Here is a 121896-nt window from a genome sequence, read left to right on the forward strand (position 1 = left end):
TATCGAATCTCACTCTAATCGGATTATCCCGAATGACTATTTCTCTCTCAATCCAAATAACCTTGGTCAAAGATTTGTCTGAGCAAGAACACATAAGATATTCCGCTCATGATACCAAGAGCGGATGATCATCTTTCTGTAGGGAAATCTGTGGGTGACATCACATGCACCATAGAAGAACATAAAAACAAACTCCCAAATTTTCAAAATGTGTTCGTCATCGTATGATGATTAGTACGCAAAATTCGTGAAACTTAAAATTACGTATATGAAAGATTGTGTTAGCTAGAGAGATCATATATCTCTGAATCCCTGCAGATATATAGGAGAGGGTGAAAAAGATTAAACGTCCTCCTCTCTAAGACATCCTTTATGTCTGGTATTAAAGAGTGGAGTACTCATATAGGACATCCTTTATGTCTCAACTCTAAGGATTAGATACACCATTATGACTACAGAATTGATGTTTAACAAAAAGGTATCATCAACCATCCAATATTCCATAAGCGGATCAATCAGTGAACTCATTCTCTAATGAGCACTTATATTGTATCCCCAGTGTCTCCATATGAGCAGCTATGAGACCAGCTGCATCCATCATATGGATGGATATATAACACACCAGTATGTTCGGTTATCTCAATGTCCCTCTCGAGTAACCTACGACCGAGATTATTTAGGGTCTATATTTAAAGGTGAATCAGTCTTATTAATATGATCTCATCATGATTCGATTCCTATTGCACATATCCAATGACATCACAATATATACATGTGTATATGCAATAATCAATATAAAGTAATAAAATATTAAAATATAATAAGCCAAAAGATTGTGTGTCAAGTCACATGTGTCATTACTCATGTAATTGGTTTGCAAGACACCTATGACTAGCACTATCGACACTCAATAACCCTCATAAGGTTGGATGTCACTCTTGATGGCCGATTGTACTAGATTTGAAATTTTCAAATATATAAGTTCGGTATCAAGGAGTAAAGTACTTATATAGAACATCATTTGCATCTCAAGTCTAAGGACAAGATATACCACCCGGACTATGAAATCGTTGTCTAACAATAAGGCATCATCAACCATCCAGTATTCCATGAGTAAATTAATAAATGAACTCATTCTCCATTGAGCACATGTGTTATATCTACAGTGTCCACACACGAGTAACTATGAGACTAACTACCTCTATCATATGTACAAGTACATAGTACAGTAGTATGTCCGATTATCTTTATGTCCCTCTCGAGTAACCTATGACCAGAATTATTTAAGGTTTGTGTTTAAAGACGAATCGGTCTCATTATCATAATATCATCACGATTCGATTCTCATTGCAGAGATCCATGAACATCACAATATATATTAATACAACAAACAATAATAAAATATCAAATAATATAATAAAAAAAGTGTGCCATATCACATATGTCATCACTCCTGTGATCGACTTACATGACACCGATGACTAGCACACATCTCGTCAAGCGACCATTTTGTCGCATCTGCATCGATACTAATTAAAGATGCCAAGTAACCCTTTCGTCGTTTAATAATTGCGTCGATACCGATGCAGATGTAAAGCATCGAGATAACTGCTCGACAAGAGGTGGTGCCAAAATAGATATAGTAACATGGGGAGCGATAGAAACTCTGACAACCCCAGCTTTAAGACAAGGTTGGGATCTACACAATGGGTCAACGGTGAGGCGACTATCATCTTCTTTATAGATACCATGATGACCACTACTATCTGTGTTGATATCGATGTAGTTATCGCTTAGCAACTACATTAGTGTCGACACATTTGTAAAGTGACGCAGGACGAACGGTGATGTTGTCGACGGTGTGCTCATTATGGAGGCGGATGGTGTTACGATGAGAGCGGACCTTATCATCGTCGGAAGTGGCCAAACAACGACGTCGTCGTCAACGCTGACAACATTATCGTCCGTCATCAAATATTAAAAAATTATTATTATTATTTATTAGGATATTTTTATTGATTTTAAAGGTATGTAATTAGGAGCAATCACAATCGGGGCTCGCACCGCCAAGAATGTGCGTACTTATATCGGATGGTAAACGCGTGGCGTCACCTCAAGATGGACGCTTCAGATCGTGCCATAATAGGGATTTGACTTGCGTCGGTGCAGTTAGAGTGCTAACCGTCTTAATTGCAGCGCCACGACCAGTGTCAGCCATGGTCGGTGCATATATCGTTATATATCCATCGTTCCCTTCTCCATTCCCGACCCCACCCGCCACTCTTCTTCTCCGTTCCTTCTGCCCCCGAGCCGTTGCCTCCTCTTCTCCTCTCGCCAAACTTAGGGCTTCGCTTCCCCTCCTCCACCACCGATCTCCATGGCTGCTTCGTACTCGAGGCTGCGGATCTCTTCCCACGCCCTTTTGGCGCTTGCGTGTTCGATCCGGGCATCGACCGTCGATCCCTCTGCATCTGCAGCGGCAGCTTCGATCCAAACTCGATCGGCGGGTTCGCCGGATTTCGTACCCGCAGCAATGGCAGAGAGAGGAGGCCGTCGGGTGGTTGCTCCAGGTCTGTCCGTAATCAGGGGCCACAGAGATGCTTCTTCACCAAGGCGACTTCTGGAACAATCATGGACAGCTCTACTTCTACATCGTCAGGCAGGAGTTGGAATAGTTGTATGAGATCTTAGATTTATCTGAAAGTACATGGTAACTGTTTGAACTTTGCATTATGAGCACTTAATTATGTTTTTTTCCCCATGATAGAGCAATATCTAAATTTGTTTTTCATTCGTCCATAATTCCTATTTAATTAAACTGGACATCGAACACAATGTAGCTGAATGCTATAGCAGATATTGATAGATAGCTAGTCAAACATGTATTATCTTACGTTTTTGAGTTGTTTTCAGCTTTTCTCGCGTCCTTGTTTTGTATTTTAGGACCATCCTTCTCTTTTGCATGTCACAAAGTATATGATGTAATGATCGCTGCTGGAATGCTTTTTTTCCATGAGCTACTTATGCAATTATTGAGTGTTTTTAATGCGCTCATTTAAAGTGCTATTTTCCTGGCTTTACCATATGCATTAATCTTAGTTGTCTCTTTGGAGGTGATCCTTTGTGGTGTTTCTGAGAACTCAATCAATAAGAATTCGCTAAAGGGCTTTTGGGATCTCATCTTATTTGGGTCATTGGATCTTTTCCTGTCATTAAGCTATACCGAGGGCAGTATAAGGACCACAGAATCTTTTTAAAACATTCTAGTGAACTGTTTTCAAGTTCCTCCCACCTATCCTCAGCATTAATCCGAATTCTCATCCCTTAATTGGTGCATTTGTTTTCCATGATTCTGTACGTGTTCTTCAATATACCCCACTTTAGCATACAGAGCTTTTACTGTTTTCTTGTGTCCTGTCAATTTGAGATGGCGCTACATAGTGTCTCACTCTCTCTGACTGCTAAAGTGCCTTTAGTTGTATATGGGAAATCCATTTCATGAATGTTCATACTATAGTGACATTGTTTTCCTTTTGGTTCGACCTTTGGTCTTTGAATCTTTGTGTATAATTGACACGGCGTTCGCTTTCTCGTTTGTTGATTTCTTCGTGTTGAACTGAAGCTATTCTATTCTAAGTGTTACTAGGTGGTTCATATAACTTGTAAAGTTTGAAGGACACTGGTTTTGTAGTGTTCATCGCTGATTTCTAACTTGTAACCTTCTGTGCCTATATATCCTTCAATAGCTGTTAAGCATACAATGTCTCCAATCATCACTAAAACCATTTTATATGCTTTCTGCATTATATTTGCTGGTCGATTCATATATTATTACAATTGAATGGAAATGGTTTTATACAGTGTTCTTAGACATTTGGTTCCAACTAACAACCCTCCGTGCCTAAATATTTATTAGTGACCATAACCTATGATGTTTTTAATCATTACTGGAACCTCTTCATATGATTTTCACATTGTGTTCTCTACGCTTGCATACTCCCATATTTCTTTATTTTATTTCATCTTTACATTTATCCCCTCTTGACCCTGTAATTTTGATTGCTTTAGCAAGAAAAAGCCATGTCTGTCTACGCTCATATAGGTACAAGTACCTTGACAATACTTGCTAAATCTATTTAGCAATTTTTACTCTCTCGTTAAAGTAATTGGTGAAAGTCCGCTTGTCTGTTTTGATCCTTACTGTTATCTTCCGTATACAGACTGCCTTACCAATCATCAATAAATCTTCCCATTATAATATTTGAATGAACTGGTGCTGAACACATCCCAACAAAGGAGTATCTTTCTGAAACATGTTCATGTTAGCAGATTTATTGTGACCGTTAAACATGTGGGTCTCATCATAGTTGAGTAGTTAGTACTGTGACCGTTAGCTTTGTCTTAACAATTTTCTGTTATCAGTCTAGTTAAACTGTGCACACCTTGTATGTATCCATTATGCTTCGAGTATGTTCTAAGATGCCTGAACATATAAGAAGCCTGAATGATATGTTTGCATGCAGCATACACATTCTTAATGTGTTTAGAAGAGTCCTTGTAATTTTTGCAACAGTATCTCTGATTTGCCGCCTATGGATGCATCAATGTGATATCAAGAAGCAAATCATGTCTTCATCGAGTTTAATTGGTACGTTTAGGACACCATTAAAATGTCATCTTTATGTTTTGATCACTGGATCCTGTGATTGACTTTCATTAATGTGTACAGAGGTTGTTATGTAATCTAGGTCAGTGCTACCTTTTGCAGTTTACATTGAGGAAAAAGTACCATCACTTAAGTTAGAGAGACATTTCCTGCTAACTACTCATGCTGCTGATTAGTATATTATTTGAACCTGCATTTCTTTGCTGCTATAGAATTGCATCTTCAAGATTGTTTCGCTTGGACTGCTGCATGAATGTTGAGATACACTAGCTTTTTTTTATTATCCTCAAAAGTATTCCCTGTCAATTCCCTTATTGCGCAACGAGGACCATATTCATTATACTTTATATTTCTCATGTTATTTTAAGTTTGGATGTGAAGCAATTTCTTTGTTCTTCCCGTAAAACCCATGGAGAATCTGTGTATGTTGGTTCTTCATTAAATATTTATTTGTCGTTTCATATCCTTGCTTAAGCACTTCCTATTCTAGGGATTAGGATTTAAGTTGTTTGTAACAGAAATGCTTTTTTTTTTTTTTGCTCAAGGTGTCATCTTTTAGTTGTAGACGGAGGCACATTGATCAAATTATACTACAAAAGTCAAAATTTTAGTTGTTGGTCTTTGATATTTTATGTTGGAAATTTATAGTCCAGCCAGAAAGAATCATTAAATACAATTCCCACTTAATTCATGACAGATTTGTGCTGTGGCCTTTGAGAGTGTTATGACAACAAGCCCATTCTGGAGAAAAAGGAAAAAAAATGTATTTTCCATATGGATCAAAGTATTTATATGAAGAATGCCTCCCCAAAGGTAGGTGGCAGATCAGTTGATGATCCAGCCCATGTAACTAAATAGTTTTGTTTGTTTCTTTTGATTTTTCTACAATCCATCTATTTTGTGGTTCAGCGAAGTGGGCTTGCATTTAGTACATCATACAGTACTTGATGATGAAGAAAAATTGTCTTGTTTTATAATAGTTTTTCCTCTATCTATCTCTCGAGCATGAAAATTAAAGAAGGGAAAAAGTGGAAGAAAGCAACTAATCCCTGTATTAGTTGTTGTCGATGAACTCGACTACTACATTATCAGTCATTTCATTTGAATGCCATATCTTTGCATTAGATCATTCATCCTGTTGGTTTGTGTGGAAAAAATTAAACACTTGAATTTGCACATGAATTATGCATATATATATATATATATATATATATATATATATATATATATATATATATATATATATATATATATATATATATATATATTTACTAGTTAGTCGCACCAAAACTTGTTGCTTAATACCGAATTAGAGCTCTGAGTTCTTCTTAAACAACCTGAATTAACTTCAGAACTAAGCATGAATAGAAGATTGCTGATATGTATTCATTCCTGCAGCTGATTCAGACCCACCGTCGGCATCCATTAAGCAGATGCGAAGGTTTGGCTCAAACAACATTACATGCTGATGAGGCAGGTCAAGGTCAGGTTTGCACTTGCATCAACCGAGGTATCAAGTATTAACCCATCACCAATTGTTTATTTTAGAGTCGATTTAACCTTGATTATATATCTCACGACTCATCCTCATTGGCTTATTACACACTCTCTTACTCGGACGAGGTCATAAATTTTTTTCTTCTTCTTTTTTTACACTATTTTTTTTGCTGTTTTAAAGGGTGGAATAGTTGAACCCTGGGATCATTCTTTTTTTATTCTTTTACTATGAATATATTCATGTATAATGAAATATGGGTCACGGTATAATGATCGGGATTGAATCTCGAAAATAATCTATATATGTAAATATGTAATCGTGTACATTAATCATTCTGAGATTTGCATTTAAGGAACTTATACATTGTTTTTTCCTTCAGAGTCGGACTCATACGTGTGATCACCGACACACATAAATTTCTCAATCATCCATCGTAGTTATCACAGTCCAATGGGAATTATATACGTGTATTGTTTTGAATATGAATGCGAGAGGATGACTCCACCGCCGAGTTGCTCGCCCGGTGGAAATCGCGAGGTGGAGTACCACGTCGAACACAAAGCGACGTGGTGTCATTGACTGCGAACAGCTGTGGCAGATCATACAGAAAGGCCGCGGTGGGAGGGACAAAGGACAGAACGCAACCGTCTCCTTTGTTCGTTCTTCCATTTATCGAAGCGTTTGGCTGTGAATGCGATGCAAACCCTCCTTTTGTTGGTGCGAGCGCCACATTCGTGGCATATCAATAACGGCTGGCCGCCTTATACGTACATCTCGTTAATTATTCATTATAAGATCCCAACTTTACCCTGTCGGCCTCCTTTTAGTTTGCAGTTGATTTGACTCCTGCTTTGCGTATCGTCTACAGCATGCATTGCAATCCGCCAACGGTAAGAAACGTTATGACAATGGCACGTATATACAACCTTAAGTTGTCCTAATATTATATTATATTATTATTATATATATAATATAATATTTATATATATAACATGATATATACAAAATAGGTGTAATTTAAGGGGTGCAAATGAATGGAAAGTTATACACTGCTTGCCTCGTTCGAATTAGATTCACGTTAATCGTACATAGAGAGACGGAGATAAATCGATGGATGGATCGGGAGACGGCGAAGTCAAAGAAGCAGAGACGTGAGCGCAAGTGAGCGCTTCTGTTCACCTCGCCACGTCCTACGCCGCCACCATTTCCGGGACGCCCATTCACCGTCGCGGCAAAACCAAGGAGAGAGAGAGAGAGAGAGAGAGAGAGAGAGAGAGAGAAGAGAGAGAGAAGGGAGAAGCAACGGTTCACAGACCCCAGAGATCACCGTCAAGATTCCCGGTGTTGTCTCCACGCCTCTCTTCCCCCCCCCCCCCCCCCACACGTCCTCCTCGGTGCAACGCTCTCACACGCCCGGCCCTCCGCTCCCCGCTTCCAACGGTCATGATCGCCGCCGGGTCCGTCCCATCAAGTGCAGCCGCCTCCACCGCCACCAGCCCCATCCTCTCCGGCCCCACCAGGCGGCGGCAGCCGGAATTCAGCGATCCGGAGAGGGCTCTCCAGGACGACGAGGACGGCGAGGCCCGCGACCATGCAGGGTCCGTCGGCGGATGGCAGGGTCTCTTCTCGCGGTGGCTGCTGCTTCGGCACGGCAGGGGCGGGTGGCGGCCGGGGGGTAGGAATGCGTGGATGAGGCTGTTGGCGCTGGCCCTATTCTCCATTCTGGCCGCCACCGTTCTCCTCGGCACCGCACGCATCGGCGGCTCCCAGGAGAACAAGGACGTGGTGCTGCAGATCGGCAGCGTGATGCGAGACGAGTCGTCGAGTTGGACGCTGGAGAACGCCACCAGCATACAGAGAAGGCCTCATCTTCCTGTATTCCCTATCCGCCTTGGTCATATATCATGTCGTTCGCTAGCTTCACAGATTCGTCTTCCCTTGTCGGAAGGCATATATATACGCATGCAACAATATGCTTTGGATTCTCCATGGGTTCATTCACACCATTCTCTCTTCTATGATCATTCCATCATCTTCTCTTTACCATTTCTTTCTCTTTTTGATTTGGTTTATGCTTAGAAATGAACCGTTGGCATTATTATTGCACTGATTCAAAAAAGATGCTTTGATGTGTTTACAGATTCCAGAGATTTGGATGAATCCAAACAATAAAGGTTACCGACAATGCATCAATCGTCCAAAAGCTAAATGCGGTAAGTCAGTAAGTTTCATTGCGTTCGTATACTTGAGATAGTTATCGTGGAGCGACGCGACCACTGCCATGGAATCTTGCATTTGTAGACACATGCAATGCAACGGTGGGTTATCTTATTGTTCATGCCAACGGAGGACTTAACCAGATGAGAATGGGAGTACGTTATTCTTCCTGTGTTCATTGGACTTTTTAGAGTTTAGATCAATACGTCATTTCGGATGTTGCAATCTTACTTACACGCATGCATGCATGCAGATAAGCGACATGGTTGCGGTAGCAAAGCTAATGAACGCCACGCTTGTGTTGCCATTCTTAGATCACAAATCATTTTGGACAGATCCAAGGTAACGAAGCGCATTCCGTATATATATATATATATATATTTGTTTGGGCCAATGCTTGATCTCCATCTCGGCAGTGAATTCAAGGACATATTTGATGTCAAACACTTCGTGGAAGCTCTCAAGGATGACATCTCCGTGGTGGGATCCCTCCCCCGGCGATACGCCAAGACGAAGCCGCTGAAGAGGGCTCCCATCTCCTGGTCTAAGGTAGGTATGCATCCAGATTGCAGCGATTCCTGTCCTTCCTTCTCTCTACCCAACGGGTTTCCTCGTCTCCCAGGCTTCCTACTTCAAGAGCTTCGCTAATGTCTTGAGCAGGCGTCGGGTGATAGAGTTCACCTACACAGACTCCCGCCTCGCCAACAATGGCCTTCCCCCTTCGATTCAGAGACTTCGGTGCCGTGCCAACTACCGAGCGCTTCGATACACGAGAGAGATCGAAGAGCTGGGGAAGACATTGGTCCGTCGATTGAGAAATGGCAGCGACCACTACATCGCTCTTCATCTCAGGTACATACATAGATCGAGCTGTTCTTGGTTGGGGTTATCTCGACTGGACGTGTTATATGACGACAGTTCATGGTGCGTATGGATGAAGGTACGAGAAGGACATGCTGTCGTTCACCGGCTGCAGCCACAACCTGTCGTCCCATGAGGCGGAAGAGCTGAGGGCGATGAGGTACGGGGTGAAGCACTGGAAGGAGAAAGAGATCGATAGCAAGGAGAAGCGGCTCCAAGGCGGGTGCCCCATGACGCCGCGCGAAGCTGCCATCTTCCTCAAGGCCATGGGCTACCCTTCCACCACCAGCATCTACATCGTGGCCGGAGAAATCTACGGCGCGAATAGCATGGAAACGCTGACGGCGGAGTACCCCAACATCTACACCCACCACAGCTTGACGTCCGCCGAGGAATTGGAGGGTCTGGAGGGGTACCAGAACAGGCTTGCGGCGCTCGACTACATCGTCGCCCTCCGCAGCGACGTGTTCGTGTACACCTACGACGGGAACATGGCCAAAGCGGTGCAAGGGCACAGGAGATTCGAGGGGTTCCGGAAGACCATCAACCCGGACAGGTACGCCCGCAGCTCCATCTCCTCCTCCTGCTTCGGCCGAGCTTTCTTCTCACGTTTGCGATTGTCTCAGGCAGAGGCTAGTGAAGCTGATGGATCAGCTGGACGAGGGTGCCATAAGCTGGAAGAAGCTGGAAGAGCAGGTGAAGAGAGATCACAAGAACAGGCTCGGAGGGCCGTACGAGAGGAGGACCGAAGGGATCCCCAGACAGGAAGAGTACTTCTATGCGAATCCTCTTCCGGGATGCTTGTGCATGAAGCGACACAGGAGCATCTGAAGCAGGAGGGGTTTGCACGGAGAAGAGGAAGGTGGCAGTTCTGGGAAGCTCCTTTGCTCGATCGCTGTAAAGACGACGAGAGTTTCTTCTGACAGCCTCCTCTGCTTCGGGAATAGAAAAACCTTGCTGTAATGTGAGATTCCGAAGCAGGCAAATACAAAAGGCATGCATTCGTATAGAGAAGTAGACAAGGGGAAAGCAAAGCTTCGTCATCAGTATATCATCACATGATACATATTTACTTTGAATCAAAGCCCAGTTTCAGTTTCTTGAGCAGTCATCAGTATATATTATCACATCGAAATCATCTGCCAAGTGCATGGCAGCATTACAAGTGTGATATCATCTCTGCATTCCACCACAAAGTAATTAGCTACCTTTTGAGTGTCAACAACTCCCGTTCCATCGTGATCAAGAGCAGAAGCTAACAGAGCTGAATCTATACAAATCTGTGCACTCATATTGGTAAAAGCAAATTGAAGAACAACAAAAGAAAGAAAAGAACTTCTTTTTGTGTATATTACATCCAAAATGTATCACAAATACATGAAAAGTAGCGGAAATATACACTACGACTTGATTACTGTATTATCGAGTCCACTACGAGCATCATATACGTCGTCATTTGATGTAATAATCTAAAAAAACAAGTTGCATAATCTAATCACGGGCTACTTAGATTTTGCTTACAAGTTTACCGAACAACGAATGCCTGCCCTCGGCAACAACCTCTCCCGTTGCTTTGTTCTTGAGTAACACATACGTTCCTGAGTAGCCACCTTTATGCCCCAAAACCTTCGATATGATCTCTAGTTCATCCTGCTTGCCAAAACAAAAGAGGTCAGGAATAAGATGATATGAAGATGGGAGTATAGGAGACAAAGAATTGCATAAAACCATCCATTGATGGAATGGCAAAGACTCCTCCTACCACCCTCAACTTCGATTAATGATTCCAAACACCTTTCCAATCATCAATTGACCTTTACATTCCATGTTCATGGCAACATGTTGATTGATTTCCCTTGTGCAATATTATATTCCCCATTTTCTCTCTAGACACCCTTTTCTTGCAGCACCAATTTGTATTGTATCTAATAACTTCAACATTGTAATGCAAGCGGATGAAAGCTCTTCAGGCTGGGGATAAACACGGGATGCACCAAAAGTGTACTACTGTTCTTGGGGCAATCCAGATGGCGGCATCCTGGGCAAGGGTGAATGGCACGAATTAACCTTAGATAGACCCCATTCTATTATTGCTCGTGGATTTCAATTGCTTCTGCCGCCTTTGGGATCGATAAAAAGAAATCTAAGTATGCATCATTCTTACCATGGAAACATCTTGATCGAGCGAGACTCTGTGAATGCAATCCGAGACTCAAGACCATGCACGGAGATGGAAGCAAGGTAATGGATTATAAATAGATTGCGATTGCTCGAGATCGACTGCGCGGAGACGGCATAAACATTTGGGGGAAATTGCTAACGAGGAAGAGAGGATCTGTACTTACATCGACCTTGGCAGCGCACATGTACGAGATGGACATGTCGACGGAGATCTTCATGTGGTGACCTTCGGAATGGATGACAGCCGCGGCCACCTCATCCACCAGGTTCGCGATGGCTCCCGGCGACAGATTCCCTCCAGCATCCTGCAAATAAACGAGTGCATCCAAATCGGGGGAAGCTGGAACATCTATAGTCAACAGATCGCGGGCGTCAAGCGAATCAAGAGTCCATCGGCTGCGAGAGGACTCACGGTGAGACGAGGGGGGACTTTGAAGGTGCAGGAGATGAAGCCAGGGCGGATGCAGTCGACCCGTAACCCTCGCGTGGCGAAGCCCTCGTAGAAGCTTGCCGCGTGTCCGGCGCGGTGGGGGCGGACGTCCAGCCGCGCCACCCGCTCCGATTCTTCTTCTCCGACCGACAGGATCGCCCTCGCCTTCTCCATCTCCCTCTTCGCCTTCCGCCCTTGCTTGGGCCTCGCTCTGCCACTGTACGGGTCGTAAGTAGACCTCGAGACGGCGCATGAGATGTGCCGGAGCCCATTAAGACGAGGAATCCGAAACCCGCAACGGAGCCTGAGTTCGTGCAGGCCCAATAGCCCAGCAATTGTGACCCACATCACCTCCTCGCGGTTGCACTCTCGTGTAGCATAGAAATTATATATTCTTAATTAATGATGTCTCATATGCTTTTGGGTATTCAACCACTACTTTTATATATGAATCAGACGGTTCTGAGAATTAACATGAATACATTTGTGGTTGATGCCACATTTCCTAGTCGTAAGATAAGTCGTGCTTGTAGTCGTGCGGTGAGGCCTTCACATGAACGATTCGAAGCAGCATTATATGGTGCAATTTATTTATTTGTAGGTGACGTGGGACCCAAGCTAAGTCGGATAAGCACGGGAGAGGCATAGTCGAGAGTAAATCATAGCCGTTGAATCTTACTTACGACGTATGAACCGTCAGATCCCATCTCTTGCGAGGGAGACTATTGGGTGATAGCCGACCCCTCGCGTGCCCGTTCTTCTCCCTCTCTCGTTTCCCGGCCTGCTCGCCGTCGCGCCCTTTCCTTCAGTCTCTTCCGCCGCCTTGCTTACGCTTTCCTCCGATCATCCAAAGAAACGAGATTGGGGGAACCGCATCCCTCCATCGCTTCCTGTCTACTGGCCTACGGAACCTGGGTCGGTCCTTCCCCGCTCTCCGGTCTAGGGTTTTGACCCTCTACAGGAATCAGGCCTACTTGAAGTCGAAAACCTACAAGGTCGAGGTGTGGATCCTTGGCCTTCCTTGTCTTTCCATTCCGATTCTCGTCGTTGTTGATTTAATTGTTTTACGTGGATAACATAGGATAATGTTAAAATTCTGTGAGGAAATCGCGACAATCTTAAGCACCAAGAGTGATGTCTCCAAAAATATATAAGATTACCATGATCGGTGACATATCTAACCGCACAACACATCAATCTTAAGATTCTAGACGGTTTCTTACTGCTAAAAATCAAACCACAGTGCGACGAGTTGTCATAAATAAACTCAAAAATTTACTATTGAAAGTTGAAAATTGGAAATTGGGAGCAATTGAAGTTTGGCATGGCTTAGGCTTATTAGACGCCTGGGAATAATCTGAATATAATTTATATTTTGATTGAAAGTAACACCATATTTATATTGGCTACTGAGTAAGCCTAAGACTAGTTTCAAATTTTAATATTAAAATTATTGAATTATGTTTATTTATAATTTCATGTTGCACTGTGTTTTAGTCTTTGACGAAAATAGTACTTGTTGCTTTGAATTATAAGATTGCATTTTATGCATGGTGTTTATAGGGTCATATTATACATATTAATTGTCACCATCTTATGTGTTGCTAGAGGCACAAGTTTGGCACTTGAGATTGTTCTTGTTTTGGTTTTTTTACTAACGTTTTACGTAATTGGTTTCTGATTGAAAGAAACTTTAATTTCAGTTGAAAATATTTCGGCACTGCACTAGAGCAGCTTACATAAGCGCTTCATTTTGAACCTAATTATTTCATTTAGAAGGGGTCAAACTTTTGGTTGATATTCATTTACGATAGAGTCCTAGTTGATTATTCTTTTGAAATGGTTGGTCGGAGAGCCTTTTTGTGATGCAAAGATAACCCAAACATTTGTTCTTTGTGTAATAACCTGAATTTTCATTTCTCTTGGAATATTCTGGCTGACAAAGCATTTCAGATATCCGAAGTTTCTCCAAGCCCTTTGTTTCCAAATTCTTAAATCAATATTTATTCAACTTTATCAAATTTTGTTGCATGCATGCGTTGTCCATTTGAGCCTTCATAGCTATTCCTGGTGGTTGAAAAAAAAAAAATCTTTAACGTAAGGTATTCGTCGAATCTATTATTTAGCTCGGAGATTAAGAAAATAACATATCTTGGGCACATTGGAACAGGTTTGCCTCGGCTGCATGCTTGTATAGTATTAGATAGGAAGCTTTCTCTGGTATAAGGATTCAGGTGACCCTAATCAGTAATTTTGTAACATAAATTTAGCCTGGTGCACATATTTACTAATTTTGTCTTCTGAAGCGTGCTAGCCATATTTTTGCATGATATAGGTATGGATGAAAAGCCTATCTATCATGAGAAGCAGAGACTGCAGTTTTGTCTATTGCACGCACTCAATAACCTGATGCAGGTAAGTTTTTTGTGTCTTTCTTTTTGTCATTATATGGGATCAAGCAACTTGTAATTTTTTGTGTGCAATACGTGATGTGGTTGTAAAATTCAATTAGTTCTTTGTGGTTAAGGAAAAGGACTCATTTCGTCGAGCTGAGTTGGATGCCATTGCAGAGAAACTTTTGGCCGATGATCCTTTCAGAAGCCAATGGACTCCCCTATCATTAATCTTTAAGCCCCATCACAATGTCTTTACTGGAAACTATGATGTCAATGTGCTAATTGCAGCACTGGAGTCCAGAAGGAAAAGGGTCGTTTGGCATGATCGTCGAAATGGAGCTTCTTCCATTAACCTCGCTGAGGAATCTTTGTTGGGTATAATGCTTAACATCCCTGTTAGGAGGTTCGGGGGGGTTTGGAGTGGCAGGCATTGGGTCTCATTGCGCAATATCAATGGTGTATGGTACAACTTAGACAGTGATCTCGCTTCACCAGTGCCATTCGAGCATCAAGAAGAGATGAGAGAATTCTTGAACAATGTTATCGATCAGGGCGGAGAGATTCTGATCATCCTGCGTGAGAAGCTCTGAGATAAGACCAGATCCGCTGCATTTGGCTGAGTCGTTGTACCATCTGTTACGTTTCGGATAATATCTGAGCTCAAGGGAGTTGGCATCCATAGTGTGTTTGTTGTTTTCGTTGATTCCAAAGGTGTCGTTTGCCAGTCACAACGGTTCTAAAGGCATCCAACAGAATATTGCTCCTGAAAATTTCAGCAACCTCAGATACTGTTTTTACAAATTGATATCCTGTGCCTGAGTTACAGCAAATTGAAAAACACAATGTCATGTTGCCTTTGCCGTGGCACAGTCCCGACATCTATTTTTGAAATCAGAAGTTGTTCGATTCTTTATTTGTAAGTAGATTATATACTTGCCGAAGAACATAACTATGATGTTGATGAATTGTTCTTGTTGTTGTTGCTATTTTTGAAATTAGAAGTCGTTCGATTCTTTATTTGTAAGTAGATTATACTTGCAGAAGAACATAACTATGTTGTCGATGAATTGTTGTTGTTGTTGCGATCAATTCAATTCAACAGCTTATTTTGGACTGTTGATCCTTGTTCTCTTATTCCACTTGAACTTCTTTTGGAAGGGAAATCACGACTATGATCACCCTTTGTAGAGACATCTGAGGGTATGGTTTTGGAAACAGTCACGCAGAGAATCAAGACCTGCGGTATATTATATCTTGGCATGACGTTCTCGTTCGACGTTGATGTCGATGGCGTACCCATCATCGTCTACTCTCCACAGTATCCTCATCTGGACACCGCCCATCTCCTGTTGGAATAACCAGAAGCGTAGTCGATTTCAGGTAGTGCTCCGATGGGTACGAGCGAAGTGCACCCTGTCTCTCGTGATGTCTGCGTGCAGCTGACAGTGTCTCCTCGAAGAGGAAGAAGTTGACGCGGGCAGGCTCGCGAGGGAGCTCAATTCCATCCATGGTCGGGTCAGTGTCGAGTCCCCCAATCACCAAGTCTGGAATAACGTACCGATACGAATGGGTGGTGTAGAAAAATACATGACGGAGTTATTGCGACACCTCATCGGGCCAAGATGGGCTTGGACTGCATCTTGTTCTCCTGCCGCTCGTCGTTCTCCCAGATCCCAAATAGTCGGAAGACCGCCAGGCTTCGTCGGTGAGCACGGCAAGTTGTTATCTTCTTCCTCTTTTTCTTCCCTACGTCATTGTCGTTCCATTGTGAACTCATGCGTTGGAGGGGCGGTGGTGGCCATCGTGGGGGGATCCAGGGCCTGTTGTTTTGCGTTCTTCTGCAGTTGTCGGCGATTCTTTTGTGGCATCTCTTGTTTTGACTTTGAACGAGTCCGGTTTGCGTTCGGGTTGGGTCGTCAGGGGGGAAGGGGGGAGGACGAGGGCTGGCGGAGATGGGACTTCAGGCCGCAGGGACACGCTTGCACCGGCCGCACCTGACGCCTACCAACACCCCGACGGCCTCGCGGGCCGCCTTCCCCGCCGTGGCCTCGTCTCCGGTTAAGCGGCTCTTCGCCTCGCCCTTCCTCGGGATCGGTTCGGCCAAGCTGTGCAGGACCCGGTCGCTGGAGATTCTGTGGGGGAGAGGAAGGCGAAGCCAGGAGCGAGTCCTGCGCCGGGCCTTCAGCGCCAGCATCGAGCGCTTCGCGGTGAAGGGTGGCGACTACGAGGACGAGGACGAAAATGAGGTGTTGGGGCAGAGGCTCGAGGACACGGCCCTCGATCTCCAACGGCAACAAGGTGATGGCAGCGAAGACGACGCGATCCATTCTGAGTCGTGGAGTGAAGAAGGTGATGTGTTGGCCACCACTGCGTCCCTCTGCTCCGATTCGAGACCCGCGCCTTCGTCTCCGCCCGAATCGAAGAAGCAAGAGCCATCGACGGAGCCGCCGTGGCTCCCCGTCTTCCCGGTGTCGCCAGACTGGCCCGACCAGATCGTGCCGGCGAGCGTGGAGAAGAACGCGAACAGCATGGAGCTGCCGCTGTCGCTCAGGATCATAAAGCGGAAGAAGCGGTGGGAGGAGGGGTGGTTCCTGGAGGCGGGCGAGTCGGCCTGCTGCTCGGTGAAGCGGGCCTTCTCGACCATGGTGTTCATGATCCGCGAGCTCCAGAATCACACGCTCCAAATGCGGGAGGTGATCTACCGCGAGGACATCCAGGGGATCCTGGCGCGGGTGCAGCGGGAGATGAACTTCTCCTTCGTCTGGCTCTTCCAGCAGATCTTCTCCTGCACCCCGACCCTCATGGTCTCCGTCATGCTCCTGCTCGCCAACTTCACCGTCTACTCCATGGGCCACCTCGATGACGCCGCCATGGCCACGCCCAATCCGCCGATCCAGTCGATGATCGTGATGGAAGACCTTGGCCAAAACCACGAAGAACGCTCCTCCATCAGGTTGTTCTCTTCGATCGGAAAAAGGACTGCTTCCATCGGAGGAACCGGTGCGGGGGGCGGAGGGAACGCGAAGCCGGTGGCGGGGGCCACGGACGATGGGCGATCGGATGACGTATCTTTATCGTACCGAAAAATTATTTACGACGGCACGTCGAGGGCGCCGGCAGTGGTGAACACAGAAGAGGGAGGAGGGGGAGAGGACGCGTTTGTGGCAGAGGCGACGGTGGATGAGGAGGCGGAGGAAGCGAGAGTTTGGAAAGGGATACTGGAGGAAGTTTCGAGGATGAATGCGGACGCGAGGGACGCGGCGCTCATGGACCGGGAGACGCTGCTGCGGCTCGTCTCGCCCATCACGGTGGAGCTTGCGCCCGACGACTACCCGGTCTACTTGCAGACGGAGATCATGTACCAGCAGGCCCTGTCGCAAGACCCTGAGAACGCTCTTCTGCTCGCCAACTTTGCTCAGTTCCTCTATCTCGTCCTCCGCGATCACAACAGGTAAAAGGCACGACACTAACTGGTCCCCGCTTCCTTCCCCACTATCGCAAGCTATTTGTCGAAATGTGTCAAACCCGGAAAGCTGACTCCGACGGGTGTGGATGACGGGCATGTGACAGGGCGGAATACTACTTCAAGAAGGCAGCGGGGTTGGAGCCGGCGGACGCGGAGGCACTGAGTCGGTACGCGAGCTTCCTGTGGCTGGCCAGGAAGGACCTTGTGGCCGCGGAGGAGACCTACTTGGAAGCCATTGACGCGGATCCCAGCAACAGCGTCCACAACGCCAACTACGCCCGTTTCCTGTGGAACACCGGCGGCGACGGCACCTGCTACCCATTAGACTGCAACGACGCATACCAGTAGTCACTCACCACCACCAACAAGTAACGAATAGCAATAATAATTCACCTTCACTACCACATCAACGCAAGAATAATAAACAGGAAATGATTCCGAGATCTGCTATCTAAATATTATGTATATACAATAGATATATATAAAGTTTGGAATTGCATTAAGGAAGCTGCTGCAAAGACTTGCTACGAAGTAGCAGAGACTTGAGAAACCTCACGGACGAGATGGTGAAGCAGCTGCAGCTGCAGCTGCGGCCGGTGGATGCTGCACATCATACTCCTCGACTGTGCACTGCAGCAGCTTCTGCCGTGGAGCACATGGGCGAGTTCGTAACATAGGAGACGTCGGATAAGAGGTTTGGAGGGGGCAATGCGGAAGACAACACGCCGATCTGAACGAAGGTGGCGATTCGGGAGGGTCACCTGCTGTCCGTAACTCGGTTTCAATGCCCCTTTCTCTTCGCTTTTGTGCACCATAATGTGACGTTTTAACGGGGAGATTGTGACGCTTCCTTCTGCTTCCAACTGCAGGGATTGGTAGTATTCTTCGAGACCCACTCGAGAGATGAAGCCAGCCTGAGAAACTTCACGGTCTCAACGGGACTCCAGGGCGAGCGACGCAACAAGTGATGATCGTTCTCGGCGATACTTCAAACGCAGACAATCTCATGACTTTGGTCGGCAAGGAACGCCACGCATTGTTCTTCCAAACCGTTAGTGTTTCTTGAGTTTTTCTTCGTGTATATTCGTATTTATCGAACTACATATCTGAATAAACATATTATGCGTCCATTAGTGTGGCAGACAAAAAATTGCACGTATGGGAGATTTTGGATAGGCTCGTTTGTGTGTTGGGCCATAGATTTGGGCAGTTTTACTTCCTGTAGTGCGTCATCCACTGTTTGGAAACCTACTTGTGATTCTTTCTGGATGTGCTGTGCTCGTTGATGATATTGTCATGTCTCTGCTCACCGGATGTGCCTGTCATTCTTACGTAGGCTACGAGGGAGAATAACAACAAGTAGAACAACACTAAATGGGAAGCGTGAGAATCTTAATCTATGTGTTTGCCATCAGGAGTAGATCTAGTCGTGCCTCGAGACTTGCTCGGTCTGCAGAATGATGGAATACGGGCATTAACAGCACTCTCATGAATCGTGTCTTCTTTAGTTCCTGCGGTCGAGTATTTGCCTGAAGGTTGGCATCGATGTCGCTGTTCTTCATCAACTTGGACACCCGAGGTTGGCATCAACTGCAGGATGGCAGCAACTCAGCCAGCAATATTCTCCAGCCAAAACAAATTATTAGATGCCAAGAAAGAATATGTGCTCTGTCTACATCTTCATCGGACTGGTACTACCGTTTGAATTCTCTCTCCGGAGGAATGGAATGGAATGCTGAAGCACAAAGCACAGAATGAGTTGCTGCCAAGGTGCAAGCAAACCTGGAAAGCTCCCGCTGGATATCCACAGCATGTCTCGTCACGCTATGAGGGAATGGATGGATTTACTAAAAGAATATTTTTCGCTTCCAATTCGATAATTTTATGGAGTTGACGATTCGATTATCTGCAGTTGGAATTTTCTACATTCTCACTGAGTTGACTTCCGACGTCAGTGCGTACTCCTATTTCTCTTCTCTGTGTATAGCTCGATCTTCCCCAGCAAGTTCACTCTCTTCTTTTCAGGCTTCTTCCCCTCTCAGGGTCCTCTGTCACTTGAGCTCGGGATCATAGAGGTCGATGCCGTCGATTCAAGGCTTTGTGCCACCACCGAAAGCACATTGATGATGCGTTCGGTGGGAAGAGGATGAGAAGATGTTGCTTTGAGGACGCAGGTCGGACCCTCCATGTTCATCGGATCTCGGTTCAGGAGATCTCCGATCCAAGACGATGATTCATGGTGCACTGTTGCTCGCTCAGAATAGCCTTTCGCTAGGAAAGCAGCGACGTCAACCCAAGGAACTTTCACTGTGAACCGGGTCGTGGAGACGACAACAGCGCGTAAGAAAAGGCTTGACAGATCCATCCTTCGGCTGTCTTCAACATGCCGCATGATCCAGCTTTCTTTTGAAGCTCCGAGTAGAACAGCGAAGCGGACCATCCGCGGCCACTAAAGCGTACGTAGTATTGCGCAAGTAGGTGGTGGGCATGTATCGTTGTCGCCCATTAAGAAGGGCCGGAGGACGATGGCCTCGCCTGGCAACCTTCTCTTAATTGGAGGCCGTGCGTGTGGTGGACTCACCTTATCTAAATCTGTGGGGCAGACGAAGAAGAGGAGAGGGATGGCCACAACAAGATGACTAGCTCTCAGTTGTTCTCCGCTGCCTTTCTCTCGGGAAGTGAGTGCCTGCAGCGGAGTGTTGGCGAGGACGTCTTTTGGACCGTGTGAGCAGGTGAAGGCTACCGTCCTCCTCTCCTCAGGACGGAACACCGTCTTCTTCGTGGTGGTTGGGGCGTTAGCGTCTGGGCGGAGATGGCATTCTCTTTAGATGTACAGTTGCTGCGCTCGTCCTTCTCGCTGCGGTCGTCCTCACGCCATTAAAGCCGTCGGCGTCGCAGGAGCCCACCCCGTCCGCGAGCGGTCCCGGCGCAGCGTTCACGGGCCACGCGCATTCCGATCACCAGATTCAACCATCGGCAGCCACACCCACAGCGCCGTGATCGCATCCTTAGTCCACCCATCTCGATTGGTGGAGACGTTATTATAAGAGCCTCGGAAAATAAAAAGAAAAATTAAGTGTAATATAATGCGAAAAACCGATCATGAACTTGTTGTGGTATGTTTGTAGTGAATCACAAGATCACTACGAGTCATTGTCAAGAGAGATTAGAGTCAAATGCAAGTGAGGAATTTGTCATATCACCTCTCCAATGATGCCATTTGATGTGTCTTCAGCTCCTAATCGAGCTGTTCACGACAATGAGATCGCCATTCACATGCTCTTGCGCCCACAACTTATTATTAGTCCTTGTCGATCCACTGGTGGATGTGGAAGCTCTATAATTAAAGAGGGACACGGCCATATGTGATATGTTTACCATTTGTAATGATCCATTCCAGTAATGTTTTCCCCTTTTTTTTTATCTCTTCAACATCATTGGCATCTCTAATCATCACAAAAGTAGGTGGAGATACCCCAAAATATATATCTATCTATATGTATAGAGATAGAGTGAGAGAGAGAGAGAGAGAGAGAGAGAGAGAGAGAGAGAGAGAGAGAGAGAGAGAAGGATGATGGTGGGGATGATGACTACGACAAGAAGATGGTGTGGGCTGGACTGCAAAAGACTCGTACTTGTTGAATTATTCGAGTCGATATATTTATTTATTTGGACCATATAATCATACACAATTATAATTACAAGCATTGTTCGAGAATAACACCACTAGATTTCATGAAAAGAATAATGGAGGTGGGACCAAAAATCCATAGCAGGTGATGATGGTATCCTCCATATCCGATCCCCGTCGTCTTGGGACCATAGCAAGCAAGTGTGGCACCTTTTTCTCCTTTGATTTGAACGTGGAAGGAAGAGAGAGGCCCAAGCACCAAATCTCACTCACTTCAACAATTCCTCCTCCCATGGTTTATGTTGACGCCGACATCACGCCACCCTCAACTACTTATCCGCTTTGGCCTCCTCATTATTTACTTGCGATCGTTTGATCATTATAAATGAACACATATTCATGATTTCTTGTTCATACACATATATCATCTTCATTAAGGAAATCATTTCTGTATTTAGAATTTTTTTTTTTTTTAGTCCGATATGATTGAAGGCATGTTCTAACAGTGGCAATCGATGGCGACACCCATTTCCATCACTGATTAATTTGGAGTATATGGATTGGATCTCCAACCAGATTCTATGGTGCAGTCAACACCACAGTGAAGTATGTATATATATATATATATATATATACACACACGCGCATAGGTACACTGGAGGATGTTTGACCATAATGTCCATGCAAGAGCAAAAGCGAACCTTAATGGGGAAAGCAACCTATGTTTTCCTTTTTTTTCCTTTTCTCTATTCATTGAGATCTCAGTATTGGAGTAGTCAATCCAGCGGATAGCTGTCAGAGAGGAGAGGAGAGGAGAGGACAGAGAGAGGGAGATGATTGCAGCATAAGAAACCTTTGGGCATAGGGATCCAAGTCCCGGAGAAGCTCCTGACAGTCCCACCGCTGCAGGAGATTGCCCATTCAGTAAACCCAAGAGGGAGACGGCCTTTCCTCTGCATCAGTATCTCCACCTCTCCTCCCTCTTGGTCTCGAGCGCCTGCTTGTTCTTGCGACGAAGAAATCGTACACGGCGAGACGACCGGTTCAGCTAAAGGGCTGCAAACAACTGTCTCTATTTCTTCTCTTTCGTGGAGATCGCTGGGAGCGTGGACGCTAGGTGTTGGGACGAGAAGCGCAAAGGTAATGGATCTCTCTCTCTCTCTCTCCCTCTTCTTTCTTCTTTCCCTGTCTCTTTCCTTCTTTTTCTGCCACTCTCTTCGTCTACTGTACAACCTGTGCCTGCCGCGACGCTCGTCCAATAATTCCAGTTTACAGTGTTTTAAGGAGAGCGCGTGTATCGATCAGCTCACTCGCAACCAATATATTCTCACTAGACTTGGATTTATCTTATGCGGTAGCAGGTTAAGCTGCTTCGATTCGATTTCTACTCTTCCGAATAGCCTTATGGTTCTTGTTTTGATTGAGGTGTTCTTATCGTCTCATAGGGAGAAGAGAAGCAGGATGCCGCAACAGAATCAAGCAGAAGAAGCTGCCATCGCGGCGAGCGGCATTACCACCTTCAACAACGAGACAGAGCAGGGCGGCGGCAAGGAGGAGGACGATGAGACGGCCTCGGTGTTCAGCATGAAGAGCCTCCTCTGGCACGGCGGCTCCGCCTGGGACGCCTGGTTCAGCTGCGCCTCCAATCAAGTACTTGATACTGATTCATGATTCTGATAGCTCGTAAGGGTCGTCTTCTCCGCTGACGGGTGGAGTGGTTGGTGTGGGGTATCGGTGGCGATTTTGCAGGTGGCGCAGGTGCTGTTGACGCTGCCGTACTCCTTCTCGCAGCTGGGGATGCTGTCCGGCGTGATCCTTCAGCTGTTCTACGGCTTCCTCGGAAGTTGGACTGCCTACCTCATCAGCGTACTGTACATCGAGTACCGCACCCGAAAGGAGAAGGAAAACGTCAGCTTCAAGAACCACGTTATCCAGGTCAGGTCCCCCTTGCCGTTCCCCTCCTTCAATTTCTTGTACCCTTCTCTTTCCTCAGCTTCCGCTTCCCCTCCATTTATCCCCACCAACACCCAGCTTCCCGAGATTCCAAGCTAGCAAATCCCTCGGTTTCACTATCTTCCACTAAAGCGACTGAGAGCAGACCGCTTGCCCCTGTTCATTTGTGACAGTGGTACGAGGTGCTTGATGGGTTGCTGGGGCCGTACTGGAAGGCCGCCGGCCTTGCCTTCAACTGTACCTTCCTTCTCTTCGGCTCCGTCATTCAGCTCATCGCCTGCGCCAGGTATCGGTTTCTCTCTTTGCATCAATTCCCCCTTCCCTTGGGGTTCCGATTTCATCGTTATCACGCATTGCTTGCTTGATCGTGTATTCAAGTTTTGGGTCTTTGATTTGGTGTGGGGTAGCAACATATACTACATCAACGATCGGCTGGACAAGAGGACATGGACGTACATATTCGGCGCCTGCTGCGCCACGACGGTGTTCATACCCTCGTTCCACAACTACAGGATATGGTCCTTCCTCGGCCTCGGCATGACCACCTACACCGCCTGGTACCTCACCATAGCCGCCGCCGTCCACGGCCAGGTAAACATCATCCGCAGCCCTGATGTGATTGGCTTGTCCGTCGATCACTGTTTCTTCCCCGGCTTTAGATGCTCTTGCTCCTATGGACGATGCAGGTGGAAGGCGTGGTCCACTCCGGTCCAACAAAGCTCGTGCTTTACTTCACCGGCGCCACCAACATACTCTATACCTTCGGCGGGCATGCCGTCACCGTGTGAGTGCTTGCTTCACTGCCTGCATAGGGATCAGTAGCAGCGCAAGAGTCTCAATCTTAGATTGCAGTAAAGAAGTGCTCTGTTTCTTGCTGCTCATGTTTGCCATTCACGTTAACTGCTCCCATCTATTATTTCGCGCCGAGACGACGAAACGGCGGAGCCGATGCCATTGCCGGGGAGCTCCATGATGATTCCGGTGATGACCTGGGCACATGGGGCCGACCTCGCATGGCAGGAAGAGACCCTGTTTCACCGATCACCTCTCCTCTTACAGTAGGACGCTGTTTAGCAGCAGCGAAAGCCTTCATATGATTTGTTAGATTATGATCAATTGGAGGAGGGGCTTAAGCAGCACTAGATACTGTAATTTAGGAAGAAAACATTAGGGTAACATGCATTTCTCATGTCGTCGTCGTCATCATCATCTATCTCACTGCATCTCACTGCGAAGAAGATTGTCTAGGTGCAGTTTCTGATGATCCTTTCGACAATAAGATTCTGCTGTCCAGTGGTTAAGTGATGGTGCTGTAACTCAAAGACCTAATTGTTTAAGCTAATCCTCCTGACCCAATCATGGTGGGAGCAGTCCGTACCTGTGTCCCTCATGCATAATGATCGCTGGAGATTTACTTACTGTGTACCTCTTGCGAACCTGCAGGGAGATCATGCATGCCATGTGGAAACCACAAAAGTTCAAGTACATCTATCTGCTGGCCACGCTGTACGTCTTCACGCTGACGTTGCCGTCGGCGGCCGCCATGTACTGGGCCTTCGGCGACCAGCTTCTGACTCACTCCAACGCCTTCTCGTTGCTGCCCAAGTCGCGGTGGAGGGACGCCGCCGTCATCCTGATGCTGATCCACCAGTTCATCACCTTCGGCTTCGCCAGCACCCCGCTCTACTTCGTGTGGGAGAAGGTGATCGGAATGCACGACACCAGGAGCATTTGCCTGCGCGCCCTCGCCCGTCTCCCGGTGGTCATCCCCATCTGGTTCCTGGCCATCATCTTCCCTTTCTTCGGGCCCATCAACTCCGCGGTGGGGGCTCTCCTCGTCAGCTTCACCGTCTACATTATTCCGGCCCTGGCTCATATGCTCACCTACCGAACACCATCCGCACGACAGGTACCGTCCTCGTTGCCCCTGCCCTTAGCTTTAATCTCGATTAATCGTCAGCAACTTCGCTCGGTGGCGCCATCCACGTCCAAGGCTGGCGTTTTGAATGGTTGATGGAGACAATAGCAGCATTTGGTGGGACGGCCAGAAGTCCCCTTCGGTGTTCTTAACCTCTCCTCCATGTCTAGAAGTCAGGTCTAATCAAACAACCACTAAGACCCCATCGGTCTGACTTCCTCCATCCGTCTTTGTTGCTTGCAGAATGCCGCAGAGAAGCCGCCCCTCATCCTACCAAGCTGGACGGCGATGTACGTGGTGAACGCCTTCGTGGTGGGGTGGGTGCTCGTGGTGGGCTTCGGCCTCGGCGGCTGGGCCAGCATCACCAACTTCGTCAGGCAGATCGACACTTTCGGTCTCTTCGCCAAGTGCTACCAGTGCCCCAAGCCCCAGCCGGCCCCTGCCCTCGCACCACAGCAGCAGCGCCATTAGATGTAGTGTGACGCCTGCGACTTTCTCCACAATGCTTCTTAATACGAAAGAAAGGGAATGGTCGGGTGGTGGGCTCTGATGCCATGCCCCATTCGTGTTTGATGCCTTTTGTGTACGTGATTCATCTCCCCTCCCTCGTCTCATCGTTTTCCTTGTCGCGTTGGAACTTTGTCTAGTGTTACAATAACGATTGCTAGAATAACTGGGTTGCAGCTTTTCTTGACCACAGCAACATCGATTGAGTTCTTCTTCTCCATCCTACTTCTCTCACATTTCCCTTTATGCGAATCCCATCCTGGCAGATACAAAGAGCCCCTGTCCTCTCCTCAACATGGTGGCCTCGGGCCCTCGCTGGGCCGCTCCGCCTACCCCCGGTTGCAGCAGGGCGCTGGCTGTGTGGTGACGTGGAGCGAATGCAGCATTCATGGAATTTTCATCTCTAACACGAATTATATATATCCGATATATATTAACGCAACATACTAATGTGCTCGTTGGATTAGACAACTGAATAAATTAATTACTTAAAAAAAGACACATTTATAAGAACAATTTATTCGTGCACAAAATGCACCTCCTTCCATCATCGATGAGGGCGGAGAAGACATGCCGGTGAGGAACGTCCTATTTATGCTCTCCGGTAGACAAACTCCAACGACGGGAGAGCCAATTCTTGCCTTCCATACTAAACAGAGACAAGAGATCGTACATATGGAGCTGTTACCAAGAAGGTATGAGACGGTCTTCTCTCATGCGATCCACCCAGTAGAGCAGGGATTCCGGGGTCCTATAGATTGCGGTGAAACCCAGGCGACGGGCCTTGGCGTTGCTGGCCAGTATCTTAAAAGGTAAGCCGAACAGGGCGTCCAGGAAACCCCAGTTGGCGAGATCCTCCATCCTTGTGGATCGCAAGCCTTCCTTCTCCACGATCTCCTCCCAAGCGCCGCCCTTGTCTCCCATCACTTCCACGTACGTCGCTCTCTCCGACACCAGGTCTTCCAACATTGCGTCCACGTCGCCGCCGCTGGTGCCTGTGCCCGCTACAGCAGGCGGCAGCATCCCGAACTTGGCGGCCAGCAATGGCCAGACCTCCTTCCAAGTGAAAGCGGTGCCGTTGATCGCGTTGAAGGCCTCGCCTTGGCGACCTTCCGGTGAGGAGGTGGCCCACCAAATGTGCTGCTGGGCGACGAGCCTGGCGTCGGAGGCGTCCAGGGACGGCTCCTCCCAGCAGAGCCTGTTGCCGTAGAAGAGGAACGGGAGGCCCAGGTGCCGGCAGATGCTGGCGTACACGCACAGGCTCCCCACCAGGTTGAAGTGGGACCTCCGAGATGCGCCCAGCAACAGCCCTGGGCGGTGAACCGACCAGCTTATCCGACGCCCCCGCAGCCTCTCCTCGAGCAGGTCCTCCTGCACGTAATAAAAGTTGCGCACGTCTCGGCCAACCGCCCGGGGGCTATCCTCATCGAAGCAGCCGGAACCGCTGCCGCCCGCCTCGAGGGGTGTGTAGTGCTTGGTGCCGGTCTGTAGGGCAAAGTGCCTGAAGGCGCCACCGCATGAGGGGAGGAGGAGGGCGTCGAGGGCGTTGGAGATCATCGCGCGGTTCTGGTCGCAGCATTCCTGGGAGTTCAGCGGGAACTGGCTCGCCCATGTCACCCAGAAGACGTGCGTGACGCGGTCCCCCAGTGGCCCCAGCTTCGCCATCGTCTCATCGCGGTCCAGCATATTGCACGCCACGAAGCGGTACCTGTCGCCGTGCCGATCACCATCGTCATCGGTCTCCGGGGGACAGCGAGCGACACCGTAGACCAACTTCCATTCGCGAGAACAGGCGGAGAGGAGGAGGGCGGTCACCAGCTCCCGGCCCACCAGACCGGTTGCACCCGCAACCAGCGCCACATTCGCCGCACTCCCGTCGCCATGGATGCCTCCGCCTCCGGCTCCACTCGCCGCCGCTGCTGCTGTCGACGACATCATCATCATCGTCGTCGCTCGACTACACCGAACAATCCCTGGGTTTATCAAATCTTTGCGGCGCTCAGCCGCACATGCACCATGTCAGAGCGACCTTCTCCGTCGGAGGCGCCACTTGCTTGCTTCCACTGGCGCAGGATGCCGCAGGTACTACTCATTCACTAATAATAAACGAACTATCACTCCATTATCCCTTACGACCAACTTGCAAATGATAGGTTGACCCTCGGCCCATTGATTCCAAAAGTGCTAGGTTGCGCTCAGCTCCGTCCCAAATTGCCAGCCCATAAGAAGCGACACTGTCGGCGCCGGCAGATCTACCTCTCGAACTCTCCGTAAAAGAACGGACACATGGAAGATTTCATGTGTAAATTACAGCGGAACGTGCGTTCAAAGAAAGTGTTGCGCAGACAGATGGAAATAACAAGAGGGCAAACAACGAGGTATCGTGCCATGATAGTCTTCACATCCTGCACTCTTCCCCACGTTCCAGTAAAGAAATGAGTCTCTTCCATGCCACCTCGGAAGCACCCAACTCAGTTGCTTAACCGAGCTAAAAGATTTCATAGAAGTGAACGCAAAGAACGGCTTTCCTTGGTGGGTTTATCAAGGGCACAGCATGCCTCTATTTAACCTTATCAAGGTGATAACGACGTCACACACGTACCTGACATACCGACCGATCGAGCCCTTAAGATAATGAATGGGTTGTCTACCCAACACATCAGCACCATGTCATCGACACGTCAAACTCTCGAGTCCCAAAACATGAGTCCAGTTAGAGCATGCGGGACTCGATGTATATGATGCTATTATCCTAATTTGACTAAATGATCAAATGCCAATTCCAAGTGATGAATTTATTCCCTATCACTAACTTAATTGGAGGGGTATTTAATAAAAAAATAAAAAATTGAAGTATATGACTACAATTTTTGCGATCACAGGAAGAGCACGCCTACATGAGGGCGCCGTGTGGGTCTTGGCGGCGGCACGGCAATGACAGCATTGTCAGCAGCGCCAGCGGACACCTCATCAACTGCTCCGGGTGCTCCTCCTCCTCCTCCTCCTCCGTCACCCTCAGGGCCAATGCAACGCCGTTGGACACGGACGCGAATGCGGCCGGAGGGCGAGGGTACATCCACGGGGCACCCTGTACACCTCTGCCCTCCTCCTCCCCGTCGAAGCCTCGCTGGGTGGAGATGAAGTATCATGTACCGGCAGCCTTGCACGACAGGTGTTCGCGTATATGTCTTTTAGGCTTTTCCTTCCAATGTGTCGATCTGAGTCGGGAGCGTTTGGAGTAATTGATTTCGGGTAGGAAAAGTGTTTTTGTTTTGAGTTTTCGGGTGACGTCGTGCCCTCGTGATGGCAACTGCTAGGCAGGGCGTTTCGATGCGTCCACGTGGCCCTTTCATTCAAAGCTGGAGACACAATGAGGGACGCGACTCTGGACGCGAACTAAAGAAAATTGAATGGGCCGCCTCCTGAGCTACTGTAAGCAGGGAAGGCACGCCCTCCTTTCTCGCTCGACCCTCCCCTCCGACGACGGAGGCGAGGCGGCTCGCCTCTGTCTCCCCCTTCTCTCCACGACCATTTCCCAGATCCGAAAGCGATCGACTTGGCTCCCCCGTCCTCCTGCCGAGAAATCGAGTCCCGACGGCGTTGTCACCGTTCCAGGTGAGCAGACAGGGGAGTCAGGTTTTCGCTGGCAGTCTTCAGCTGCTCCGTCTCCACCGTCCACACTCGGCATTCCGCCCAATTGCGAGCTCAGCGTCGCGATCTGCCTTATTTCCTACTTCTATTTTGAAAACGTGTAGCTTGAACGGCCGGGCGATTTCAGATAGCTTGGAAAAGGTTGGTGTCTTGGACTGGGGGGAAATAGTATCTCGGTGGTTTGATGGAAGAAAGCATGAATCGGAGCCTTAGGAGGCCAGCTCCGGGGAGCACATTGACGAAGGAGACGGACGAGGAGCTCGCCCTCTTCATCGAGATGCGGAAACTGGAGAAGGAGCGAAGAGACCTTCGCCTGCACAGTACCGGCGAACTCGATCCGCCGTTGGGTAACGCACACTCATTAGGCTTCACTTCCACTCTCGCTATTATTGACCAGTTTCTTATAGAGATTACTTGCTAGCAATGCGTTCATTTTGGTTGCTCTTGTCGTTCTGGACTGTAGGATCTAAACCTGGCAGTGCTCCCAAATTCCGGATTGGCGCTTCAGCACCTGCGCGCAAGGCGGGTATTGATGACTTCCTGAATTCCAACAACGGAAAGAATGACTATGACTGGTACTCTCGCAATGTATTGCTTTCCAATTATGCTTTCTACTTGTTATCCATGTCATCCTTACATGTGGAGTTAAAATCGTCAACCCAAATCAGAAATGTGATTTCTCATCGCCTATTCTATTACTGTCAATCTTGCGGTTTGGTTTTCCGGTGAGATGCATTTCGTTGGATGCATCGATCTTCTTTCGTCTTGCAATTTTATATAACTATACCAGTTATGTCCAAGTATTCTTTGTCCATTTGAGTAAAGCTTCACTGCATCAGATTTGAAAGCAGTGGCTGTTGTTGGGCATTCCAATATTGTTATTCCCCAATAATTTTGGTTTTCTTTTCTTCTTTTTTCCCTTATACTTCTTTCATGTTTGTTATTTCCTCAGTTTAGGTCACCACTTTATGACAATTTAAAGCTCCAAGCTATGTTGCAGCGCACAATGCTATGGTTCTTGTTATGTTGTGCTGCAATGCCAAATGACATTACTAGCCTGAACCTATTTGAAGGCTTATCATCCATACTTTTCTTTGAGCTTCTCATCACTTTATGTCATAGTTCCATCTATAATGGATAGGTTGTTGGACCAACTCATTTATTGCGAGTGGCAGCACCAACTAAAAATAAATGAATAGGAATTCGCCTGACAGCTTTGTGTGTTTAATCATTTATATTTTTTTTTCCTCGTGTGTACACATGGCACATGGATGACATAGGAAGGATGCCATATGAACTTTATAACTACTGTAAAAGCTTCTAAAAGCTTAAGCTTGTAATGGGATGACATTTGTATATTTATATTCTAATACTCCTAGTGTGTGGGCTGGCTAAATGGTTCAAGCACAAAATATGGAAAGTGAATCGTATGGCGAAGAAAATTGTAGAGTGCAAGATTTGAACTTAGGACCTCCCGCTTTGATGCCAGAGTACTAGTTCATCAAAAGTCTTAATCTTGTAGGTGAGCTATTCTTTTATATTCTAACATGGCGAATCACTGAATGGAGACTAAAGTCTGACTGCATGATCCTACGGATCTACATACGACAGAATTCAACACTTCAGATCCAGTCTTCTGAGATATTTATACAATTATCTCTGTCAGCAACCTATTCAGCTGAAAGGGAGGAAGGACAAGAGTGTAGTTATGTGGAGTAATTCATGGTTGATGATATATGATTGGCATTATGGTCATATATAGAGAACAAAGAAGTGTCTACTTGTTTCATGTTTCATATTGCATGATTTGAAAGCATTAATCTTATCTTTCCCTGTCTACATTTTTTATTTTCTTCATGGATTTTGATAAATTCTTAAATTGGCAGCATCTAATGTCAGATATTATGATTTCATATGATGGCATGATCCTTGTAATATGTGGACTTGGCAAACACAATTACATATTGTGGGTTCATTCATGAGGTTATAATAGTACCATAAAGATCTTACTTACCTGAGAATTATCCGATTGGCTAATTACTATTTTGTACCTTTTGTGACATAGTCTTTTTTGGCCAGGCTTCTTACACCACCAGGTACTCCACTTTTTCTGTCTTTGGATACTGATTCTAAAAGATCTCCTACGAGAGAGAATGGGATTCCAAAAGCTCGTCCCACAGTGCTGAGATCTCGGGTGAGCATTTTAATCTAGAGCTTGCACATCACAAATCTTGTGTATGGGTTAATATTACTTTGAATCCACAAAAGAAATCATGAATTTATGATTCACATACTATTATTACTAAATGTATGGATACGATAGTTTCCAATGGTGTTTGTTTGCTCGAAGTAACTTCACAACAACAATGTCATAAATCCAATTTTTTTGTATTTGTTATGTTGATCTTTTCCTGTCATTCAGCTGCATGCATATAACCTAATAGTGTTTTCTTAACTAAATATCTAATCCTTGGAACTCCTTTGGCCGTATCATTTGTCAGAAAGTTTGTAACAATTTTAATTAGTGCACCTATCACTTTTATGGTTAAGAAAACTTTGGAAAGATTTGCATCTCTTAGACAATTGCCTACCGTAAAAAAGGTCAATTGCTTTTATTGAGTTTATGATATTAAATGCTATTGTTTATGTACATTTTGTTGGTCATACTTCAGTGATGGAATGACTCAGTTTAGTTGTCATTGGACGTGTGTAAAGATTTGAATTGACTTATAAGGACTTGATGGATGTACAATTGCAAATTTGACTTAAGCACTTTTAATCAGTGGTTCAGACAAAAATTTAATAGATCAATTATCCCATCAAACCAGGTCATGGCAATACATCTCTATTTGCATTATATACTAAATTATAACCATACATCTGACCAGATTATTAGTGGAACAAATATCTTTCATATTTGTTGGAGAATGTGTATGCATATATATATTTATGTTTCTGCAATGCGCTTCTTTGCTGCATTTCCTTGATTAAATGTTACTTTTCTGCATCTTTGTTCTGCTTTTTCAGTTAGCAAATGCTCCAAATCCATCAAGGAACCTGTTGGCATCGAGGCAACCGCCATCATACTCTGTCTTGAACTCATCTGCTGCGGCAACTCGCAGGCCATCATCGTCTGGTGGACCCACTCATGGTGTATCTAGACCTGCAACTCCAACTGGAAGCCCTGCATTACCTGCTGTTTCAAAACCTGCCAGACCTTCCACTCCCACTTCTCGAGCTACTTTACCTTCAAGATCATCAGCTCCTCCGTCGCGATCATCAACACCTGTTAGATCATCTACACCAACGGCTAGGCCATCTGTATCAGCGGCCAACAAGCCTGCATCAAGGTCAACTACGCCTACGAGGCGACCTTCTGCCCCATCTACTGCACCTGTCAGTTCTGCTCCACCAAGAAGATCATCTTCTGTAACGAGGTCAGGTTCAACAATATCTAGAAGTTCGGCACCACCATGTGGAAGCTCTCCGACCATAAAACCTCGACCATTGAAACCCTCAGATATTCCTGGTTTTTCTCTCGATACACCCCCCAACTTAAGGACTTCACTGTCTGAGAGGCCCTCCTCAGCTTCTCGGGGTAGACCTGGAGGACCCAGCAGTCGATCATCATCTGTTGAGCCTGGACCCAATGTTCGACCAAGGAGGCAGTCTTGCTCTCCATCCAGAGGAAGGGTCTCTAATGGTAATGCTCATAAAGGCGGTTCTGTTCAAGCACCAAGCAAGCGGCAAGCACGTGACAGCGACAACTCGAACCCAGTTGTGCTTGGTAACAGGATGGTTGAACGCACAGCGAACGTGAGAAGACTGGCACCCCCAAAGCAAGACAACCAACGACTGACCAATGATAACCTCTCCGGCAAAACTTGTGTTTCACCAGATAGCACTGGCTTTGGGAGATCACTATCAAAACAATCTTTGGATATGGCATTCAGGCATATGGTATTCTGTATTTTCATCCGTATCTCTTTTGCTATCTACCTATCAGAACATTCTGCATTTCCGAGCTTGTTACTCATGTTTTTCATGATTGATGTTGTAACTTGAGATTTATGCCTTTGCAAATGCAGGATATAAGGAGGAGTATTCCCAACAGTCTGAGGCCATTGATGGCAAACATTCCAGCATCGTCTGTGTATAGTGTCAGGTCAGGCTCCACAAGAAGCAGGACGGTGAGTGCTTCAGGCTCTCCTCTCACCACAAGCAGCACAACCAGTTCTGAACAAAGTGTCAATAACAACATGACCTGTCTTGGTCGAAATGAAATTGAAGACGATCTTACCAGTGACAAGGGAGTCAGGTGCTCCTCTGCTCTCTCCATTTCCAGATAAATAAATAGAAGAGTGAGCTCCATCCCAATTTAAGTATGTGCGATCTAGGTGGATGCATTAGTTTCCCTTATGAATTGTCATCAGAATAGCTACAAAAGGAGCCTCTTCTGGGATTATTGGATGACACTACATGTCATCCTGTTTGATCTGTGTCAGACTGCTTCTTGTTGGTATTTACGGTTCAATTTAACCAGTTGTTTCCATATTCAACGTTCTGGCATGCAGCTTCGTGACTCATCATTCTCCTTATACGGATCTATCACCAATAGATTTCATTTCAATGCGTGCTGCAGTTTTCCGATACTATGGACCTTCGGATTTTGTTTTGTTTCTTTTTGTGCAGCTTCAGGATTTGGAAAGACGATCCAAATCCTATACACAGTGCATGTTATTTTGGGATTTGGATCATCAGAATTCAAGCTACCGAAACAGTGTTTCTGTGCTTGCTGAAAGGATGATTAATCTAAGGACGTTGACCATCCACAGATCTCATGTACAATTCTTGAGTAGCATTCACCGTTAATTCATACATGACCCAATCTGTAGCAGAGATCTCATGTACAATTCTTGAGCAGCATTCACCAATAATCCATACATGAACAGGAACCTCCAGTAAAATGGTGGAACCGATACCGGTCTCTCAAGATTATGTTCCTGTTGTATATACCAGACACAAGCTTGGCAACCGAGTGGCAGTCATCACATACACGAAGATTCTTTGTGATCCGTATCGGTGCCGGCGAACACGTCCTAAGAAGTCCAAAAGCAATTGCCAGTTTCTCACTGTGTAAACATAGTGCCTTGTCTTTCGCATCATCTTCTATATCCTGCAAGACAAGTTTTCTGTTGGGTACATAACCAGCTGCTTTCAATCTCGACGCCATATCCTCCAACTGCAGATATATCTTCTCCTTCATAGGGTGAGATATATCTCCCACCAAAAACTCATGCACCACACCATGAACTTCTATGGAGCTACAACCTGCCTCCTTCTTCAGTGAACTGTCTTTCATCCACTTCCTCAGCATGGCAACAGCATCCCATTTTCCTGATCTGGCATATAAATTAGACAAAATCACATAGGCTCCATGATTTCTAGGCTCCAACTCCAGCAGTCGTTTACATGCAAGCTCACCCAACTCGACATTTTTATGAACGGCACAGGCTCCGAGCAATGCACCCCATGCTGAAGCGCCCGGCGGCATTGGCATGTTCTCCACATACCCTCTGGCTTCTTCCAATCGCCCGGCACGGCCGAGGATGTCAACCATGCAACTGTAGTGATCGGCAGTCGGTGAAATGCCATAGACAGGAAGCATTTGGCTAAAATACAGCCTGCCCTCCTCGACCAACCCTGCATGGCTACAAGCACATAATATGTTGGTAAAGGTTACGGTGTTCGGCTCCACCTTGGCCTCCTCCATTTGCTCAAAGAGATCCAAAGCTTCTCTTCCCCTTCCATGCATTGCCAGCCCTGCAATCATGGCACTCCACACGAACACATCCCTCCTGCTCACACAGCCGAACACATGGAGGGCCTTATCCACGTCTCCGCACTTGGAATACATGTCGATCAGCGAAGTTGTGAGATGAAAATTTAGCTCCAAGTTGTTCTTCTCCATGTACGCATGGATCCAACAGCCCAACTCCAGTGCACCCGATTGGGAGCAAGCTGACAGTGCAGCAACCAGTGTTACCTGATCAGGCGTAGCATCGGCATGCTGCAATTCATGGAAGAGATCTAAAGCTTCCTTCGGACGACCACTCTGTTCATAACACGAGATCAAAGCATTCCAAGAAGCAATATCACGCCTGGGCATTTCATCGAACACTCGGCGCGCGGCATCGAACTGCCCTGACTTTGCATACCCGACGAGCATCGTGGTCCATGAGATGGAGTCCTTGGTGGCCATGCCATCAAAAAGCGACTCGGCGTCCGCCAAGCTTCCGCACTTCACAAACATGTCGAGCAAGGCATTATCCAGTATTAAGCTTTGCTTAATATCATTTCGCTCAATGTAAGAATGTATTCGCTTGCCAAGCTCCAAGTCGCCCTTTTTCCCACAGACTGAAGCAACGCTCACCATCGTCACGTCGTTGGGCCTCACGTTCTCGCCATCCATCTCCTCGAACAGTTGCAGAGCCTCGTCCCAGCGACCGCCCTGCGCCAGAGCAGTGATCGCGGAGTTCCAAGACACGACGTCTCGCTCAGGAATCTTCTCAAACACCCTGAGGGAGAGATTCGAGTCCCCGCAGGCCGCGTACAAGTGGACGAGAGAGTTAAGGACGAAGACGTCGGAACGTAAAAGGGGGGATTTGGCGACCATCGCGTGGAGGGCGGCGCCCTCGCGGAGGGCCGCCAGTTCGGCAGCGGCCTTTATGGCGAAAGGGAAGGTGAACTTGTCCGGCGAGTGGGGGCTGTGGCGGAGCAAGCTGGAGAAGAGGAGGAGGGCGAGGCGAGGATCGGGGGCGGAGGCGTGGGCGCGGATGATGATATTCCAGGTGAAGAGATTGGGAGCGGGGATGTGGTCGAACACCCGGCGGGCGTAGCGAAGGTCGGCGGAGGGGGAGAGGGAGCAGGCGGCGAGGAGGCGGCTGGCCGAGTAAGGGTGGCCGAGGAGGCCAAGGCGAAGCATGCGGGCGTGGATTCGCCTGATGCCGTCGGCGTCGAGGCGCCGGTGGTCGTCCAGAAGCGCGAGAACCGGATGGTCCTCGGCTTTCCTCCTAACAGGGAGGTTGTTGCTCCTGCTGCAGCCGCTGCCGTTGTTGTTGGGGTCGTGTGTACGAGGAAGCGCCGAAGGATGGGATGGCAGAATCCGAGTCGCCATGGAGGATGAGCTCCTACTGCAAGTGTGGTGTGAATCGGGCGAGAGAACAGATTTAACGGGCGCGTTCACGTAACTGTCACGAATCGAAAGAATTGCAATATTATTAAGAATTAAAAGGCCGAAAAATCTATTTCATTCGCTTTTTCTAAAAATATAAATCGACATATGGCACGTGTCACTAAGCATTATCACACATGGATATAATATCCAAACGGAACATTAGATGGAAATGAAACTCCGGTAGGCCCGCACGCGCGTGGGTGGATGGCGGTTGGCGGTCTTCCATGGATGCGTGCAGCTAAACTTCACGGTCTTCTACAGCCCGATCGGTAACACGATCCACTGTTCTTGCACGCTGTGCTGCTCCTTGGCCACCCATAAATGGTTGGTCTCCGCTCGTCATCTACCATTCAATGACCGCTATTTAGCTGACACCAAAGGCTTTACTTTCTCCAACCCCACCGGACCACTCCCCGGAGATTCCCCCGATCCGTGGGGGTAGCAGTAGCAGCAGAGCAGCAAAACCATGGCGACATCATGGGAGACGAGTGTGACGGAGTCCATCAACGCCGTATACCTCCTGTTCTCGGCGTACCTAGTCTTCGTGATGCAGCTCGGCTTCGCCATGCTTTGCGCCGGCTCCGTCCGCGCCAAGAACGCCCTCAACGTCATGCTCACCAACGTGGTGGACGCCGTGGTGGGCACCGTGTCCTACTACCTCTTCGGTTTCGCCTTCGCTTTCGGCGGCTCCAACCCCTTCATCGGGACCTCCTTCTTCGCGCTCCACCACGTCCCCAACGACTCCTATGACTACGCCTACTTCCTCTACCAGTGGGCCTTCGCGATCGCTGTGGCGGGCATCACCAGCGGCTCCATCGCGGAGCGCACTCAGTTCAGCGCCTACCTCGTGTACTCCTCCCTGCTCACGGGGTTCGTGTACCCGGTCGTGGCGCACTGGGTGTGGTCGTCGGAGGGGTGGCTCAGCCCGAGCGCCGGCGGCGTGGGGCTGCTTTTCGGGTCTGGGGCCATCGACTTCGCGGGGAGCGGGGTGGTCCACCTGGTGGGGGGGATCGCGGGCCTGTGGGGGGCGGTGATCGAAGGGCCACGGGTCGGCCGCTTCGACGCGTTCGGGAAGCCCGTCCCCATGCGCGGCCACAACGCGACGCTGGTGGTCCTCGGCACGTTCCTGCTCTGGTTCGGCTGGTTCGGGTTCAATCCCGGGTCCTACGCCCGGATCCTGGTGCCCTACCCGGACGCGCCTGACCAGGGGAACTGGACAGGGGTTGGGCGCACGGCGGTGACCACCGCACTCGCCGGCTCCACCGCGGGCCTCGTGACGCTCTTCGGCCGCCGGCTGTTGGCGGGACACTGGGACGCGTTGGACGTGTGCAACGGGCTCTTGGGCGGGTTCGTGGCCATCACCTCCGGCTGCGCCGTGGTCGAGCCCTGGGCCGCCATAGTCTGCGGGTTCTTCGCCGCCTGGGTGCTGATAGGGCTCAACACGCTCGCGTTGAAGCTACGGTTCGACGACCCACTAGAGGCAGCGCCGCTGCACGGCGGGTGCGGGGCGTGGGGGCTCATCTTCACGGGGCTGTTCGCCAAGGAGGAGCTGGTGGTGCAGGCGTATGAGTCGGGCGAGGTGGGGGTTAGCCGGCCCTTCGGGTTGCTGCTGGGGGGCGGATGGGGGCTGCTCTTGGCGCAGGTGGTGGCGGTGGTGGTGATCGTAGGGTGGGTGAGCCTGACCATGGCGCCGCTGTTCTACGTGCTGCACAAACTACACCTGCTGAGGATATCGGTGGACGAGGAGCTGGCGGGGCTGGACATCTCCAGCCATGGCGGCTACGCTTATGTGGCGCACCCGGAAGAACATCACCCACGATTCTACGCGGACTACACGAGCATCGCGGATGGGACCCGTTGACCCGCGAGTTGGAGCGGATGATGGATAGAGAGATTGGTAGGTGCGAGTTCGCTGGATAGGAGGCGATTCGTTGGTTGATTGGGCCTCGTGTCGGCTTTGATAGTATTGGTGATGACGAATGTGCGGTCATGTATCGTCGTTCTTTCGTCTGTCAAGCGTGATGCGTTGGATGAAAAGAAAACTGAATGAACACGACCTAACCGTCGTCGATTAGATTGAATCCGAGTCGAACATTAGCTCGAGCTTTTAACCGGAGGAAAAGGATCTTGAGAACCGAGAGCGCAGGAGGTGGAGCTTCCAACATGGATGGGGGAACCTTGCCCTCTCTTTGTATGTTACAGGTGACAGAAGAGGAGGAGACGAGCAAAAACAGGAATCGACGGATTTGTGAGTCAGTGGAGCTGCGGTGGCGGGACAGAGGCAGCGGGAGGATGAGGATGCGGTTTGTGGCACTGGTAGCACTTGGCGAAGAGACCGAAGGTGTCGACCTGCTTGACGAAGTTGATCACGCTGGCCCAGCCGCCGAGACCGAAGCCCGCCACCATCACCCACCCCACCACGAAGGCGTTCACCACGTACATCGCCGTCCAGCTGGGTAGAAAGAATGGCAGCTTCTCCACAGCGTTCTGCAAGGACGACAAAAATGAAGGCTTTGGCAGTCATAGTGCCAGCTAACCAGTAGATAGGGATGCAACGCCTAGTGATTGAGCCCCAGCCAAGATGGCAGACAAAACAAGGATGATACCTGCCGTGCCGATGGGGTGCGATAGGTGAGCATGTGTGCCATGGCGGGGATGATATAGACGGTGAAGCTAACGAGGAGAGCCCCCACCGCGGAGTTTATGGGCCCAAAGAATGGGAATATAATGGCCAGGAACCAGATGGGGATGACGACCGGAAGCCGGGCGAGGGAGCGCATACAGATGCTCTCGGTGTCGTGCATTCCGATCACCTTCTCCCATACGAAGTAGAGCGGGGTGCAGGCGAAGCCGAAGGTGATGAACTGGTGGATCAACATGAGAATCACCGCCGCGTCCCTCCACCCTGACTTGGGCAGCAGCGAGAACGCATTGGAGTGGGTCAGAAGCTGGTCGCCGAAGGCCCAGTAAACGGCGGCCGCCGACGGTAGCGTCATATAGGAAAGTAGATGTACTTGAACTTCCGTGGTTTCCACATGGCATGCATGATCTCCCTGCACACAACGTTAGCATACACGATGAGCAAGCAGGTCGATCCACGAGAGGCCATTCAGGTGTCGATTCTGATGAGGGTAATAATGGCGACATGACGCGTCACGATGTCATCCACGCCTGGACGACACTCTGCCCGAGGAAGAGGACAATAATGCCGACTCGATATGCGCCGACGTCACCCGCTCTCAGACAACGACTTCATCGTTGCCTGACCCCACACACTTGACCGAGGCAGAGGAGGATGACGACCGAGGCTCGCCCATACCCTATGGCAGTTCGGTTCTCCACTCAACGCCAACGGCAATGTCAGACGCCATCAGAGGTGTTACGGGAAACAACTTTATGCAGTGACCTCGGGGCCGACGCGGCTTGGTTTGGGTCCTAATGCGCGGGGATCTTGCGCGGCGTTCCTCGGGTCAGTTGGGGTGACCGGTTGTGGTGGTCCGGTCAAGACATTGCGCTGGGAGTGAAGCTTTTCCGCAGCACCGGAAAGATGCAATCCCGCCCTGGTACCTGCACACAAGTCGGGTCGGAAGCTCGGCCCGACCCCTCCGATGATCAAGTCAGATGATGTGGAGGGAGTTTTTTGTGAATAAGTGTCCTCCTCTTCGCTTAGAACTCGGGGGTATTTATAGGGCGGTTTAGTGTTCCCTGACGTGCCTGCCTGCGGGGGACAGTATCGTACCTCTGATGGCGTTCGACATTGTCATTGACGTTGCGTGGAGAACTGAACTGCCACAGGGTATGGGCGTGCCTCGGTCAAGGGCGTTGGGTCAAACAGCGATGAAGTCTTCGTCTGAGAGCGGGTGACGTCAACGCACATCGCGTCGGCATTATTGCCCTTTTTTGGGGCAGAGCGTCATATAGGTATGGCTAATGTCGTGGCGCGTCATGTCGCCATTATTACCCTTATCACATTCCCCCCCCGAAAGAAGCTATGCATCGGTCGTCGAAAAAGAGAGGGGAGGAGTCCGAGACATGGCTTCAGCCTCTAATATCACGGTAGTCCCATGCGACATGAGGCCGAATGGGTCCCGGGCGACGTGGGGCTGCGGAGCGCGACGCAGGCGGGTTGACCGCGCAGGTGTGTCTCGGGGAGCATAGGGTCGAGGAACACGAAGCAGACGGGCTGACTGCGCAGGTGTGTCTCGGGGAGCATAGGGCCGAGGAGCACGGCGCAGGCGAGCTGACCGCGCAGGTGTGTCTCGGGGAGCATAGGGCCGAGGAACACGAAGCAGGCGGGCTGACCGCGTAGGTGTGTCTCGGGGAGCACAGGGCCGAGGAGCAGAACGCAGGCGAGCTGACTGCGCAGGTGTGTCTTGGGGAGCACAGGGCCGAGGAGGTGGCGGCCTCGGGCAGCATGCAGCCGAGGGGGTGGCCTCGGGCAACATGCAGCCGAGGAGGTGGCCTCGGGCAACATGCAACCGGGGGGGTGGCCTCTGGCAACATTCGGCCGAGGAACAACTTCACTTTGGTCAGCGATTGGCCTCGGGCAACATGCAGCCGGGGGGTGGCCTCTGGCAACATTCGGCCGAGGAACAACTTCACTTTGGTCAGCGATCGATCGCTCAATCGCACGTGCGGGCATGGGCGGCAGGGTTGCTTTTTTCCTGGGGAAGCTCAAGGGGCCGTCTCTTTTGGGAGTCGCTGGCTTTTGAGGCTGACATGATTAGCGCCTCCGTACTTCGCATCGCGCTACAGTTGGCCACCACGTCAGGCTATATTTATGGCGAAGTGACGTTTGCATCTTCGCAGCACACTTCCGGAGAGGAAGGGTCGCTGTTTTGGCAGGATGTGGCCTATAAATAGTGCACTGTCGGCTTCCTACACGTCCTGATACCAGCATTTGTTCATCCCTCTCTTCGGGCGATTGTATTTCGTACCCATCAGCTGCCCTGCCTTCCTTTCCAAGACTTGGTAAGGATGGCTTCTTTTTCTTTCCCCTTTTCTTCTTCGCCCCCCGCTTCCGGTATCGTCGGAGAGGGGGCATTGCCGGCGAGTCCTCGCTCGTCGTCCGAGGAAAGGGCTGTCAAAGCCCTTGAATTGCTAATGTGGCCGCACGACCTTGACTCAACTGTGAGTGAGTCATCGCTCGGTTTTCTCCGGGATTGTTATGGTATCCCGGGGGAATTCATGCTCATTGCCCCTGAGCCGAGGCAGCGGGCGTATGATCCTATACCTAGGGGCTTCGCCCTAACCTTGGACGCCTTCGAGGCCGGGTTGCGCCTCCCACTCCATCCAGTCATAAGCTCCTGTGTCTCGTGGTGGCGTATCTCCCCTTCTCATATGGCGCCAGATTCCTGGCACAATCTTGTGGCGTTCCTGGGGGAATGCTACTGCGCTAAGATTCCCTCGAGCCGGTCTCTTTTCCTCTCATGCTTCCGTCTATCCAGGGGGTCGGGAGGTTATTACCTGTCCGCCCGACCGGGCTTCTGGGTCAGCGGGGCTCCTTCTAGCAACAAGGGGTGGAAGGAGCGTTTCTTTTACGTATGCCATCCGGAGGGTTGGAATTTTGGGCTTCGGTGGGCGACGCGCGCCGTCGATAATACCACCCCGGTTCTAGATGAGGAGGAGTGCCAGGCCCTTCGAAGATTGAAGGAGATCCTCCCGGCCTCCCGAGTCATCCGGAAGATGACCGAGGCATGGCTGGTCGAGGCGAGTCTGAGCCCGGTGCCTCGAGGTATGCCTTAAAGAAGGTAGCGGCAAGTCTTCCTGTTTTTTGGTGTTCTGATCGAGCTTGGTGTTTTCTCGCAGAAATGGTGAACCTCACTGCCGTGCGTCTGAAGTTCAGACCGCTAGAAAACACCGAGCTCGGTCAGAACACCAAAAAACAGGAAGACCTGCCGCTACCTTCTTTAAGGCATACCTCGAGGCACCGAGCTCAGACCCGCCTCGACCAGCCACGCCTCGATCATCTTCCGGATGACTCGGGAGGCCGAGAGGATCTCCTTCAATCTTCGAAGGGCCTGACGCTCCTCATCCAGAACCAGGGTGGTATTATCGACGGCGCGCGCCGCCCACTGGAGCCCAAAATTCCAACCCTCCGGATGACATATGTAGAAGAAACACTCCTTCCACCCCTTGTTGCTGGAAGGAGCCCCGCTGACCCGGAAGCTTGGTTGGGCGGACAGGTAACCGGTACATCGTAGCCGAGGCCTGGGCGACCGTGAGGAGAAGGGATGACCTCCGACCGCGGGCTCCATAAGAGAGGCCAAGCACCTGCGGTGGCTACCCGATGTAGTCCTCATGAAAAGAAATCTAAGCCCTGCCTCAGTCTCTTCTGAGCGAAGGTTCAGTATCTACCTGACCCCCTCTCGGCTCGCGGTTGGCCCCAGCTTAAACCCCTCTGACTCTACACGGCTCGGCCGTAGACTACTTGAGTCCATCTCAGCGCGGCCAACCCGCCTGAGTTGTGCCCCTCGGCTTGAGCCACTTGCCTCGGCCGTAGACGACCGAGCCCCCCTCAGGGCAGCCTTCCCGTCCGAACCTCATCACTCGGCCGCATGACGCTCGAGACCACGCCAGCGCGGTCTGCCCGTCTGCGTCGTGCTCCTCGGCCGCATGACGCTCGAGACCACACCTGCGCGGTCTGCCTGCCTGCGTCGTGCTCCTCGACCGCATGATGCCCGAGACCACACCTGCTCGACCTGCCCGCCTGCGTCGTGCTCCTCGGCCCCATGCTCCCCAAGACACACCTACGCGGCCAGCCCGCCTGCGTCGTGCTCCTCGGCTCCATGTTCCCGAGACACACCTGCGCGGCCAGCCCGCCTGCGTCGTGCTCCTCGGCTCCATGTTCCCGAGACACACCTGCGCGGCCAGCCCGCCTGCGTCGTGTTCCTTGGCTCCATGCTCCCCGAGATACACCTGCGCGGCCAGCCCGCCTGCGTCGTGCTCCTCGGCTCCATGTTCCCGAGACACACCTACGCGGCCAGCCCGCCTGCGTCGTGCTCCTCGGCTCCTCAGCCCCATGACCCGAGACACACCTGCGCGGCCAGCCCACCTGCGTCGTGCTCCTCGGCCCCATGCTTCCCGAGACACACCTGCGCGGCCAGCCCGCCTGCGTCATGCTCCTCGGCGTCATTTTTCCCGAGACCGTGCCTTCGTGGTCAGCCCGTCTGAAAGCTTAAGCCATGCCTTGGACTCTCGTTACAACGTCCGACGCTTAGCTTCTTTCCGGGGAGGAATATGATGAGGATAGTAATTACGATAAGACTCAGCTGACGTCAGCCGACGCCTCATGCCTCGATCGGCGCGACTGCACTCGGTCAACCGAACCGGAACACCGGCCGACGTGCATTAACAACCTACTCAGGCGCGGTTCTTCACGCCACGCCAGCGCCCAAGTCAGACGCTATCAGCCTGGCTCCTACAGGCGGGCACATCAAACAGTAGTAAGTTTCCCTGTAAATACTCTCTCGTTCATCAGAGAAGGGGAGGCACACAAAAACACTTCTTCATGTGAAACCCCCTCCGCATCTGCTAACTTGATCGTCGGAGGGGTCGGGCCGAGCTTCCGACCCGACCTTTGTGCAAGTACGAAGCCGAAGGTCCCCTCCGGACGCGCAGGCGAGGAGTTCTTGCCTGGAGGAGGCGGTTACACCGTCCCGATCGGACACCGCGCCCGACCGCCTCAGTGGGCTCGAGGAACGCCCCAGGGAGGTCCCCGTCGTCCGGACCCGAATCGAGCCGCGTCGGCCTCGAGGCCACGGCTCAAAGTTGTTTCCACTAACAATTATTATTTTTGTTGAGGAGCAATTTGAAAAGACAACACATTCTTATTTTCGAAGTTGGACACCGATGGAATCGACCAAACCCGAATCCGATCCATTAATTATTCTCACGGAAAAGAAAAAGGTTGTCTAAGATAAAAAAGAACATATCATGATTAAGCGCCAGTTTACGTGCACCCCACCCGGGAAAAGAGAGACACCCACCTACCGCACGACCCACACACACGCCCTTCCTTCTGCCCGCTTCCCCCCTTTTCAGTCTCATCTGTCGCCACTCTGTCTTCTCTCTCGTTCCACACCGTCGGTCTCGTTGATCGCTCCTTTAATATATGGGCCACGATTGGGCCGACTGACCCAAACAATTTATTATTGTTATTTATTTATTTATTCAGATTAGGATTAATAAAAATAAAAATAAAAATTATAGGGAGGCTTTCACTTACATCATTCTTTGCAACACACAAGGAATTCGATGCGATTAGGTGCCGTCTGCATAGTCTACCCGAGAAATAGGATATACTTAGGACCACGGAGCGGGTGGGATTGACTGACTTCTTCCTAACCTTATCCGCACGGACCTATTCCGATCCCCACCCCATCTCAGATGTCTACCGAAGTAGACGGGAGAAAAAGCTGCTGTCTTTTTCTGCTTCTTTCCTTCGGCCGTGGCGTCCTTCGATCGCTTTGTTTGTTTTGGCGTCCGTAGCATATGCTCGTGCCCTTTCCGGTTAAGCGACTAGTAATATTCCAGGCGCACCCGACCCGCGTTGGTTGGCAGAACGCGGGCCGGCCATGTGACACGGCCGACACGCGTCTCATAACACCGCCCGGCATCTCACATGGCCGCGCCGCGTGCGGCGGTAAGCTGGCTTCCCGCAGCGGCACGCCCACTCCCCCTTCTTCCGTGGCTTGCGCTCCTCGGTGTCTTCGCTCTCCGCTCCCCGCTCCGGCCCCACCGGTCACCAAGTCTCCGCGTGCGTGTATTCCGCCCCCACCTTGGCCCGGGCCGGTCCGCCGTGACGTGCGGCTGACACGGTAAACTCGGGGATCGAGTCTACGAGTGCTGAGACCGCCAGCAATGTCGCAAACAGATGGTCAGTGTTCTTAACGTTGAAAAGAAATCGATGAAAAGAGACGGTCAATGTTCTAAACCACATATCTTATCCCTAGATAGGAAGCTTCTTTCAAGAAAAATCCTCAGGACAACGGCCCCCCAGCTATTCGACCTAATGCCGCTGCGACGATTCCGTGCCATCGTCATTACGGCCAGTGATTGTTCCCCTAACGGCTGTTGTACCGCATTGAAACGTCAATCCGGTTAGCTCCACGAGCACTGCCGTGCGTGCTGTGTAAGAAATAAAGGAAACATTAATGGAGAATGAGTTGGCGAAAGAAGAATTTTCTTCTCTGGTGGAAGTCGAACCTATTTCTTTCAAGAGCAAACAGGATTTATGGCCGTTACTTTTTATCTTGAAGAGCCTGTCGGTCAATCCACATCCCGAGTTCAGTAGAAAATTCCTCTTTATTTATTTATTGCTTATTGCAAGAAAATAAATAGCAGGAAGGTCAAAGCACGGACATGGATTTGAACCCCTAGAAGAGCTGCCGGTCAACGATGTACAAGAAATATTCTGACTCGGCTCGGCACCACGACCCAGGAAGACGCCGAAGACGTGTAATGTTTGGGTTCCGAACGAACACGCAGGTCTTCGTCTCCTTTTGCGTAACGTGGTGTGTCGGGGCCACCCACGACGCCAGCTCCAATCACAGGCCTGGTTTGGATGCTGGCTAAATCGAAAGCATGGTCGGAAGAGCAGTGTCGTTCGGATAAGCTCTCGCGTCCGCCCATGGCGTTCTCTTTGGGTCTTTGACATGTCGCCTCCTCGAGTTTTCTTTTTTGCCTTCACCGACCCGCCTTGGAATTCCTCACCCGCTTCCGGGCCTCTTCCTTGTTCCCACCGCGATCCCTTATCTATCATGTGCGTGTATATATGTCTCTCATGTTAGCTTCTTCTTTCAGGGAAAGGATAGGAAGCTTTCTTCCATCTCTCTAGCGCAGGTTTTGATTGATTCATCGAGTTGTTCCCCCCCTCCACCCCTCTCTCTCTCTCTCTCTGAAACATCTTCCTGTAGCTTATCTCGATAGCTAAGAATCGGATGGCGGCGTCCGAAATATCGCCCGCGCCTTCCGATGCCAAGTCGAAAGTATGGTCGACTGCTGCTGCTCTACGGGGCCACGATGCCTCCGCCATCGCGGCTTATGAGCACTACCTCCGCCTTCCCGAGCTCGCCAAGCTCTGGAGCTCCAATGACTTCCCTCGGTGGACCAACGAGTCCATCCTCAAGCCGGCCTTGCAGGGCCTGGAGATCACCTTCCGGTTCGTCTCCCTCGCCCTCTCCGACCCCCGGCCATACGCGAACCACCGGGAGTGGAAGCGGCGGCTCGAGTCACTCGCCGCGCGTCAGGTCGAGATCATCGCCACCCTCTGCGAGGAGGAAGCTCGCGCCGGCGGTGGCGCGCCCATCGCGGATCTCAGCTCGTGCCAGGGGCTCCTGTCCCGGGGCAAGAGCTCGCAGGAGGTGTGGAAGGTCCCCGGCACCAGCAGCGTGGTGAGCCGTACCAGCGAGGCGAGCCTGCTGCCTCGGCTGGCCACGTGGGAGAAGTCGGAAGACGTGGCTTCCAAGATCCTGTTCCAGATCGAGAGCCAGATGCATCGGTGCCAGTTCACGCTGGGGTTGGGCGAGCCCAACCTCACAGGGAAGCCTACGCTGGAGTACGACCTCGTCGTCCGCCCATCGGACCTCCACGCCCTGAAGAGGAGCCCCGGCGCGTCGAAGGACCTCCACAACCACGAAGACCAGGCGCTCTGCACGATCCAGCAGATCCTCGAGTCGTGGCTCTTCGCCGCCCGGGAGCTCTTGGCCCGAGTCGATCAGAGGATGGATGACAAGGACTGGGCGCAGGCGGCGAACGATTGCTGGTTGCTCGAGCGCGTGTGGAAGCTGCTGTCGGACGTGGAGGACCTCCACCTTCTGATGGACCCAGACGACTTCCTCCGGCTCAAGAGCCAGCTGGCCATCAAAGCCACCTCCGGCTCGGAGGCGTTCTGCTTCCGCTCTGCGGCTCTGCTGCAATTGACGAACTCTTGCAAGGACCTGAAGCGGAGGGTGCCGTGGATCCTGGGAGTGGAGGCGGACCCCAACGGGGGGCCCCGGGTGCAAGACGCCGCGATGAGGCTGTTCCACAGCCGGCGGCGGGGCGAGGGCGACAACCCCGGGAAGATCGATCTGCTGCAGGCGCTGCAGGCGGTGGAGGTGGCGTTGAAGACCTTCTTCTTCGCCTACCGGCACTTGGTGGCGACGGTCATGGGGAGCCTGGAAGCCAGCGGCAACAGAGCCGTGTATACGCCGTCGGAGGCGCTGGATCCGTTGTCGCAGGTGTTCCTGGAGCCGCCGTATTACCCTAGCTTGGATGCGGCCAAGACGTTCTTAGGAGATTTCTGGCAGAACGAACTCGGCAGCGGCGCATCCAAGACGAAGTGGCATTGACAAAGCGCTCGCATACGGCTAACCATCATTGAAGTTTTGGCTGAACAATTATTGCATTGGAAGATACAGCAACAACTAGTCGATATATGTTCTCAGATATTTCTATATATTTTTTCGTATAGCCATAGGTAGATCGCCTGTTGTATGTTCTATAATCGTTCTCAATTATCCTTATCCTTTGTAAACAAAAAAAAAAAAATGATGATAGATTTTTTTTATCGTAAAAAAAATAAATTAATGCTAGTGAATTGATTTAATATTATCCATGGATAATACCCTCATGGGTTACAGAGTCTCGAGGCCTTCTTTCGTGTGGGTTTTGTTGGCGACGACGAGTCCTCTTCCTTCGTCTGGTTGATTGTTTCCTGTGCCGTCGAATGAATCAGTTTCGGGTGCCGACGACCGAAGCTTTTCGCCGCTACAGTGATGCATGGGATAAAGGAGCGGTTCCGATTGATTCGAGCGAACAACTGTCACCACCTCGATGCTGTATTGACTTATGTAGTGCAGTTTCCAAGAACGGACTCACAATTTGCCTATATAATAAATAAGAAATAGATTACAAATTTCGAAATATCTGCTCGTCATAATTCGAGAATATATAAATGAAATGCATCGGTTGAGGCGATTGTCCGCTTGAATAGTTATGGCACGCCTGGCCAATAATAACGAGCGTGCCACGCATCCTGGAAAACCACACAAGTATATTCATACGTACGTGTACACTAGGATTGCGATGATTACAGCTTCGTAGTGGGAGCGAACTACTATTGCGATGAAAACAACTACGAGTTCGATGGATACTGTTCATTGCCTTATAATAAGCGAATTCCTTGGTGTTTTGTTCCCTTTCGGTGTCTTCTCTGCGCCGTCCGCTTTATTATCTCTTGGGGGAAATGAAACCATCAAAAACTTAGGGTTGCGGTCGCTCCCAGGATGCTTTCTCCGCCTCCGCCTCCGCCTCCGCCTCTGCCTCGGACGCTGCTGCCTGTGGGCTGTGGGCGTTGAAAAGTTCTCTCGCCCGCCCTGGTTCTCTCCGTCTTTCTCTTTCGAGGTAAGGAGAAATCGAGCTGGGATTCATGGTTCGCTTCTTTTTCTCTCTTCCTAATTAATACTTTCCTTCTCTGGTGGCTTACTTCTTTTGTCCCTCTTGTTCTTGTTGTAGTTCTGGGCTTCAGTTGCAGAGATCGAGGGATTCGATGGGGATCTGGTGCTGTAGGCCGATCCCGTTTTGGCAGCCCATCTGGCTGTAGAAAAGGCCCCCCTTCTTTTGTGTTTTGCGTGGTTTTGGTTGTGAGATTGGGGAGAGAGAGAGAGAGAGAGAGAGAGAGAGAGAGAGACGATGGAACAGCGGAGGTTTGACAGGGCGGTGAGCTTTGGGATATCGGATGCGGCGTTGGAGCGGGTGATGGCGTACGTCGACGACCCCCGCGACCGGGAGGCCATCTCGCTGGTGTGCAAGAAGTGGTACCGCATCGACGCCCTCTCGCGGAAGCACGTCACCGTCGCCATCTGCTACTCCACCACCCCCGACCGGCTCCTCCGCAGGTTCCTCAACCTCGAGTCCCTCAAGCTCAAGGGCAAGCCCCGCGCTGCCATGTTCAACCTGATCCCCGAGGACTGGGGCGGCTATGCCGGCCCTTGGATCCGCGGCCTCGTCCACGCCCTCGACTGCCTCAAGGCCCTTCACTTCCGCCGCATGATCGTCTCGGACGAGGACATTGACGCCCTCGTTCGGGCCCGGGGCAACGTGCTCAAGTCGCTCAAGCTAGACAAGTGTTCTGGATTCTCCACGGACGGCCTCTTGCTCATCGCCCGTTCTTGCAAGTACGCATTACACTCGAATGAAGTATCCATGCTTGCTCTTATTGTAGATCGGGGAACTGAAATGTGGTTGGTTTCACTAGAAATAATTTCTGAACGACGTCCATGTAGTTTATGTTGCTCTCAAGTGTGATTAGATAAGTTAGTGTTCATCAAAGACTGCTGGGCCACGTAAGTAATGATAATTAGCATATATTAATGTCAATTTTGCTGCTTGCTCATTTGCCAAGGCCAATCATTCAAGTAACGTCTTTAAATTGTTTACTATGTGTCAAATCTTCAGATTCTTAAGAGTCGAATAAGTATGTCTGTTCATATGTGGTATCATTGATTGAATGGCCTTTTCTTGTTGATATCCACATAGCTATACACATCGTAGTTCAGATTTTGGTTTAAAATGGCACTCTTGATCAGGTTTGTGTGTGCGCATGTGTTCCGCTTCTGGATATTCTACATGCCAAATAAAGTTCATCTATCATCAAGTTCATGATAGATTGGACATGTTATCGAAGCTGATTCGTTCACTTTTAGTGCTAAGCGTTCCTACTTGTGCACTTCTATGTTGCAGTGGAGCGTCTTATGCCGTAATTATTTCATGACCTGCTCTTTGCATAAGAGAAATGGGATCCATGGTCTGTTGTAGGTGGCCGACTATACTTTCAACTATACATGCTAGAAGGATATATATCTATTAATAATCAGTCATTACTCTTTTAGGCAAAGTGCACAAGTGCCCTTGGTGTTGGATACAGTTGTCAAACTTCATGGATGATCGAAAGAAATATTTAAAACAATGCAAATGTTTGAAATTTGATTGTAGTTTCAGACCTTGACTCTTGATTGAATCATTGGTGGAGGCATGACTATATTCAAAATAATAGGATTCACACAACGAAAATTAGAAAATTGAAGCACCATGGGAACTAATTAAGGGTCTAGTGGAAGGTAAAAGAAGGAGAGGAAACAGAAAGGAGGTGTTTGTGATAAATGATTATGAACAGAAAATATTTCACTGTCAGTTTGCTTGTATAAAGATCGAGCATCTAGGATCATTTATATATGTTATTTTCTGTGCATTGAGTGTGACTTGGATATGTAAGACAATTACATTCTCATAGCGCATAGAGGTTTGGTAATCAATGATCTAAACTATTGAAGCGATCTATACACTTTATCATACCCTCGTGAAGAAAACTAGGGAACTTCAAATGGGAAATCATGAGTTTATCAAGGCCATTTGCTCATATGTTAACTTATCTAAAAATGAACAGTGTAGTTTAACTTTGTCATGTTTGTTTTTTGCCAATTGGTAGGACAGATGGCATGAAATTATGTGGTATTTTCATATTTGGAAACTGAGGTGCCTGGATTCATCCATTCATAAACCTGTGTGTGTTTGTGCCTGTGCATGAATGTTGATGTACGATTGGTTCATTTTGGGAGTTCTACTGAATTGAAGAGACATGACATGAGGACCAACGAACTTTCCTGGGAACGGAAACAAAAAAAGAACTTTCTTCATGTACTGGAAACCTCTGCATCTTACAAGTTTTTAGCTACTGATCATATTGAAGTAACAATGGAAGAGATGTAAAATTGTCGCTGTTGTTTGTTTATTACAACCAATCTTTGAACTATTAACGATTGGACGAGAGACACTAAACAAGATTTACATTCTTCTGTGACTGACCTTGGGCATTTTGCCTTGGTCAGCATGTATGTTATTGAACATCACATTTCCTTTTAATGCCCATGGATTCTTTTCCTGCCATGATGCAACTGATTTTCAAATATAATCTGCAGAAACATTACGGCATTATTCTTGGAAGAAAGCTTAATTGTCGAGAATGATGATAGATGGGTTCACGAGCTTGCTGTCAACAATTCTGTGTTGGAGGCTTTGAATTTCTACATGACAGAGCTTAGAGTTACACCACAGGACCTCGAGCTACTTGCTAGGAACTGCAAGTCTTTGGTTTCCCTGAAGATCAGTGAATGTGACATCTCAGATCTAGTTGGTTTCTTCCGTGCAGCAACGTCACTGGAAGAGTTTGGTGGGGGCTCATTTAATGATCAAATCGGAGAGGTCAACAAGTACGACGTGATTAATTTTCCTCCCACGCTTTGCTGTGTTGGGCTCATTTTTATGGGTACGAATGAGATGAACTTATTATTTCCATTTGCTGCTGCACTGAAGAAGCTCGACTTGCAATACACGTTTCTCAGCACCGAGGATCATTGTCAGCTGATCGAACGATGTCCAAATCTAGAGGTTCTCGAGGTAGCATACACATCAACTTTTTTTACATTTTATTTGTTATGCATTTAATCTGACGATGTTTGAATCGGCTCTTGGTTCTTTAAGGTAAGGGATGTGATTGGAGATAGAGGATTAGAGGTTGTTGCTCAGACGTGCAAGAGACTCCGAAGGCTAAGAATAGAAAGGGGGGACGATGAACACGGCCTGGAAGATGAACAGGGTCGAGTCACACAACTTGGGCTATCGGCTTTAGCTCGGGGATGCCCTGAACTAGAGTACCTGGCAGTATATGCCTCTGATATAACGAACGCAGCTTTGGAATCTCTTGGAACTTATAGCAAAAATCTTTGTGATTTCCGGCTTGTCTTGCTCGATAGAGAAGAAAGGATCACGGAACTACCCCTCGACAACGGGGTTCGAGCTCTCTTGATAGGTTGCACCAAGATTAGGAGGTTTGCCTTCTATCTGAGGCCAGGAGGTCTATCTGATGTTGGTCTCGGTTACATTGGCGAGAATAGTAGCAATATCAGATGGATGCTGTTGGGTAATGTTGGGGACTCCGATGCTGGATTATTGATGTTTTCAAGAGGTTGCCCTCTTCTGCAGAAGCTGGAGCTTAGGAGCTGTTGTTTCAGCGAGCGTGCCTTGGCTTTGGCCGCTACGCAGCTGCCTTCTTTGAGGTACTTGTGGGTGCAGGGGTATAGGGCATCCCCGGGTGGTGGCGACCTTTTGGCAATGGCCCGTCCATTCTGGAACATAGAATTTATTCCTCCAATACAGGTTACATGTGACACCCGCGGCGTAGAGGCCCAGGCTCAGATACTTGCTTACTACTCCCTCGTCGGCAGAAGAACAGATTGCCCGGAGTCTGTGATCCCTCTATATCCAGCATCAAGTGTACATATGTAGGAGGACTCTATAATCCTTTTTTGTTTTTCCTCATTTTTGCTCTTTCTTGAGCTCCTAGCGATCAACATGCCTACGATTAGCTTGTGTCAATCTAACGATCCAAGCAGCCTGTACTGTGATCGGATGTTTAAGTTGGTTTGGTGAAACGATTTTATTAGCCCTCTGCATTTTGAAAGGTCACAGAGCTGAAAATTAAACAGTGGACCTGTTGGGTTTGATAGCCTACCGATCATTTTAACTCGATTATTACTGGTTTTATATGTTGCAGTTTCTCAAATCATAATCTGTCTCATCGGTCTCACCTGTGTTTAGGATGAGATGTACATTCAGCCCAGGGAAAATTTAGTCACTGAAACCGTGAGTTAAAAGAGGTGCCCACACCAGCTGCCTTCCATGCAGTTCACGACGTCTTAGAACTGATTTATCTATCTCGTGTTCTCCACGGGGAACGCAAGTTTTCCTGAGATGGATATGTTATCACGCATGAGACACCCTCCAAGTTAAAAGGCTGTATGTATCCCATTCAATCTCCGTTCGACACGAAGGCTATTAAACCAGCACCCGAGTGATGAATGAGCCTCCGAATAATAAAGAGTCTTCATCTCTTCCGTTGTTACGTGTCATGGTGAGTGGATGACCATCCACGAGGCATATATATATATGGTGCCACCCCCATCTAAAAAGACTGTTGGGGTGTGACGGAGAAGACCGTGCAGATGTGGGACGACACATTTAACAGTAGAAAAAAGGTTATGCACTACTTACTAACGCACATCAAACAAAAGCTGAAAGGCCAGACCAAAAATAGTGGAACCCCGGTGAGTGTGTGTCGTCCGCATCTTCCCCAATCCCAAGTGGATCGTTACGTCATTTACCCTCCGCCATCGCCAAGTGACTCGTTCGCACGACACACTTGCCGATAGTTGCGGCCACAGCATCAGTACCTGTTTCTGCCATATCACCCAGTGGCTGCTGTAGCGAGCGCATGAACCAGCACGAGTATTGGCCGGAGAGCGAAGCCCCGATGGATGGACAACACACTGCGAATCCACTCGCAAAAGAACGAGTGACACGATGGCCTCCGCGAGTGCTGATCCTTTCTACGTGTTACATGGCGGTAGCAACTGTTGCTCTTTCTGTCCTACCTCAGGGTTATATAGATTCTTCAGGTCAACTTCCCCACCACGAAGATATGGAGCGAATCCCAAAGAAAAAAAAAAAAAAAAAAGTTTCTCGGATCACATAATGCTTATTCTACTGGAACGATGTTCGAACAAAAGGCAATGAGCAATCCCCATTTCTTTCTTCGGTATCTCTCACACAAGGTTTGTGCGGAACAATCATGAGTGCTCGTTATCCTGTCGCTATTCTCTGATGAATGCTAATGTTCAGATTCTTCGAGTAATGCATCCAGAATTTGACCCATGACTCTCGACGAGGCTAGAATAGTCGTCCAAATAGTATTGTGCAAACAGGATCTGGAGATTAACAGAGTCCTGAAGCATCCAGACATGTTTTGATGGATCTATGATCTACATGTTTCGGTGCATGCTGGAAACAGTAAGTCGTGCAAACCAGATGACTCTCTAGAATTGTCTCGAGATTTACACGCATCTATTACATCGGAATAAGATTGATGGAGAGACAAGTTTGGCTGTGTCCGAAACACCCAAGTATTCAATTGCCATATTGGTCTGTTCCACCAAAGAATCCACGACGGGGCTATATCTTGGAATCCCTTGTAAAAGCTCAAGGGCGGAACCTCAAGAAAGAAGAGAATGATGGGAGCATGAGATGCCGAGCTAAGTGGAATGCAGACTCACCCACCCCCCAACCCTAGTTAAGTAAGTGGCCAAGCTGAGAGACAAACCCAACCCTAGTTAAGTGGCCAAGCTGAGAGACAAACAGGCAACATGGCACTCTCTGCAACTTCATGATAAATCACTACTAGATCCATATCATTTTGTAAGATCACACACCAACCGCGGTGCGAGAAAAAGCCGTGTGACTCAGCCACACTATATATATTAAGAGATATAGTTGAATCTTCAACACCGGATTTGGATGAACAATATGTAAAGGTACATAAGCACATCGCACCATCGCTTCTTGCGCCAGCACACAGTAATAATCTGGCGATAAGGTGAACAGTAGGCAAATTGAACAAACAAAAGCAGTCTGAAACCTTATACAAGTTCAGATAACCCTCAAACAAGCTATTGTCTGCTTCGATCGAGTGACTAAGCAACATCAAACTACGAGAGAAACAAGTACGACCAAAGAGTCATGGCCGATACAACCATTGTTTTCGTACGAACAGCTTATCAAGAGCTTCAGTGTAGAGACACTACAGAACATCTGACGGCTGATAAACCAGATGGTAAGGTGGTGTTTCAGAACTTCGATTCAGACCTGTTTATTGACCTTTGTGCGGTTCGGGTTGTCCGATTTCTTTTGAGCAGCACTGGAGAAAGAAGACATTGACACGTGCTTCGGGCCATGTAGATCGTGTAAAACCAAAGCGCAGAACAGAACAAGAACCCTTAATTTCATATCATGATCAACAACAGACCGAGGCTACTGCATTGCTGCTAGTACAAATTTTTATTTTTATAGTGTACAATGGCATACTAGATATCGTAGAAGAAAAAGTACCATATCTTCCATCCTCGACCAAGCCCCCATTCACCTCCTCCAGTTCTTCTTTGCAATAAATATCCAAATACTGACTAATAGAATCTCATCCGTGAGGAAGATGATGACTTGATTGCATCCGAAACAGCAAATTATGGTCGTTAACCAATGGATCACGAAGAGTGCCACTCTGAGGTGCATGAGCTTCTAGCTTCAACCCATAAGCAGCCACTCCGTATCGTGCTTGCATAATTTGACTCACTTGCGCTGATGAACTAAAAGTACCAGTCGCTTCATCAGGTGGATTTGTATCGTGGATCGATGAGTACGGGCTTGACCATATCGGTGCAGGAGCTGAGCATGGCTGAGAGGTAAGAGAAGATGGCTGAGACGGTGAAGGAGGCCTGTTATCCGGCAAATTGGCAGTGGTAATGTCATGTATGCTGGACCTCCTCTTATCTTTGCCACCTGAATTGAGTCTGATGAAGTACTTTTGCGCATGGCTAGCCACTTGAGTCGGGGTCCGAGTGATCACAAAATTTCGAGATATATTTCTCCAGTCTCCTTTACCATACTTCCTAAGACCGAGCAGAAATCGCCTGCACAAACAACACAACAGCTTCCCATCGTCACCCGATACCGTCTAAAATCCCAACATCAAGTTCCCTTGCAAATAGCACTCCCAAGTTTTCTAGGCCTAGCAGGATTGTCTAATTATGCGTCAAACTGTGAGGTCAGGTCGCATGAACATTAATTCGAGCATGTAAGAACTCAATAGCACTTCTGATCTAACACTCAAAGCAGGAAAAGTTCTTATCACAAGAAGAGATTTGGTGACACTTACTTGTGCTAAAGTATTAATTCGAACGAGCATGTAGGAACTCAATAGCACATCTGATCTAACATTCAAAGCAGGACAAATTCTAGTGTCAAGAAGAGATTAGGTGACACTTACTTGTGCTACAGTATTAATTCGAGCAAGCATGTAGGAACTCAAAGCACATCTGATCTAACGTTCAAAGCAGGACAAATTCTTGTGACAAGAAGAGATTAGGCGACACTTGTGCTACAGTATCAGTTCAAGCATGTAGGAACTCAAAGCACGTCCGATCTAACATTCAAAGCAGGACAAATTCTCATGACAAGAAGAGATTAGGTGACACTTACTTGTGCTCCTCTTCCGTCCAGGGGACTCCTTTCTTCCTCTCTTGGTCCGATGCTCGTGCTCCTGATCTCCTACCACCGACGCAGTATGATTGCTTTAGCACTTCGAAGCTCTCCCAGTCCAGCGAAAAAGAAGAGTCGTAGCCGGGACATGGGATCCGTCCGGCTTCTATCTGCTTCACATCATTCAGCAAATCCCGGTAATGGCTTTCCACATCCCTCGGCGTCTTGCCAGGGAGAGACGCCGCCACCCTTTCCCACCGGTCGGGGGTCTCTGTGTCGAACTTCGCCAAGGCATACTCGAACCGCTTGTTCTCCTCGGGGGTCCAAGTGCCAGTTCCGCTCCAGCCCCTACTCCTCCTCTCGCCAAGGAACAAACTTGAGCCGGGGTAGCACGGCGTCGTCGGAGGAAGGACTTCCATCGATGATCTTGTCATCGTCCGGAGCTCTCGCGGGCGTTCCCCCTCTTCCTCTGAACTCAAGGCTGGAACTTGAGCTGGATCCTGCAGATGAAAAGATTAACCGGTGCCAAATCCAAGGAGAGGAATGCTAGATTCCCCCATGAGGAATGAGGACCAAACACCAAGAAACCCAGAACTCAAGTAACGATGAATAAAATCGCGATCTCGACGACTCGAGTGCGGAAAAAGATTAGACCGCGAACGAATCAAGAGTACTTGCAGAGAATTCAACAAAATCCGCGGCCTTTCTCGTTGAAATCAATCCAAAACGATCGCGAAGGGAAAGCTCTCCAACGACCTCTAGATCTTCTACAAGCCCATTAAGTAATTAATCGGAGCGAGAGGACGGGAAAACAAACACTTAAAAAGGAACAGAACCAGAAAAGCCGCAAGGTAGTCCAGCGGAGAAACCCGTCAAATCCCGAACTAGAAATCAAACGCGACCAGAAATCGAGCATGGAAGGCACGGGAGCCCAAAGCAGAAGCGGAAGCAGCAGCAAATGCAGAGGCAAAGATGAGACCTTTCTGCTCCTTGCCTCTTGTCGGAGGCCTCTGGATGGATCGAGGAAGAAGGGAGGCGTCCGGTGGGGGGTAGAAGGGGGAAGAGTGGGCAAGGAAGGGGTATTTATGCTCATTGGTTCCTTCTTCCACCTTCTCTAGTTTAATCCCTTCCTTTGTGCCACTGTTTGGAGATCTGAAAGCAAGTTAGGAAAAGCGGAAAAAGGTGGACTGCAATTGGCGTCTTGGCGGAGCAGCAAAATTATATTTTTGATATCTGTGATTGATTAATAACAATCATTCGATTTTAATCTGTATTATTGCCATCCATCTACCTATAAATCCTCTGCCAAAGACAACTCAAATTCGTCAAGAATGCTAAAATATTACTCTTAAAAGGGAATCTAATCACTAATGGAGTCAACATGATATTTATATACACACCAACACTTTTGATCCCAGATTAGTGCCTCACCAGCAACATTATCAAATCAAGTCCAACACCTGTCATGTCAGTATTTTACTTGCAATGAGGAAAGATTCAGAGCATTATAAAGTATAAAAATGATCATTGCATACGATTATAATAATATATGACTATTATAGTCAACTCATGCAGTTTGACCTCCGGAAGAGTATATAAGGCTATGTATGCACAGGCCATCCTAATTTTACGTAAAAATTATGTGTGGTGTTTTTGCCATCCAACATAAATTTTTGGGTCTGCCCAACTTTGAAGTTCGTGCACCTATCTACAGCGGTCATGTGAAGCCCGGTCGCCATGTGATTGGTTCCCCAACTCGGGTGAGGAGGAGGAGGAGGAAGAGGAAGAAGAAGGAGGCGGCGGCTTGGGAATTCAATGCGCTCGTAACTTGAACAAAAAGTTTAATCTTGACGCTGCAAATTCACGTGAAGCTCTGCGCGACACACTTGAATGCAGGCAACAGCCAGCCCTGTTTCCGACTTGAATCCAGAAACAATAAAAGATCCAAGCACTCCAATCAAAATCCGATGATAAAAAGGTAAAAACCCATCCTCATCTTTTACCTATCCCGTCGATGATGATTTTGTTGGTCACTGTTCCTTGCTGCCGTTCTCTGCATCCGTTGCCGCTCCGACAGCTGTTGTATGATGGTAGACGCAGGAAATGCGATGCAGACGTACAGAAACAGAGCAGGTCTGGTCCCTGCAAAAGGACCAAAGTACACGACATGCCCTGTTTTGCTACGTCACGGCCGTCGTCTCTACCGAGGGAGGGACGGAGGTGGTCACGGTGTGTCGAGCAATATCGTACCCATTCCTCCACCGAGATGGGAGCGAGTATGGTGTCGCAAGATGAACGGTGTACAGCAGGAGCAGAAGATTGCTTTCTAAAGAGGTTTATTGTGAACGAGGAGACACAACCGATGCACCCATCTAGCTTGCCTCACTCCGAAGCTATTTCTCCTCCTAAGCAAAGATTGTTCTTTGGTAGGTAAAAGCATTAAACTATGTGCATGATCTGGATTGATCGTTGGATACGGACAGTGTGTGCCTAAATCTTGCACCTAAAAGAAGAAGAAGAAGAAGACCCGTGGACTCGATGGCTGGAGGAAAAGGTGGTGGCGTGTGGGGCCGTCGTCGGGCCAGCAACAAGCCCACGTCACTTGTCCACTCTCGAAGGCAGACGAGGCCGACGCAAGCTGTGGTTTGTCTTTTGGTGCGTACCAAATGGCCTTTCCTATCATGAACCATTCGGTACTGTTTCGTCACGAGCACAACGATCCAGAGGAAGCCGACGGCTGAGTTAGCGGACACAACGAAAGCCATCTTCAGCCAAACGCCTACCGCACGTTGAAGGATGATTTCTCTTGTAACAACCGTGGCCGTCTGTTGAGATCCTCGAACTATGTTGTCGCAATTCATCGAGCAGCTTGCGTGCCTGGATGGATGGTCTCTCTGTTTCGAGTGTACACTGGTGATTTGGCTTCGTTCGCCTGTACTTTGAACCCGTCTCCTGCACGCAAACTTTGGCATGTCCGGTGGTGATGTGATTTGGCCCAACCCGTTCTAATCTCATCACACCTGACTCTTTTTGTCCCCATTCAGACTCATCCCAAGAGTCGGCTTATATATATATATATATATATATATATATATATATATATATATATATATATATATATATATATATATATATATATATATAGTGCTACTAATTGATGTCACCGCTTTCAAAAATCAGTTTGGTCAATATCTTGATGGCGGCGTCTCCTCTCCGTCACGGAGTTTATATCGCGCCCCTATCTCAGTCCACCGTTCCTCTACCACTCGGTATCGTGCGCTTCCACTCCATGATAGCTTCGATGATTCTTGGCCTCTCCACCGGCCGACTTTTGTCGTGTCCTCCTTTCGTCTCATCCGCTCGCGACGGCACCATCCGCAGAGGGGCCGCGCCCGGGTTGCCGTCTCCTTCCGCCCAATCCTCCGATGGCCTCCGATCTCGACGCTCGTGGGGGATCCCGCCTCGCCGAGTTGCCCCTGCGGTTCGCAGGCTCGCCGCTCCTCCCGCTAGGGTTTCGACCAAGAACGGCGCCTCCGGCGAGTTCTCGGAAGAGAGCGGGCCGCGGAACGCCAGCTTCTTGGAATTCCTCACCTCCGAGAGGGTTAAGGTGGTCGCCATGCTGGGCTTGGCCTTGGCCCTCTGCAATGCCGATCGCGTGGTCATGTCCGTGGCCATCGTCCCGCTCTCCAGAGCCCACGGCTGGACCCAGTCCTTCTCCGGCATCGTTCAGGTACTTGCATCCCATCTTGTCTTGCAAAGTCGAACTAGGGTTTGGTATTCAAGATCCTCTACACCAGTCGGGGATGTCAACATGACGTGACCTATAGCGCCTACAGATATTTACTCGCTTGACATGTGCGATTCTTTGGGAAACTTATGTGTTACGCAGAAACCCTGTCGATGCGCATGTTCTTGTTAGTTAGCTTTCTTGGCCTTTCAAGTGAAACGTTTCATGAGACAACGAGCATTTGGCCTTTTTCTTGCGCTTTTGCTATACTTTAGTCCGTGAATTTGTGCCTGTGAGAAAGAATCGCGAGTTAGGAAAATCTTGCAGCCTGTAATGTATTAATGACTATTTATAATGATGAACCGATGTTCTTGTGATTATGTAATCTGGAACTTTTGCACCTTAAATTCTTGGTATTTAATTAAGCCAACTTTAATTTGTCGAAGATTGAAACCTACCACCGTTTTCTTCCTTCATTTTTTACTTTAGTTTTTCTCCTAAACCTATAAAACTTGTGGACTTGATGTTACATTTCAAGGTTTCCCTGTAAATAGACTATGGTTGCTGGTTAATTGTTTATTTAGTGTCGTCATCTTTTCCTCTAAATCTGTGTCAGCTTCCCAATGTAGTCATCTTTCCTGTGGGGATACCTCATGTCACCTATCGTTGGAGGAGCTTTAGTGGATTATTATGGTGGCAAGCTAGTCATGGCATGGGGTGTGGCCTTATGGTCATTGGCTACTTTTCTCACACCTTGGGCTGCAGAGACTTCTTTATGGACTCTACTTGCTATGAGAGTTCTGCTGGGTGTCGCTGAAGGAGTGGCGCTACCAAGCATGAACAACATGGTGTCAAGGTACTTATCTTCTTGTCTGAAAATGTGTCTCTGTCATAATCTTCATGACCAAAAATTTACATTCGTTTGGATGTGTTACGCTGTGAGTTGCCTCCTTGGTTTTCCAAATTGTTTGTGCTGGACTTCTTATTCTGCAAGTCCTGCTTGAATATCCATATTGTTTAATCTGAGCTTTGAACTTTTAGGTGGTTCCCTCGATCAGAGCGGTCTAGGGCTGTGGGCATTGCTATGGCTGGTTTTCAACTTGGCAGCGCAGCTGGATTGTTGATTTCCCCTATCATTATGTCACGAACTGGTGTTTTTGGACCTTTTATAATATTTGGACTATTTGGATTTCTTTGGGTGCTGGTATGGGCATCCGCAACATCAAGTACGCCCGAGAGACATCCCCAGATATCCAAGTCTGAGCTAGACTATATCGGACAGAGAGAGAAACAACCAGTATCCAAAATTAAGAAACCTGAAAAGATAATGATTCCACCTTTCAAGAAATTGTTATCTAAGTTGCCTACATGGGCCTTGATTTTTGCAAATTCCATGCACAGCTGGGTAAGTTTTACACGCCACTCATATATTGTTAGTTGACATTATTTTGAGGATGATTTTACTTGATGGGGTGCTCTTCCCTTGTCTAAACAGAGAAATATATGTGATTGTTGCTACAGGGCTACTTTGTCATCCTTTCGTGGATGCCAATATACTTCAATACAGTAAGTATTCTTAGCTCCACTTTGTTTTTCTTGTCTGTGTTTGGTTGATGACCCAATTCGGAATAGGTATATCGTGTTGATCTACGGCAAGCTGCATGGTTCAGCGCACTTCCATGGGTGATGATGGCTGTTTTAGGGTATTTTGCTGGTGCTTGGTCAGACATGCTAATTCAAAATGGGTTTAGTGTTACCTTCACCAGAAAAATCATGCAGGTACCTTTCGTCAGATCTACCCAAATTTTTAATAGCAAGAGAACTAATGAAAAATCATGTCATTCTTCCTAATGTACATGATGTATTCTAAGTTGTGGATAAGTACATTTTTGCTTGAATGACTGGAGATTTTGTGTTTCCATCAACTCGGAAAAATAAGGAATGTAGGGTCTTGGCAGGTACTTTTCATCAGATCTACCCAAATTTTTAATAGCAAGAGAACTCATGAAAAATGACTGCTTCTGAAATTACTTTAGTTAGAATGCCATGTCATTCTTCCTAATGTACATGATGTATTCTAAGTTTTGGATGAGTACATTTTTGCTTGAATGACTGGAGATTTTGTGTTTCCATCAATTCTGAAAATTAAGGAACGTAGGGTCTTGGGAGGGTCAGCATGAGTAGCTTTACCGATGTAAGAAGTTTTGTCTATGACTCAGACCCTAGTCACTCGTATTGTAAGAAACACTTTTAATGGATCGAGGCTCGCTCTCTAAAGAAGTTAATTATATCCAAGTACATTTCTGTATGGCCTTTCTCTGCATTCGGTGGCTATGGCAAATCTTTTCCTATTCTTTTGTACTGTATCTTTTGAAGTCATTGCTAACTTAATTTCAAATCTAATGAGGTATGGTCTTTTAACACGATAGCTAGTGTTTTCATATTGTGTATCCTATCATCGGAATTATCTTTTAGGTGAACCTCAAGCCTACTTTAGGATTGGTGTTAGGTGTCAAATGTCTAAAGATGAAATGCATATTGATGGATGCAACTAAAACCAATTGATGTTGTGGTACTGGGTTCCTTGAAGAATCTTGTTGAATATAAAAAAGAATGAACTTATCTCTCTTAACTACGCTTGGCTGGTTCTAGTAGCAGTATACTTGGTTTTTTTTAATTTATTTATTTGTTTGTGTGTTGTTCCTCAACAATTCATGATACCTAATATACCGTGCAAACGTTACATGCAAATGCTTGGGCCAGATTTAAGCGATAGAGTTGCCCATCATGCTTAGGCTGCGCTCCTGGTATCACTTGCACACATCACATATATTAATCATATAGAACTATAAATATGGGAGATGGATGACATCTATCAAGCATATATGACATCACATATATCACTTGCTTGTATATTGCTTTAGCCAAGAAAATATAGGTTTGATTTAGAATGTAGCATATTTCAGGGTCAGGGTTGGATTTCCATGAAATAACTTAGGTCAGATTGGACCATAAAGAATGGAAAAGTGGATAATAAAAGATAAATTAAGAATAATTAAATAAGCCACCACTCTGTACAACAGCATGAAAAATTGAAATTCTGCATGTGCAAGCTTTTTGGTTGTTTAGCTTTCATTGATGTACAGTACTTTTTTGAGTCATATTTAGATGTGAGCTTTGTGAACAAAAATACCCTATTATCAATTTTTTCGAGTATTATTAGGCACTTGTAGCAATTTAAAATGCTGAGATATATAACTCTTGAAATCATATCTATATGCAGTCGATTGGTTTTTTGGGTCCTGGTATTTCCCTTCTCGGTCTGAATGTAGCAAAAAGTCCTTCTGTAGCTTCGTCTTGGCTTACGGCAGCTGTTGGGTTGAGTTCTTTTAGCCATGCGGGCTTTTTGGTAAACCTCCAGGTTGGTCATGGACTATTTGGTTTGTTTCTGAAATTTCATATGATGCGTTTGAAGTAATCCTAACAACTGCAATTTTATTTTTAATATTATTTCAGGAGGTCGCCCCACGATTTGCCGGTGTACTTCATGGTAAGTGTATTTCTTCTTCTCTCATGATATGATTTTGAGTGTGATGGATGGTCTTTGTTAATGCGGCGGGCGGTATCAGGAATGTCGAACACTGCTGGAACATTGGCGGCAATAATGGGAACCGTTGGAGCTGGCTTCTTTGTTGAGAGAATGGGTTCTTTCCAGGGTTTTCTAATTCTGACGTCGTTGCTATATTTCATTAGTACACTTTTCTGGGATCTTTTTGCTACTGGAGAGCGCATCCATATTATTATGGATGATGGTGGTGCTGATGAAGAAGAATCTTCTTGATTAAGCAATTTCAATTTCAGGCTCTGCATAAGACAATTATGTCAGTTGGATAAAAAGTGCTACTACAAAGATCAATTGTTTATATTATTAACATGGATAAAACTAACAAATGACAAACGCCATTTACAATGCGCAATGAAAAACTATTTGATACAAGAATGTTGAGAAGGGTGCTATTCAAAAGTAGTCAAGGATGATAATTTCATCATTAACATAGTCAAAATTTGTCTATCAGCTGACAAAGGAATCCATGAAAGTATATTCAAAACTTCACTAGAGATTTCTTGAAATCACAAGTGAGAAAAAGGGACACAATACAAAAAAAATTCCTCTTCGACAGAAACTGGTTACCAACTGTTTGACACAGTCACAACCTTCCATAAATGAAACTAACTTGTGTGGGAATGGGAATGAAATTTGACTCGTTAGGAGAGCTTACCACATCAACAGGAGAGCCAATACAAACTGAACAAGCCCCCCAGCACCAAACCTGATAAAAGACGAGTAAAAACATGAATTTCCAAAAGTGAATGTATAATCGAACGGTTCTGAAGACATTAAACAACCCATTATGATGAGACTTTCACCTGTTTGACTTGATCATAGCTAGTCAACTCGGCATAATTCATTTATTGTAGCATTACGTGCAAAATAACTTGGACCACTCACTCAGGAAAGCCCCAAGTCTCTCCTAGATTGTAAAATTTCAAAGGTTCAGTGAGAAACAAATATTTAAAATATTAAGCACTATTTGTTAAATACAACCTGTCTAACAATTGTCCAATAAGCAATATTTATCACAAGATCAATTGGATTTGACACACTACTTGCCAAGGCAACTAATTTTATTATAACGATCAAGTTAGGATGTCCAGTGGTCAAGAAGTGAACTGGAACGATACGATCTACTGACACCATCTACACAGCATCAGTCAAACCCACAAGTTCAAACATCCATGGAGAGCCAACCAGTTGTTTAGCCCAGCAAAAAATTTTCTTGGTCAAAGGAACATCTCCCATGAAAATTTCACCAACATACAAGGATTTAACCTGAAAATAAGGGATAAATATATATCTTTGGACGATCTCAGAATAAAATAATACAACATCTTTAAACTGTCATACCTATCTATCCATACCTCCAAAGTTACCCAACAATTGGGGGTGGCTGTGGGTGAAGGCCTTGGTGTCCGGTGGAACGATGCAAAGCTACAATGAAATGAATCACAAAGGAAAAGAAGAGACACAACATTGTTAGATTTGGTAAGTCTCACATAGTCCCACGTCAGAAAAATCAAGTTTGATATTTCATGTTTAAACTATAAATAAGGGCCTGGGCTTTGAAATCAGATGCATCACAAGAAAACATAATTGTTTGTTTTAGGTTTTTTTTGTTTAGTAGTTTCATGTTTTATGACCTAGGAACATCTTTTTAAGGTATTTGTAATAGTCCCTCTTTTATAGTAGTGATTTGCTCCTCCTTATTTATTTTTCTGTTTTATTATTTTTGTTGGATTGTCAAAATTATCCTTTCATAAATTTTCTAGGGTTAGCTCTAACAAACATAACTTTGTCATAGCAATTCTCCTGATTTTAAGTTATTTCTTAGTTAGTTCTTCATAAATTTCTTAGGTTGAGAAGCTTTTCCGCTTCCGTACATTGTGAGTTGAAATTTGTTTCCCTCTGTCTTTCTTTCTTTTGGTTGACCAAAAATTACTATCAGAAAACGTTGTTGCGTCCTGTAACCATGTCTACATAACTGCCATTCAATCTTGTATAAGCTCACAGTAAGTGACCTAAGAACCATACGTGCCGTATTTAGGAGAACAAGCCTGGAAGATCTTAGATCATTCTAAGATCTGTAGCGCAAGAAGAGAGAGATTCTCCGATCTCGATGTTATTGTTTCTTTCAACAAGGAAAGAATCTTAATCGCATCCATCCATTTGACGAGAAGAGCAAACGGAATACAAGCATCGAACAGAAGAAACAAATAGCAATATTAGTAAGTAATGGAAGAAGGGAAAGAGAACCATTTGCCCTCGAAAATCATCACTTCATTCAAGAAATAAGAAACCGTTTTACACATCACATCTACGTGCTTCATTCGGAGAGCTAGATCACTATAAGCATCAAACAGTAGCAAATAACCAGATCGGGAACCGACAGAAGAAGTCACGAAAAACAAAAAAAAGGGGGAAAAAGAAAACAAGAAAACCTCATATCTCAAAATTATTACACTCAAGAAGGAAACGATTTTGAAGATCGCATCGATCGGAGGCAAATAACAACATTAGTAAGCAATGGAATAGGTAACCATGAAGAAAGAACAAGAAACTCTCGTATCCCAATATTGGCAACCAAGAAACTCCCGAAACTATTACTTCTTTCAAGAAGGATTGAATCCTGAAGATGGTATCTATCGATTTGATCGGGAGAGCACAAAAGGACTTCAAGCATTATCCGATCAAAGAAAGATATTAGTAAGCGGTGGAACAAGTGACGAGAAGGGATGAAACCCAAGAAACCCTCGTATCTCTAAATTATGGTTTCTTTAAATAAGGAAAGAATCCGGAGATCGCATCGCATCGCATCAAATGATCGATCGGTAGAACTAGAGGACTAAAGGCAAGAAGCAAACGCAAATAACAAAAGGTAAGGCGGGTGATCGACAGTTACCTCCGCGAAGCAGCCGGCAATGGCGATGGTCGCTAACCTCCCGACGAAGGCGATCTCGATCTTGAAGCCGTGTTCGGCCATGGCTCGCCGCCACTCGCGGGGGCGAGGGAGAGACGGAGGCTCGGAGAGGGGAGATGGAGGAGGGTCGCCGGAGGAACAAGAAATTGGGGAAGGAGCATTTCTTGGGGAGGGGGGCTAATAAATAGGGAAGCTAAGATTTGGCGCCAGAACGCCTCGATCCAAAACGAAAACAGATGAGTGGAGCGGCACGGCCACCCGCATCGTGATTGGATATATATGGGACCCCCTTTACATCCACTCACAACGCTGGTGACCTCATGGGTACCGGTGACGCATATTGGAAGTATACTTGATGTGGAGACATATATATAATACTTTATTATATATATATTATATTAGCCACAGTTAGATATAATAGTTTTGTGTGTGTATATATATATATGTATATATATATATATGTATATATATATGTATGTATATATATATATATGTATATATATATGTATGTATGTATATATGTATGTATGTATGTATGTATGTATGTATGTATGTATATATATATATATATATGTATGTATATATATATATGTATGTATGTATATATATATATATATATATATATATATATATATATATATATATATATATATATATATATATATATATGTATGTATATATAATAGCCCCTTCTTATTGCATAAAAGCGATAGGTTGAAGAACACAAACACGCACAAAAGATGAAAAAGAAAACAGAAGCTCATAAGCTGGTAAAGTTTAGAACGCTATCGAATTTATGGGTCAATTCGATGCAAGTAGATGGCATCTTTACAACTAGCAAGAATGGATGGATGGTGTTGGATCCATGTCGCTTTTGTTGGTGGGAGTTCCTTTTCTCCTACCTCACCCGTGAGAAGAAGCTATTCCGTGTTTTTGCACTTCCCAAGGCATTGCGAACTTATGGAGACTTAGATGGTGACGATGGCAGGCGAAGACTGTGTGTCCTGTTGGGAGTACAAACTCGAAACACGGAATCAATGTCGTAGGACAGGGATGGAGCTACGACTGGTTGTGATGGGTGAAGATCCCCATCTCGGGTTGATGGAGGCAGGGCCCTGCATCATCAGCTTTTTGGCACAGTGGATGCATGTATCCACCTGAAATGGAGGGACCAAACACAGAGAATCCTGATCCATTTGTTTTGTTCTGAGTTAGATGGTTGGTCACTTTAGGTCTCGACGCAGATGCTGTCCAAATGGTTTATGAGACTATGGCTGCAACTAAAACAAGAAGAAAAATAAGGATTCATATGTTCTTTCTCATCCAACCTAACAGAACAAAGATGCATTGTGTGGTTTTGGTCTTAGAGTTGAACAGCTTAAATCTGCTTCTCTCTGTATTTAGTTTGGGAATCTCGACATGATGTAGCCTTAGGATGAGAAGCAGCAGCAAACATGGTATCGTTCGTATGGGATGAGTATGTTCAGTGGAACAACAACACAATACCAGTACCTTGTTTCCAGCAACAAAATGTGACTTTCTTCATTCCAATCAGCAAATGGGACGCTGACAAGATCCGGAGCAGATCTCCTACACTTTCAAAGGCCAAGAGATTAATTAGCAGGTTTCCGCATGTTGAAATAGCATTTTGTGGTCATGAAGTTTCATGACCACAGAGGATGACGGGAGAAGGATTACTAGCGCACACAGTACAACTTGGTTGTCCTGTATTTTGACTTCTTCTGCAGATGAGCACCGAAACCTGGAACCTTTGCTTGCATCCTTGTTGAGATTAAAAAGGAAGAAAGATAGGTAGTATGCAAGCAGTACATTAAAGCATACGTAGTCGTGTAATATATGCTAAGAACGCTCGGAGAAGAGACTGCAGATGAGCCAAAGCAAACGATGAGCAAATTACAGGAAGCATACCAAGGCAGAGAGCGAGGGAAGAAGCTAACTCATTTTGAGTTCCTTGCACCGTCCTGGCGAATCATGGAAGACAGAAGAAGCTGAGGGATCGGTAGATGATGACGATGAGTGAATGATGCCATGAAATGGCTGAAGGAGGGATCCAAAAGGATCGCATGATCCAAGCTCGCTAACACGATCGGATGGATGGAGAGAGAGAGAGAGTGTGTGTGTGTGGATCAATGCGATCCCTTTGGATGCTTCCTGGAGCCACAGGCGAACACATCAGAATGCAACAGTAAAGAGAGGTGTCCCCCTGGAGAACCAGGAATATGTGCCCTTTTAAAGACTCTCGCGCCCGATGCCTGTAGCTTCCTGTGACGTTTAGTTTATGGTGAAGTTACCAAAAAGCCCGCACATACAATTCATGCTTCTTCACGTCACCACAAGTTAATTACCTGAGGCAATCACATGGGGTTGCAGTCTCTCGAACTCCTCTCCTTCCCTTCGTTTCTCTCCTTGGAGTCATTCCGCGGCATCGATCGTAAGTCGGCTGCTGGTGCTGTTAATTTCAGCTACTGTGCTCTGGACTTGTGACTGTGTCGGCATAATATAAAACGCCTGCTGCCATGAAGATTTGGAGACCGTGAACCCTATGCTTCGTTGCGTTCTTAGTCCAAACAAGATTCAACATTCGCAAGATTACTGTTGCGTCCTGTTTGTCGGCAGTGTTAAGTGGAGGAAGACGGCAAGGTGACTACAGAGTGCAGATGGAACTTTTGCGGGTCAATTTGTTGTTTGTCCCTTATCGCTCAGTTGTTTCTCAAATGTGGTGAAATCATTAAAGCGGCGTCCATGGTGGTGGCCGGTGCTGTCGGAGTTGATTTGAAATGGTGGATTCATGGTACGCTCGCGCGGTGGTCATGGTGCCTTCTCGGCTGGACACGAATGCCAGTTCCAGCAACCTTTTGTCGCCCGGCTCTATCACCGCTGGGCCTCACGACCATGGAATCCTGCAGCGTATGTCTTCCCGACATTGAATGTCTTCCTCCGAGATGGAGCGAGCAGAGCCTGAGGCACCATCAAGTTTCAGCTGCCATGTTTCTGCAAATGGAGAAGGTTGTGGGTGTGGGACAACCAGTCGCTTCTCCCTCGCACATGCACTGCAATAAAGCCCATGTCCTCCGTTGCCATCCATCGAACGACCAGATGCCGCTGCGCGTCCTAGATACTCACTCTAGCTCACAACTTCCATGCCCACCACTTTTGTATCATCACCATTACTTTCCAGTGATGAAGACAATCCCCCCTTTCGCGCTTCGAGCAGGAAAGCGAGGCTCTCCGACAACTTCCATCCCTCGTTTTTCCGGTGTGCCATCATGACGACGCCGGTAAGATAATGTTGAAATGGTTGCAGAGAAATGCCTCGCTTCCTAATTTCCTGCTTCTTGTGGTCCATCTTCAACGCTTGCATGAATTGAAGTGGGCACCGAAGATGCCAGGGGTGGGTCGACCGGAAGGGCCCCTCCCCCCACCCCCCCTCCTCTCAGCAATTGCAGCTCGCTTTTCTTTTTCTTTTTCCCTTGATTGCTAATGATGTGAGGGTTGTCCTTTACACCACCTTTTATCATTTTCTACATGTAAGGATATGCTTTCCCTCTTTAAGTTACTAATAGATGTGGGAACTCCCATGACCATCGCGCTGTTTGTTTACAGCGTGAGGAAGCTCGTGATACATGGCCATCATCTGTGCAAACAATCTCTGTCTCTAGCGTGCCATCCTTCCTTGTTACAGTCTTCCTCTCTGAGAAAACACCTCCACTTGGAACCCCAAGGATCACGAAACGTTTTACGAGGTGGATTACCGAACACTGCTGCTTTGTATCGGAGGGTCTAACGTTGCTTGATTATAAGCGTGAAGAAAGCTGTAGGCTCTGCGACGATGATGATTACAATAAGCAACAAAAGAAACCCGAATGGATCATCATCATCATCTCATCAACCTGATTATTGAGATGTCGGATGCTGGCTAGTATAAACTCAATCCGATAGTGCAGCAATCAAGATGATATGATCGTCGCCAGCTTTGCATCCTTTGTTTAATGAGTACTAAAGCAAATGCAGATTCGCTTTCCTGATCTGATTCTGCAGCGCTCACATGATACATGTAGTATTTGGTCGCTCTACTTAAAAGGTAATTGGCCAAGATTGCAAGGCTGGTACTGCACATGTTCTTGTTGTTTTCAATCGTCTGGAGCTGATCTTTCGGCACAAAAGGGAACGACAGGATGACACATGCTATCTCTGTCCGATGCCAACCTAATGATGAGTACAGGCTATAAACAAACGGAGGGAGACTGGGAATCCGTCGTCCTGTATGCTATCACACACGCAAAGACAACTTGCGGATGGTGTTTGGAGGGATACGTCGAAGATTTGTTGGCCTTGTTTATGAACACGCTCTCTTCGAGCTACTACTACACACCCTCCTACAGCTCCACGAGAGATCCAAGCATGGTCCATCGACCAGCAGCCTACTTGATTTCCAGCCATGGATGGATGGCTCATGGGCTGAGCCACGACGATGCTGCCGAGCAGATCTTGGGCCAAGCGTCGTACGTGGATTCACTCCCACGTCATATCATTTTCTAGCCAGAGAGTCCATGGCGGCTCCCAGAGATCTCGGCACTCGAAATACTAGATCCTGGCATGTGCCATGCACGTATGTTCCCGGAGGAGCTTCCCTGTGCCATCTGCCACACGCACGAGAGGTGAGATCGACCGATGGGGTCATGCAGCCGTATCACTGTCGATCGCCGGAAGTGGCTCACGTGTTGCAGAAGGGAGTGAGCATTCTAGCATGCTTCTGCTTGACGACAACAAGTTGAATCTTGCTATCAAGAGCACCGAGTCCGCTTGATCATAACATAACCGTGTGGGATTTCTGAGGGTTTCATCCTCTCTGCCTCTGCTTGTTAACAGTGTCCAGCTACTACTTTTTGACAGTATGGAAATATGGCAAGCGATTACCTTCTCTAACATTACTACTCTCTTGGAGCTATCTGGCTCGTGACCAGCGGCAAAACCAGAACTTTGCATTCGGATTCCTTGCACGCATCAATTTCCTCTTTGGTCTGCGTGCAAGTTTTCATATGCTTTGTGTTCTTTCATCCTTCCTTGTCTGCTAATATGATTGATTAGGGTATACAGGTCCCCCGGACACCATCTTCTGCTCTGCTCTGCTCTGCTCTGACAGGAGGAAACAAACAGGACAAACCTGAACCTTATCTCTCGGCCTCGACTCTGTCGGATCTCCAAGCCAGTTGCGGATCATGATCATGACAAGCAGTAATCGAGACGTATCCACCATCTCCCTTTCATGGACAACTCTATAAAGCATCACCATCGTCGTCTGTACCGATCCGCCTGCATTATGTAGCATCCCTATTGTCTCTCAAGATATTTGGCCAATGAAACACCAACACGTAACTGCTTGCTAGAAATTTGCTCTCCCCCTCCCTGTAAGACAATATGTTATCCGTTGAAGAAGAAACACTAACAAGTTTCTATCCTACGGGCCATCAACTCCTGTAGAGATCCTTTAAATATATGAAGTTGTTGAGGACAAAACCAAGTAAACTATGTATGTTATACAGCAGGAGAACGTGCATGGCTTAAACATGGTGGTTCTCAAGGAACACAGGTGGTGCAACAATGTCAACCGGCCGCCATAATCTATTGCTTCATCAGTTCCCCATGGTTCGATGTTCGAATGACGTCTTCTCAACGCATCAACCGTAGGCCCTGGAAAGAGAGCAGCTCAAGCTTCATCTGAGCTTAATATGATTCACAGCGCATGCATGTCTCTTTGCAAAATCCTGTTGGTGGTGCGAGCTACACCTTCGTGTTGTCACTATAAATTGAAGCGGCAGACGCTGATCCACGAGCGACATGAACGCAAACAAGGTCGGTGATTTGCTGGGATCGATCTAAGAACATGAGCTGTCCATTGGGGGCGTGGTTGGTGCAGGTCCCGACAACCACGGCAGCATGTTGGGCCTACAGATCGTTCCTGTGTGATCCTGTTAAATTAGAAATGTGAAGAAACTTATTGCCGAGAGAGATTTCAGCAGAGCTCAAAGATTTGTTTAGATTGCGTGGAGAAGAGTCAGCGAGAGAGGTTGAAGCATGCGGCAAAAGGGAGCGTGCGGCCACGACTCGATGAGCCGAGACATGGCCCCATCGCATTCTTATACTATTTCTCGCCACCCCGCAAGCCTTTTGCTGAGGCCGACGACAGCATCCTATGAAGAGAAAACGAGAACAGAGCAGCGGTAGGAAGTAGCAAGGAAGTTTCCAAGGAGGAGGAGGAGGAGTGCTTAAAGTTTTCCGGCTTCTTTCTTCTCCCTTCCTTCTTTCCATGAGGAAGCTGTGGCCCAACCTGGACCGGGAAGATGGACTGGACACCGTCCTGGAGGTGCCAATCCCGGAGGAGATGTTCCTGTCCGGCGACAGCTCCAAGAGCAGCAAGACGCTCTGCACCAACGTGAAGGCCTGGGTGCGGCCGCACGTCGACCGATCCCCGCCGTCGCCCATCGGCCGGGGAGCGGAGCTCCAGCTCATGCTCGGCGTCATCGGTGCGCCGCTCGTCCCGTTACCCGTCCAGGCGTATAAATCCACCCTCATCCGCGACATGAAGGAGGACCCTATCGTGAGACTCCGACCAACGTTTTCTTCGCAATCACGTCTTGTTTCGTTGATGTCTTATGCCTCGTCCCTTTTGCACTGCGAATGGCAGGAAGTCTCCATGGCTAAATATATCGTGCAGCAGTACATCGCGGCGTCGGGAGGGGAGCAAGCTTTGAACGCGATAAACAGCATGTACGCCATGGGGAAGGTCCGGATGACGGCGTCGGAGTTACCCAAGGGGAACGGCGGCGGCCACGGGGACGCCACCGACGGCAAGAAAGCGAAGAAGTGCGGCGGCGCCGGCGAGATGGGCGGCTTTGTGCTGTGGCAGAAGAAGCCAGACCTGTGGTGCCTGGAGCTGATGGTGTCGGGGTGCAAGATCAGCGCCGGGAGCGACGGCAAGGTGGCGTGGAGGCAAACCCCATGGCACCAGTCTCACGCCTCCCGTGGCCCACCTCGCCCCCTGCGCAGATCTCTTCAGGTTCGTATCTCTGTTTCTCTCGCTCGTCGCCACCGGCTTGACTCAAACTAGGAGACGACGCCACGGCGGTCCCTTTCGTTTGAAGGCTGGAACACATTCATGTTCTGATTCCACGTGCTGAGTGCAGACGGACACCACATGGCGGTGTTCGTCGCTGGGAGATGTTATGTGAGGCATCACATGCATGACAAAGCTGAGCTTAATACAGAACCAAATCCAACACACACCTTCTTCGTCGTCTGACACAGGGACTTGATCCGAGATGCACGGCCAATCTATTCGCCAACTCGGTGTGCCTGGGCGAGAAGACCATCAACGGGGAGGACTGCTTCGTGCTGAGGCTGGACGCGGAAGCGGCCACCTTGCGAGCCCGAAGCAGCAGCAGCGTGGAGATCATTCGGCACACCGTGTGGGGCTACTTCAGCCAGCGGACGGGCCTGCTGGTCCAGCTCGAGGACTCCCACCTCCTCCGGATCAAGTCCGCCGTCCAGGAGAGCGTGTACTGGGAGACCACCATGGAGTCGCTCATCGAGGACTACCACCCCATCGACGGCGTCAACATCGCCCACGCCGGGCGCACCAGCGTGTCCCTGTTCCGGTTCGGCGAGACCAGCGATGGGCACACGCGGACGCGGATGGAGGAGACGTGGACCGTGGAGGAGGTGGACTTCAACATATGGGGGCTCTCCATGGACTGCTTCTTGCCTCCGGCGGACCTCAAGGAGGAGAAGGAGGGCGGTGACGTTGGCGGAGTGGCGGCGGCGGCCACCAAGAGTGCGCGTCCACCTTTCAGGGTCCAACCGGCCGTCGCTAGGATCGGGATTTCGCAGGTGGCAGCGGTCGACGTAGATGAATCGGACTCGACGTCGACGGAGGAGGAGGATGGGAGCCAATGACTGCCGCATCAGTGAAGAGAGTGATTTGATCAGTGTAAATACTGCATCAATGTAGACAAATTTTGGAGTGCTGGGGATTATTATTAGGCGAAGCTCTCCATCTCTCTCTTCCGGTCTAATCAATTTCGGATGAATCGAGGCAATGTCCAAAGCTCGTCTCCAACATGTAAATGTTATGCGTTTATAGTCATTCAACTTCGGATGTAATTGAATAACCTAATGATTCCAACAATCTTGGGCCACGTTTCGGCAAGGAACATCCACACGATGGATACATCCAAAACAAGATTTGATGGTAGGACGTGATCGATTTCGATCAACTCCACAGGGCAGAGTCCTCAACCCTTCGTCTTTGTTGTACGCATGGACGCGCGACGAAGCCCAAAAGTTAGTAGCTCACCAACCATGGGAAACATATGGGGCGGTCGGTGTGACTCGCGGCCGCCCTTGACCAACATGTAGAGCCAGCTGCCGCGGCAGCCGACTGCTTCCACCGTCGTCATATAAATCCATCGATGGTCGACTACATCTCTGCGTTTGGTCCAATCGATGGTCGACTACATGAACCGGGTTTGGTCCCCCGACCTGCGAGGTCACGTGGACCGCACCGAACAGGGCAATGCCTTGCGTCGTACGCATCGGGAACGACGTGACGACGGCGAGAGCCACGGAGCGGGCATTCATGGCTGCCTTCAACGGACCACGGCCATGCATCTACAGAATCGAAAGGTGGCGAGAAACGCGCCCACGACTCGCATACGACGAATGCATAGTCATGAGAAGGTAAAGCAGAAAGGACACCGATCGCGGTTGCACTGCCGTCCGATGGTAACTGCAGCCGATTTGACCGGGGCGGAAAGGACGGAGAAGACGGATGGGTAAACCGAAGGCCTCGAGAGCACCACGCACGGCAAGACCCCACGCTGCCTTGGCTCGTCAAGCATCGATCGCCTCCGCACATCGCTCGAGAACACTCGTATTCAAAGACAAGCTGCTGCAGAAGACACACAATCGATGTGGTTTGGCGAGCGACAACAAAAAGGAGGGATGGATGTTAATTTCTTATCGCAAAACACCGATCCCACACTGATTCTTCGCCACAATGACACATCCATGACGATTATTTCCGCCTACGCTGCCGCCTCCTTCCCTACTGCTGTTGCTCCTATTAAGACACTAATCTTTTCCTTCTCTCCTACGCGCTATGCTAAGAGCTGACGCAAAACATCAAGAGTGAGTCGCAAGCAAGTCAATAGGTCCATTCCTGGGGGAGTCCAACCTCGTGGGCCACGACTGCTGCTGCTGCAGCGGCGGTCGGCTGGGCTCCGAGGTGGTGGTGCTTCTTGGTCTGATGCGATGGCACCGCGCTGCTTGGACGGATGCGAGCATCTGCCGGACAAACGAAAAGATAATTACGCACGCAATCGACGGACACAAACGCATCAGGACAGTAATTACCATGACCGACCACAAGGCGACCAGGGAAGGCCGGCCGTCCTGCTAACACCTCTAGGTTCAGGTTCGAAGCTTGAACCTTCCTCGCAGGAACCAGCGCGGTCGGACGACCTACCAACATCACGAAACCGCAAAGATGATATTAGGCGATGACGCCAGGAGGATTGAGGGTGTTACGACGCTATGCGCTAAAGACAACAGATGGCTGGCACTGTTTGTGACCAAGGACAGAGGAGGAATGCGGCAGAAGAGAGGCACGAGAATCCTCGGACCCAGGAGATCGATGTGGCGCAGCGCTTTACCAGTGGTTTTCCTCGGGTCGAGCACGTTGCAGACGGACCGGGGAAGGAACACGCCGGTGCCGATGGGCTCCTTCCGCGCGTGGGAGCCGTCGAGGAACAAGGTCGGCATTCCGGCCACTGGTTGCGGCGGTCGCTGCTTCGGCAGCTGTGGCTCTCGAAGTGGCGGCCACGCGGAGGGCGACAGATCCAAAGGCCACCCGCACCGGCCCTCCCCGTCCCGTCCACCGCAACATCTGGCTTTGCTCTGCCTCCCCCATGCCGCCGACAACTGCTGATTCATCGTTTGCTGACGCTTTAGGTGGTAAAACTGACACAACAGTAACGGAGGCCACAGACCATAAGAACAAAGCAGACACGAGCCCGGGGGGGGGTGGGGGGACAATGGAATGAAAGAGTATGAGACTCACTCGAGCTGCTTGCAGTTGCTCAAGGGTGAAAACCGGCGTGGAGGCGTCGTAGCCGTCATCGATGTTCCTCGAGATCGCGAACGTAGCCGGTAAGGGCAGCCTCGGCGGACCGAGGACCCCACGGTCGTACACGGTACGGTGACGGCCGAGATCGCCGAGCCGTCTTAGCAGCATCACCTGGTCCGCCGCCTCACAGAGCAGGTCGCAAGGGTCGTCCTTGCTGCGCTGCGCCAGCGGGGACGAGGACGGCGGCGACGACACCAGCGAGGGGCCGTTGGGGCTCCCCTTGTTGGAGGTGGACCACGCGCAGAGCGTGGACTGCGGCGACCGCGCCATGGCCTGCGGTAGCGACGAAAACCAACCCCTCCAAATCACTGGATCTGAAGCGGAGGAAGAAAGAAAAACCGGCGACACGAGAGACAGCTCTCTACCTTAGCATGCTCCGGAGCCGCAACGGGGGCGTCCTCGTGGGCGCAAGGAAGGAAATAGCGAGCCATCTGCTGGGCGAGCCCAGCCACGTCGTCGACGGTTTCCCCACCGTTCTTGGGTCCTCCCTCGAGGAAGAAGGCATCGCAGAGGAAGTGAGAGGGCAGCCAAAGCTCTTCACCTCGGTACTCTTTCGCCATCACGCACGCAAACAACCGGAGGAACGCTTCTTCTCGATCCGGGCGCCGGCGGAAGTGTAAGCGGAGAGGGGGCTTGAAATAGCAAGAGGAGGGCAGTTGGGTGCGTTGGGGGGGAGTGGGTTTGCGGGCTGCGGAAGGAACAATTATGCTACCACTCGCCGCGGCCACAAGTAGCTTCAAGCTCGCTTGAGTCCGCCGGAAATGGTCGGGCCATTCCAATTTACGGCGGTTGAATGAGTGGAGTAGTCCGGGTTGGGTCAACAGATCTCGGACGAGTGGCCATGTGGCTGTGGCTGGTTGATGACACCATTAGTTTACTTTGCATCGCAGGGAGCGGACGTGACGTCGAAGGAGATTAACCACACAATCAAAAATTATATTACGAAAGAATTGCGCAAATATATTTAAATGAATGTAACATTTATGTGCATGAAAGCTCTCCATCGATGGCTAGAGGGATTATTGCTTCCTAGTTGATGATATATATAAAAATCGAGATTAAAAATGTAAAAGTCAGCAACAAAAAACGAAAGATAAAATCAAAATTAACAGATTGATGATGATGACAGAGGTTTAACGTGAAGTAGATGAGGATGGGTGGATTAACAATCCAGTAAACAAAAAAAAAAAAGAAAAAGAAAAGTAGTTTAGGTCAACAGAATTCCTTAAGAGGGTTATGATTGAGCATAATAGCACCTGCCTGCCTTTGCTTCACTCTCAAGTTGGAAGATTACAGAAACCAAAGCCTGTTTATGATTTTTTTGGTCTAAGGAGAGAATCCATCTTTTGCTTTAATAACAACAACCCCTTTTGGTGAATCAAATGATACATCAAACTCTGTATGTTGTTATCATGTACCTGTGCGGCTCTTTTGATCATACGGTATGCCGCCACTCTTCGTCCTAATTATTGTGTTGGGAGCTAAAAACTTGTAAGGAGACTTTAAACCAACCTTTTTATCTGATTATTATTATTATTATTATTATTTTCTCTTAAGAATAAATGGCGAAAGAAACTCGTTGAAAATTTTATGATGAGGATTTAAAAAATATTCAACCTATATGAACAAAAAAACCTTTTTATTTAGTTTAAGATTACTTAATCGAATCTATCATCAAAGCATGTAAGTTTGGGATGTGTTACCATCAGAAAATGTCCGGAGTGGTTGCTCAACCAAAAGCCACGGTTGACGGGGGTGAGAGCGATCTTTTACCGACACTCGACCTAAACCTTCTGCATCCAATGGAATAATAATAGGCTGCACACACAGCTTCTTCACAACTTATGATTAGGTCTGGAGACACTCTACTTACCCATGTCATCCGTCTTTGCTGTAGAGTAGAAATTGCAAGCGTGATCCATGTAGAGTAGAAATTGCAAGCGTGATCCTTTTTGACTTGCTGCCACTGCAACTCTGGACACAATCAACCATTCTTAATCAGATAATAACTAAGGTTTCAAGGGAAAGTGAGCTAAATGCTTCTGCCGCATGCCTATGCGTACTCCGGTGATGTAAAGCCAACAGACTGCAGCAGCATGAGGATACTTGAAAAAGGGGCCTGCAAATGTTGCAGCATGAACGAATGGCCAACCATGAAAACTTTTCAAGGATCAAGCTTTCCTTTCCCATATACACAACAGCTGCTACTTGTGAATTTGATCAAGCTATTCTTGATGCACTTCGGCACTGCCGTAAACTAAGTTACCATGGCACAATCCAAGCAACCACATTCTGCCTGATCGCTCCAACAACAGGAAGACAGACAGAGCAGCAGTCTAGAAATAGACCGATTTCCCTGATTATATCCGCTACACTAACTTTGTCTTCGAGGCCAGAACATTAATACCAAACTCTGTGACTAAATCAGTACTGTATACGAGTGAAATTGCTTGCGGCTTCCAGGAAACACCGAAAGAATGCTTACATGCACGCCCATCGATCGACTGATATGTACACATGCATATGGTTGAAAGACTAATGATTCTATCAAAATTGCAATGATTTTCTGCAAAGGAATGTGCCTCATGTTGGAGATTCAGCAAGAACCAAGGTATGCCACCAACCGCATGACACGTTCTTGGGCCGGAGGTTCTCCATAGGAACCAAAGCAGGGATGTTTCTGTCGATCGCATCCCCTAAACCAAGCTGTGAACAGAAAGACAAAACACTAAACCTAAATCAAGAACAAAAGGTTGAAGCAGGATTTTTGTTGCACGAGATATGTGATACCTGACCATATTTGTTCCATCCCCAGCAAAATACCTGTCCATCATCTGCAACGCCACAAGTGGAAGAATCACATAGTTTGTCAGTTCAAGCTCACAAAGAGATGTTCCAGAAGCGGCATCCGCTGATGTAGTTTAGTTATGGCTGAAGTGCTTCACGAAGAAAGGACATGCATGACTACCAATTAAAAAGATAAACTGCAACAACAAAAAAAGAAAGCTCGCCAATTCTGATAAAACACCTATGTTGATATTGTAGAAGCAGCACATGACAGTTGGAATGAGGTTGTCTGCATAACTTTTGTTCTAAGCATGTTAAACAAATATCAGTAGATACTTTTGTGACAGAAACATGGGAAATTGCTTCTTCAATTAAATTATTTAGTTTTTATCGTGTTAATATGCCTAACATACATCTCACTTGAGTGAGGGGGAGACATTGTACAACCACCATTTAAATTACATTTGACATAAGTTTCTATTGCAAAATTTTGGAATGTGTTTGGGTTCCACAATAACATTCAAGTGTGGAGTGCGCATATGGGTTGGAGCAGTCTAAAGGACAAACTAGCATGATAAGATGGGCTCAAGGTAATACCTGTCATCATGGCATTATGACGTGCTCCACAGGAGACCAATTTGGCGTTCTTGTTCTCCAGACATGGAGCATCCAGTAGCTTGGGTAGAGTCTGTAACCACAAGCATGCTATGAGCACCAATATCAAATCATTGAAAGTCATCTTTATTCAAAAATATCTAAAGTTCTTAACATAATCCAAATTAATGGCCGTAGTTATAGTTCCTGTCTTCGGCCAGATATATTCTAGTTACACCTATGGCTTATAAAATAACCTACAGGAAAAAATTTAAAGAACTTGATCTATGAAAAGCAGCTTTGCTCTTTACCATATTTCCGACCCATTTCTTAGCAAAATTTCATGCTTCTTTTTGGATGCTTTGCATATGATTAGCGCACTGGGTTCCTTTTTTTCATCAAAATAAGTCAAATTGTAGAGGGCACAGGTTTCAAGTTCTGTGTGGAATCTGTCCACTAATGGAGCATGCTTAGGTCTCTGGTGATACATGTAACTCCTCTTTTTGTCCGAATGGAACATGCTAAAATGGAAAGATCCAGCTGTCAGTGCATCTGTTGAACATTTCAAAAAAAAAAAAAAAAACAATGTTGGGTGCCACTGCAAGCTACATATGGTACTTTAGAGTTTATCACAGTGTTCCTTTATCCTTTATTTTCTTCATGGGTCTGTTATATTTCCACATGCAGGTAGTGCCAAGAGGGGTTTAAATTAGGAGGGGAGGAATGCCGAAGAGGCTTGAACATTTACAGCTTCCACCATATTTCTTCTATTTTAAATTTGGAAGTCAAAGTAGTTGCAAATAAACTCCTGGCATGCTGCAATAGGCAGCCATGAGACATTGCATCTTGCCATTATGCAAAGAATGTAAGAGTAGATTGCAATAGAATTGCAACGAAGACAGACCTCAGCTTGATCAGAACCAGTTCCTAGTTGCCCAAACTGATTCCCACCAAACGAATACACACCACCATCAGCAGATGTGCATACTGTATGCCACAGGCCAGCAGCAACTCCTTGTATTGTGACACCCAAAAGTGATGATACACATGTTGGACTCAGCTCATCATCGGTACTTCCTTGTCCACACTGAAAAAAGGTGGAATATAAGAAGGAAAAGGAAGAAAAAGAAAAGACAAGAATCAGTTAGTTCTGTCCTCAGATATTGAAAAGTAAATCCACAGTCAATATAAAACAAAGACAATTTCCCATGTTACAGTGGACCTCATCTTCAACATTACAATGCTTTTTCTCCATCTTTTCTACAATTCCTACATGTCAATCCTGGAGAGCAGTTAATACTTAAAATAGAGCAAGGATAAGCTAAAAAAGAATCAGATTGAAGAGCAAGATACCCGAATTACAAGGTTATCATATTCCAAACCAGCAATTCCTTCCATGTCTGTGAATTTCTATACTGACTCATTAAGACAATAAAAAGGTAGCATTACCCACACTACCATATCCAACATGAATGAGAATAGAATTGGTTGTTGAACTCGATTTGAGATCAGAATTATGACAATGTCAAGAAATAATCTACTGAAATATCACATATAAACTGTCTTAATACAACCTTGGATTACAGTTAACTTAGATGACCAGGGAAAAGGCAACGTACTCCAGAAAGTAGAAAGCCTTTTATACAGTCACTTGGTATATCTAAAAAACAAATATCTTTTAACATCAGGAGACATGTGAGGATGTCTTTGCATCGATATGTTCACTACAATAACATGAACTATCTTTCTCATTTCAAAGGTGAAAATATAGTAAACTACACCAGGATGATGTAAGTTAAAATGAGCACATGTGCCAGAATACACTGTTCAGTTATTGATTGCAGAATACACAAGCCACCATTTCTTTATGTGCTTGTTTGTATGGACATGCTTACTAACAGTCTCGTGACAAGTTATAGAATTTATGATTGTGAAGCTGGCAGAAAAAGTATGGCTGCACATTCGGACCACAAGTGCTAATGACCTATCGATTGAAGGAATAGGATAAATGAGGCATCAACATAATAACAAATTGATGATTTGTTTAACAATGATGGGATACTAACTAAAGAAAGGATCCAGTAGTGCAAAATACTGACTACACATCAAAATTGTAAAGAACCTCAATTAATGTAAGAAAATAAAGTAACAAAACAACTGTGTGTCACCTGTAGTGACAGCATATTAAGCATTTCTAACCTAAGATGACATCATTTCTTTGTTAATACTGTTGCAGAGTCTTGGCCATCAATCAATCAGCCGGCTCATACAAGTCAGTTGCTATGTGTTTGTGTGTGCATGTATGGGTCATTGGTTTCGTGTTTTTATCCTCCTTTTTCCCTTTTTTACCATCAAAAGAACATAAAAACACCTAGATTTTAACAATTAGCAGACAATAAGAACACTACTTCTTGCCCTCTTTAATAAAGCAGGAATATCTTTAATAATAGGTAATATCTATCATAGTCCCTAGTCCCTACGAAATTCCAATAAAAATTGATAATCACGAGGAAAAATGCCGTAACATCAATTGGATTATCAATCAATCTGCAAAAGAGATAAAGTGGTGGCTAACCTGGCCATAAAGTCCCCATCCGAAAGTAAGTAGGGCTCCAGTATCTGCAAGTGCAAAATATAATAATGAATGGAACTGTAACAGTTAGAAAAATGATCAATCAAGACGTGCGAGGAGATGGAACATCTATTAGCTACTGCCAACTCATTATCTGACATCCTAGAAACTGGATGCAGATTAAATTCTAGTCAAGAATTACAACATATAAATTGAATTGATTAACAGTTAGAAGAGTACAAAGTTTTAGAGCTTTGAAGGTAGAGCATATGCAAGTTGTAAAGTGAAGAGAGATCTTTCGTTAGAAAAGGGATATGCATAAAAGACAGCAGAAATATGCATGAGTTCGGAACAAAATTTGTTGTCATTAAGAATAATTACCTTTAAAATATTCAACCCCCATCATGTAATTGTCAGCTTTGGAACTAGTTCATGATCTGCTATAAGACATGCTAGATCCTATATTCTCATCCTCTGTCCAATTTTTACAACATCAAGCCACAAATTTGCCTCCATCCTTTGCAATAACAATAGTTCATCAAGTTTCCGTACTCAAACAATTAACTAAACTGAACATAGCTAAAATATAGGAAATAACAATTTTATTTTACGATTACTTGTTAAATCTTGCCTTCAAATTGCTAATCCACAAGCTGTTCACCTTGTCTGTGTTCTCATCTGTCATATGAATTTGCCTTTTAAATCAACTTGCTTTGCTTTATTTCATTAAAGCATAATTTTTAGTAACCATTTACACATTGCAATAGGCAGAGGCCTATTCCTTTGCTGCTAGTATGACAAAAAAAATTGTTGCCAAAAATTAACATGTTGTGATATGCTAAATACCTGCCTACCTTCATCTTCACATATACTTATTACTGTCAAAGTAGTCAGCCAAAGACAATTTGTACATCATGCATGCATGGTTGTCCAATTGACACAACACACACACATATACAAATGCATGTATCTACATAAGCAGAATGCAGGAATAATCCTCTCAATTTTTCGAACTAAAGAAATGATTTTTAATAATATGTTGATAGAAACAATTCAAATATCACTAGAAAATTGAGACAATGATGGAAAATTTTGTGGCAGATAGGGAGTAGCAAATGATTGCTAACCTGTAACTGCAACACTGTGACGACCCCCGCAAGCAATGGCCTTCACACAGCTTCCTATGAGTTTATATGCCTGTCCATCTGAGCTTTGTTTCCCTTTGGCAGCTGGTGATGATCGGTCTTTATTGAAAGAAGCTGATTCTATACAAGGTACAGGATGAGGAGAAGACACATTCCGGATACGAGTACCCAAACCAAGTTGCCCTTCTCCTCCGTAGCCCCAACCCCACACCTGACCTACATCTGAAACTTTGCAAAAAATTCAACTCATTAGTAGTTGGTTCTCCTTTAAGTTAGAAACCTAATCAGAACAGTAAAGAAAAAAGTGAAAAAAAAGGCAAACTACTGAAATACATAGAAAAGTTGATAACTGTATAAAACTTCTACTCAAGAAAATTGACTTACCCGACAATGCTAGTGTATGTCGTCCACCAGCAGCAACACCAGTGATATGGATACCTACATTAAGAGTTACAAGGCATGGAGGTGCCGAAAGAGCTTCTTCACCAGAGGATGAGCTTTCGGGTCCCATTTTAGCTGAAGACAACTTTCTTCGCTTCGTATTCTCATCACCACCTCTACTATCAAAACCTGACAGGGTTCCACTAGCTCTTGAGCCCTGTGATCTGGGACTCACTGTCGTGGAGAAACCACAAATACGGATCTAAGATAATGTCAAATTAATGAAGCTTTCTTTTTCTATCTCGAATCTTCAGAAAAAAGAACTCATATTACCTTGATCACTTAACAATCCACTGTGTCTTTCTTCTTTTTCTGAGGTTCCACCAGAGGAAGACTGATCTCTAGTGATCCTGCCAGTAGGCACACACTCTTTCCATCCCCATGTGTAGACCTCTCCTTGAGCTGGCCTAGGAAGGTAAAATTTAAGTTTCCAAAAAGCTCTACGGTAGGTATATTTGTAAGATTATGCATAATAAAGCATATATCTTTTGATCCAAGACAACGACACTCTTTTTACTCTCAAGAAAATATGAAAAGAATATGGATCATGTCCATCGCAATGTTTCAATTTTGTACTTTTATCCTAATAGATAAGGAAGATCAGATATCAATAAGAAGTAATAGGCATATCACCAGTGACTGCAACACAATGAGCCCATCCTGCTGCTGCCATAATTATGGGCACCTCGGTTGGGAGGTCAAATATTGCCGGAGTCTCCTGATAAACGCAAATGTGAAATTTATTCATTAAAAAATAAATCCAATTTTCAAACAAGAAGAAGTAAATAAAAAAAATATACAAAATTCTGGTTAATTCAAAAGATGGCATGACTACCTCATGCTTCCCCGATGTAACATAGCTTTGACCCATGTCATCGGTAGAACCCCATGTATATAGCTTGCCTGACTCTGAAACAAGAGAGAAGACGGCGTGACAGGTCATTACTCGGTCAACATTCAGTTCTAATAAAATCAATCAGCAAACAAATTTCTAAGGCTACGTTACTATCAAAGATTACAAGGTCTTCAGATTTTTAAGAAAAACGACACCAAATTTCAAAAGGATTGGTATTGCCATTGAAATGGAAAAGCATTCCCAACTGTGATTATAATGTTATCGTTCAAATAACTGTTTTTCAGCAGCACTTAAGTTGCGCTTAAATCAATTAAGATAAATAAAGTTTTTACTTAAAATCACGAGAAACTAAGACCACTCTGAGCCACACAAAGACTATCCTGCTTGTGAGGATATAAACAAAGGACAATAAGAAGACCATTATTATCATCAAAGACATGCGACCATTATTATCATCAAAGACATGCCTTAATATGGTATAAAGGAAAAAATACTTACAAATATTATCTAAAATAATGGAAAACATTAAAAAAGGAAAGGCAATCGAATTCCAAATAATCATTTCGATGGCCAAGAGAAGAATGCAACTCAAAGAACGAAGGCTATCAAGATGAGGAAAGCCAACTTCATCAAAGGCAAAGGAAGAAAAATATATCTCGTTTAAAAAAAATGAGGGCTGCAAAGTTAAAAGCCCGACAGATCTCCACGAACAAGCATCTAAAGATCAAGGATTTCGTCTCTGACAGGAAAGGAACCAAAAACGAAACGGAAGAGGCAGACAGAGAGTAGAGGCAGAGGTCAATACCAGAGATGGCCATGGCAAATCCGCATCCTCCGCCACTGACGTCCCGCCACCGGTCTCCTGCGGGCGAATCCGGCATTCGGACGGCCACCGGGTGAAGCAGAGGCGATCTCTGCGGCGACACTCCAGGGAGGTAACCCCACATCAGCACCGTCTTATCCCTCCCCTTCTCCTCCATCGTCTCCTCCACCACCATCATCTCCTCCTTCCCATCCTCCTCCATCTCCTCCCCTCCTCCTCCTCCTCCGCCTCCTTCCTCCTCCCCAACATTCATCTCCCTCCTCCCAATCCACCTATCGCTCTATCAACCGATCTCCTCTTCCCTTTCGCGGCTTCCGTTTTCCCTCGATCTCCTGACGTCGACCTGGAGCTCCGCTGCTGTTTGCACCAACAAGAGGACTCGACGACCACCAAGACTGACCAAGGGGGGGAAAGAGGCCAGGACAGCCCTAATTCGCCCGCATCCGTTCGTGCATCACCAGGCTGTCCACGTAGGACGCCCCGAGATGTGGGCCATGACAAGTGGATCGACTATAGCCAGGAGTTTGCAAGAAGCTTCTGGAAGCCCACAGGCCCACCTCGGGGAAAGCGGCGGCATCTGCGGCCACCGGTCGCCCACGTGGCATCTCCGATTGGACGCGAACGGTGGGTGACGTGGGTTCGTTTCCCCCAATGGGCCTAGTTTTCATGTGGCTGGCCTCGGAAGCTTCGAGAAAAAACGTGTGGCATTATTATTGTTATTATTATTGTGAGAGAGAGAGAGAGATTTCGTGAGATTGGAGTTTGATTGCAACGTGAGGGGCGAACGGGTACACCGATGTCACGCGAGTACGAGGTATCCTCGCGTCGAGCGGAGAGGGCCGTGAGATCCCGACTTCGTTAGACACCTCTCGAGTTTAATCTCCTCTCTCTCTCTCTCTCTCGCTCCCCCCTTCGTCCTCAATAAGATCGCTTCCTCTCTCGATGCCTTCGTGCTCCCCATTCCCCCCTCGGGCCACCAGGAATAACGCAGTAGGGAAGTCTTCCTCAAAAGGTTAGTGTTTATAAGATCTTCTATTTTTGTCGATAAATACGTCTCTCTTTTGCCGATCTCCCGGTGCGGTATAGCGGCAAGAGAGGCAATACGTCTCGGATGATCGTTTTTGGTGTGATTAGCAGAGGATTTCTGTAGCGGGACGGTAAGAAAGAGATTCGAACAGGTGTTCCAAGATCATCGTTAACATCATCGATGACCTCCACCACCGAATGCTGAAGGGTGAACGGCGCCGGCAGATGCTATTTGTGTAAACTTCATTTGCATCCGTCTCTGTTGTCCGATCACATCCAGGCTATACCTTCGATGCGAACCAAAGACGGGCAAGACGGGCTTTTCCTTTCTTCTGAAACGCCAGAATGCAGTCCGTCGAACCCACCAAGTCAGAGGCCATGGGAATTGTTCCTAAGGGCCTATACGTTGGTTGGGTTCGAGCCCAATTGAATCCGAGTCCAAGTGAACCGCCGAGCCTCGACCCCTTCGCCTAGCAATAGGAGGAGGGAGCCGGTCTCGATCAAATCCAAGTATGAAGGCTGTCGGCGAGTTCGGGGAGCTCAAACCGCTCCTCCTCAGGATCTCCGCCGTCGCCGCCGCCTGCTTGGCCGCCTTCTTCTTCGGCAAGCACTGGTCTTCCGCCTCCTACCCCCAGCTCCCCTTCTACCCCCGCTTCCCCGTCGTGTCCTCCTTCGACAGCGCCACGCCCTACGTCGCCATCTCCCCCAACGCTCACTTCTCCGTAGACGTCTCCTCCCTGATCTCCTCCTTATCGCCTCCTCTCCATGCAGCCTCTCCGGCCATCCCTTCCCACCCTCCGCCCCCACCCCCGCCTCCTCCGCAACTCCCAGAAAGAATCGGGGTCGTAGACGACGAAGGGAACATGAGAGACGATTTCGATGTGGGCGCGCTGGACTCAGAAGTGGTGGATGTCTTCGACGAGGTGAATGGGACTAGCAAGGATAGCGAAGGGGAGGACACGAGGGTTAGGGTTGGGATCAACAAGTTTAAAGTGTGCCCCAGTAGCATGTCGGAGTATATTCCGTGCTTGGATAACGTGGAGGCAATAGAGAGGTTGCAGTCTACGATAAGAGGGGAAAAATTCGAGCGGCATTGTCCTGAGCAGAGCAAGGGGTTGAATTGCTTGGTTCAGGCGCCCAAGGATTACAAAACGCCGATCCCTTGGCCCAGAAGCAGAGATGAGGTTTTCTTTCTCTTGACCTGCTTCTTCAGGCTCCCCAATTTTCTAAGAAATAGTCTTAACCGTTAATAGTCTTAAGGTCTCAGTTGATGCTAGTTGTCACTCTAAACAGTCCTACTCGTCTGTTGCTCATGGAAGTTCAGTCCCACGGTCAGTCATAGATTAGTAGTTGCATATCATTTTTCTCAATTCCTCTGCAACTTCAGATTATATAATCTCATGTTTTATTGTTAATCGTGTGCAACTGGGAAGTGCAGTGGGAGTTGACGAATATGATATACTTTTAATTTTCTTGTTTGCACGGTTTTTATCATCATATTATGGAGACCTGGATCAGAGTTGGAAACAAGATCCATTTAATCCATTACAAAGCTTACAAATCCCCTGAAGCACGCATGTAGCTTCACAAGAGGAGTATCAAGCATGCGTATAGTGTAGAATATCGTGCTCACAAAGTAAATATATTGACTGGTATATAGACATAAGTTATACTTTTTAATTATCAGCAAAAAAAAATCCGGGTGGGATGAAACACAAGAAGCTTGAGGCTTCAATTCCTTCATTTAATTTGTGTGCAAGGATCTGGAAAACAAGCCATTTGTTAGAAAAACAACACCACAGGTGTTCATTGCTCAATTATCTAGATTCAGTCAGGTAGGTGAGATCCAGAACTTCGATTTAAAGTTCATGCCACAAGTCCTATTTTAAGTTAGGTGAGAAGCTAGTGATTCATTTTATTGTGCGAAAAGCCATCGATTTAAATTAACACGAGACTAAGCACACTCATAAAAAGAATATGGAATAAATTCTTTCTAGGGCTAACAAAAATTTGAAACTCAATCTTATGGTATTTTCATACAATTCAGTAATTACATCTAATTTCCTTAATCTCGGATTTAAAGGCATTAAAGTGAACGGTAGGCAAATCAAAGGCTATTCTTTTACCCCTCTTCTATGACCATGATGTGAATTTTGGTTTCTGGAACAAAATTCGAATCAGACTTTCCTTTATGATGTCAGTAGTCATGCATTTTATTTTCACAGATTAATGAACATGATTATTGCTGAGCATAGCATCATATGAGAGTTCTAAAAGAATTTATCAGTAAACTTCTCTTTTTGAAGTTTCTTTAGCTATAAGTTCTATAAACATTGAATATGACTACTGGACATGTTCCTGAATTTTTATGCCATGGCCAAGAACTCAATGTAAATTGACGAGGTTTATCACCACACTAAAACTTATGGGTTCAATTAACTACATAAATGTTGTCTTACATGAGGATTAAGGTTTATGATCATTCTAATGTATGTGAAACAACAGTAAGGGTGAAGATGAATTAGCGCCTTATAACTTTATGGGAACTTAATAAATTTAAGAGATGCAAAATCTTGAAACAGTTACCAAAAGATGATATATCATAAGAATAACCTTATGTCGTTCTTATAACTGATGCTTATTATGATATACTAGTTTCTCTAACCAAGCAGCCTTTTCTTCCTAAAAGTTCTTTAAGATTCAGTTTGCTGATTTGTGGAAGTTGCAAATAAGCAGACTGATGTTCTAGTTGGTGTGCAACTAAGAGTTCCTTTATGTGCAGCCGAACTGCACTTTGAAGATTATTCAACAATTAGACTGTTGTTCATTGCAAAAATTTCATAGGCAAATTTTTGTTTCACATGGCACTTTGATATGTTCTTAGATTTTTAGTATTTAATTATTCCAGGTATGGTTTAGCAATGTACCTCACACACGCTTGGTTGAAGATAAAGGAGGTCAAAATTGGATTACAAAAGTTAAAGACAAATTCAAATTTCCTGGAGGTGGAACTCAGTTTATTCATGGGGCAGATCAGTATTTGAATCAGATCTCTAAGGTATTTTAGTTTTCTTGAGATACCAAATTCTGGATCTTCTCTTAAGCTTTTTTTCTTTTCTTCTAAATGTTTTTTTTCTACCTGACTGTGCAGATGGTTCCAGATATTGCATTTGGTTACCATACAAGAGTAGCTCTTGATATTGGTTGTGGAGTAGCAAGTTTTGGTGCTTTCTTACTCTCCCGAAATGTGATCACCTTGTCAATAGCTCCAAAAGATGTTCATGAGAATCAGATTCAGTTTGCTCTTGAACGGGGTGTGCCAGCAATGGTGGCAGCTTTTGCAACTCGTCGATTGTTATATCCAAGTCAGGCATTTGACTTAATTCATTGTTCAAGATGCAGAATAAATTGGACCCGTGATGGTATGTGACAGTGTCATTTTTACTCACTTCTTAGCTTGCAAAAGTTCAACATAAAAATCAACATGCCATATACCATCGTTCAATAGTTGTTGTCTGTATCCACGAGTACCATGACTTGAATGGCGTATTATTTTTAACTTGGACATAAGCATTTTGGACAAATTATTTTGTTAACAAGTTGGTGTCAATTATCCTGTTGGGCCTGGTCATAATTTGAGGTCTATGAATTTTTATGTTTTATATTTATAGTTTTTCACAATTCTTGGTTTCCAATAACTGAAAGTCAGAATCCACCAATATGTAAAACTCGTCAAAGATTTTAACCAATAGGGAATGGTACAAAACTTCCTTTGATTGCCAGACCTCTCTTGGAATTGCTTTTCTAATTTGTTTTCTACTTTTGATGAAGATGGAATCCTGCTTCTTGAGGTCAACAGAATGCTAAGAGCTGGAGGTTACTTTGTTTGGGCAGCACAACCAGTTTATAAACATGAAGCGAGCCAACAGAAGGCTTGGATAGGTATATCCTTATTGTACAATTTTCTAAAGAAATTTATAGTGTGACCGATTCTATGTTTAGAATCAATCTGGTTGCAGATTGTGAATGTGAAGGTTCTGTGAATCAACTCTGATTTATTTTATAAACCACATCTGCTGTGGCCAAAACTTGATCACATCTTTGTAATGTTTTCTTAATTATCCTACTCAACCATCCAAAGCTGTTCAAAACTGCATAAAGCTGCTTCTCGTGTTTCTTATTTCCTAAAGTTTTAAGTTTTTTTCTGCATTCATCAGATGCTACATTGGTCAATGAATCATTTTTTGCTGAGTCTTAGTTTGTTTTACTTCAGTAGCTTATTTTTATTTTTGCTCTTGTGCATTATGGCTAATGGATTAAGGGAATATCTATAAATACTTTAATCATGATGTTGATTTTATACTGTTGATTTGAATCTTGGTGAGAGAGATTAACTTACACAGTGACAAGTTTCGTTCATTTTTCTATTTCATTCTTTATAAAAAAAATATTTCATATTTTTGTATGGTGAATGGTCATGTAGAGCACACTCTAGACTGAATGCTGTAAGTACATTTTATTGGAGTTAAATTGAGACTGACTTATAGGTTGTCCAAATTATGCTCATTTTGGCTTCCTAGTTTCAGGGTTTTCCTGGTAACAATGTCACTTAAATTCATGACAGGCTAATGTTCATAGTATGTGATTCACAAATTTTATATGTAAAGGGATAACTTGTTCTTTGAAAAGGATTAGTCCAACTGAAAATTTTGCCAGCAATGGGCTCTTCCCTTGATCAGAGTTCTGTATCATATCTGTTACAAAATTTGAGGTACATCAATTGTTCCCAGCTTCAAGGAATTTCTCTTTAGATTACCGTACAAACTTATAGTTTTGATTTTTCATATTGAACAAGAACCATCAGGTATGCATATTGCAAGTCAGAAACCTTCAGTTATAATTATTGTGGGTGCTTGTTGTAGTGCATACATTATCATTCATTTGGTCCTCCTTTTTGGTTGACCTGCTTCTACAATCAAAATTATCACATCTAAATTAAGAGTCAGCATTCTGTTTCCATGTTTAACTCATTCTATCATGCACTAATTTCCTTTTGCTATTTATGGTCACAAGTTTAGTTTATGTATAGAGATGCAGGACCTTGCAGCTAGGATTTGTTGGGAACTTGTAAAGAAGGAAGGATATATTGCAATATGGCGGAAGCCTTTAAGCAATACATGCTATGAGAGTCGTGATTCTGGAACTCAACCTCCATTATGTACTGCAGATGATGATCCAGACAACGTTTGGTATTTGTCAAACCTTTTGCCTTTAATTCTGCTTAATTAAGGGGACTGGTCCACAGCAAGCTATCATTTTTGTGTGGTGGCCCCTCACTCCCTCAGGATAACATGGACAGTTGAGGAATTGTTGACGGATCAGCATATCCATATATATTCTTTATGTATTCTAAGAATTTGTGATGCCAATATTGCTGATAACAGGATATTTTCTTGAGCCCAATGCAAAATCCATTCTGTCTTGTTGACCATTGTTTCATAAAGTAATCTGTAGATTTTGCTTGCAAATATTTATTATCTTGAATATATTTCATTGCTCGAGACTCCAGCTGGTATTTTGTTACTTGGTGTACTTGTTTGAAATTTTTTATACATGATATACCAATGAATATTCGGAGTTATCTCCCACAGGAGATTGAAAATTTATGGTCTAAGTGGAACTTTCCATATTTATATTTATTTTTTGCTTGGCTTCGTTCCCATTCCTTCGACAACCTAGAACATCTAAATTGAATAAGGAGATTCTCAAGCTGATTTCCATGTTGACTCAATACTTTATTTAACATCATGTGGATTCTTTAGAATTTCTAGTTTCTAGAGAGTCTGCATTCCCCGAAGATGAGTTAGGAAAATATGGGATTGAACATCTAGGTTCTTTGACACCAGTAGAGCTTTTTTTTTTCTTAAATTTAGCTATTACTCTTGCAATTCTTTTTCTTGTTCTAATTGGTTCTGCATATTCTGCAGGTATGTGAACATGACGGCATGCATAAGCAGACTTCCTGAGATTGGATATGGAGCAAATGTTTCAACGTGGCCTGCCCGTCTGCAGGAGCCACCACAAAGACTTCAAGCTGTTGTGATGGATGCTTATATAGCAAAAAATGAGCTCTTTATGGCGGAATCGAGATATTGGGATGACATACTTGCAAGCTATGTTCGTGCTTTTCATTGGAAAAAAATGAAGCTGCGGAATGTAATGGATATGAGGGCTGGATTTGGAGGGTATTTTCTTTTTCCCATTAGAGGAATTAACCAGAAAAAAAATCTATAATTTGAATGTGATTTAGAAGGGTATATTGAGGTGTATAATAGTATGTATGGATCAATTGTCCACAAAATCCAAGATGGCATACTGTTATGGCTACATAATTAACATAAAGCAAGTCAGGTCAAACTTTATAATGGATAAGGTTATTGTTTCCACTGAAGTATTTTGTGCCACTCCATTGATCATCATAAGGTAATTTTTTTGAAAACATATTTAATTGAATTTTTCGTTAGAATCTTTATTTTTTTCCCTCATGTTTTACAGAATAGTAATGTTGAATGCTGCAGAGTCTTATTAAGATAATATGCACATAGTAGAAGGCACTTGGACTTTGGATAGTAATATCTTGCCCTGTGAAAATATATTATATTTATAGTCTTATTAACAACAAAGAGAAAAAAGCACCATCTTCATGCTTTTAAATACATGTAGTTCAAACTGAATCCCTTGAATGGCATACTTTGTGTTGCAATGTTCAGTTTAACTGATCAGCCATCATAAACTTTAATTGCAGGTTTGGTTCCGCATTAATCAACCATCAAATTGATTGCTGGGTGATGAATGTTGTCCCTAATAGCGGACCCAACACATTACCTGTAATATATGATCGGGGACTTGTAGGAGTTACTCATGACTGGTATGGTCCATCGTTTTTTATGCTTATTGCACAAAAATGTTTGCTATATTTCCAGCCTCAAAGATGGTAGGCCAGGAAGAATTTCTTTGCTGGATAGAGAGGTAGATAGAGAGGACAATTTAACCGCTAGATTAAGATGTATGATTAGCCTAAAAAACGTTTGCTATCTTTCTATCTACCTCTCTATCTGACTGGCTATCTGTCTATTCACACACCACCCACCACAGAGATATGCGCACCAGTTTGCTGTCGCTTCTTGTGTACTGGTGTGAATATTTTGCTGACAGTTTTAGACTGCAGGTGTGAACCATTTGATACGTATCCAAGAACTTATGATCTACTGCATGCGTTTGGCCTCTTCTCCGAAGAGCAGAAAAGGTAAGTGATTATTTCATTTTGATTAATATTTTTCACAATCTCAAAGTTCTCTTTGTCAATTCATTTCTCTGTTATATTGCATCGCTTCCCTTCCCTTTTCCCCCTACTTTTATCTGCAGAAAGGTCTTGTAGTTGAAAGTTACATGGACTATGTGGTCAGTTAGGATAACATGTAGATGTAATCTACTTGGAAAATGAACTCACTATTCCAAGATGTATTCATGATTGACCTTAATTTTTCCTTCACAATTTTCAGTAGTAAACTGGTTCAAAACCAATTTGGCATTGAATTGATGGTTCTCATCAGTCAGTTGACATGAATTTGGCACGAAAATAGATCTCTTCTGTTGCACATAGAGAATTAGGTTGCTCTATCTTACTTCACTGCTAGATTTATGCTAACGATTTTTTTGTTCTAATCATACATTCAGGTGCAACATCACTAGCATCTTGCTGGAGATGGACCGCATGCTAAGACCTGGTGGGCATGCTTATATTCGTGATTTGAAATACATTATCAACGACATTCAACAAATCGCAGAGGCCATGGGATGGCGGACCAATCTCCGTGATACAGCCGAAGGCCCATATGCGAGCAGGAAGATTTTGATGTGCCAGAAACACTGAAACTGAAACAGATGTGGTTTTGTGAAGAGCTTATCATGTACGGCCTGTGGTTTCAAAGTGTTTCTAGCTCTTCTGCGAGTTCAAGCGTATGTTTATCCCACAGAATAAGGACCAAATGCTGGTGGCAGGAGCCATTGCTGTACACAGGTAAATTAGGTAACTAAATGAACATATGTTTATTGATTATATTAGTTTCTGATCATTAAGCTCAATCCATGGTCATCGGAAACATCCTCCTGTAATCTTGGTCTCCCAAGTTTCCACACTCCTTGCCTAAATTCTACAATAGACTGGTTGTTTTCATGCTTAAAGTAGCGTCCCGTGCCACCTCAAGATATATCAGTTGCTTTTTTTTTTTTTTTTTGTCTTTTTTCTCAAAAGTCTCAATTAGGATAAACTCGAGGTGGATTTATCTTTGACAAATAAGATCAGATGCTAATTTTGTTTAATCATCGACTTGCAATATGTTTGTTCTTTAGAGTTGAATTATCAGTTCAGTTCATATATAGTTGAATTGCTGTTGATTTGTTTAGAAATTATAGTCGATGAATTGTTGAAATTATCAGTTCGTATATAGTGGAACTATATATAGGGAAGCTGATGATTTGTTTAATCTTTGAATTGTCAGTTCATACGAGTTAGAATTATAGTCAAATTGTCTGTTATTTATATATGGATTAGAAATGTGTATGAATTAAGCGACATATGCGCTAATGCTACGATCAGGTAAATTCTTTTATTCCCAAAAGATTTTGCTACTCTTTTGCCCACGTAAATTAATGAGGTTTATTTTGATGCCCTATGTAGGAATCTTAAAGAGTTGGCTTGAATTAATTAAATCGACATGAAAAAGACTTCCATTATGACATAAGATCAGATTAATCAGAGGTCGTGGACGGCTTTGATGCGTTCGATATTACATGAACGTTTCGATGACGAAGGAAGCTCTTTCCTCCATAAGCGTAGCTCACTCTGCAATCCAAAGGTCAAAAAGTATGTTCTCCTCCCCCATTGGCTCTATGATCTGTGGATCGCTTGGCGTCAGCCATATGTTATCGGATGATATGATACGTGTGACGAGAGATGCATTTGACCAACCGAGCATTGGTGGGATATGTTATTTCCGAACGAGCATAGTCTTATGCTGATAGCAACAACAAATACTACCCATCATCTAAATAAAATATATCGACAAATAGAACAACAAAAAAGTGCATTCTGACCAACTCACTAGTGTGCCTCGTCCTCACTCTTTCGTCTTTCTCCACCACCAACCGATCATGGCATCGAAGTTGCAAGGCAACCTAATTCTTGATCGTAATCGTAACTCAGGATTATAATAATAATAGAAGATAAAGAAAACCGACGGCTTGGGGGTGTCACCAAGTCGTCGTCGCCGTCGCCGTCGCCGTCGCCGTCCTCCTCGGCTTTGGCTTGCTTCGCAGGTCGATGACCACCACGCTGATGTTATCCGCGCTCTGCCTCGCCAAGGCCAGCTTAGTCAGCAATATAGCGGCGTCCGAGCACAACGCATCACCACCGCCGCCTCCTTCCTCCTCTTCGTCGTCGCCGCCCCCCCGCAGGCACATCCTTGCGATGCCACAGGCAGTCTCATTGCTCACCACGTCCCACAGCCCGTCGCTCGCCAGGATCAGGCACTCGTCGCCCTCCTCCCTCTCCGTCACCGTCACCTCCGGCTCCGATACCACGTACGGCTTCAAATAGCTGTCTCCTGTTCCGTGGTTCATGTTTTTAGCGCCCACGATCTTCCCCAAACACAGCAGCAGCAGCAGCAGGAGAGGGGTGTAGGGAATAGACTTGAGTAGATTCCCAGCTTACCTATGGCTCGAGACATGGCGAGAACTCCGAGAACCCTCGCCCCGTCCCAATAGATCACCCGGCCCCCCATGGCTTCGATTCGCTGCAGCTCGTCCTCCCGGTCCGGCTGCCAGATTTACACCAATTTCGTCGGTTCAAATCGTTACTTGGTCGCTCACCGGTGGGCTAAAGCTGAAAGACGAAAAAGGAGATTTTTTTTTTCTCCTCTCCTCTTAGTACCTTGTGATCGGAGGAGATGGGGATGGGCGCGCCGTTGCGGCAGAGGACGGCGCGGGAGTCGCCGCAGTTGGCGACGACGATCCGGGTAGGGCCGATGACGGCGACTACGGCGGTGGACCCCACGTGCTCGCACCTCGGCGGCTGGAGCTCGCACCGGCAGTCCGGGCTCGGTCGCCCGCCGCCGCCGCCGCCGCCACCGTCCACAGCCTCCGAGTCCATCCGGGCGAAGCTCCTCTCCATCGCCACCCTCCATGCTTGCGACGGCGTGCCGGCACCCGGCGCCAGCGTCTCCACCTCCTCCGCCACCACCTCGTGCATCCGATCCTTACAAAGCGAGGCCACCTGTAAGGGGCAGAAGAACAGATAAGGGATCGGAGAAGAGCTGAGAATAGTGAGGAAGAGAGTTGGAACGGAGTAAGGGCGGTATCCCACATGGGAGCAGCCATGGCCATCAAAGACGCCAAAGAAATGGTGCCTCGCCGGTATTCGATGGTCTCCCCCAACGAAATCGGGACGAATGGAAACGGCGTCCTCCATGTCCCTCCTCCGCCCGCATACCGCCGCCATCCCGAACCTCGGGAAACGATCGGACAGATCCAATTCCTCCGGCACGGCCACAGTATGCTGGGGACTGGAGCCCCCACCCGACGTCGACCCGGATTTCTCCGCGCTCCCGGCAACGGCGCCGCCGTCCATCCTCTGCCGCTTTCCACTTGGTTCGTCCTCCACCGCTGGTGCCTCCGACTCCGCGTCGAACCTGAGCCGCCGGATCTCCATCCGGCGCCGCCTGGCCCCTCGCGATCCCGGCTCGGCGGACCTCATCGCCGCCGCCTCGGCGCCGCAGTTCACCACGCCACAACAGATATCCACCATTTCCGAGGTACGCACGACGAAATTAAAACAAGGTATCGACCCGTTTCCTTTCTCTCTTTTCTTCGTCGCTTCGATCCCTTTCGAATTCGAATCGGTGAAAGATAAAAAGAGAGGACGGGGGAGGCGATGGTCGGCCGTGGTGGCAGAAACAAACGTGTCATGCTCATAACCCCGACACCTCGAGACCTACCTTGGGTATAGTTCGAGAGGGCGATGGATCCACCAAGGGTCCCACAGGCACACGTCGTCATCGCGAACCGAACGGCAGGCCGAGGAGGCGGGGTAACGAGAAACGTGTAGTAAAAGCATGCGTCACGGCTGGCTTCCACGTGCTAGGCTTTTCCCACCAGAACAGACGTATCCCTACCGTCCATCGCTGTCCGTCTGGTCTCGCTCGCGCCGCTGTCGGGACGCGTGGAAAGGCCGGAGGCGGGGCAAGCGTCGTGGGTTTTTTATCGCACGTTCGTGGTCCCCGAGGATCCTCGTTGTTTCATAATTCATACTCCATCGATCGGTCGGCCAGGACTCGGCTGGCGCTTCGATCGAAGGGTCGCTGATCTCGCAACGTGGAACATCCAGCGCCTTACACGACTTCTTCCGCCCCATTTCTCCCCTCTTTTCATGTGCGTGGGAACAGCGAACGTGGACGGGCGAAGGGTACTTCCTTGTCAAAGAAAATAAATAAGAAAATTTGTATATAAATATGTATATATATATATTATATGGCGGTGGATTCTCGGTAGGACACGCGTCCCCACGTAACGTCACGGCGCGTCGCTTCTTCCTTTCCTTTCGTGGGAGATCCATCCGACATCGGTGTTGCTCGAGATTGAGTGATCGATGATGCAGATCCTGGAGAGCTTACCAGGGCTTTTATCTTTTGCATCGACCTTTAGAGAGGTTTGATGAGAGGAAAGGCAAATATGAATACATACATACATACATACGTACATACATACATACATACATACATCAAGAAAATACACAAGATAGATAGATAAGTAAACATTAAAGAGGTTGGAATGATTTATGGACCATCAAAATTGTATTGTCAGGTAAACAAAAAAAAATTCTCATGTTCAAATGAAACAGGAAATAGAAAACAAGCTTCCCTTCCCCGAAGGCCTAAACAGTCGACATTTGTACAGTCACACTATCGATTCTCCCTTTACAGCAGCCATAAAGACCAACTATTAATTATATCTCCTCTGCAAGGGAAGAAGGGGGGGGGGAAGGGAGGCGCATCAGATACAGCAAACAGCATTCCGATAAAACCACTGTTCGCCTAAAGAATGTACAACTTCCAGCACAAACAACACTTTTCAGCCTCCTATATCAGCAGCCTTACCTAAAGCTGGGAGCTCACACTAGCCTCGGCAGTAGTACAATGTCATCCTCGTGCCATGGACGAGGCATGCTGCTGGCTCTGCAATCCAAGCCTCCTTTCTGCAAAACACAAACAAGTAGCAGGATCAGATGGAGAAGGAACAGGAGGTTAGACGAGCAAAGCAATACCAGTGCCAGCAGTGGCAAAAAATAGTCAGCATGAGTTCCAGACAAGTCAATGCTGACGACATCGATATAAGTTATATCATGGTCTTTGGTAAATTACACCACTGGTGCTTTTTGATGATCGACTCAAAAACATTTTATCATATCTTACCATAGGCTTCTTTTCATGTGCCTTCTTCATGAAAAGCTACCATGGCTGCACGATAGGAGTTCCCTTACGAATCCGACATAAATGTCAACTGAATTTAGGGCACATCGAACTTGACTTAACTAGCCAACTAATGTGGGCAGGCCCGATGACTCTTTCTTGCCAACATTTGTCAGGTCAGCAAGCGAAGCCTACCATACACCTATACCAGCTTTTCATCAATGCTTACTATGGAAGCTGGCGATCAACTTGGTTGAAAGGTTAGTCAAGGTTTAGGGACTAAATTGACCCAAAAAATAAAACAAAAAAAAAAAAAGCTTGGGGACCCTAAACTTCAAGGACTTCTGCCTTTATCAACCCTTTGGTCTTTATTTAGCAAGTACAAGAAATATAATCAAACCTACTAAAGGGAAATCTAAAAGAGACTAGTATGCCTTACCCCCTGCGGCAACAAGTTTTTCTACACGTGCAACTATATGCTTTCCGTAAGTATATTTCTTCAGAGCGTTCAAGTGGACCTTTATCCGTGAGAGAATCAACTCACGTTGCTGATCATCACAAGTCTCCAGTACTTTCTGTACAACGTAGTTAGCAAACTGATCTTTCATCATGGCCTGACACCCACAGAGAGGAAAAAATAAGCACCATAGTCTTTTTTTTTTTTTTCTTCTGTCTAGTTTCCTATTCTATAAGTGTCAGATTTTCAACAGATATCTAATAAGGAGAAAAAGAAAATTCTCAAACTGCATGAGCATTTTAAGGAAAAGGCTAGCCCCTGTAGCCATGTTCTTGAAACCAAATGCAGAATATTGGATCTAAATAATTTGGTAACCCCAGAAAACTGCATAATATCATAATTCAGAAAACATTTTGAGTGATAGGAGAAAGGAACCTGGAGGGGCTCATTCTCATCAGTTGAACCAAGCATCTCATTCACCAGAATCTGTCGTTCCTCAAGACTACCAAAAGTCAAACACTTTTCGACAACATTTGAGGCAAACTTCTGCAGACTCATCTGAACTATCTGTCCAGCTAACTTCTTAATGATGCAAGACCTCTCGCTAGGTTTCCCATGCTCCAAAACATGCTGTCAAAAAATTAATTTCAAATCTGAAGAAATTACAAGCATACAGAATAAAAACTGCAAATGCTGCACATGATGAAACATTAACTAAGAGATGAGCAAGTAAAACACAAGCCATGCAGGTTTCATGTATACATATTACACAAGCTGTAAAGAGGAACAGAACGGCAGAATATTTCTAGATCTTCAATAATGTACCAGTTTTCCTGAATTATTGTTTTTTGAACAGCAGAATCTTATTCCTCTATCAAGCCTATCTGGATTTCTCCTTAACAAAGGAGCGAAAGATTGAGAAAATTATGTTACTCAAGTCCTCTCACTTAACCAAGAAAAGCAGAAAAACTCATGATCCAAACTATAGAATGAAATTATGATTCTTAAAAACCAATGCTCTTTCATTATGAGCTGCCATTCATGCCACTTCAACTTGTTTGATAAATGTAACTCATGATTTTGGGTAAGAAATCAAAAGTAGAAAATCTCGGTAAAATATGGCCCACAAAACTTATATGCAGATGCCTATATAAGATTATCATCTAAAAGTATATCCAAAAATGACCTTGTGCAACTATGTTTTTTTCGTAATCACAAAAATATTTGCTCAAGGATATCCTATAGGGAAGAAAAACGTCCCTTTGGTACGTCATCACATTAGTTGAGCAGTGACAACAATTAGAAGGCACTGCATTGGTCATTGTGAACAATCACTAGGACACATATAAAACTGCACAAAACTAACAGAAAATGTTATCTTAGATTGAAATTATGGAAGCTAAGAATTACTACTACTTGATAAAACATGAACCTTCTCTGATGCAAAATGTCGCTAACTGATGTATTTATGACAAGCATTAAAAAGATAATCCAGATAGAGAAGGAACCTGGACAACATAATTTCCGTACTGGTTTTGGGCCAACAAGCAAACTGATTGCAAGATCTCTCCCATCACAATCTGCTGAGTCTTATTGTCATCACAATACTCCAGGACTCTCTGAAACAAAAGAAATTTGTTAAGCATGAAGTACAGGTGGCAGCATGCACATAACATCCATATTCTGAAGAATAATAAAACCCAAGGTCAATAAACCTGTATGACACGACAGCCATATGGATGAGTAGATAATGTCACAACTTGATCATAGAAGGTTGATATGATGAACTGAATTGCATCCTGGGGAACACACTCTATACATTTCTGAATAACATGGTTTCCATTCTGGTCACGTACACAACGCATGATGTGTCCATCAAGCTCCAAAACCATTTTTTTCTTCTGGTCCAAATCAGCGACTTCTATGGCCTGTGCAATAGGTCAATAAGTTGATTTTCCAACACTAACTAAGCTTTTAACAAGGAACTTAATGACCAGGAAGTCAAACAGGAGCAGAAGAACTCCAAATACAATTTATTAGCAAATGCTCTCTTCAAAAAAAAAAAAACTCAACATTGCTTTTCATTATAGAAAAGCTTAATTTCGTCAGTTAAACGTGTATTCATTCAAATATGGGTGATGTGCATTATATGCTTTTGTCTCTCACATTGGTGTAGGATTTTGAAGTTTAATATCACAAGAGAGAAGAAAGTGACTAAAAGGTTTGTTTCCCATCACGGACAAATCTTCACAATCCAACTTACTTTCTATGGAGTAACAACACAAGTCACAAACATACGAAATCTCAAACAAAGAAATTTGAAATAATCAAGTCATCAAATGTATGGAGCTGTCTTCGACTAAAATACCTTTTGAATTACCCGACAACCATACATTTGAAGGCTGAGAACCAAAACATGTCCATTAAGCTGGTCAGCCAGTTCTCTTCTCTGAGCTGCAGATCCATGCTCAAGAAACTAAAACAAGACCAAATGTAAGCTATTCTGGTATATATGTGTTACATAAATAATTTAAACTTGACAGTTAAACTGTTGAAGAGTCTAATTGCTATACCTTCTGTACGACATAATTGCCAAAAACATCAGTCATCAAAGACAGAGCACGGGGCATGATTTCTTCAAAAACCATGTTTTTCTCTTCGCGTGTAGCTGTTTCAAGTTTCTGCTGTATAAAACGACTTCCATACTGGTCACCGCTGCACACATACATGAAAAATTAACAATTTCAATTGACACAATGACCATAACATACTCTAAGAAAATTAAAATGCAAACTAATACTTCAGGCCACAGGTAAATGATGGCAAATTTAATTGGCCATTGTAAAGCTGGATCCAAAATGCAACCAGATGTGAACATTTAGTGGGATGATCTGACAATTCATTAGTTGCACAGTCCAATTTAACTTTATAGAAAAAGAAATGATTGCTTACAAAAATTCTAGAAAAATCTTTATTTAACTAAAGTTGATATTTTCTTACTCCATGTTAAATAAACTACAACTAGTTGTAACTATTTTCAAGGCATCTATTTAAGATTCTAATATGAACTTTAGTTAACAATTTGAAATTTATCCAACAATATTGCTAGCTAGACCTCTGTACTGCAGTAAACTAGCTGTTCTGTCAAAAAAAAAGCATATAGACTTGAGAGTAGCATTTGAGTTCGAAATACCTAAACTCAACCACGTGGCCAGCAATCTCAGCAAGTTCAAAGCATCTGGTCTTATTGTTCTTGAACTCCTCTAAAAGTGAGGAAGGAAAATGTTCATCCATGTTACGAGTGGGATCAAAATGCCAAGCTCCCATGATACCTCCATTCAGATTTCTCAACCCGTAAGGAAACTGCATGGAGCGCTCACCAAGCCTAAGAGGGCTGCCAGGTCCAACTGGGGAATCAATTTGTCCTGCTAAAGGGCTTCCTGGATATGCTAAACCCAGGCCAAAAGCAGGATTGGCATAGTAACCCTGATTCAGAGACCCAGATTTCCCAAGAAGAGGGATGCCATACTGTTTCTGTGATTGAAGTAATGATTCAATGTGAGCTTTCTGGATACCAGGTAAATCTGCACAAGAGTTGCCTGTGTAACCCCTCTCCATGGAAGAATCACCATAGGTAGCAGCAACTTGTGCAGTATATTCAGCAGCCCTAATATGCTGAACATAAAGAGGGTCATTAAGTTGTGCTCGGACAGCTGCTACTGCTGATTGATTACCAATTTGACTGATATTTTGCAAGTCCATTAGGCCAGCTAAACTTGGTGGTGCAAAAATACCACTTCCAAAAGCCCCAGTGTCCATAGCAAGAGATGCAATTGCTGAAGCAGAGGCAGCGCTTCCTAATAAAGGATTCATGGTTCCTGTGCCAATCTGATTCTGCAGGATTGAAGGAAATGAAGGATTAACAGCATAAGCACTCAATCCACTTCCAGAAAAAGCTGTGTCTACACTCTCAAGGTTCTGATAGTAACCAGATGAACCACCAGGACTAGCAACCAGAGGTAAAGGTGCTTTCACATATGAATTGGCAGACGACATAGTGGATCTGTGTGGTTCGCTTGGATCATTGACTCTCAAGCTTGAATTTCTTGCCTCCATCTTACATCCAGCAGTGGAATCAGTGTACGAAGACTTCAACGAATGTGGAGGAGAGGAAACTCTAAAAGAATGTGGATCGGAGTTCTTCATGATAGAGCGTGTTTCTTGATTGGCTAGAGAATCAAAAAAAAATTTCCGGTGATCATCCAACTCACTTTGAAGCTCCGATTGAGATACATTTGCAGCAGTTACTGCACCATCAGTTGACAAGCTAAAATGTGATAATGCAGCTATAAGGTCATCAGATTCAACTGTAGCCGATAGATTGACTTTGTCTTTGTGGCCATCGGCACCAACGCTCAGACCAAAAGGTGACGAACAAGGACTAGGGGCCCTTGCAACCAGCTGAGGGTCAGGAGTGGTGCTTTTCTCAAGGGATGGACCTTCAACAGCTGCAAAACCATGTGGAAGTCCATTGATGCACTGGACGTATTCACCAGTTTGCTGCCTGCCTAAAGCTAAGACTTGATTGTTTAAAGAAAACTGGGAATCAGCAGAACTTAATGCTTCAAGACTATTTGCATATGCATTACGACTTTGCGGGCGTGATGGATGGTTTGATATGGGAGTTCTGCTCCCAAAGTCATCCTGAGAAAAATAACAGCAATATAACCAGAAGTATAAGTTGATCTATGATTCACACTGTCCATAAAAAAATGAAGTGAAAAAAGGCAAGAAGAAAGGAGAAAGATTTGACCAATTACAAATCCTAGGACAAAATAAATGAATGAAAATCATGAACATATGCAACTGCAAACTGCAACAAATAGATCTAGCACCTTACATATGCAACTGCAAACTGCAAAACCTTGAACAAGTAATGCATGATGACATAGGAGAAATGCTAGCAAACACAATAGATCTAGCACCTTCCAAATTATATGCACTTGCAAAAAATTGAGATTGCATAAGCAGCAATAGTGAAAAATCATGCCAAGTGCTGGAACAGCTTTTTTGTTTCAAAAAAAATACCAGCTATCAATGAATCATAATACATAATGTGAACAAAGATAAAGACCAGTCACATTAAAAACTTCTGTTTACAACAACTCCAAATGGCACAGTTGTAATAAGTTTAGTTAAATTTTCAATTCAAAATTTTAATTAATAATCATTAATTGCTAGTGATATTACCTGGTTCAAGTTTCAGGAGATTTGGGATTGGGTTTAAACTAAATTCGGCCTCCTGGTGAACTTACTAACACATTCAAATCACTGATAGTATCATCCACATAACATACATAATGTTTTTGGACTGCTTTGCAACAATAACAACCAAGTTGTATGTCACTTGTAATCTGTCTCAAATAACGGACAATTTTAGACATCACAACGGGCAATTGTATTCGCTAATTCCATGTCCACTAAACACACTCCCAATCATTTTCCAGGAATCCAGCAGCATGGTATCTGATGAATACCGCAGTCTTATGGAGAATCATATTGGTCAAATGCCCAGACTAATATACATCGGAGCATAAAGGTAGCTGCACCTAATTTGAGATTCTTCACCAAAGGATCCTTCGTTTATAACCAAGACATGAAAGATCACTTCGGTAAAAGCTCATGCCTTGTTAATTTTAGAGCAGGAGAATATGCGCTGTAAGCCAAAAGAAATGATATGTGGTGGAAAAGTTGCAACGTATGGTAAGAAGGAAAGAAGAAGAAAAACGAAATTTGGGATGCTAGAAATCACCTGAAGGACATCAGCAAAGCTCTTCTGCCGACTGAGTGAAAGCCCGATCAACCCATCTCCACCATTATCCCGCCAATTCCCCGAGCAAGGGGCCTTCCTGGACTCCACAGCATGCTCCTGTGAATTAAACAGTGGCTGCTGGGAGAAAAGAGACATATCGACCTGTTCACCCCAACGGTTCGATTTCCTTCTATCTCCAATCCCCTCAAGAACCGATCTCCCCGCCTGAAGCCTATGTGTCGACCTCCAGTCCTCTTTGGACAGCACCGGCGGTGGGAGCCGGGGATTCAGATTCACATGAGTATAGTAGTAAGAGAGGTAAGTCGGATTAGAACGGAGCTCCTCCTCGGATAAGAAACTATCTCCATTCTTCGGCTCCGACATATTCGGCACACCGGCGCCAACCTCCAGGCCAAAGAGCCCTCCGACGGCACTCAGGGACCCCTCCACGGTGGGAGGGGCGGAGCCGCTCCGAAAGATATTCAGCTCCCTCTCTCGATCGATCGCCTCTTGCCTCCTCTGCTCCCGAAGCAGCATCCCCAGTTCCTCCAAATCATCGCCGCCAAACCCATCCCCTCCGCTTCCGATCACAGAACGAACTCCCATCTCCGGCAGCACCGTCACAGGTATCTCATTGGCCAGTGCAAGAACACAAAGAAAGATAGAACTAAACCTAAAAACCAACCGACGGGGAATAAAGAGCCAAAAAGACAAACTTTATCAGCTCCATGCCTCGAAAACCCAAAACCACTACGACTTGGAAAAAATATTTGATCTTTCACCATTTAAAGTAGTCTTAACGATATGTTTCGATCGGAAAACCTCACATCCCAACCCCGGCAACGGGAAACCCGTAGTAGGCATAGTGATTCCTGGACGCGTCCGGCAGGGCCAACGCCATATTTTCGTAAGGAATCCGAGAGACCAGGACAAAAAAGCTGCGATCTTTACAACTCCGAGCTAAAGGCGATCGCTGATCGGCGATCCATTAAGCCAATTCCCATAGAGAAAACACCGGGATACACAACACGAGCCTCCCAGAGTCGGGAACGGTGACGAGCAGCGTCGAGATGGAAGCGAAAGGGGGGGGAGAGTGGGAGGAGACTGATAAAGCACAAAATGAAAACGATTCTGACCGTCTGATCCTGATGCGAACGGCCTCGATCGGACGAGGCGCACGCGAGAGCGTTTAGGGTTTTTATTGCAAATATTTAATGTGGAAATGCGCTGAATCTATCGCGGCTTTAAAATATACATATATTTCGTCGGACATCGGCATGCGATGGATAGCTTTTTTTATTATTTTATCCATAGAAAGTGTTGAAACTATTTTTCTAAAAAACAAAATCTGCATTTTAGTATACCTTCTTTTATTTTTTTTTTTCAAACAATATTCTTAATTTTAAAAATATTCAAATTATTATTCAAAATACTTTTCACTTATTATAGTATTTTAACATAGTATAGTGTTTTGATCATCATAATAAAAATACTATAAAACATATTTAAAAATATAATAAATAAATTAAATTAAATAAAATAAAAACCATTTGATATATCATACTATAATTCAAATACATATTTATAGTAATTTATTAATAATATCACTAAAATAAAAATTAAAAATTAATTTATTATACTATTTTAGTCAGTATAAAAAAATACTATAAATGATCAAATTAGACTTATAATCTCAATCAAACCAATTACACATGTTTTCTAATACCATGTGGCTAGCGATAGAAGAATATGACATATGACACTTTATACACGTTATATATATGACACGTTCGTTATATACCTACGTCTCTAATGATCAATTACCCTCTCATATGGAATAAAAATTTCCTATCAAATTAAAGGGTTAATTTTTCTCTCAAATTAGCTCATTAATTTGATAGGAAATTTTAGATCTAAAAACTGAAATTAAGATGGCATGAAAAATGAATTATATTTTATTTTATTTTATTTCCACGAGTGTCTTTAATCCGCTGTAACTAACTAACTAACCAACTAACTAACTTGTTCCTTCAACTAAAAAGTACAAGTAGTTGGTGCATTATCGATTTCATACAATAAAAGCAATTTTATGGATCAGCGGTGGTCACATATGTCATAAGAAGGTTGGTGGGAGAAGATAATCCTCCTTTTCGTAGCCTATTGCTATGCAAAGGTTTGTGCCGATGAAGCGAGAGTTGAGGAGCCTTTCTTATTTGTTGGAACATTGTTTGGAGAAGCACTCTTTCTCTTCAAAGTTAGCTTGCCATGGCGTTGATGCCCATCAAGATACAAGTGATTCAGACTTTGGAGTAAATAGCCACAGAAATAGATTGAAGATTTAAATATTTTTTTATTATACAAAATGATGTATATGATGTGAGATTTATTATTTTATATAATAATATAATATAGTAAGTAGTAATCAATCTGGATATGTATGTAAGTATAAAAATTATAATTATAATTATAGTGTAATATACTTAATATTAAATCAAATAATAATATATTTGATTTGAGCCAAACAGCAACCCAATCAAGTCAATAAAAACATTTGTTGTTGGAAAGCAACAAAAGTAGGGTTACTGATCTTGCATTATCTGTTGATGCTTATCATGGGTGTTCCTCCACTAGCATAGGAGCTATGACGATCTTCTCTTGACACACCTTTCATGACAAAATAATATTATCATCTAACGCCCACCTATGTCCTACTGTAAGTTGTCGTCGCAATCTGTTTATACCAAATCCCACCATCATACCTTTCATCCATCGTGACATCCATCGACCCCTTCTCGGTTTCCTCTTCTCTATGGATTCCTTCTGTGATGCCCCCCTTCATCATGTCACCACCGATCTCTTTTCTCTCGCATCATGACCTAAGGTCGCCAATGTCCTTTCCATGATTGATCGCTCGTTTCATGCAACAATCCAATAACATCGCCTTTCACCTTAGTCTTACATCCACCGTGACATACAACAACTTCTCCGCCCTCTCATTAAGCAACCAGGACCTAGCACAAATATCGATGCTTATACCACACAATGCATCATCGTTATGCTCAACAACAATTACTGCAGGCAACGATGTAACAAATGAACCCCTCTACCACCGAGGGGGTTGATCATCACAGTGCCCAAAACATCGCGACCAAAACCACATGCCCTTGTAGGGTTGTTGCCTCCTTTATCGTCACCCTCAAGAGAGTCGACAAATAAAATATTATCATAATATATGCAGCTATTGCATGTAGCATTGTTGTCCACACATCTCCTACCCACAATAAGGCCAACAACTTAGGTAGGTTACAACCTTTGACAATGCTGTCGTCGACAACAAGTTACCAATATAGCTTATCGATCAAGATTTGACAACAACCTTCTGTCCACAATTTTATTTATGGGCAAAAAAAACCTTCATCATTTGCAAGTAGATGGTTAGGATGGATAGGATAAACAAAATAACTTGAATCATACTTCGCAAGCGAAGGGCCATAACACAAAATAGATCTAAGGTATTTATTTTCAAAAAAAGCTTCAATACCTGTTGTAAGTATAAAACTTATAATTATTATATAAAATATATTTAATATCAGAATATGAAAGTAATACCAATATATCAAATCTAGGATACGTAACTTTCAATATTATTCAGAATAATTTTTTTATTTGTAAACGTACCATCATTCATTTAATGTGAAGGAAACAATAATACTAATCCACGATACTAATATACAAGAGGAGAATCGTATTCTCTTCTCTTTTTATTCTTTATATTTAGAGATAAAAATAAATCTATAATATATATATATATATATATATATAATTTCTATCGATATATTTAGGAAAGTAATAAGGAGAGTCTTTAAATTATCTTAATAAAAAAATAATACGATAATTATATTTTTTATTTTTATTGATTGATAATTCAAATCAGAATTCAGATGACATAATATTTGATATTTCGGATTATCTTTTATTTTTGTGAGAAAATTGATCGTAGAGGTGTGAGTATTAGAAAGGGAGAGAGAGAGAGAGAGAGAGAGAGAGAGAGAGGAGAACGGAGGAAGTTCGAGAAGGCTTCCGCTACAGCAAAAGGCAAAAGCCCTGCCTACCAAACACAAGTTGGGAAGGAAACGGCGGAGTCGCCGTCGTTCTAACGGCGCCGGCGCCTCCGCCTCCGCCACCTGTCACCGATGGCTTCTTCCCTCTCATCTAACTGCAGATATTAGTAGACGCCAAGCGCACGCCCAGATCTGTACTCTCTTCTACTTCCTCTTCTTCTTCGTCTCCCTAACCCTAGTAGAAGAAGAAGAAGGCGAAGGGGTATAAACTCTAGTAGAGGGAGAGGGATAGAAGGATGCGCGGTTACGTGACGCTGCCGATTGTGATCGTGCTCGCGGCGATCGTGTACATCTACTGCACCACCGTGTTCGTGGTGATCGACGGGTGGCTCGGGCTGTCCACGGCGGCCGGGATCGCTAACGCCGGCGCGCTCACGGCGCTTACCCTGATGGCGGTGGTCACCTATGGGATGGCCGTCTTCAAGGACCCTGGTCGCGTCCCGGCCTCCTTCGCACCGGATATCGAGGACCCCGAGAGTCCCATCCACGAGATCAAAAGGAAGGTACCCATCTTCCCTGGTGCTCCTCGAGTATTGCTGATATTCCTGTGGTTTAATAGTTATTGTTATTTATTTCGGTCAAAAGCCATGGGTTCGTTTGGATGATCTGATGGATCTGAGCTCAATGTGGCAATAAAGATGATGTCTTTTATTGTGACTCGAAGAAGGGATGTCCGATCTATTCTTATTTGCTTACAAAAAAAAAAAAGGTTTCTTTGATCATTTTCCATATGCTATTTATTGTCGATAGAGTTATTATTGACCTTTGAGCGTTCCTTAGTTGTTGATAATTTTGTAACTGTTTAGATTCATCAACTCGGTCAAGGTTCATTCCGAAGAGAGGAACTTAGAAACTACATCTTTGGTATATTAGATATCGGCATTTTGGTGTGACCTTTTGCTTTGCCTGGATTATCCTCGTGATCTTCTATTTTGGGCCACTTATGTTTTAGTTTCTGGATGGAGCAGTTCAAAGTGTTTTGAGTTATTATTATCTTCTTAAATGGATTAGTTGATTCACTCCGTAGATGTCAGATACAGACTATCAGAGAATAGATCCAGTATGATGAATAGAATAAGATCTGAGTTATCCAATTGAAAACAAATATTAATGCCATTGTGATATAAAAGAACAAAATTCATAGAATAAGATCCAGTTTCTCTATGCTTCTTTTGGGTCACCGAATTGGTACGCTATTATGTACAATATTACAGTTGTGCTTTGGATAGGTTTAACTTCCTACAGGTATATTGCTGAGAGATGAATGTTCTGCCCACAATTTCTTGAGGTTTGGCTGGAAAGAACATTGGAGGCCTAAAACATTATATCAGAATGTGATAAAAAGATATTTGATTGCTCTTAAGTCCTGACTGCTGTTGTTGTCCTCGTTAGAGTTCAATAGCATGGGCGGATCCATGTAGCTGGTCCCAAATTATCACGGCCATATGATGTTGTTATTATCAGAAACTTTTCTAAGCTACAAGTTTGGTATTTGCGTTCCAAAAGGAAGAAGTTAATTATCAGGTTAGTGATATATGTTCCAGCATTTGATATCGCTATTTTTCAGGGCGGCGATTTGAGATACTGCCAGAAGTGTTCACATTATAAGCCCCCACGTGCGCATCATTGTCGAATTTGTAAAAGATGTGTTTTAAGAATGGTATGTTGACTGTTTTGTCGTTTCACATTTTAAAACTTTGTTTGCTTTTGACTATTACTCTTTACTGTTTTCAGGATCACCACTGTGTCTGGATAAACAACTGTGTAGGGCATGAAAATTATAAGATCTTCTTTGTTTTTGTGCTGTTTGGTGTGTCTGCCTGTATCCATTCAATGGTATAACATTCATTTCGTTTATGTTATTAGTGAACATGGAACTTATCGGTGGTCAGAATGACAAAAGGTTTACATCGTTTATGCTTTTATAGGTTCTTCTTATTTCTAGTGCTTCTCATGCTCTTCAAAAAGATCAACAGCAGAATGGTGAATCTTTCAATAAATCTTATGTGAGTGACTTGTAACTACCTAACACACTGTTCCGTAAGAGAGATGACTTAGTTTTTGGATCAATTTGACAGATCCTTTGTGGGACTCTGCTGTGTCCTTTAACTGTCGCATTAAGCATCCTTTTGGGTTGGCACATTTACCTTATCCTGCATAACAAGACCACAATCGAGGTATGAAGGTTCTCATTTTTTTGAAATAATTAATGATCTTATAGGGCACTTGATTTCATTTTGCTTCTTCTGCAGTACCATGAAGGGGTAAGAGCGATGTGGCTTGCAGAAAAAGTAGGAAATGTTTATCGACATCCATATGACATTGGTTTCTACGAAAATCTAGTCTCGGTAAGGGGGATGTTTCTTGCTTAAGGTTGCAGTCGCTCTTTCTTCGTTTCAGCGGCTTTGAGAATTTTTCGGAACTCGATATATGTTGATTTCAGTTCCTGCCCACAGGTGCTGGGACCAAACTTCTTCTGTTGGTTCTGTCCAGTATCAACGAATGTAGGTTCTGGTCTCCGGTTCCGGACTGCATATGACATTCCGACATCCAGATCACCAATTTGATATAAACACGGCAACGATATGCAAAGTCCTAAAGATAGAAAAATGTCAAGAGCTAGCTAGATGGCAATGGCATGGGAACTCTCATTGGAGCTGCCGGTCTAAAGTTATCTGGCAGGGGTTCCAACTTTCAGGTTACAGGTGTGAGAGGAATGCGAGCAGGTTATGCTTCCAGTAAATCATGGGATTTGTAATCCTATGTTGTGCACAGACCATAATAAGATGTATAATGCTGTAATTTAGTATATTTGTGTTCTTCCTCAGGTAGTAAGTAGTACGGAAACTCCTACTGATCCATAAGGCTGTAAACTGTGCAGTTGCTGATTAATGCTAACATCTCCTTTTGCAATTTTACATGGTTCTTTACTTTGGCATACTGCAACTTGTCTCACTCATGATGGGGGGGGGGGAAGATGGCATTTTCAGTAATTTTCCAGAGTCAGTTTCCAGTGTCTCAATTTTACATTATTTTTCATCATCATCATCATCATCATCATCATCATCATCATCATATGTTGACCTGCTGTTGACTAATACTCTGCAGGAAATTGCAGGGGCAGCTCTTGTCGGGTTTAATCTGCAAGCCTAATTCCATCTCGGATCTGGATTCGGATCCAGATCCGAAACGAGTCACTCCGCCCCCGCTTTCTCCAATATCAATTAAGTTTTTTTTTCTCCTTTTTTTAAAAAAATAATCAATATAGGAATACTCTAATACATTTTTCCTTTTTTTTGTGGTCAATATAAGAAATAAGATCAAAATTGTAAATGATGGCATCATCGGCAACCGAAATATATAAGTTAAACCTGAATGAATCCCCAGATTCATCACAGATCTCATGTGCGTGCAATGTCCAGCATCGGTATCTATCACTGTGATGACATGTGTTACTGAGTTGTTCTGTTGAAGAAATGATCCCACTCGTGTTCTCCCCCTCTTCCCGTCAGTGCGTACTTCCAACTCTCCTGTTCGCTGAAATCTGGAACTCTTCCGCCCTTTATATCCTTCACCCTCTGAATCACTCCCTCCACGGTCACATCGAAGGCATCGTTCGTCGTCTCCAGTCTGGTCCTGGGATCTGCGTAAACCAACCTCGGTATCATCCTTATCACCTCTTCTCTCATAGCCATCACATCCTTCTTCCCAAATCTCTCCAACACCTCCTCTATCCTCACCTTCCCATCTCTCACCTCATCCTCCGATATCAACACCGAGTACTCGCTGTGGTTCCTCGGCAGGTGCCACACGTACTGCGCGTAAGCCGACCCCGGGTGGAAGAACACCGGCACGCACCCTGCGACCATCGCATCGAACGTCGACCTCCTCGTGTAGGAGTCCCCTTGCGGCTGCAGGCAGAAGATCGATCGCTGGAACATCCCCATGACGCTGCTCGGCGAGTGGCACTTGCTCCGCCCGTTGTCGCACTCCAACAACTTGCACCGCCGAGACTGCCGGCACTGGCCGATGATCTCGTTGCGAATCGAATCTGTTATGTTCGGCCGTGGGGCGCCCGCGAAGGAGAACAGCCAAGGCCTTCTGATCCTCCTCATCCTCTCTTGCCATTGCTGCACCTCGCTGTCTTTGGAAGGGTGGAAATAGGTGGGATACGGTATTCCGAAATCGTTTTTGTGCCAAGGACTGGATTCGATGACTAGCACGGTCATGTTCTTGCCCTCTGGAATCACCAACAGCTTGCTTCCCCAGTCGTCTTCGTCGTCCGTCAACCTTCTGAAGTCCCATGTGATCCTCCCCGCCACCATGAAATGGTCCCTTCCGCCCATCGTCGACCACTCGGGCCTCGACTTCAGCCACCTGATCAGGTCCCTCGATGTGGCGTCACGCACCGAAGTGTTGTAACCCCACAGGTAGCGGCCGATGTCGAGGCCGGCATAGAAGGGGACGAAGATGGCCGAGGCCAGGGAGGAGTTGGTGGTCAGGCACTCGTACTGCTTCATTCGGTTGTGGAAGATGAGCTCGAGAGCGAACTGGTTGGTGGCGTACCACTCGGCGCCGTAGAAGACCCCTTCGGCGTTGTTGAGCCGGGGACCCAGCCCGGCGTTTGACACGAAGGGGCACATGTCGGTCCACTTGCTAAGCGTGCGGCAGCTGCTGATCATGTCGGAGTTGAACCGTCCCGGCAGGTCGTGGACGTAGATGTATCGCCCAGAGCATCGATCGACGACCGGCGGCGGCGGCGGCGGCGGCGAGCCCATGGACGGGGAAGCCATGGGCGTTATCATCACCTCCGGCGTTACTGCGCGATGCTTATACCCGAGATTGAATATGAAGGTAAAAGAAATGATGATCAATACGGCGCAAGAAACGGGGATGGCGCACCACAAGCGTTTCCTGGCGTTGCCTCCGTTGCGTCTGTTGCCGAGTGTTGCCATGGTCGACTGTAGGACCGAGCAGCGTCTCCTCATAGAGGATCGTGTGCTGATTGCCGAGGAAGGCTCACCAAATACGTGCGTGCAGCAAATCTTCTTCGGAGGAAGGGGGGATGACGCTTTCAGATACTCAGAATCGGACAATATATAGACTCCGTAATTCACTGAACTATTGTAACTTGGGTTTGGACAAGAAGGGCAGCGTCCCATTCTTTGACAACCTACTAAACACTTTCTTCCCTGATAACCAGCGTCGACGGTAGCTCGTTGTGACTCTCCAGTCTTGGATGGCGATTCTTTTGGTAGGGAGTATTCTTTTGGAGGAAGGGGAGGATGAGAGGACCCCACGCCGGAAGCAACCTTCCCCGGAGTCGGCAACGAGAGCGAGTGGCCGTCATCGAGAAGGAAGACTTCCGCGCTCATCGAGTCAGAGTCACCGTCACCTCGGCGGCGACGGCTTTTGCGACCCAGACCCGAACGTACGCCATCCTCATGCTTGATCTTTGGCATGAGAAACATCAGGCAACGGTGACATGGTGTTGGAGATATACTGGATGGATCACTATCTGCTATTACGGCAAGCAATCTCACCTGTGACACACTCTTTGCATGATACTCTTTGATTCGCACAAAGAGTAGGAAGCTTTCCGAGCACTACTCACTAGCGGACGTAGCCATCCTAAACGATGTGTGTTTCCTGGCTGCAACTTAGGATCGAACGTACATAGGTTTACATGTAGGTAACTGAAGTCACATATGCTCCCAGTCAGCACCAAGTAAACTCTCATGTCGGTGTCACATTGGCTCTATATCATTGACCCAATGGAGATCACGGTAAGTAGTTTACTAAGGTCAAACACCCTTTCCACTAAATAAGGACAATGTCATGTAATTGGCGCTGGCGCTGACGCTGACGCTGACGTTAAGAAGGAGGACTATGATACACAGTAGAATCAATTTACTCTCTTCTTAGTATAAGCAATTAGGAGTCTCGCTTCAACCATCGTGGATGATTTACTATACCGGAGGGTGTCTGTCACTCATATGGCCATTTCTGCTGAGCATTTCACGGTCTCACCCAACAGGTTCAAACCATTAACAAGAAAGAATACCAAATAGTCATTCCATTTCTATAGCATATGTGGTAAGGAACTCTCGATCAATCTATAGCATATGCGGCCTTGTTAGTAAAAAACGTCTCTTAGTATCCTGATACATATATTTTTCCGGATGGAGGCATAGCAGCAAGTGCCTAATATAGTCGTCTTCTCGGTTTAATCATCTCTTGTTATTCTACCTATTTCGATAAAAAAAAACATACATACATGTGGCCTTGACCTTAGTATCTCTTAATGCTTAATGCACTCTGTCTTGATACAAGTATGCCAAGTGTGTCTGATCAAAGCATCTCTTGATATCCAATGCGTACATATCGAACAATACAAAGTATTTGATGCAACATCCTCGACCAAAGCATCTCTTCATCTCAAATAGAAACATTAAGAATGTCCCGTGCATCCTCTTTAACCAAAACATCTCTTGTTTAATGGTCCGGTAGACACATTGGACCAACCCAAGATGGGACTTGGAATTCTTCTTTGGTAGCACGTATTTATGAAAGAGAAGGTCGATGTCGAGGGGGAATGCCCAACTCAACCACTTCTGAAGCCTATGTTAATTTTAGAAGGATTTGAGAGTATTTTGTCGATGTTCGAGGTCCGATCTCTTGGTATTGGCTAGGGGGTAGGTTTTAATACATGTTCTCGGGGGTTGAATCTATACGATTAGTTAATTGCCGTCGATGTCTCGAACGGCCTGTCCATACACTCCGCACAGTTTCGTGTTATGCAGCGCTATCTTGCATACCCTTGGGCAACATAGGATACGACCGCTTTGAGCTAGTACCATGTGAGTACATCCTATTTGGTTCGTGATGACACGTTGGGCCGAAGTATTACGCGTGGCCCGAGCAGCCACATCAACCCCGAGGTGTTTGCCAGTTGGAAGGTGCTAGAATATTCTCTATCAATGCTATTTTGACTTGAATTTCTTATATTGCATAGATTGTCTCAAAATGCTAGAAATAACGAGGGTATCATGAAATACTTGACCATCTCGAAGAATCAATAAACGTGATGATGAAGGATGAAGCCATGGATGATGCATTGGACACAACGTCAAATAAAGAATCCTATAAGGAATGTCATAGGAGATACACGATAACGTTGAGGCATGTCGATTTAAACTATCCACATATGGAGCATCAGATAGAGGAGGCGCATGAGACATTAGGATGTGCCGACTTGAATTGTTCGTGTAGGGAGTAATGCGCAAGAGGATCACAGTATTTCAACTTGGAACTTTTTGCATTGCGTAGAAAATATCGTATGTTAGAAATAACAAGGATATTAGGAAAGACTTGACTATCTCAAAGAGTTGATAAACGTGATATTGAGCTCCAAGACAAAGGATGAAGCCACGGATGATGCATCGGAGATAATATCAGATAAAAAGTCATATATGGAATGTCAAACATAAGAGATATATATGATAACATTGAGGCATATCGATCTAAACTGTGCACGTATCAAGCGTTAGATACGAGAGACGCACGAGACATTGGGATGTGCTTATTTGGATGGCTCGTGTTGGGAATAAATGTGCAAGGGCATCACAGTATTCGGACTCGAATGTCATACATTACATAGAGACTGCCGGGTATCAAGGAAAGAAGAAGAATCGATAAACATGATATTGAGGTCGTAGAAATTATATGTCACAACTGCAGCGCAACTAGTGTGGGAGGGTAGCGCTACGAGAGCAACAAGTGAAGTATGACGACGACGACGGTAGCAACCACGACTACGGTGACAGCAATGGCAACGTCGATGGCTGAGGGTAGCACTTCAATAGCCAAGGGTGGTAAAAGCGTCAGAGTATGATGGCAATGGCAGCTTGGGCGATAAGGGAGTGAACCAGGTCGACCGCGACGACATTGCCGGTGCACACCCAATCTGTACGCACCGGCGGCGGCTAGATCAACGTGATTCCACGCAAGGCTTAATCTTGTAGATTAGTGTCACTTCCCAGGAACAACGAAACCTGCCTCCTTCGAAGACAAGAATGACATTACTGCCATACATTTCACAACCATCAACAACATTACAGAGACATGTAGATGCAGAAACATGAGAAAAAGGAAATAGTTTTAGCCTTGGAAAGAGAGAACACTTTCCACTATCCTTCGAAAGAGAGAAATTGATGTGAGGTTGGAGGATCGTACATGTATTAGCTCTTTACGAGCTTCTTGCAGTTCGTCGTTGCTCATGCGTTCCTTGACAACCAGAGTCTGGTTGAGCGCTTCCAAGTCTTCCATTTCTTCAATTTTTTCTTGAAGCTGCTCCTTCATATCAGAAATCTTTTTCTGCACGGTGGTGGCGTCTCCTCCTCCTCCTTCTTCTTCTTCTTCTTCTTCATCCATGTGCTTCATGATCTGAAAAAGGCAAGGTTAGATGCGAACCTTCATTATAAGATTGGAGCAACGAGTCTCTCTGTTCCATCATGTTATCTAGCGACAGTGAGGTTTCATTGTATTTACATTCCAGCTCTTGTAAGTGCTTGCTTTTCACCTCAATCTGGCTTGCCAAGTTTGCCACAAGCCTATCTGTTCTGCTGGACTCTTCGGCTGCAAGATCGCCGACGGACTTGAGATCTCTGTTTTTCCTTAAATGATCGCCGACGGGGCCTGCGGATGTATAATCCCCTGCTCTTGCAACCCAACCACAGATGTTTGAGCCGCGAAATCTGTTGTCAAACCAGTCCCTCTTTCCACGGCGATCGGCTTCGAAATGATTCTCGAATGCCATGGCATCTCTAAAACCAGTCGAATCTTTGGCAAAGTCCACAACAGCATATCCTGTGTGTCCTCCGAAGTTCCACAGACGATGATGCACTTTCAACGGATTAAACGGGGAAAGCTGCTGCTTCAGTCTGCTGCTTCCACTTTCACCTATATACCGCCCATTCTTGAACTCGGTTAGGATGTTAGCTCCGACACCCATCCAGGGCCAAACAAACAGCGGAAGATGTCGCATTGCTAAAAAATTTTGCCATGGCACGATGCTTCGCCTTCACTTTTCCGCTCCTTTTGGATGCACCTAACGCGGTTGCATGCTGAAGCAACTCTTCTCTGTAGGCGTACTCCCATCTTCTTTTCGCCCACATAAAAGGGACATCGACAAGTGTTATCCGTCTTTCTAACTTTATATCGTCCTGCTTCAAAACGACGATAAATTTTTTCCTCGTATGCGTCGATCTCTGAGTCACTTATCTCAGACTCTGAACTCTGATCCATCGAGTCTACAAGGAACTGACAAAAAGGGAAGTCAATTACTAAAAAAAATCAATCAATTACTAGAAAAAAAATATATAAACTATCCAAAGTTATGGATATGTCAAACCATTGATTGCCTCGAACACCTAATGCACTCGCATTCATCCACCAAACGATCCAATGAGTAAACAGTAGTCAAGTGAAGTCAGGAATGGAATGTATGATCACAAAACAAAACAAAGCAAAGCAAAGCAAACGATATTATCACAAACAACACGAAAATCATATCAGAGATCATCGAATGAAAGAAGATGACAGTAGTAATAACAGAAGGTGTCGAAATAGAAAATAATGGACCATTTCAGTGAATTAGTAAAGAAAGCTCATTTCACACTCTCCTAGAATGGAGAGATCTTGATCTTCTCCCATGAAATAGAGAACAATAGCAAACACATATTCGATTCCTCCGATTCAGACAAATTCGATTGCCAAATCAAATAAGACACACCACTAGTTTGATAAGGTAAGTATTTAACCCATTAAATGCTAGGCATAATGAGTTATAAGGGCCTTAAAATTACTTCTTTTCCTCTTTATGAATTTAAGGCAGATAAAATCTTATATTTAATTGTTATAACGAAATGATACATATTCCAACCCTTCTTTTCCTCCTATTCGATTATTATAACATAATGATAGAGATTTCAACCTTATATTCTTCTAACAAGAGATAAAAAAAAAAAGAAAGCTTATTTCACACACAATACAATATTATGATGATACACTCTTTCCTAATAATAGTTAGACGGAGGATTTATCTATGTGTCGTGTTTGATGACTCTTAATATCTCGGAAACTAATTGACTCTTAATATCTCTTATCATAAAAATTATTTTTTTCATTCATTTATGTATATATTAAAAAAAAATCACATGATAAAAATATCACGATAGACTATGCTCGTAAACTATAACACTTGCAACGTAAATCACTCACCATAATCACATATAGTAATAATAGTATTAATAATATGTATCATATCATCAATCTTTGTGTTAAATACCATTTAAACTTAAAAATCATTAATCATATTTAAATTTATCATAACTTTAAAAAATATTTTAAATTTATAAATAATAAATCCATGAAGTGTTAGCTCATCTATAAATTTTAATTGAATTGAACCTAATATGTTTTCAATTAGATTCCAACAAATTGACTTCAAGTCCACTTAAAATTGATAAAAAAATATATGTTAAGCTATATAATTAAGTAATTGATTTAATAATTGATAAAATAAATATTCAACCCATTCAACGTTAGACATAATGAGTATAAGAGCTTAAATTGTAGCTCCTTCGCTTCCAACATGGATCACTCACCATAATCATATATGTCTTATTGTAACAATAGTATTATATCATCAATTTTTGTGTCAAATACGATTTAAACTTAAAAAACTATTAATCATCTTTTTAAGTTTTTAAGCATAATTTCAAAAAAATCGAGTGCTACCTTTGTTTGCCTCGCTACGCGACGAAGTTGCCGCTTGGGATAAGACACACCGGGGTGGGGGCGGGGTGACGCCGGAGTCTTAGTCTGAAATCGTGGGCTACGTTGGAACACACGACGTGATCGCTGGTGCTGTGCATCTGGTCATCCTCCGTCCCAACCTTGTATTGTACGATTAATCCGAGAGAGAGAGAGAGAGAGAGGGAGTTGATGTTTCGGGAGTCGACCATTACTGCTGACGTTAATCGTTCGAAGATGCTCGTTCGTCTCTGCTCGTCAGCTTAAACGGGACAGACTAAGAACATTGGAACCGTAAAGGGCTGGGTTTCATTTGATCTTTCTTTTGAAACATTTAGGTAGAGAAAGGAAAAAGTTTTTGGATGTGTTGTTGTAATTATCGAACATGATGATACTCGGTGGTCCGATCCTCTTTGACCGCAGCTGTCCTCTCCTACTCCAAGTTGTCCCTTACCAGCTAGTTCGAGGTCGGGTCCTCACCTCTTAAATACGATTTCATTATGCTTCTATGCACCGTCGACGGTCAGTGTAATTATATTCTCTTTTTTCCCTGTCTTTCTTCTTTCTTCTCGATTAGCAATAAGAAAAAACCAAAAAGAGACGGAGAGCGAGAATTAGAAGCTGGGAATGCGGGGATAGGCTGGTCCCTCACATCAACCCAGTAGCATCGACACCAGGCTGGGCCACAGCCTTTAGTGTGTGTTTTCTCTCCTCTCT

The 121896-nt window shown here is 45.6% G+C and overlaps 22 protein-coding genes, 2 long non-coding RNA genes and 1 pseudogene across 41 annotated transcripts; 13 read left to right on the plus strand and 12 right to left on the minus strand.

Annotated features, from left to right (window-relative positions):
- Window positions 1-2248: 2248 nt before the first annotated feature.
- On the plus strand, window positions 2249-6496 carry LOC108952838 (uncharacterized). Its single transcript, XR_010513734.1, has 3 exons — window positions 2249-2710; window positions 5364-5479; window positions 6065-6496. It is a non-coding gene; the product is annotated as an uncharacterized LOC108952838 (long non-coding RNA).
- A 1086-nt stretch (window positions 6497-7582) lies between these two features.
- Window positions 7583-10139, plus strand: LOC135674042 (O-fucosyltransferase 19-like). Its single transcript, XM_065183453.1, has 8 exons — window positions 7583-8039; window positions 8305-8377; window positions 8466-8536; window positions 8635-8723; window positions 8798-8930; window positions 9004-9233; window positions 9322-9798; window positions 9869-10139. The coding sequence occupies exons 1-8, from the start codon at window positions 7608-7610 to the stop codon at window positions 10071-10073; spliced, it is 1710 nt and encodes a 569-aa protein (XP_065039525.1). The 5' UTR covers window positions 7583-7607; the 3' UTR covers window positions 10074-10139.
- Window positions 10140-10569: 430 nt separating this feature from the next.
- Window positions 10570-12080, minus strand: LOC135581090 (uncharacterized). Of its 2 annotated transcripts, XM_065185039.1 has the most exons (4): window positions 11836-12080; window positions 11588-11728; window positions 11407-11434; window positions 11050-11280 (listed from the first exon to the last, which is right to left on the minus strand). In XM_065185039.1, exons 1-4 carry the CDS (start codon window positions 12025-12027, stop codon window positions 11177-11179), a joined length of 465 nt encoding a protein of 154 aa, XP_065041111.1. In that variant the 5' UTR covers window positions 12028-12080; the 3' UTR covers window positions 11050-11176. The 2 variants fall into 2 exon arrangements, with proteins under 2 accessions (XP_065041110.1, XP_065041111.1); XM_065185038.1 differs by lacking the exons at window positions 11050-11280; window positions 11407-11434 and adding an exon at window positions 10570-10892.
- A 494-nt stretch (window positions 12081-12574) lies between these two features.
- LOC103986125 (josephin-like protein) lies at window positions 12575-15266 on the plus strand. Of its 4 annotated transcripts, none has more exons than XM_065185040.1 (4): window positions 12575-12854; window positions 14024-14087; window positions 14189-14268; window positions 14366-15266. In XM_065185040.1, exons 3-4 carry the CDS (start codon window positions 14191-14193, stop codon window positions 14837-14839), a joined length of 552 nt encoding a protein of 183 aa, XP_065041112.1. In that variant the 5' UTR covers window positions 12575-12854; window positions 14024-14087; window positions 14189-14190; the 3' UTR covers window positions 14840-15266. The 4 variants fall into 4 exon arrangements, with proteins under 4 accessions (XP_065041112.1, XP_009402297.2, XP_018681454.2 ...); XM_018825909.2 differs by having other exon boundaries at window positions 12579-12854; window positions 14381-15266; XM_009404022.3 differs by lacking the exon at window positions 14024-14087 and having other exon boundaries at window positions 12576-12854.
- A 919-nt stretch (window positions 15267-16185) lies between these two features.
- Window positions 16186-18514, plus strand: LOC135675194 (uncharacterized). The gene is made up of 2 exons (XM_065185468.1): window positions 16186-17700; window positions 17820-18514. Exons 1-2 carry the CDS (start codon window positions 16202-16204, stop codon window positions 18061-18063), a joined length of 1743 nt encoding a protein of 580 aa, XP_065041540.1. The 5' UTR covers window positions 16186-16201; the 3' UTR covers window positions 18064-18514.
- A 3590-nt stretch (window positions 18515-22104) lies between these two features.
- Window positions 22105-25920, plus strand: LOC135581095 (auxin transporter-like protein 1). The gene is made up of 8 exons (XM_065185044.1): window positions 22105-22486; window positions 22792-22996; window positions 23096-23281; window positions 23473-23585; window positions 23707-23890; window positions 23986-24083; window positions 24743-25208; window positions 25461-25920. Exons 2-8 carry the CDS (start codon window positions 22808-22810, stop codon window positions 25686-25688), a joined length of 1464 nt encoding a protein of 487 aa, XP_065041116.1. The 5' UTR covers window positions 22105-22486; window positions 22792-22807; the 3' UTR covers window positions 25689-25920.
- Window positions 25921-26179: 259 nt separating this feature from the next.
- Window positions 26180-27824, minus strand: LOC135674831 ((S)-8-oxocitronellyl enol synthase CYC2-like). Its single transcript, XM_065185045.1, has one exon. It carries the CDS (start codon window positions 27666-27668, stop codon window positions 26409-26411), a length of 1260 nt encoding a protein of 419 aa, XP_065041117.1. The 5' UTR covers window positions 27669-27824; the 3' UTR covers window positions 26180-26408.
- An 851-nt stretch (window positions 27825-28675) lies between these two features.
- Window positions 28676-33927, plus strand: LOC135674830 (uncharacterized). 2 transcript variants are annotated; one of them, XM_065185042.1, is made up of 6 exons: window positions 28676-29339; window positions 29480-29722; window positions 29839-29950; window positions 31455-31569; window positions 32403-33335; window positions 33464-33927. In XM_065185042.1, the coding sequence occupies exons 2-6, from the start codon at window positions 29560-29562 to the stop codon at window positions 33722-33724; spliced, it is 1584 nt and encodes a 527-aa protein (XP_065041114.1). In that variant the 5' UTR covers window positions 28676-29339; window positions 29480-29559; the 3' UTR covers window positions 33725-33927. The 2 variants fall into 2 exon arrangements, with proteins under 2 accessions (XP_065041114.1, XP_065041115.1); XM_065185043.1 differs by having other exon boundaries at window positions 29503-29722.
- A 202-nt stretch (window positions 33928-34129) lies between these two features.
- Window positions 34130-36692, minus strand: LOC103986121 (pentatricopeptide repeat-containing protein At2g29760, chloroplastic). Its single transcript, XM_009404017.3, has one exon. The coding sequence runs from the start codon at window positions 36550-36552 to the stop codon at window positions 34303-34305; it is 2250 nt and encodes a 749-aa protein (XP_009402292.2). The 5' UTR covers window positions 36553-36692; the 3' UTR covers window positions 34130-34302.
- Window positions 36693-36758: 66 nt separating this feature from the next.
- LOC103986119 (ammonium transporter 1 member 3-like) lies at window positions 36759-38693 on the plus strand. Its single transcript, XM_009404013.3, has one exon. The coding sequence runs from the start codon at window positions 37079-37081 to the stop codon at window positions 38471-38473; it is 1395 nt and encodes a 464-aa protein (XP_009402288.1). The 5' UTR covers window positions 36759-37078; the 3' UTR covers window positions 38474-38693.
- A 172-nt stretch (window positions 38694-38865) lies between these two features.
- Window positions 38866-39608, minus strand: LOC135674043 (auxin transporter-like protein 1). Its single transcript, XM_065183454.1, has 2 exons — window positions 39219-39608; window positions 38866-39099 (listed from the first exon to the last, which is right to left on the minus strand). The coding sequence occupies exons 1-2, from the start codon at window positions 39606-39608 to the stop codon at window positions 38866-38868; spliced, it is 624 nt and encodes a 207-aa protein (XP_065039526.1).
- Window positions 39609-46200: 6592 nt separating this feature from the next.
- On the plus strand, window positions 46201-48202 carry LOC135674833 (nematode resistance protein-like HSPRO2). The gene has a single exon (XM_065185047.1). It carries the CDS (start codon window positions 46554-46556, stop codon window positions 47943-47945), a length of 1392 nt encoding a protein of 463 aa, XP_065041119.1. The 5' UTR covers window positions 46201-46553; the 3' UTR covers window positions 47946-48202.
- Window positions 48203-48784: 582 nt separating this feature from the next.
- LOC135674832 (coronatine-insensitive protein homolog 1b-like) lies at window positions 48785-53095 on the plus strand. The gene is made up of 4 exons (XM_065185046.1): window positions 48785-48999; window positions 49111-49772; window positions 51573-52050; window positions 52135-53095. The coding sequence occupies exons 2-4, from the start codon at window positions 49288-49290 to the stop codon at window positions 52936-52938; spliced, it is 1767 nt and encodes a 588-aa protein (XP_065041118.1). The 5' UTR covers window positions 48785-48999; window positions 49111-49287; the 3' UTR covers window positions 52939-53095.
- Window positions 53096-55464: 2369 nt separating this feature from the next.
- On the minus strand, window positions 55465-57916 carry LOC103986115 (transcription factor DIVARICATA). The gene is made up of 3 exons (XM_009404009.3): window positions 57719-57916; window positions 56740-57239; window positions 55465-56171 (listed from the first exon to the last, which is right to left on the minus strand). Exons 1-3 carry the CDS (start codon window positions 57830-57832, stop codon window positions 55679-55681), a joined length of 1107 nt encoding a protein of 368 aa, XP_009402284.2. The 5' UTR covers window positions 57833-57916; the 3' UTR covers window positions 55465-55678.
- Window positions 57917-59915: 1999 nt separating this feature from the next.
- On the plus strand, window positions 59916-64389 carry LOC135674834 (probable anion transporter 3, chloroplastic). 2 transcript variants are annotated; one of them, XM_065185048.1, is made up of 8 exons: window positions 59916-60469; window positions 61096-61322; window positions 61508-61871; window positions 61988-62032; window positions 62099-62245; window positions 63750-63887; window positions 63983-64016; window positions 64096-64389. In XM_065185048.1, exons 1-8 carry the CDS (start codon window positions 59936-59938, stop codon window positions 64305-64307), a joined length of 1701 nt encoding a protein of 566 aa, XP_065041120.1. In that variant the 5' UTR covers window positions 59916-59935; the 3' UTR covers window positions 64308-64389. The 2 variants fall into 2 exon arrangements, with proteins under 2 accessions (XP_065041120.1, XP_065041121.1); XM_065185049.1 differs by having other exon boundaries at window positions 60330-60469; window positions 61083-61322.
- A 138-nt stretch (window positions 64390-64527) lies between these two features.
- Window positions 64528-67333, minus strand: LOC108952844 (uncharacterized). The gene is made up of 4 exons (XR_010513735.1): window positions 66985-67333; window positions 65447-65516; window positions 64895-65357; window positions 64528-64797 (listed from the first exon to the last, which is right to left on the minus strand). It is a non-coding gene; the product is annotated as an uncharacterized LOC108952844 (long non-coding RNA).
- A 5445-nt stretch (window positions 67334-72778) lies between these two features.
- On the plus strand, window positions 72779-75208 carry LOC135674838 (uncharacterized). The gene is made up of 3 exons (XM_065185065.1): window positions 72779-73621; window positions 73709-74080; window positions 74329-75208. The coding sequence occupies exons 1-3, from the start codon at window positions 73331-73333 to the stop codon at window positions 74974-74976; spliced, it is 1311 nt and encodes a 436-aa protein (XP_065041137.1). The 5' UTR covers window positions 72779-73330; the 3' UTR covers window positions 74977-75208.
- An 810-nt stretch (window positions 75209-76018) lies between these two features.
- Window positions 76019-79401, minus strand: LOC103986112 (uncharacterized). 8 transcript variants are annotated; one of them, XM_065185060.1, is made up of 9 exons: window positions 79260-79398; window positions 79080-79180; window positions 78910-78999; window positions 77572-78059; window positions 77141-77479; window positions 76734-77040; window positions 76445-76542; window positions 76256-76365; window positions 76019-76190 (listed from the first exon to the last, which is right to left on the minus strand). In XM_065185060.1, the coding sequence occupies exons 1-9, from the start codon at window positions 79394-79396 to the stop codon at window positions 76184-76186; spliced, it is 1677 nt and encodes a 558-aa protein (XP_065041132.1). In that variant the 5' UTR covers window positions 79397-79398; the 3' UTR covers window positions 76019-76183. The 8 variants fall into 8 exon arrangements, with proteins under 8 accessions (XP_065041132.1, XP_065041131.1, XP_065041129.1 ...); XM_065185059.1 differs by having other exon boundaries at window positions 76435-76542; XM_065185057.1 differs by having other exon boundaries at window positions 76019-76365.
- A 221-nt stretch (window positions 79402-79622) lies between these two features.
- Window positions 79623-86809, minus strand: LOC135674837 (ultraviolet-B receptor UVR8-like). Of its 4 annotated transcripts, none has more exons than XM_065185062.1 (11): window positions 86407-86809; window positions 85581-85654; window positions 85379-85463; window positions 85019-85147; window positions 84689-84919; window positions 84287-84526; window positions 83163-83206; window positions 81492-81674; window positions 80591-80681; window positions 79997-80040; window positions 79623-79912 (listed from the first exon to the last, which is right to left on the minus strand). In XM_065185062.1, exons 1-11 carry the CDS (start codon window positions 86675-86677, stop codon window positions 79790-79792), a joined length of 1515 nt encoding a protein of 504 aa, XP_065041134.1. In that variant the 5' UTR covers window positions 86678-86809; the 3' UTR covers window positions 79623-79789. The 4 variants fall into 4 exon arrangements, with proteins under 4 accessions (XP_065041134.1, XP_065041133.1, XP_065041135.1 ...); XM_065185061.1 differs by having other exon boundaries at window positions 84287-84532; XM_065185063.1 differs by lacking the exon at window positions 79623-79912 and having other exon boundaries at window positions 80008-80145; window positions 84287-84532; window positions 86407-86794.
- A 354-nt stretch (window positions 86810-87163) lies between these two features.
- On the plus strand, window positions 87164-95694 carry LOC135674836 (probable methyltransferase PMT11). The gene is made up of 10 exons (XM_065185053.1): window positions 87164-87436; window positions 87562-88634; window positions 90359-90508; window positions 90602-90872; window positions 91282-91392; window positions 92540-92699; window positions 93438-93695; window positions 94256-94378; window positions 94679-94756; window positions 95188-95694. The coding sequence occupies exons 2-10, from the start codon at window positions 87963-87965 to the stop codon at window positions 95381-95383; spliced, it is 2019 nt and encodes a 672-aa protein (XP_065041125.1). The 5' UTR covers window positions 87164-87436; window positions 87562-87962; the 3' UTR covers window positions 95384-95694.
- Window positions 95695-96522: 828 nt separating this feature from the next.
- On the minus strand, window positions 96523-98458 carry LOC103986109 (probable protein phosphatase 2C 30). Its single transcript, XM_009403996.3, has 4 exons — window positions 97874-98458; window positions 97442-97783; window positions 97223-97328; window positions 96523-97115 (listed from the first exon to the last, which is right to left on the minus strand). The coding sequence occupies exons 1-4, from the start codon at window positions 98312-98314 to the stop codon at window positions 96763-96765; spliced, it is 1242 nt and encodes a 413-aa protein (XP_009402271.2). The 5' UTR covers window positions 98315-98458; the 3' UTR covers window positions 96523-96762.
- An 852-nt stretch (window positions 98459-99310) lies between these two features.
- Window positions 99311-107333, minus strand: LOC103986108 (pumilio homolog 3). Of its 2 annotated transcripts, XM_065185051.1 has the most exons (9): window positions 106244-107332; window positions 103625-105135; window positions 103005-103146; window positions 102800-102907; window positions 102147-102359; window positions 101940-102050; window positions 100867-101061; window positions 100414-100588; window positions 99311-99760 (listed from the first exon to the last, which is right to left on the minus strand). In XM_065185051.1, the coding sequence occupies exons 1-9, from the start codon at window positions 106847-106849 to the stop codon at window positions 99705-99707; spliced, it is 3117 nt and encodes a 1038-aa protein (XP_065041123.1). In that variant the 5' UTR covers window positions 106850-107332; the 3' UTR covers window positions 99311-99704. The 2 variants fall into 2 exon arrangements, with proteins under 2 accessions (XP_065041123.1, XP_065041124.1); XM_065185052.1 differs by lacking the exon at window positions 100414-100588 and having other exon boundaries at window positions 106244-107333.
- Window positions 107334-110270: 2937 nt separating this feature from the next.
- On the plus strand, window positions 110271-113277 carry LOC135674835 (probable protein S-acyltransferase 16). Its single transcript, XM_065185050.1, has 7 exons — window positions 110271-110867; window positions 111932-112024; window positions 112099-112200; window positions 112293-112370; window positions 112443-112541; window positions 112617-112712; window positions 112821-113277. The coding sequence occupies exons 1-7, from the start codon at window positions 110601-110603 to the stop codon at window positions 112929-112931; spliced, it is 846 nt and encodes a 281-aa protein (XP_065041122.1). The 5' UTR covers window positions 110271-110600; the 3' UTR covers window positions 112932-113277.
- Window positions 113278-113816: 539 nt separating this feature from the next.
- LOC103986462 (xyloglucan galactosyltransferase KATAMARI1 homolog) lies at window positions 113817-115167 on the minus strand. The gene has a single exon (XM_009404485.3). The coding sequence runs from the start codon at window positions 115155-115157 to the stop codon at window positions 113817-113819; it is 1341 nt and encodes a 446-aa protein (XP_009402760.2). The 5' UTR covers window positions 115158-115167.
- Window positions 115168-118247: 3080 nt separating this feature from the next.
- LOC103986461 (protein INVOLVED IN DE NOVO 2-like) lies at window positions 118248-119670 on the minus strand (annotated as a pseudogene).
- Between the last annotated feature and the right edge of the window lie 2226 nt (window positions 119671-121896).

This window comes from Musa acuminata, chromosome BXJ1-5, assembly GCF_036884655.1.
Source record: "Musa acuminata AAA Group cultivar baxijiao chromosome BXJ1-5, Cavendish_Baxijiao_AAA, whole genome shotgun sequence".
In the NCBI taxonomy this organism is placed as follows: Eukaryota; Viridiplantae; Streptophyta; class Magnoliopsida; order Zingiberales; family Musaceae; genus Musa; species Musa acuminata.

Bases quoted from the DNA above. Each gene is read 5' to 3' on its own strand.
- LOC135674042 (XM_065183453.1), top strand. From the start codon at position 7,608: ATGATCGCCGCCGGGTCCGTCCCATCAAGTGCAGCCGCCTCCACCGCC. The intron at 8,040-8,304 runs GTATTCCCTATC...ATGTGTTTACAG, and splicing joins AGAGAAGGCCTCATCTTCCT to ATTCCAGAGATTTGGATGAA. The intron at 9,234-9,321 runs GTACATACATAG...GTATGGATGAAG, and splicing joins TACATCGCTCTTCATCTCAG to GTACGAGAAGGACATGCTGT.
- LOC135581090 (XM_065185038.1), bottom strand. From the start codon at position 12,027: ATGGAGAAGGCGAGGGCGATCCTGTCGGTCGGAGAAGAAGAATCGGAG. The intron at 11,729-11,835 runs GTGAGTCCTCTC...GTTTATTTGCAG, and splicing joins AAGTCCCCCCTCGTCTCACC to GATGCTGGAGGGAATCTGTC. The intron at 10,893-11,587 runs GTAAGTACAGAT...TTTGGCAAGCAG, and splicing joins TGTGCGCTGCCAAGGTCGAT to GATGAACTAGAGATCATATC.
- LOC103986125 (XM_065185040.1), top strand. From the start codon at position 14,191: ATGGATGAAAAGCCTATCTATCATGAGAAGCAGAGACTGCAGTTTTGT. The intron at 14,269-14,365 runs GTAAGTTTTTTG...AAATTCAATTAG, and splicing joins CACTCAATAACCTGATGCAG to TTCTTTGTGGTTAAGGAAAA.
- LOC135675194 (XM_065185468.1), top strand. From the start codon at position 16,202: ATGGGACTTCAGGCCGCAGGGACACGCTTGCACCGGCCGCACCTGACG. The intron at 17,701-17,819 runs GTAAAAGGCACG...GGCATGTGACAG, and splicing joins GTCCTCCGCGATCACAACAG to GGCGGAATACTACTTCAAGA.
- LOC135581095 (XM_065185044.1), top strand. From the start codon at position 22,808: ATGCCGCAACAGAATCAAGCAGAAGAAGCTGCCATCGCGGCGAGCGGC. The intron at 23,891-23,985 runs GTAAACATCATC...TGGACGATGCAG, and splicing joins CCGCCGCCGTCCACGGCCAG to GTGGAAGGCGTGGTCCACTC. The intron at 25,209-25,460 runs GTACCGTCCTCG...TGTTGCTTGCAG, and splicing joins GAACACCATCCGCACGACAG to AATGCCGCAGAGAAGCCGCC.
- LOC135674831 (XM_065185045.1), bottom strand. From the start codon at position 27,668: ATGATGATGATGTCGTCGACAGCAGCAGCGGCGGCGAGTGGAGCCGGA.
- LOC135674830 (XM_065185042.1), top strand. From the start codon at position 29,560: ATGGAAGAAAGCATGAATCGGAGCCTTAGGAGGCCAGCTCCGGGGAGC. The intron at 29,723-29,838 runs GTAACGCACACT...TCTGGACTGTAG, and splicing joins CGAACTCGATCCGCCGTTGG to GATCTAAACCTGGCAGTGCT. The intron at 29,951-31,454 runs GTACTCTCGCAA...TTTTTTGGCCAG, and splicing joins GGAAAGAATGACTATGACTG to GCTTCTTACACCACCAGGTA.
- LOC103986121 (XM_009404017.3), bottom strand. From the start codon at position 36,552: ATGGCGACTCGGATTCTGCCATCCCATCCTTCGGCGCTTCCTCGTACA.
- LOC103986119 (XM_009404013.3), top strand. From the start codon at position 37,079: ATGGCGACATCATGGGAGACGAGTGTGACGGAGTCCATCAACGCCGTA.
- LOC135674043 (XM_065183454.1), bottom strand. From the start codon at position 39,608: ATGACGCTACCGTCGGCGGCCGCCGTTTACTGGGCCTTCGGCGACCAG. The intron at 39,100-39,218 runs GTATCATCCTTG...TCGTCCTTGCAG, and splicing joins GCACCCCATCGGCACGGCAG to AACGCTGTGGAGAAGCTGCC.
- LOC135674833 (XM_065185047.1), top strand. From the start codon at position 46,554: ATGGCGGCGTCCGAAATATCGCCCGCGCCTTCCGATGCCAAGTCGAAA.
- LOC135674832 (XM_065185046.1), top strand. From the start codon at position 49,288: ATGGAACAGCGGAGGTTTGACAGGGCGGTGAGCTTTGGGATATCGGAT. The intron at 49,773-51,572 runs GTACGCATTACA...TATAATCTGCAG, and splicing joins CTCATCGCCCGTTCTTGCAA to AAACATTACGGCATTATTCT. The intron at 52,051-52,134 runs GTAGCATACACA...TGGTTCTTTAAG, and splicing joins CAAATCTAGAGGTTCTCGAG to GTAAGGGATGTGATTGGAGA.
- LOC103986115 (XM_009404009.3), bottom strand. From the start codon at position 57,832: ATGAGCATAAATACCCCTTCCTTGCCCACTCTTCCCCCTTCTACCCCC. The intron at 57,240-57,718 runs GTCTCATCTTTG...TTTCATCTGCAG, and splicing joins AAGAGGCAAGGAGCAGAAAG to GATCCAGCTCAAGTTCCAGC. The intron at 56,172-56,739 runs GTAAGTGTCACC...TTGTTTGTGCAG, and splicing joins TGGACGGAAGAGGAGCACAA to GCGATTTCTGCTCGGTCTTA.
- LOC135674834 (XM_065185048.1), top strand. From the start codon at position 59,936: ATGGCGGCGTCTCCTCTCCGTCACGGAGTTTATATCGCGCCCCTATCT. The intron at 61,872-61,987 runs GTAAGTTTTACA...TTGTTGCTACAG, and splicing joins CAAATTCCATGCACAGCTGG to GGCTACTTTGTCATCCTTTC. The intron at 64,017-64,095 runs GTAAGTGTATTT...GGGCGGTATCAG, and splicing joins ATTTGCCGGTGTACTTCATG to GAATGTCGAACACTGCTGGA.
- LOC135674838 (XM_065185065.1), top strand. From the start codon at position 73,331: ATGAGGAAGCTGTGGCCCAACCTGGACCGGGAAGATGGACTGGACACC. The intron at 73,622-73,708 runs GTGAGACTCCGA...TGCGAATGGCAG, and splicing joins ACATGAAGGAGGACCCTATC to GAAGTCTCCATGGCTAAATA. The intron at 74,081-74,328 runs GTTCGTATCTCT...CGTCTGACACAG, and splicing joins CCCTGCGCAGATCTCTTCAG to GGACTTGATCCGAGATGCAC.
- LOC103986112 (XM_018826495.2), bottom strand. From the start codon at position 79,396: ATGGGAAAGGAAAGCTTGATCCTTGAAAAGTTTTCATGGTTGGCCATT. The intron at 79,000-79,079 runs GTAAGTAGAGTG...CATTGGATGCAG, and splicing joins AGCAAAGACGGATGACATGG to AAGGTTTAGGTCGAGTGTCG. The intron at 77,041-77,140 runs GTGAGTCTCATA...CTGTTGTGTCAG, and splicing joins AGCAACTGCAAGCAGCTCGA to TTTTACCACCTAAAGCGTCA.
- LOC135674837 (XM_065185061.1), bottom strand. From the start codon at position 86,677: ATGAATGTTGGGGAGGAGGAAGGAGGCGGAGGAGGAGGAGGAGGGGAG. The intron at 84,920-85,018 runs GTAATATGAGTT...TCTCCACGACAG, and splicing joins TGGATTGTTAAGTGATCAAG to TGAGTCCCAGATCACAGGGC. The intron at 80,682-81,491 runs GTCTGTCTTCGT...TTGTGGTTACAG, and splicing joins CTGGTTCTGATCAAGCTGAG to ACTCTACCCAAGCTACTGGA.
- LOC135674836 (XM_065185053.1), top strand. From the start codon at position 87,963: ATGAAGGCTGTCGGCGAGTTCGGGGAGCTCAAACCGCTCCTCCTCAGG. The intron at 88,635-90,358 runs GTTTTCTTTCTC...TAATTATTCCAG, and splicing joins GGCCCAGAAGCAGAGATGAG to GTATGGTTTAGCAATGTACC. The intron at 90,873-91,281 runs GTATGTGACAGT...CTTTTGATGAAG, and splicing joins AATAAATTGGACCCGTGATG to ATGGAATCCTGCTTCTTGAG.
- LOC103986109 (XM_009403996.3), bottom strand. From the start codon at position 98,314: ATGGTGGATATCTGTTGTGGCGTGGTGAACTGCGGCGCCGAGGCGGCG. The intron at 97,784-97,873 runs GTGGGATACCGC...TGCCCCTTACAG, and splicing joins ATGGCCATGGCTGCTCCCAT to GTGGCCTCGCTTTGTAAGGA. The intron at 97,116-97,222 runs GTAAGCTGGGAA...ACCACGGAACAG, and splicing joins CGCCATGTCTCGAGCCATAG to GAGACAGCTATTTGAAGCCG.
- LOC103986108 (XM_065185051.1), bottom strand. From the start codon at position 106,849: ATGGGAGTTCGTTCTGTGATCGGAAGCGGAGGGGATGGGTTTGGCGGC. The intron at 101,062-101,939 runs GTTCCTTCTCTA...ATTTTTTGACAG, and splicing joins ACGGAAATTATGTTGTCCAG to CATGTTTTGGAGCATGGGAA. The intron at 99,761-100,413 runs GTAAGGCATACT...TGTGTTTTGCAG, and splicing joins AAAACTTGTTGCCGCAGGGG to AAAGGAGGCTTGGATTGCAG.
- LOC135674835 (XM_065185050.1), top strand. From the start codon at position 110,601: ATGCGCGGTTACGTGACGCTGCCGATTGTGATCGTGCTCGCGGCGATC. The intron at 110,868-111,931 runs GTACCCATCTTC...GCTATTTTTCAG, and splicing joins TCCACGAGATCAAAAGGAAG to GGCGGCGATTTGAGATACTG. The intron at 112,542-112,616 runs GTATGAAGGTTC...CTTCTTCTGCAG, and splicing joins ATAACAAGACCACAATCGAG to TACCATGAAGGGGTAAGAGC.
- LOC103986462 (XM_009404485.3), bottom strand. From the start codon at position 115,157: ATGGCTTCCCCGTCCATGGGCTCGCCGCCGCCGCCGCCGCCGCCGGTC.